The sequence below is a fragment of the Nipponia nippon genome, unplaced genomic scaffold (genome assembly GCF_047370975.1).
Source record: "Nipponia nippon isolate SJK-2023a ecotype South Korea unplaced genomic scaffold, ASM4737097v1 scaffold_14, whole genome shotgun sequence".
Taxonomy (NCBI): domain Eukaryota; kingdom Metazoa; phylum Chordata; class Aves; order Pelecaniformes; family Threskiornithidae; genus Nipponia; species Nipponia nippon.
The window spans coordinates 127,954-253,043 of NW_028262330.1; the positions used below are offsets into that span (position 1 = coordinate 127,954).

Consider the following 125,090-nt stretch of genomic DNA (forward strand, 5'->3'; position numbering starts at 1 on the left):
GGTGGTATTGGAGTAGAGAACTGGACCTCATGGTTTTTCTTTGCAGCCACCAATTAGGGGGTGGATTTTTTTGCTGCAGTGCAGAAAAGGGGCTGGGATTTCTCTGCCTTCCTCAGTGCTCAGAGGGAGGACGTGCGGGGACACTAGCAGTTTTACCTGTCAGCATCGGAGGAGATTTGACTGCTAAAAAAGAGCCTTACATTGTACCCCAAATAGCTTGGATGAGTGATAGGTAAAAGATAGGTATTCTCTGCTAGGGGGGACAATCAACTTTTCTCTTTCAGGGTCCAGGCTGGTGAGCTGTGGGCTGGCGTATCTTCCCTCAGTGGGAAAAATAGCAGAAGATGTGTTGTTCACTCCCCAAAGAGCTCTCTCTTCCTCCCTACCCCTTCTTAACCTGTTCAGAAATGTCTCCCTGTCGGTATCATGGAGTTGAAAGAAAGTAGGAGACAATCTGACGGAACCACTGGGATTCAGGGTGGATTTTAGAGACCTTTCTTAGATATTGGTAAAATGATCAATGCAAGCACTGAGTGTTATTACTTGATTCACCTAGTCTTTATGCTGCCAGTGGCCCCAGGGTTGTTCTCTGCACTGCCACTTTGAGTTAGCACACCGCCAAAGGGAAGGCGACTATAACTGTATTTGATTCCCAGAGAAATGCTGAGATGTTGGCTCATGTTTGACAGTTGTCCTAGCCCATCTTTTGAAGGTGCCATCTCTGCTCAGTCCTCGTGGTGTCATGGCACTGCTACTTGGCTGAGATTCAAACACACACCTCCAGAACTTCACACACTGATTGAGCATTTGAAAGCAATAGCTGCTTTAGAACTAGTGTAACAAAGGCATATCTTAGCGAAGAGTTTCTTCCAACCCCTGCAATGGTCCTCAGACAGGCAATTTCATTACTCCTAGAAAGGGTCCCAATATAAAGGTCTTTCCAAGCTGTCTAATGTACTTTTAAAAGACTGTATCTTATTTGTTTTAAAGGACTTAAAGATGTAGGATCATACATTTGATTGAAAATCACTGGGATTTAGGCACTGAAACAGCTTTGAGGGTCCAAGCTGTAAAATAAAGGCAGAGCACAACCCTCCAGTGTCCCTGTGCAGCTCCCAGCTCCTTGTTCAGTGCTCAGGCTCATTAGACAACTCCACATGGGTGGAGGTTTATGTATTTATTGCAGAAAGTGGCTGAAAAAGGAGGTGCTGATGACAGGGAATGAAAGGGGTTGAACAATGTCGTAGTGATCGTCAGTGACAAGTCCTGACTTGTGGTAGTTCCCTCTGCTCAGGCTAGTCAGCTGTGAAACCCCTTGTTATATTCTGTCAAAGCTAGATCTGCTGCAGGGATCCCATGACTTAGTTTCCCATCGCTGTTATGAGGACCCAGAGGGGAGCGAGCAGAATGGCAAACCGCCCAAGGAAGTATTTAGGCCAGGTGGGCTGGATGGTCTGACCGGACCTGGGCTGCACACGCTCACCTGGAAACTGCTGATAGGAGTGCTTGGATGAGGAATCCCACCTTGGATCCTCATGGGATCAGCTTGAGGTACGGCACTGACCAACACATTAGCTGTCTGGTGGTCTTAAGTGGCCTTGCATGTGCCCAGCACGAACAAAAATGTTTGTGGAGTTGTGTAGCAGGGTTTGAGAATGGCAGTGGCACATAAATTTTGCACTCGAGCACTAGAAAGCCTAAGAATTCTTGATTTAAACGCAAGTCCATTTTGAAAAGAGGATTTAGTGTTTTTAAAATGTTATTCTGTATGTGTTACATTCTATTTTTCTCTGGCAAGGGAAGCTGTCTGCACTGCATTATGTATTAGGCTCTTGAAAGCATAACTAGTTCTATAATTATTAGAATTATATTTGCATTCACAACTAGGATGTATATAACTAGTATGGTAATGCATGCTAATTAAATACCAATTAATAATTTTAAAAAATGAGGCTTGAATCTATACAGCTATCACAGATGTAGTAAATACTCACTGCTTATGAAGAATAAATCAGGTGTGTTTTAATATGCAACCCTAGTCCTCTATAAACACATAGTGCCAATTATTTAGAACAGACTGATGCCCGACTGACGCCTCGAACCTGTTATATGTTAAATGTTATTGGAGTGTTGATTGATTTCGGTTTACCCGTTTCTCATTGGTTTTTGTTGTGAGGTTTTGGTTGCCTTGTGCAAAAAAGCTGTTTGAGTTCGTCCTTAGTTTCGGTTAGTTTTAGTGTACCTCCATGACGATATCTTACATCGCTTTACCTGCAGGCTTCAGAAACTCTGTGGAAGACAATCAAAGTCCACATAGAGCTGAGAGCATTTGATGCTTCTGATTTAAGAAACATTCAAAGTTGCTGCTACCAGAGAGGGAAACAGGCTTTTGCACACTCTGTCTCTGGTATAAGTTTCTGCTGCAAGTTTAGAGTTGTGTTACAGGCCTGCAGGGACAAGTCCAAGCTAAATTAGGTGAACATGCTGACTGCTGCCTACTGTAAACTGATAATGAGCAAACTGAAAGGCTTGTAGTGTGCAGCCAAGCAGGGCAGTGAAGTGAAGGTGTCACTGGTCACCCTTACAGCAGGCAGGCTTGCACAGCAGTGGTTGTACTCACGGAGGACAGCATACGTCCTCCTGTGCCTAAGGACATCTGAGGTACCAGAGGGCAGTGGCACGATGAAGTTGTGGAAGTAGTGAAGCAGGAGGTGAGATGGTTGAGACTGCTCAGCACTTCCCACGAGATCTGGGTTTTGGCTTGCGGGAGTCTTTTCCAGACTTTTGCCATGCTGGGTGTTTGCTTTTGATTGTGTTTTGCCTTGGAAGCTGTTTCCTCCATGAAGAAACAGGCTAATTAAAGAGTTGGTTTGGCTGGGCAGGATTTGGCCAGGACACCCTGCAATATGGAAGGTGCATCCCTGTTCCTGTGCCCACTCACTTATGCTGGCCTCCACCACGCTGGACACCTCCATCATACACACCAGGAAGGTTTTGCCTGCATTGAGGTTAGGACAGGATTAGGGCTGAAACATCCACTCGGGAATTTCTGCAAATCACCTAACCTCGCTCCCTGGGAGCATGCGATGTTGGGCTCTTGGTGCTCCTCTGCCATCCCCAACAGAAAGGAGGGCAAAGCCAGCTGAGGTGCTGGGGATCAGGGCACATGGAGGAAGAGCAAGAGGAATGAGGGAGGTAATTAAGAACTGGCATGCTGTGCAGTTAGGAATGGGGTAACAAGGTCTGGGGCAGCTTTAGTGCCTACCCCAACAATTCCCAAAAAGGGTTTGCGGATCCTGAGGCATGTTCACCCCCAGTGTCTGGCGCCTAATCCAGGACTCCAGAATCCCTGCCTTTGGCACTGGTCCATAACCAGCTACAAAACCCTCTGGAGAGGAGCCTCCCCTGTTCCCCTTGGCTGGCTGATGCATGCAAGGATGACAGCTGATGACTGCCTTCAGAGATGTGGTTAATCCTGGGCTTTAACCAGAACTTCCCTGGCTTGGGATGGGAGGGGCTGGGTCCTGCAGACAGCCGGTATGGGGGTCCCTGTGGTGGATTGCCTAATTATTCTCCACTCTACTTTGTCTTTTTTTTTTTTTTAAAGTTAAGAAATAATGTAGCAAAAATCTGTTTTACATGAATTCTGTGAGTTCCCAAGTCAAAAGTTAGGTAGTGACAGAATTAAGGGTTTTCCTGCAGCCTCTGTTGTGTATATGGACATTTCTTTAATACTTCTTTCATGTAGTTTCAGTAGTTACTAAGCCCTGATGCATTTGGTCTCACTAGAAATGTCCCCAAACTCCATACAACCCAGAACTGGGCTGAAACTTATTAGGAATATGTACACTCATGCTTTGCTAAACTATTACCTTTTTAAAGTGCCTGTAACTTCTCTATTTACTTGTTGCACCATGTAAGGGTTCCAGCATTAGGATAGTTACAGTTTTACTTCCCACTCTTCTGCTTACTTAGTTCATCCTCACTTTTAGGAATCAGGCTCACTGATTTTCAGGGTCTTTACCTTTAATTTCTGGAACTAGTGATACCTTAAATGGGTGATTTCAGCTCATTTGGTTTCATTCAGAAACCAATCAACCCAAATCATCCTCAGTGATAAGTAATGAAACGAAGTTCAAGCACTTCTCAAGTGTTTTCCTAAGGTGCTTGCCTGAGCTCAAGCTGTGCTGCATTTATAGGACAATTTAGGTCTGAAGCTCACTTGAGACTTCATCAACAAGGTAAGAGAGTACTAGTAATTATTCTAATTTTTCAAGTCAAGACATTTGTTTGGCAGAATGGCTCTGTGCTTCCTTTAAAGTTACTGCATCTCTTCTTTTTTCCTAATAACTAGGAATATGAAGGCTAGATATTCAGTTTGGTGTTATTTGGTCTCCTGATCATGTTATTTCTCAACAGAGAAATACAAATTTGCTATTCCTAACAGCAAGATTTATTGCTGTATATTAACAAGAAAAAATGCCATTTTACTAAAAGTTCAATTTAGATAGCCCTCAACAATACCCAGTCTGGATGGTAGATTCAGGAGCAGCAACAAGTATAATGTTCACGTAAATAATACAAATGTAAAAATGATTATGGTGTTAAAATAGTTGATTGCTGTAGAAGCCAAACAAAATTCTGCATCCTCAGTAGGTTTTTGGCTTAGAGACATTAGGCTGCCTGTTTGCATTCTGCCAGGCTCAGCAAATGTAGTGGTGATGTAGTAACAGAGTTATATTTTTATACATGTCAAGCATGCAGGTATCTCCCTGGCACCAGTGTCATTCTCTCCCCCATCAAAGCATAATTCTGGCACGTGCCTGTATTGGGTTCTGCCAGCTTGTAACATGTATTAATCACTGCAAATTACTTTAAGGCAGACTCTGTGTGTGGATATATCAAGAGAATTGATGTGGAGCCTTTAACCTTTGAATCACTTGTTCATTTGTGAACCCAGCTGATATTAACCCTGAGTTAATTACTGTCCCATGGAACTGGGGTGCAAGCTGTTGGTAGATCTCAAACCGATTCCCAGAGACCAACCAAGCACAATATAAAACCACCAAAGTCGAAGCTAATGGAACTGGCCTGGGATTAAATTCATCATAGAGAACAAACTTGAAGCAAAATTGTGAGTATGGAGAGTGTACTTATGCTATTTGTTTTCAAAAGATAAATAGATGGTTTTAAGTGTCATTGTGGTCTTCTCTCATTAGGCTAAATTCACTTGAGAGTGCTTTTCTATTCAGAAGAACATTGTGTGGAAAAGAAAGTGCTCAGCCACAAAGCAAGCTATAAAAAGGTTAATCATTTTAAGGCAAAGTTAGATTTAACCACCAATAATGTTACAAGTTGTGTTATTCCATTTTTCTGTGGCAATGCACATCTGTTTCTTTCATTTCAATGCAAGTTTTTGTCTTATAAAAGAGCTCTGAGTTTGGGAGTGGAGTACTTGACTGTACTTTTCTGCTGGACATTTTAAAGGCCTGCAACCTGGTACTAGCACTTAGGTATTCAAGCTTTTACCTTCTAGCTTTGTTTTAGGAATAATAAGCAACTTCACTGATTCCTAGATGGAATTAGTGGGTACTTCTCACAAATTAAAAAAACAAACTAACAAAAACAAAACCAAAAAACCACACAACAACAACAAAAAAAAAAAACAAACCAAAACAAACCCAAATCCTGGTTCTGTCCCTTTCAGAGGTCTGGGTTCAAAACATCTCCCACTGCCTCTTTAGCCACCTCTCAATGGTGGCTGAGATGACGATAACTTGGACAAGAAGAAGAGTAGGTTGTTACAGCAGTCTCCAGGCCTGATGACCTAAGGGGAGGGGAGGGGGAGAGAAACTCTGTGGTAATTCTGTCCAGCAGTCTCTTTCATAGGGATTTTTATTAGGTGTGGTTTGTATGAGGGAACTGAGGCAGACACGTGACTTTGTCACAGTTGTAAAGAAACCCAAGTTTGGGTTGGAGATCAGCCTGTAAAAATGAGTTCTGTGCTGAGCATTTTTCATGCTGCCCATTGGGATGAGTTATTTCAGGATAGGTAGTTCTATCAACAGAACTCTGACACTTGTTCAAGACTCCCTAGAAAAGATGGTGTGGTGGAGCTGTGGAGTTGGATGACACATGAGCCAGCACTGAGGCTGGGGCTGCTTTGATGTCGGTGTCTGTTTCCGGAGTAGGGAGCACCATGAGCAGGAAGAAAGAGTTTGCCGAGAATAAAGTCAACACAGTGGAACTAAGTGTTCCCCTTAAATGTGTTCTACAGCCAGAATAGCAGCAGTGTTTCTGCCAAGTAAGGGGCCTGCTGCAGGAACAGTTTGGCAAGGGAAAAATATAGCTAAATTTGTGCTAAGCAGCCTGATAGTGGGTGGCTGGATTATGCAATCTTACTGATATTCAAAATTCATTGTCTCTTGCAAAGTGTCTTCGAATGAAACGGAATGGCAGAGCAGAAGACTCTCTATTTTGTTTTCTTCCCCTCCACCCCTTCCAAAAATTGTGCATTTAAACACCTCCATTCAAATTCATTAAACTTCAGAAGTAAAACTGGAAGGACAGAGCTTGTAATGAAACCCTCATCAGGAACCTGAGGGCAGGGCTAGAAAATGAGCAATGTCAGAAATTCTTGGATTTTTTGAGACTTTGTCCTGGAAGGGATGAGCCAGAAAGGAATCCTAAGAAAAAGGAAGAATATGATATACTTTCACTTCAGCATGCTCTTTTGTAAGTGTAGTAATTTCTGGGAGAAGTATCAAGATTCACAGCTATTCTCAACACTGCCATGTGGGATGAATGAGCTCTCATGAACGGAAGAATCATCATCATCTAGAAACTGGTGTGGTTTTGCATTGGAAAGTGTGATCATAGCCCAATAGTTGTGCTCAACTGCTTCTACTGTTTCGCTGTGTACAAACACGAATCATCTTCTAATTGCCTGGCTTGCAAATTAAGGAAATCTGGCTGATTATTCTCACTGGGAGTAACTTTGACCTCACAAGGTTGAATTTTAACATGGGTTAAGGTGTATTTAAGACCACATCTGTCTTGTCCCTCTTGCAGTCTTACTCTAGGAGCAAGGGAGGACTGAGCTTGGGTTACAGACGTCACAAAGATGTCAGAGCTGAAAGAAAAAGGTTGTTACTTGTAACTCTCTCTTGTTGACTTAGCCAGTATGTTCTGGAGCCCATGAGAGGTGATAAACAAAGGCAGCCTGGAGAGACGCTTTGCATTCTGGTGCTTTTCAAAGTGCATCCCTACTTTGAAGCAGACTGTTCCCATGAACAATCTTAAAAGTGCAGTCTAGTGTGGAGCCAAAGGCTTGACTCTTCATTAACCAAGCTCAATAATGATACCCAGCATACAAGAACCCTCAAATAAACGAGTAAGAAGAAACTGCAGCCCAGGTCTGAATATTTTCTGTATTGTTGCCTCTGAGCATTAAGGAGTCTATGTGGACTAAAGGCTGGTATTGATGCACTTTGCACCCTCACCTTTCATTTTGGGGTTTAAAACCATCTTAAAATTTTTCTCCCAACTTGCACAACTGAATGAGTGTTTACAGCTGGGGGAACGTGTGTGATACCACTACTATGACAGAGCCTGTGACTACAAGTTTTGATGTGAAACAGTCCTGCACAGCGAAACCACTTTTGGCTTCAAACCTTTGTTGTTCTGAAGCCGGTTCCTTCTGGTAGCTGTTGCTGGATCTATGAATGGTCGGAGCTGAGCCTTCCTGGGTTTTGATCCTCTGACTTACTGTGTGAACTTAGACTAACCGCTTCCACCTTCTGTGCTTCCCAGAGCAGTTCCTAAACAAAAGCATGCTTGTTATAAATTCCCAGTGCCACTTTAGCAATGCAAATATTGAGTTTTCTATTTTTCTTCTCTGGACTTTGTTTCCTTTCACCTTTTAAGTTTCTTCCCTTTTCCCCAAGGGAGTGCATATGTTCTCAGATTAAAAGCAGAAGTTTGTTCAGTTTTCCATGAAGGTTAATTTATTAAAAATATAGCTTTAGTATCCTTTAAAATGGTATTTTCCATATAAAAATGTTTATTTTACTAAAACCATGTCTTTCTGATGGAAAAATGTCTGGGCATTAAAAAAAGTCAACCACTGTCTTCAGTATATAAATGTTTCTATGGTACAACTATGATTTTATGGAGTAAAACATTAGAGATAATGGTTAAGTTCTTCATTTTGACTAAAGTTAATTAATTATAAGATTATTTTTAGCTGAGGTATGAAAGCATCATGCACTAGAGCCTTACCATGACCTTCTGAACCCTAGAAATGTTAATGTTTAAACTGTAAAACATGGGTGTTTTTAAATTGTTACTGATGCAGTAAAGGAGCAGTGGAAGCTAGGTAAAAGCTTGCTAAGGTTTTGTGCCAAACTGCCCCTAGACAGCTAAGCTGTAGTTTGTAGTTGCTTGTTATTAGATAAAGCAGCTCTGTCATGGTCTGAATTGGAGAATTTTAGACCTTGGGTCTTGGGAGCCAATCTCTCAGTCACTGCAGGTTTCCAGAGCACTGGCTGCAAACGGGCATAAAAAGCTTGTAGTAAAAGCTCTGAAACCAGCCTGTTGGGTTGTGATGTCTTTTGACACTTGAAATGCTTTGAGAAAGAAATTTGTTTTGGAAGGAAAGAAAAAATATTTTGAAATTACTTTTTGTTGTTTTGTGTTGATGACAAGAGAGGGAGATATGTTGTTAAAGACAACAAAAAATTTTTATAAATATGTCAATGACAAAAGGAGGGCCAGGGAGAATCTCCCTCCTTTGTTGGATACAGAAGGTAACCTTGCCACGAAGGATGAGGAGAAGGCAGAGGTACTTAATGCCTTCTTTGCCTCAGTCTTTAATAGTCAAGCTAGTCATCCTCGGGTTTTTCAGGCCCCTGAGCTGGGAGACGGAGATAGGACACAGTGTGAAGTCCCAGTTGTTGAAGAGGTGGCAGTCACCGACCTGCTCCTCCACCTGGATGTGCACAAGTCCGTGGGCCCAGATGGGATCCACCCGAGGATAATGAGGGAGCTGGCAGAGGAACTGGCCAAGCCACTCTCCATTATTTATCAGCAGTCCTGGTCAACCGGAGAGGTCCCAGATGACTGGAAGCTAGCAAACATGACGCCCCCCTACAAGAAGGGTCGGAAGGAGGATCCTGGGAACTACAGACCTGTCAGCCTGACCTCGGTGCCGGGGAAGGTCATGGAGCACATCATCTTGAGTGCCATTATGCAGCAAGTGCGGGACAACTGAGGGATCAGGCCCAGCCAGCATGGATTTATGAAAGGGAGATCCTGTTTCACTAACCTGGTCTCCTTCTATGACAAGGTGACCCGCTTAGTGGATGAGGGGAAGGCTGTGGATGTTGTCTACTTGGACTTTAGTAAGGCCTTTGACACTGTCTCCCACAGCATTCTCCTGGAGAAGCTGGCTGCACACGGCTTGGATGGGTGCACTCTACACTGGGTTAAAAACTGGCTGGACGGCCGAGCCCAGAGAGTGGTGGTGAATGGAGTCAAATCCAGTTGGCAGCCAGTCACGAGTGGTGTTCCCCAGGGCTCAGTACTGGGGCCAGTCCTGTTCAATATCTTCATTGATGATCTGGAGGAGGGGATCGAGTGCACCCTCAGTAAGTTTGCAGATGACACCAAGTTGGGTGGAAGTGTCGATTTGCTGGAGGGTAGGAAGGCCCTACAGAGGAACCTGGACAGGCTGGACCGATGGGCCAGGGCCAACTGCATGAGATTCAACAAGGCTAAGTGCCAGGTCCTGCGCTTTGGTCAGAACAACCCCATGCAACGCTACAGGCTTGGGGAAGAGTGGCTGGAGAGCTGCCTGGCAGAAAAGGACCTGGGGGTGTTGGTTGACAGCCGCCTGAACATGAGCCAGCAGCGTGCCCAGGTGGCCAAGAGGGCCAATGGCATCCTGGCCTGTATCAAGAACAGTGTGGCCAGCAGGACCAGGGAGGTGACAGTGCCCCTGTACTCAGCACTGGTGAGGCCACACCTCGAATCCTGCGTTCAGTTTTGGGCCCCTCACTCCAAGAAGGACATTGAGGTGCTGGAGCATGTCCAGAGAAGGGCAACAAAGCTGGTGAAGGGTCTAGAGCACATGTCTTATGAGGAGCAGCTGAGGGAGCTGAGGTTGGTTAGTCTGGAGAAGAGGAGGCTGAGGGGAGACCTCTATTGCTCTCTACAACTACCTGAAAGGAGGTTGTAGCGAGGTGGGGGTCGGTCTCTTCTCCCTAGTAACGAGTGATAGAATGAGAGGAAACTGCCTCAAGCTGTGCCAGGAGAAGTTTAGGTTAGATATTAGGAAAAACTTCTTCACCGAGAGGATGGTCAAGCATTGGAACAGGCTGCCCAGGGAAGTGGTTGAGTCTCCATCCCTGGAGGTATTTAAAGAACGGATAGATACGGTGCTTGAAGACATGGTATAGAGGGACTTGGCAGTGATAGGCTGACGGTTGGACTCGATGGTCTTAAGGGTCTTTTCTAACCTTGACGATTCTATGATTAAAGGGGTACAAAGTCTCACCTCTTTTGGAGTCTGCTCTGAAGACCAAATCCAATCTGAGCTGATAGCAGGTTGTTTTTATTACAGGGCTAGCAGTGTTTTAACCTCCCTCTCCTGGAAGAGCATTTGGAAATTGCCCCTCACATATTAAATTAGGCTATTAAATCCCAACACGCCTACTTGTTTCAGGGGGTTATTGGCAAAAGCCAGACAACTCATTAAAAGCCAAAATATTATTTGGAGAGAAGGATTAGAAAGTAGAAAAAATGATAATCATAGCTTTAAGGAAACACCTCTTCTCTCTTGGTGGCTTCCTCCCGCACTGTCTGTGTCTTCCTCTTCCTCCCTGGAATGACTGTCGCCTCTTTTGGGCCACAAAATCCTTTCTTAGATTGCAGGAGTCTCACATGCCTGTCGTCTTACAACACTACTGTGAATACAAAGGGGTACCCGCCTCCTCTTTTGCTCCTAGTTTTTTCCCTTGCAGGTGTCGTTAAACACAAAGAATGTATTTATGTGATGCAATGCTCAGTGACCAGCATGCAGGGTGTTCCTATGTGAGTGCATATCTAACTGCTCTGTTTCTGTGTCAAACCCTAGCGTGACCATGATGGCAGAGAGGTGGTGGGATCTTTCAGAAGATGGGAAATGATTCTTGAGCTGATCTGGTGGCAGCACATGAAATGACACTTAAGTCCTGTGTCCTTTGCATTTTTAAACAGAACAGGTGAATAAGCCAACACAGCGCAGCTGATTCCCAGATAACTGGATTATTCAATATACGTGAACAAGCATCATCCATGTTGCTCCTCAGACGCAATGGTTGGTCTCTGGCAGCTTTGCAATCCCAGCAAAACCAAGTACAAGCTCACAGCTTGCAGACCTTTCAAAGTGGTGTTATTCTATCCCTGTGCATTGTGTTAAGTAACTGATGGAGAAAGTGGTTTTAGACTGCATACAGATCTCCAGTGAAATAGATTTTAATTTTTAAAAATCAATAGGTGGAATCAATCTACAGTAAAGATAGTCTTTTACTGATTAAATATCACTCCATCCTTTTTTGAGGACAAAAAGTTTACCTCCTTAACTGCTTGAACTCTTAGAGAGAGAATTCCAGAGGGAAAGAAAAAAGGGTGAAGAAAATCTTAATTTTCTTGGTATTTGAAGGTGTAATCCTATCTCTTGGCCCTCCAGTGTATTCTGATTAAAAAGCTCAACCTTCCAGATCTTTCCAGATTTGTATAGACCGTTAGGAAGAACATTAACTGATGTTGTTTTTTTTTTTTTTTAATGCTTTCTGGGTTGCTGGAGTGACATTTTCAAGCAGCTTGTAGGCACAGAGGAGTTGTGGGTTGCAAGGCAGTATGAAAAGTCCTTCATCTCGATGCACTGCCTTTTGATATATGAGCATGAATATTTCCTTTTCTGCAATGACATTATTTGTTTTGCAGAAAATAATACTGAGATAGAAAATAGGAGACTTTCTCCCAGGGCCATGTCACCAAAGGCCAGACTAGAGCTTGAAGTGTGGTTACAAAGGTATCAGCCTGTCTTTAACCTGTTGTCCCTGCCCCACCATACAATTTGGAGACGTTGTCACAAACAAGGACTGCAAAGTGTTGCGTGATGTACAAAGCTAGAACCAAAGAGCCTCTCTTGCATAGATCTTGCATTCCCTCCCACAACTCATGCCTAGCAATTTAAAAGCAAGAAAAGCCTCCTAGCAGCACCAAGTGGGAAATATCTGCCTTAGCACAGCAGAAAGCTTTCCTGGGGGACTGGTTACAAACTTCAAACTTCTAGGTGGTGCAAAAAGCTTCATGTCAACCCATTTTTAATTGCAGCCTGTGAGGAGTCTCCCAAAACTCAAGGGAGATGTCAAGCTAGATGCCGTCCCACTGGCTGGCGCTGTGATGGTGGAAAAAGGACAACAGAGGAAGGACACCTTCCTGGTGGATGCAGCCCACCAAGCAGCAGCCACTGGTGAGTGAAAGCTGCTCCTGATCCCCTGTCCTTGCAGAGGACACCTGAGTGTCATGGGAAACGCAGCAGATAGTATCTGGAAGCATAAAAGCAACTTGAGCATCTGACTGATGCAGAAACCTGGTCCCTCCTTTCTCTTGTCCACCCTGACCTTCTCTGTGCTCTCTGTCTGTGCTAACTAGACCAGGCTTTGAGGGATTAGGCCTTTATGCTGGTGATGTTAACATATAATTTATAGTAATTTAGCCAGTTGTTTTAAAAATTAACCTTTAGCACAGTGAGCTCCTCATATGGAGAAGTGGTGTCGGTACCTGATTGGTGCAGTGAAAAAGCTGCTGGCAGCTGTTGCTGCAAATTAGTTCTACTGGGCTGATGAATTTAGGGCATTTTTTTTCTGTTGCAATTAAAATACAGGACCTGCAATATTGTTGTACCAGTGACAGTGGCATGTAAGTAAACGTGTTGATGCAGCAGTTTTGCGAGCATCCTGAACATCTTCTGGATTTGTGTTTCTTCTGTCTGTCATATATCTTTAAAAAGAGAGCAATAAAATGGAATTTGTAAAATCACCATTTTGGATTTTGCCTTAACTTTCAGTGTGACAAAACTAAGAACTTAGCTCAGGGATATTGCTTTGTTTGTGGCTCTTGAAAGCAGAGAATCTGGGCTATTTATTTAATTGAAATGTAAGCTTATGACACGTCACGTGTTATATTGTTAGACAAGTTGAGGGCTTGGAACAGGGCCATGTGTTTGCATTAGCGGGAAATTAAAACTGCCAACTACAGGCTGATACTATGTGCTGGTGAGTCAAAATGTGATGACAATAGAAGCCGTGTTTCAGAAATAAAATGTTAGCACTGATTATGTTTTTTCCCTGTCAGCAAAAGAGGGTGCCAGTTGCTGAGAAATGTGGTCCATTTTAGGTTATAGCTCCTTATGAAATTTTTAAAGAAATATGATGCATATTTTCATGCATAAGAGCCCAAGTTAATTACTTTGGAGGTCTGCAGAGAGCTCTGCGCTATCATTGAACAGTGGTGCACGTAGATAGATGAACTAGTACCCTGTGTGGTCACCACCACTGACGCATCTGAAAGTGTAATGATCTTTAATTTGCTTAGATTTTTTTTTTTTTAATTCTCTGTCCTTGACATCTGTGTGCAACTGTGTGTGTGTTCTGCTTCGAATTTAAACAGATATTTTGGAAGTGGATATGGGGTGTTATGTTTCTAGACATCGGTATCAACAAATGTTACATGATCATCAAAGTGGGGATTTTTTGGGGGGAGGAGCATGTATTGTGATGGAACAGGAATACTTGTTTTTAATCTTTCCACTCTAGCAGTTATCACAGTAATTGGGGAAAACCAACAAGGAATTGCTTGATTTCTCATTGTCCCTTCTTCTCTTTTTATCATCTTGGAGTAATGAGAGAACCTACCTGAGAAAGGTTGCTGTCAGCAGTGCATCTATAGCAACCTGCAAAGATGTGATTCTCTCTGGCTTTATTTATTGAGGGCAAGAAGGGTTCAAGATGGATATGCTGATGGTAGGGTTGTTCTGGTAGGAAATCTTGAAGGCGGGGGTGAAAAGTCATGCCAGAAGCATGCTAACTTTACTAGGAGTAAAGTTTGTTGGTGTAAGTATGTCTGTTAGGAGCTGGAAGAGCAGAGGATCTCAGTACCAGCTGAAGGTTAGCAAACCCTCCCTGTGCCTGTGGCTGCAGTGGCAAAAATAATTTTGTGAGCCTGACAGATTTTATTTGGCATGCTGGTATAAGTCATCAGTTACTGCTATATGCTGTCTCTGCAGGATGAGACATTGCTGTATATTTAAAGGAGCAGTAGGAAAGCTTTTTCTAATGCAGATGAGGCCAAGAACTAAATTTCAGGCTTTGGGCTGCATTGGGCCAGGTCCTTGGCTCTTCTGAGGATATAAGGTGGATTTGGGGCAAGGTTGCACCTCTGTGGAGACCGTGGTTGTTTACACTCACTAGTCTTTCACTAGGATGTGCTATAGGGCAACTTTCCTCAGCATGAAATTAACTGTATGAATAATTGAAGTGACGTGTAATTCTCACTATTAATTTATTGAAAATACTGGTTATTGTAGTGGGAATACCACAAGCATAACAAGCATAATATGCTAATATGCTGATAATCTCTTAAATCCAATTCTCCCTCTGACCTAATGGACCATTTTTGATGGACATATTCTTTTTTTAATAGCTGAAAGAATCAAAATGACTTCTTGTATTCCCATTCCAGGCAGCAAGATTCCTGGGAAATGTGTTAAATTGTCTCTTTACTGATCAGATAAATAGGGTGAATGAAGACAGAAATTATACTCTGATATCATTGGCTTTAATCTGATTTTTAATAAATGGAGGAGTAGATTTAACAGTTTTGTTCTCCTGAGAAATCTTATTCAGTTTACTTCTAATTGACACTTCAGACTTGCTTGGATTATTCTTGTCACTGTACAGCAGCTTTTAATACAGTGACAGGATCAGTACGGGAAGAAAGTTTGGTATATGTCACTGCTTGCCCAAATGTAAAAAAAAAAAAGTGTCTAGAGATTTTTGCATTCTTGTTTATAGGTGGCAAATTTGAAAAATCTCAAAATCTGATTGAAAATTGTCTGAAGAAACTGCTTTCTCTCAGGAAATGCTTGCTCAGAAAAATCCAAGTATTTTGCAGGAACATAGATTTCTTTCAGAGCTCTCTGTGGGAATTTTTCAGAGTAATTAGTTTAGACAACATAATTTTGATCTGATGTGCCAGCAGGAAATTTCAAAGTAAATCTCCTTCTAGGAAAGTTAAAATATTGCAAGAAGCTGTAACTTTATTTTGTCCTTTTTTTCCTTTTTCTTTCTTTCTTTTGCCAGTTCAGGAGAATGAATAGAAGTTGACTAAGCCTGAAAGTCTGTATTTTGGCCAGTTCAAATTTAAAGGGTTGTCATCAGAAGATGTGCAGCACTGACATTTAGAAATTCCTCATTTTAATAGACATTTCAGAATAGCCATCAAACTTAAGGCATATAGTGAAATGGTGAAAGCTGGCTGTTTTCATTAACTACATAATTAGATTGTCACTTAAATATTAGTGGGTGTCCGTGTTGCAGTTTGAGGAGCTCTGATAGGATACCATTAAGGCCAGATTCTCTGGCCAGAGAAAGGAACTATAAATACCAAAGTCAATAAGCACATATTTTGCTAAAACTACTTTTCTGAATGCTTTGAAATTTGTGTGAAGAGCCTGTGGAATTTGCACTGGGCCAGCTTTGCTTTTCATACCTGAAGAAACTGATTGCCTTCATCTACTGCAGCGTGCAGAGCTGTCCTTTCCCTCATCCCTTTGTTCCTGTGGAGAGTAGGATCTGTGCCTTAGGTTCTTTTTATTTTCTTTTAAGTTCATCTGCTTTTTCTCTCTTCCACTAGTTTTGGACTCGTGTTTGGGGAACAAAACATGTTTGAAAAATTACACCATTCTGGAGGGATCTCAGTTCAGTGCTTCACTCCTGTGTTAGAATTCACTCTGGAACTGGAGGAAAAGTACTCCATCTCTTTCTGCGCAGAAACCCCAGAATCTCAGTGTGCTATTGTGGTGCCAATGCTTTTCCCCTGGAAAACTTCAGTACGGGCTCTGGCTAAAGACTTACTCAGCCTGGTTTAGGGTAGGCCAAAACCAAGCAAGAGCACTGGGGTATGGGAATAACACTTGTCCAAGCATGTAAAGTGCCTTGCAATCCCTTTGCATATTCCTCATCTAATAAGACATCAGTTTTTGCAGAAATTGCTGATTCCCCTTAACTCCTCCTGTTGCTACTGACACAGATGCGTATCACGGATGCTGTATATGTATTCACTATTCATAATAAATGAGGCAACAAATTCCCATGCTTCCTTGGCATGAGTTGCTTTTAGTATGATTTTTGTTCTTATGATGTTTTAGTACCAAAATATCTTACTAGAGGCTATGGGGTGGTATTGGCCATTTTTTTTTTTTTTTTTTAGTTCTTTTAAGTTTGAAGATGGTCCAACACAGCCTGTGTTTCGCTATTGCTGACAGTCCCACTATAACTACAACCTTAAATTTACAGCTGGAATGGGGGGATGAGGGGAAGACTTCTCAGTGAGAAGTGGTACAAAATAGATTTGTGTATTCTGGAAGAAGTTTAGGGATTCTGATTCCTAAAATTAATAAAATTCCTCTGGCAGCAGATGCTCCCAGGCTGTTGGCACAGGCAGGAGGCAGCATACCTATGACAGATTACTTATTTTCACTTTCTCTGTCTGAAGCTATCCAGACTTGCAGCCCAGAAGGGAAAGAACCAGAATGTAGAATATCAAAGTGTTCTGATCATTAATTGTGTATCTCCTCCTGGAAATGACACATCCTCACAACTGCCAGATAAATGGCACATTTTAGCCTTTTTTCATAAGAAAATGAACCTCTTATGGTTCTGTGTACATCAGCCTTTCTGACAGTTCCTCCTGTAAATTTTTAGTGCCTTGGCCAATGTCAGCTAAAGCGAACAAAAATTTCAGAAATGCAAGGTTTGTAAAAATAAACAGCAGTTGAGGAAAACCCAGTGAGAGGACTCACTGAGGGAAAGAAGATGCGAGTCCAGGATTTTACTAGGCTTGCAGGAATCTACAAAGGATGGAGGTGTTATGAATCCCCAAGCTGTGGAAGAACTTCAGTAGGAGTTTGTTGCAGCAGAAGGCACAAAACGCTATCTGGCACAAGGTAGGGACTTGCTCCTTTCTGCATTCTCTGGTGTGTAGTAAGGAGGACCCTGACACAGCAGCTGCAGCATAATTTTGCATAAATGCTCTCAGATATGACTCATAGGTTCATTGCAAATGAAGATTTATAACTTTTGGCAATATTGGAAATACTTGTTTACCACTATAGGTGATTTATTCTCCAAACAATACTTTTCTTTTCTCCTGATTTTAGGACTGAATTGCTTCCTTAGCCCTTCACTTATGCTGCTCCCAGTGCCTGTCCAGCTCACTAATTTCACTTCTTCTTGTGCTGTTGCTTGAATCTTCTGTGCCAGCCTGAATCCAAACTCCAGTAGTCTGAAATCAGAATTGTACATGTGATTAAAGACTTGCTCTAGCTCCTGATGATATTTGAACAGGTTTGCCTGCATGCATTCCTACTGCTTATAGATTGTGTGTTATAGCTATGCACAGGACAGCTTGACAGCTTTTTGTCTGTCTGTGATTATGGGAGCTGATTTGAGCCTTGTTATCTCTAGCCGTAGTCTTCAATTCTTGCCCTGACTCTTCTATGAGAGGAAAGGAAAATCACTAATATGAAACAACTCGTGAAGAATGAAAATTGGGAGATCTCGTATTAATAAAGTTCATGCTGTTCCTGGATTTACTGCTGTAGGATCTTGAGGAAATCATGTCGAGCTGATAATGATCTCCTTCTATGCATCTTCGAGAGTAAGAGAGAAAAAAAATAATCACTGCGTACGGTGATCATCAGAAAGGGGGAGATGTGGACATGGGCAGTGTTGGCTCCTTACTGGCTTTTGGCCACATCATGCTGGGGCAGACCGTTCCCCGGTTTAATTACGCAATTGTGGGTAGAAAGTATTTCCATGTCTGTTTAAAACCTGCTGCATTGTAGTTTCACTTGATGTTCTCTAGCTCATGAATGGCAAGAAATGGTGAATAGTTGGGCAAGGTAGTGATTTGTAGAAAACCACTTCCCCATTGACGTGAAGTTATTCTATCTATATCCTTCAGTTATCAGCTTTAAAATGTGAGAGCACACAGTCCTTAATGGAAGAAGTGCTATTTAGCACCTTCTATCTCAGAAATGAATGCAAGGTTCGGCTGATACTGGATATCCCACCACCAGCCTGTTCTCTGACAGTCATTTTCAGGTTTGAGTGGCCTTAGCCTGCTATCAGGCTGTCAGAAAAGATTTGTCTCTCTTATCACCTACACAGCAACTTTGTCCCTCCAGGTGCTGTGTGGGATGCAAGGACAGCAGCAGCAGGGGGTGGCTTGCTGGCACTTCTACTCAGTGCTGTATAATGGGATTTTTGCAATCTGTTTCCTTTGCGTGCTGCTCTATAGGGGATATTCTGCCTTCCTGCAGGCATGCAGGTTTGTGAGATGTGGCAAGGGATCATCTCTTCTCACATGCTGTTTTTGCATTCTATAGAAACCATACTCATATTCTCTTACTGCATTTGCAAAGCACCTGCAAGTCATAAGAAGCATCAATTAGGTGATTACAGCAGAGGTGATTAATAAAGTTCACACTGGTGCTGATTCACAAGCAAGGAGTTCAATTTGCTCAGCTTTTGAAGTCCAGTGAAGTTTCTGTGGTCTTCAGTGGAAAAATTGGGGCATTGAAATATTGTGGCGACCTCAAGAAGTCATTGATTTTCTAATTGAGACCTTAATCAAAGAAAAATGAGGAAGCTCCAATTCACTTCTCACCCTCACAACAAAGATGCTAACTGCTAGAAAAATGTTCTAATGATTGTATCGTGTTGGTCCTCTTAAAAGAGGCAAGTGCTTTAAATGGAATTATGATAATGATGTGATCATTGTCTGGGCTGGCTTAATGAGTTTAGCGGCTGTTGCAATAATAAATACTTTACACTTAAGAAAAATACCTCCTGTTCCATTCTAAAAAGATCAGAAAAAGCTGATAGAACTTTTGACATTGTGTTGGATATATCATGTGTAGTTCTATACACTGCCAAAATAACTGCTAGTTTGGACACTGCAGTCCTTTGTGGATTTGACAGCTTTGGTGCTTCAACATAAACACAAGAATAGGCTCTTGCAGGCTGTAGTCTGAACTAATTAATAAGTTATATGAAAGTCTGACATATCAGGTAGGGTGGGAAAGTGGTTGGAGCGTGCATTATATGCATGTATATGTATAAAAAAGCCAGTTGTGAGCTTCAGGAAAGAGAGGGTTCTGTGTTGGTCTTGAATAATTAATCTGGGCATTGAGGGGTGTTGCAAAGAGAAAAACAAGGTGCAATGTGTAGAGAGGAAGCAAGGAGGCTCCATATGAGATCCTGTTCCTGGTCTGGTTCTGTTAAGCCATCACCAGTTGGTCTGTTAGATGGCAGAGGTGGCCACAATGACACTTCCATCAGTGGTGCTCGTTTGCCTCCTCTTGGCAGTGCTGCCCTGGGGATTGAGAGCTCTGGGAATAACTCTGTGTCTTGGCTGGTGTCCTGCATAGGTCAGGGAGAGGCAAATGGCAGGTGGTGCTGGAGAACTCTGCAGCAAAGCCATGCAAGCTCTCTTCTTGAGAAGCTCCAGTCTAACAGCATCACAGGGTCTCCTGAAAAATGCCAGGTAAGGGTCAGAAAACAGGTATGTGCAAGGAAGTCCAATTTCCACGGAGTTGTTGTTTGAAAACAAAATAGTTAGTAACTCAGACTGTGGAAAGAGTCCCTTTTGCCTTGAACAGTTTTAAACTGAAATTGAGGTGGCTCTAAGTTACATGGATCATTACTAACTTTGGGGCTCTAATATGTGATATCCTGCAGAATGAGGTATCTGCTGTCGTCGTACCCTGGTTTGAATGGGGGTGTTGAGTCCATGTACCTGATTGCTTTTCTTCAGCACTGATTTTCACTTTAAAGGTGCATAATGTAAATGCTCCCACCCCCTGTTGTTTCAGTGTAAAGGAGCCAGGTCAGGACTGAGAACGGCATCTTTGGGAATTAACTTGTTTTTCTGTACTGGAAATCTGAAATGATTTTCCAGCCTGTTGAAACTTAATTAGTTTTACTGCTTAATAATGATGCTTTGTATTTTCTGTTAATCCCTAACAAAAAATAATTTAAACATCTGTGACTTCTGCTGGGAGATGTGAGTAAATAAGAGCTACGTACAATTTCTGGGTATGGTGAGAGAAGCAATCATTTTACCCTCATCATTAGAAACTCATTCACAGTCTCTGGAAATTTTGAATTAAAGAAAATTTTCCAAGACTTGCCTAGAGCATTAAAGATATTTGGAATATTAATACAGTATTTGCACGATAAAGATATTAAAGGGTTAAAGAGGATGCAAGAAGTCAAAGATATGCAATAGATCATAACTCAGTTTGGAGAGTCCCACGAGTCAAGTGACAGTGGTCTGATTCACAGCATGTGTCTGTCTAGACATGCTCTTTTCTTCACACCAGAAAAAAAATGTCAGGTTTCATTGGCACCTGGATAGAGATCCAGGCCTAAAAACTGTAACTACTTTGCAGAGTTTTGGCACAAAGGATTTGTTGATGTGTTCAGGTATTTATTCTTATCCTAATATATACTCTTGGAAATGTGGCAGGAGACACAGAAAATACATGCTTATTTGTTATATGGGGCAAATGTTCTGCTTTTTTCATTAGTCAATTAAGATGTTGTTTGTAAGTACAAAATGTTTGTTCTAGACAAACCGATATATGAAGTCGAGCTGAGGCTGCATTTTCCAGGAACAAACAGTGACGTGGAATGCGTACTCGCTGTTTGGAGCTGGGAGAAATATCAAATGCAAGTAGATTTTGTAAAATCTTGCCAGTTTCTCAGTGTGAATACCAATGATGGTGGTTTGGGTTTGTGGTTTTTTTTTTTTTATGATAAACTCATTCAGCTATTAAATTACTGGAAATAAATCCACCACTTCAACAAAGATGCCTGAATGAGTCATGTGCATTTATAAATATAAAGGATATCATTATGATTGGTTTCTGACCCTAAAAAAAAAAAAAGCCACTTGACAATTTCCCTGTGATTTTCATTTAAAAACACTCAGCACTTTTTTAACATAATAAACCCATAACACCTATAAACCCATCTTATTGGGAAGATATGAGGGAATTAAAAAAAAAAAAGCAAAACAAAACAAAAAAACAACAAAACTCAAATAGCTTCTGCAGTGCTGATATGATAAATCCCTGAGGCTGGGAGAGAAATCCTATTTTTTTTGCTGGGTTCTTCTTCAGTGGCTGAAAACAGTGTCCCTTCATATGGTGAGTTAAGGAAGGTCCACCTGACTTGTTCCTGGTCCATCCCTGCTTACCCAGACAGGCTGCAGGTTTCCTTCTTCAGATGCACAACTCCAATTAAAACCCTCTAAGCTCCAACTGTGGAGGCATATCCTAAAGCTGTAGGTGTTCTAGTAGCTCATTTTTGGGCTTTCTAGCCAGAACATGATTTAAAAAAATCCTGACTTTCTCTTCTCTCCCATCAGTTTTTTGAAAATCAGTTTTACATGCTGTTTTTTGAAATTCTCCAGAGGGATGCAAAAAAGAATGCTTAATCGGTATGAATAAAACAACCTTTTCCAAAGGAAAGCAGCTTGTAAACTCTGCTTTTCAGAGTAGCAAAGGGATGACTCCTGACAATTTCAACCTGGAGTGACTCCTGATGAGCTCCCTGGCTTGGATAACACTGGAGGCCAAAGCCGATGAGCACAACAGCCCCATGTCCCTTATAACTGGTGAAGGCAGAAGCAGTTTTGGCCCTATTATATGACACTTATAAAGCATGACACTATGTCATCTGCTGCTGATCTTGCCTGGAAGGGAATTCAAGGGTGAGGTGGCCTGGCTTGAGTGAGATGGATTTGTTTTGGTTTTGGATGAATACCAAGTAACTTCATCATGATATTAGCCCTTGGAGATCCCTCCCCAAATGACTGATGTAGGTTTGTAAACACAGGGCTGGTCTGGGCTTGCTGCTGCTATGCAGGCACTGCTGAACCTGGCCCTTGGACAGTCAAGTGCAGGGGAGATGCATGAGGCAGAGCAGATGCCCCTTGCTCATCCCTTGCCAGCTGACTGTCAAGACAAGGGCTGCAGATCTGTGTTATTTTGGTAATGTATCTCTATATAGCATGAGAGTTGTGGGATGTAGAGAGAAAACTGGGTGGAGAGAAGTCAAAGACTAAACAGTTGCAGAGACCAAATACCCTAAAGGTCAACCCCATTGATGTTAAAACTGAAGTTCTTGGACAGTTATGCAGCTACAACTGCCCTAATCATATAAGCTGGTTTTGCTAGGGTACATCTCATAAGCTGTGAATTCATTTAAAAGCATGTTGTTTCCAAATTCAGTCCACCATTAATGACAAAAAGACTTTGTGGGATGTTTTGGTCAGATGCTCTGGGAGCCAGTGCTGATGTACTGGCAGCCAGGAGCAGTTTGCCTGAGGGGTGCTGCGGGTTTTGTCAGCCCAAGGTGCTGCACCAGCTATGTCCTGTGCTTTCTACTTGTCTGAATAAATGAAATGACAAAACATCACAGGATGTTGAGGGGACATCATGTGGCTGCATGGTGCTGGATTGTGGTTGTTTCCAGCTCTCGGTATTATTTAACAAAATAAACTTCATATATATGACAAGGGTGGGGAACGGGAACATGACCCTTCTTTTTATTAATTTTGACAAAGCAATGAAGTCACATGCCAAGATGACATGAAATTACATATTTATTTTTTTTTTAAATAAAATGCAACAGTGCTATGCTAAAGTTCCAGGAAACCTTGAAGGTAGTGAAGGGGGTGAGTGTAAATATGAAGTGCACCATAGCCTGGAAATTTATGAGGCATTAAAGCAGTGCCTGGAGCCCTTTAGTGCTGCATAAACTGTTCTGTTACATAAGCACGTCTTCTTATGGCTTAACTCATGGATATAAATTCCCTCCAGGCTGATAACAGGACCATGCCTCAGCCTAAAATGTCTGCTATTTATTTACTTTACAGGTTTGGTGGCAGTGAGGCAGCTTAGCCGTGTTTAACTCTTGTTGTGCTTAATGGTTGCTCCATAGCAAAAGTCGCCGTTGTATTGGCCATAAAGCTGTGTTGATGTTTGCTTTCCTACTGAGCCTTTAGTCAAATCGTATTTGTAGCCTCAAATTGCTGCAATCCCCCTAAGGATTTTTCTACAAATTGTAAAGATTCTGGCACAAAGTTCGTACAATGGGATAAGGGTGTCCAGGAATGATCAGCCTAGGTCTGGACCTGACAAAATTGTGGGGATGCTGCCAGCATTTCTGGAGGAAGCAGAGCTGGGAAAGGCTTGTGGCAGCTGGCCACGCTGCTGAACTTGGGTCAGCCTGGACTGCATCTTCAGTGTCCGGTCGACCACACTGCCCGAGTGAGATAATCATCTGGGCAGTTGCTACAGCTGGAACCATTTGTGTGAACAGCTTTTTGCCTTGAATGAGCTTAAAACAGTTTAATCAATGTGATCCCAAGGAAAAAGTAAAGCTATACTTTGCGGAGCTTCCTCTGTACTTCTAATACAGGTGTGAAAGCAGTCTTGATGGTTCAGAAATGTCTCGAAATAATCTTCATATCAAGCCAGTTTGCATATTCTGACACACTCTCTGGTGATGACATTGAAGCAACTGAAGCTCAGTGATGCCCAAGAGATGAGTCACTTGTTTGTCAGGTCTCTGTTTCTGACTCCTCAGTGACACTGGCTGGCAAGACATCACTGATGTGCCTTGGGGTGCTCTGGGGGACTAGTATTTTGGGTTGGCATAAGCTCACAGTGCTCTGCACAGCATTGTGTTTACACTGCAAAACAAAGAGCTTTTAATACTTAGAGGGTCTAATACTTAGAAGTTGGTGAAGTTTCTTTGTACCCATGGACATGCTCTGGACCTCAGGCAACTGTATGTCATGCCTAGATGTGGTGTGACCTGCTGTGAGGGCCGCCTCCAGCCCATCTTTGTTCCACTTTTCTTCCCAGTACAACACTGTGGGGAGGCCTCATGTGGCACTTACTCACCTGAATTAGGGCTGTTGACACTTTCTGATGGAATACTGGATTTTTTTATTTTTAAAAATAATCCATATCCCCAAACCCTTCTAGCTTCTTCTCAGACAACTGGGAGCAATCTGTTCTAGGCCAAACATGAACTTTTGTAGGGTTTGGCTGAAAAGTATCTGTTTTCAATGTTTTATTTCCAAAAGTAACTTTGGCTGATAGGAACCAGAGAAATAAGACTTTTTTTTTCATCTACAGCAATCCCTCTTTTTGCTGTTGAAATTATTCATATGAAAAGGATACCTGTTTGATCTTATATGAATGTTTAGGAGTTAAAGCTTGGATAAATACTTGCCTGGTTCTCTGTCTCAATAAGGATGACTGAGAGGTGTATTCATTGTCTTGGCATTGTTATTGCACAAGGAAATACACTGAGGTCTGGCACAAAACTCTCACCCAGTAAGTTTAAACGCTTGCAGTGTCAATGTCTGTGTCAGTGTGACTCTTCAGAAAACTTGCATTGAAAATGAGGGCAGAGAAAAAAGGCACTTCTTGGACTTGATTCATCTCATCCTGAATAGGTCTAATGAAGATGTATGTACTGCAGTTATTTAAAGCTAGCAGAATTGAATGTCGTGCAGGGTAACTGAACAATACAAATCTCTCTTTTATACCTCTTCATTCCCAATGTTTCAATTTTCCTAGTCACATGTCTGTTATTTGATGTCCTTGGATGACGTAGGGTTGGGCATGGAGCACTAAAGTGGCTGCAGGGAGGTTGGTGCAATTGCTGATGCTGTTACTTGTTTTCTGGATTTTAGATAAATTCTTTACTGTCCCTCAGTCTCTCTGCTGTAAACAGATTATAATGTTTATCACCATTCTGAAGTGCTTTGGTTTCTACAGGTAAAACGCGAGGAATAAATTCTTTTTATTATGCTGTTACACAGTATGCCTTTCTTACCTCTTCAGCCCCTATAGTTCCTATTTTGATGATCTCTCTATTTTCTGCTTGTCCTTTATTTTCACTTGGATGTGATGCAAGATCCCAAGGTGCAATTTTCAAACATAATTCAGAAGGGAGGGGAGTTAAATTTTAGAATTTTTTTGCCTTTTTGCCTCAGTCTTCACTGGCAAGTGCTCTAGCCACATCACCCAAGTCGCAGAATGTAAAGGTGACTGGGAGAATGAAGAACCGCCCACTGTAGGAGCAGATCAGGTTTGAGACCATCTAAGGAACCTGAAGGTGCACAGGTCCATGGGACCTGATGAGATGCATCTGCAGGTCATAAGGGACCTGGTGGATGAAGTTGCTAAGGCACTATCCATCATATTTGAGAAGTCATGGCAGTCTGGTGAAGTTCCCACTGACTGGAAAAGGGGAAACATAACCCCCATTTTTAAAAAGGGGAAAAAAGGAAGACCTGGGGAACTACAGGCCAGTCAGCCTCACCTCTGTGCCCAGCAAGATCATGAAGCAGATCCTCCTGGAAACTATGCTAAGGCACATGGAAAATAAGGAGGTGATTGGTGACAGCCAACATGGCTTCACTAAGGGCAAATCGTGCCTGACAAATTTGGTGGCCTTCTATGACAGGGTTACAGCATTGGTGGATGAGGGAAGAGCAACTGACATCATCTACTTAGATTTGTGCAAAGCATTTGACACTGTCCCACACGACATCCTTGTCTCTAAATTGGAGAGATGTGGGTTTGATGGATTGGCTTCTCAGTGGATAAGGAGTTGGCTGGATGGTTGCACTGAGAGTTGCAGTCGATGGCTCAATGCCCAAGTGGAGACCAGTGACAAGTGGTATCCCTCAGAGGTCAGTATTGGGACGAGCATCGTTCAACATCTTTGTCGGCAACAGGGACAGTGGGATTGAGTGCACCCTCAGCAAGTTTGCTGATGACACCAAGCTGTGTGGTGCGATTGACATGCTGGAGGAAAGGGATGCCATCCAGAGGGACCTTGACAGGCTGGAGAGGTGAGCCTGTGAGAACCTCATGAAGTTCAACAAGGCCAAGTGCAAGGTTCTGCACGTGGGTCGGGGCAATCCCGAGCACAAATACAGGCTGGGCAGAGAATGGATTGAGAGCAGCCCTGAGGAGAAGGACTTGGGAGGTGTCGGTTGACGAGAAGCTCAACATGACCCAGCAATGAACGCTTGCAGCCCAGAAAGCCAACCATATCCTAGGCCGCATCAAAACAAGCATGGCCAGCAGGTCAAGGGAGGGGATTCTCCCCCTCTGCTCTCATGAGACCCCACCTGGAGTATTGTGTCCAGCTCTGGGGCCCCCAACACAAGAAGTACATGGACCTGTTGGAGCGAGTCCAGAGGAGGGCCACAAAGATGATCAGAGGGCTGGAGCACCTCTCCTAGGCAGACAGGCTGGGAGACTTGGGGTTGTTGAGCCTGGAGAAGAGAAGGCTCTGGGGAGACCTTATTGCAGCCTTCCAGTACTGGAAGGGGGCCTGCAAGAAAGCTGGAGAAGGACTTCTTACAAGGGCCCACAGTGACAGGACAAGGGGTAATGGCTTTAAACTCAAAGAGGGTAGGTTTAGGGTTCTTTACTATAAGGGTGGTGAGGCACTGGAACAGGTTGTCCAGAGAAGTTGTGGATGCCCAATCCCTGGAAGTGTTCAAGGCCAGGTTGGATGGGGCTTTGAGCAATCTGGTCTAGTGGAAGGTGTCCCTGCCCATGGCAGGGGGGTTGGAAACAGATGATCTTTAAGGTCCCTTCCAACCCAAACTATGCTATGATTCTATGAAATTAATATATTTTCAGGAAATAAATTTGGCCTCTGAAAGATGGGGTGAGAAAGGAGAGAATTTCCACCTACGTCCTGGTTGCATGACTTCATGGGGTGCCTGGGCTTTGGATAAAAGCTCTGTTGGCCATCAGGGCTGGTGGGGGAAGAGATCAGGAGATTTGGGAACATTCCTGCTTCTCTTGTTCAGAAAGCAACTCTCTTTTGGTTGTAATCACCTGGCCAATGTGTAGGACCCCTGAGATCTGGCACTATGGGTCTATCAACCAGCTGGGCACTATTATTGCAAGCCGTGGTGGAGGTACCTGTCATGGCAGCCTTTGGGTGCAGGCTGCAACGTGGGTAGTGCTTCAGTTTTGCGGGAACTCCTTGCTATTGTCAATATTTGACTTTTTTTTTTTTTTTTTAAAGAAACCTTATGGGATACCTGCCCAAGAGCCTTCTGAGCTTGAGTCAGCCATTTGCTGGGTTATCTAAGCTAAGCAAGGTGTGAGTAACAAGCTTAACCTCTGACCGGCCTTCATTTGCTTTCCAACAGTCTCACAGGTCTTAGTAAGTAAATACATTATGCGCTAATTTTTCCAGCAATATGCACATGTAGTTGCCATTAATATTAATAGCAGCTATTATTTCCTAAATAGACTTCTTGGTTAACTGTGTATTTATTGTAGGTTGTTTGAATAAAGTCAAAGTGTGATTGCTCTTATGTAGCAGCTGCAGGCTTGAGGATGGGGGAAAGTGAAGAAATAATTAGTTGGCAGGTAGCCTCTAATTCCTGGATAGCATGGTCTTGCTATGCAGTTAAATGCTCAGCACTTGCCATGTAAATACAATGACCTGCTTGGCTAATATGTCCTGTGTAACTGAGTCAGTAGGCCTACATGCAGTGCATTTCCATCGGCAAATCTTTGTAAAAAGCTGAGTTCCTTCCTGAGCTTAATTCCTGACTGGTGTAAATCCTGCACGAGTCTTACTAGGGAAGCTGAGTACTACGGGCAAAAGTCACACTTTGGGTCACTTTGCTGGCTTTCCTAGTTGATTAATCTGGCAGGGATTTATGTCAATGTGTTGGAGCTTTGCAAAACTGATTTCTTTTATTTTGTCAGCTGGAGTCATTCTGAGTTGTAATTTAAATGGCTGTTTAATAATGAGAAATGTTTTTGTCAGTGAATCTGATTAACATTTTATGGGAGGTAGGATCCCCTATTTATCTCATGCTTCTTTACACTGTAGCATTTTAATTTACTTTTCCATCATTAGAATGGTAAATGGGCAGGAAGGGCAAGGATTAAGGATGCTATTTTCTATGCTGCTATTCATCTTAAAGAGATGGAGCTAATTATAAAATGCCTGTAGCTCCAAGAAAGGCCCAATGGCTGCAAGGGCATGCGATCTGCTTGTAAGTGCTGAACTGTGTTAGTTTATTCTGAGTATGTGCAACCTAGATGAGACTTCTTCAGCCTCAGCCATTAATGCCTTTTAAATTCTGTCCTTAAGTGTATTTGAGTGTTTTGTGGCTCTTATCATGGGCTAGATGGCACATGGGCCATCCCTGCAGGGTGACTCAAGGGTGCTTCATTGCAGAGAGTCCCTGTGCCAGTTCAGTTCCCCTCCAAATTATGTTGACTTCTGATGTGATGCTGGGGAAGTTGCTTAAATGATGGCTTTCCCAAATGGTTTTCAGTGATATGTTCCTTATTTTGAGTACTCTGATATTCTGGTGTCTTATTTCCTGATGTTCCTTCAGCAGTAGTCCGTGGCAGAGATTCACAAATACTCGCTTAGTGCAGTCAGGTTAGTCTCTGAACCTGCTTGTAGGCAATGGAGAGATGTGGGCATCACCAGGGGTATGTTCAGGGTGCCTAAATTATGCTCAGTGGGTGCAGTTCTGAGCATAAAAAATTCAGAGCACTCAAAGGCAGATCTTATTATAAAGTTAGTATCATAAGGCACATGTGCTGGGACCCAAAGTTGAATTCTTGCATTTCCTGTCTTTTGAGTGCTTGACTTGGCAGCTGTAATAATGTTTAATAATAAGGTATATCTTATAGAAGCTCTCACTGGAATGATGGAAAACACAGTTATGCCACAATGCTAAGAGAAAAAACAAAATCCTGTGTAACATTTAAATGAATTCCTTTTGCAAATAAATAGGATGGAAACCCATTTCCTTTGTGGTCTGTTAATATTCTAGTCTAAGGAGAAGCGAGCAATCTTAAATGAGCAGAGTTATTGTTAGGAGGAGTAAAATACATGGTTTAAGATTCTGTTAGCGTATGCGTGCACTTAAAATTGTGTGCTTTACATTGTAAGATAATTTGAAATAATAATTCCTGCTTTTTGTGCATCTGCCTAAGATACAGTCCAGAATTGATATATTGAAAAAAAAAAAGTGTCAAACAGTTTCCTGAAAAATAATAAACACTGCACTTTAGGGAAGAGGAGAATTACTGTGAGAAACAGATTCTAGGAAATACCTAATGTTACAATGGCTGAACCATGATACCTAATTACTTGCTTTTCTTTCAGCACAGGAATGCTATAAATCAAACGTTTAATTCATTGAAACAGTAGTGTTGTGTCTAGGTCAAAACTGAAATGCATTGTACCAGTATGATTTGTATTGCTGGAGAGATGTATAGGAATTCTTCAAACCTTCTGATTACATGCTGTTTGGGAATGGACTCAAATTATTCATCACTTATTTGTCCATGCACAATAGCATTTTCTTTTGATCCTCTTTCAGTTATCCATCATGCTCTGACTTATCAGAACTGAAGCGCAGATAAAAATTCTGTTGTGTCAAGAAGTGACAGGACAAAGCTCCAGAGGCAGACTTTCAAGCTGTACTTTATGTGGTTATTTTGCATGCATGCTTGGAGGTGGGAGAGGATAACGGAACAGAAGTTTTACATTATAAATGCCTAACTCTTCAGCTTGTAGTTTGGATTTGTATGTTAGCAGTGTGATTTGCTTTGACTACGTGTTCTCTGAATGTGCCTGTTTAATAATTTGATCTAGAGCTGCCTTTGCCTCCTCTGGTTTGCTTTTTTTTATAGACTGGATGTGGATTGACGGAAAATATTTCCCAGGTCACTACACAAATTGGAAAAAAGATTATGGTTTTCTTTCACCTTTTTCTTAAGTCTTTCCTTCCAGGATCTTTCCATATAATTTGAGCCCTGTCTCAGGATCCTGAAACTCACGGAAGACATCTTCTGTGTGTAATATATAATGAATGTTAACTGTTGGATGCCGTAGCATGAGTATAGATGGCAGGGAATCCTCCTGGCCACTGAGTGCCATTGTTAACTCAGGAGACATGGGGTGATGAGAAAAATTTTTAATTGGAAAGAGGGAGAGATGAATCTGTGCGAGGAGCTTGGGAGGGCATTGTAATCACTGAAATGGTTCACTGAATGTCAAGGTTAGTCTTCCTAAAAGTGCTGTGTATTCACAAGCATGCTGGAGGCTAGACATGGTACAAACTTGCAAAATATGCTACCGTGTTTCTATAGGAGAATGGACTCCTTGGCTGAGTTGAGTTTAATACTATGAGTTTCTGGAATCCTCTCATCTGGGCATCTACGGTTGCTCTGTGTTGCCTCTGTTTATCTTCCACTCAACCCAGATCACAGGACACTGAGTTTTCCCCCAAACTGCTGGCACTTTGGGCATCTCTCTGGGCCCTCTTCCTTGGGGCTTGTGCCCACTGAAGTCATCTCTGTTGTGTGGGGTGAAAACCAGCACTTTTCTACCCTGGTCTGTTCTATGCCCGTGTACGGCTCTAGCTGGTGCAATGGGTGAGGGAGAAGGGCTGGTGCCTCTTTCAGCTCACAAAGCCTTGAAATGTAACAGTCTAGAGACAGCCACCACCATCAGAGGCAAAATTATTTCCACAGAAGGAAAAATACTTTAAGAGAACTAGTTCAAATCGTGGTTTGTGCAGCTGTTTTCAAAGAGCAAGTCAGTTTTATTACCTGTAAGTATTGCCACTTTTCTTTATGGCCAAATGTGTTATATGAGCAGAGTGCAATTTCCTCATATCTAAACTTGTGAATTAATACTCTTACTGAATATATTATTCATAGGGTTGATTGGGAGCCTTGAAATTCCCATGCCCTACTATGGACTATTTGCTATGCAGGGTAAACTCACCATCATCATCAACACTGGAACTAAGACAAAGATTCTGTTTCCAGGAGTTTGGGCTTAAAATGTGCCCTGCATTAGCCTTCATGTTAATAACATTGACTTCAACGATGGCAAGAGGAAAGGATGTGGCTGGAAGGAATAAGCATGGGGTTGCGAGAAGGAAACTATCACAGGTAGGAAGGAATGTGATTGCTGGTATTGCCAAACAAGTAAGTGTTACTTTTAACTCTTCTTCTGAAAACCATCTTATTCTTACGTCTTTGTGCTACTTCTCAAAGAGCAGCTGCTCTGCAGGTTTGCCTTTAACTCTGGAAAAAACAGTGTCTTTTCTCTGCAGAACGGCAAATTTGTCTTAAAGCCCCTATATTATTAGAAATAAGATACTGGTGTTTTCCTGACAAAGCAGGAGAGGAAACCTTCTCCAGCCACTTTCACTTCACTAAGATTTAACAGCAAGATTGCTCTTGCCTAGCAGTTATGTTGCCATGAAAACACTACCTTTCTGGCCTTGAAACCTACTTGAACTGGGCAGCTTAGGCTGAAGTGGGGCAGCCAGGAGGAAGTCCACAGTCTGCTTGTGTCTCGCCGTCTCGGTGAGAGCGGAGAGGGCCAGTGTGGAGGGAGAGGCTGGTGTTTTGCCAGAAACCACCTCCTTCCTTTGCTCTTTTCCTTCTGTAGCCCCATAGCTGTGGTTTAGCTCCTCACAATTCCAAAGTTGTGGTGGTTCTCTCCTGTTTACATTAATCACTTTTTTCTGGTGGGCATTGGTTCAAGCAATGGAAGAGTTTGAGGCCTTTGTTTACATTCCCATGCTGTGGTGCTTCTGTGATTTTTGGGGGTCTCTGGTGCATTTGGGCAGAGTCTTAAGTGCTCTCAAGTGCTAGAGGAGCAGCTGAGAAGTTCTCTGCCCAAATGGCTTTGCTATAAATGTGCTTTTTTTGTTTTTGCTCAAAGTCACTTTTCTGCTGTGGGTGAAGATGTAATTCAACTCTGCTTTGACGTGTGACCATTCAGAGCCCTCTGGGAATTCAGGCATATTTGTGCTCCACTCTGAATAGCTCCTTGCCTGCTTGATTCAGAACTGCTTATCTCCAATGTCTCTTGTGCAGCTTTAGTTAATACAGGCTGCGAAGAGACCTCATCTGCTTTGGGAAAGGGGTAGTGTTAGCATCACACCAGTGTGTCAGCACAGCTGCTGGGGGAAGCACCACATGGAGACTACGTGGAACGGGCATTAGGATAGGAAAGGAAGATAACGTTGGAAAAACATAGAAGTGATATGTATTTTCTCTTTCTTGTCAATGCTTGTTTTTATGCATAGCCAAAGTCCTTAATTGCTACCTCTCTCTGTCAACACCAGCTATTGACACCATGCTGCTAGTGTCCCCTGACCTGTAAGCTGACTGTTTGCACTCAGAGAGGAGGGGAAAAAAAAAAAAATCAAACAGAGCTACTTGAAAAGACTAAATGTAAACGACATAAAATTACAACATCTGCCCTAAAATCAGCATCGCTTGCAGGTTTGGAGGTTGTTTCCTGTGAAAATTAATCTAAAATATCTTTAAATGTCTATCTTTCCTAGAAACTGCTGTTTTGAAACAAAAAACACTTGCTCTATAGCAGCTGTATGGTGGAGTGTTTTCAAGAAATTAAATGTTCTTTCGTCCTTTGTGTTTTCCCTGATATTTTGGGGGTGGTGATAGGGGATGTTGTTATTATTTACTTTTAAAAGGCTTCCGCATCTTTCACTGTTGCTTTGGTATAATACACCTGTCAAATGTAGTAGCAGTTCTTTAATAAGAACGATCCTCTCTATGCTATGTCTACTTTTAGACAGGTACTTTATTAAGAAAGACATGAGCGGAGCAAAGACTTTATGCTCAGACTCCTCAGCTAGGTTAGGTATGATTGAGCCTTTCCTCAGACTCTCGGCTCACAAACCGCAGTGACATAATGCGAGTGTTTCTGGAAGACCGGCCACAGTGGGTGCCCTCCTGTTTTTAACTTTGCAGCAGTGTCAGCTTCCTCCACATGTGCCCTCATGGGGCTGGAAGCTCCTGGAAGATGAGAGGTTTCTTGCATGCTGCTTTGCTTCTCATTCAATTTGTTTCCTGATTGATAGTTAGCACAGAGCTTTTTAAACAGGGTTTGTTTCAACATGCAGAAATGCAAAGTGTCACAATTCATCTGACATAAGGCAGTTAGGCTAATTTATGAGTTAGTTGCCCTTTGAAACAAACTGCTGGTTTCTTAGTGAAATTCCTCTTGCATTAGAGAAGCATGAAAAGAAGGCTGTAAAATGTGCTTCAGGGTGAGGAGATGTTATCTGTTGATGATTGCTATTGGGTATCTATCACTAATCTTTAACTTTTCTCATTCTCTTCTCAAAATACTCCAAATGTCTTGATAGCAGTGTATCTAGTCTGGGGGAGAATTATTTGGTCCACTGCTTTACTCCCTGCCCCAGGAGGGACCAGGGAGGGTTTCCATGGGATCTTCCATCCCTCATCAGACATGCATACGGGCAGGACCAGCCTCAAAACTGAGACAGCAAGAATAAGGGATCATTTTTGCAGCCACTGAAATCAGCTATGCTTGATTCTAGGAAAGGTGTCTGTGGACTAGGTGTAAAAAGTGACTTATGTTGGGTAAGACTGAATTTGTCATCTCCCCATGCCTTCCAGAGCTGCTGCTGGTTAGTAAGGCTTTCTCTAATGCATAGTCACCAAGGTACTGGATAGTAAAGGTTAGACAAAGGCTGTTACCCAGCTGCTACTTCTAAACAGAAGTGCATTTCTTAGTGGTAAAAAAAAAAGGCATTAAATGAGAATACTCAAATTACTATACTTAATTAAAATGACTCATTCTATACAAAGGCCCCTTTTTAGGCTGTTCCATAGCATTTTGAGGTGATCGCTTTAGTCAAGTAACTTTAAAGCAGGGCTTGATGCATCTTCTCTATTTTTATTTGGATTCAATTCCATCCTGATTCACAACAAAGCCCACAAAAAACCCAAGGTGAATACATTCCACCTAATGAAACGAAATATGTCACAGCTTTGCACTTGGTACTTTGATCTTTCTTTATGAAATAGTGTTTGGGTGACCTTTGCCTTCGTGAGGCTGAAGGGGGGGTAACAGCAGTGACTAGGACTTGGCAAGGCAAGGATCCGCTCTGTCAGCTTTTTCCGCTGCAGTTCTGCCAGAGACCTGTGGAGAAGCTGCTTTTGCAGACTTCTCTCCTTGGACTGTGCCGACGATTATTTGTGGTCTGCGAGTGACCATCTGAGCCGCAGGGCGTTCCCTTGGACTGAAACTCTTGATTGTTCTGTGCTTGTTTCTAAAAGCCTTGGGGTTAACACTTCCAGCATGAAGGTTTATGTGGCAATGTGTTATATTTGCATATATTTCCATCTTTCATGAGCCTTTTTGCAAACAAAAATTGCAATTTGTATGCATGTTTATGAAGGCCAGCAGATGATGAGTGTGACCAAACAGAGAGCTTGCAAAGCCTGCCATAGCAAAGGCGAACTGCTGTGTGCCAGCGTGGTGCTTTTGGGAGGTAACGTTGGCATCACCCCAAGCTGGGAAGCAGACTAAAATAGTGGCATACAGGGGCTCTTTTCTTTTCCACACTAATATTTCTGAAATCTCATTTCAGCCTCAAAAAATATGCCTTTTTAAATTAATTACATGTTTCCAAACTCTGTCGTATTCAGCCTCATAATAATTGTTGCATTTTTCCTGACAGTTTCCCTGTGCGAGAAGGCAGTGGCTTTTTCTCTCCACTTTGCATTTGGGGAGCAAAGCAGTGAAGTGACTTAGCCAAAGCCTGAGCAGAAGTCGCCACTGTACCAGGTACTGAAACCACGTCTGCATTCCTGGTCTGCATTCCCGGCTTGTGCCTTTTCCCTCGCAGCATCAGTCATCCCCAGCAGCCACATGTGCGCTCACGCTCTTTGGTGTGTTTAATTTTGCACATACCTCTGGCCGCAGCTCAGTTGCTATTTCACATCCAGGTGCTGTTTTGCATATCCTCACCTGGGTCTCCCCAAAACAAATCTCCTGTAGGAGGGGGTAACCCCAAGCAGCAAGGGCTTGAGGCAGTAGGTGCTAATTTGGAGTTAGGGCTTGGTCCTTGACCCTTTCTTATTTAGCAGTACAGGTCTGAAGGCTGTGGTTCCCTTTAACCCACTGGAGCCTTTGGAAGGTCTCGGTGCCATGGTGTTTTCAGAGGGGGCAGCCTGCGGGAGGTGCATGGGATCAGGGTGCTTGGAAGAGGGGGACTCTCCCACGCTTATTCCTTGGCTCTGGTGATGTTACGTCCATTAGCCTTACACCAACACACAATGCTCTAGATGGGGGCTGTGATGCACCCAAAATAAACAAATGATGCAACTGGAGAGAGTGACCCATGGTTTGCGTGGTGATGGCTGTCCAGGTGATGAAGGGAATGGGCATGGCAGGTCCATCGGCTGCTTTCCTGTCTTGTTTTTAAAGCAGGTGAAACAAGGTAGGGAAAATTATACTTGTCTGGGTTTTTTCACAGCAAAAACTTAAAAAATCTATCCTTGCTAGCAGTTCCCAGCCCTGCCATCTACCCCTGTGTTTATACTGTTGTCTGCTGCTCCCATGTCAAAGGATTTATATTTTGTGAGATAAAGGCATCTTTTAGTTCTAATGTAGAGCTTAAGTACTCTTCATTTTGACCGAGAAAGATCCTCTGTTGTCAGTGAAACTTCATTTCTGTGCTGTGCTCCTGGGGGAGCAGGCAGTTAATTGAATAGTGTGTGTGGTGGGACGCAGCCCCGCATGCCAGCACTGCTGGCAGCTTTCAGCTGGGCTTGGAGCTTCCTCCATGGGCTACTGCTGTGTCCCCATGGCATGCCAGGGATGGCTGCTCTCTGCTTATGTCCCTCTGGCTCAGCCACCAGAGGAACTGTAATCACCTCTAGTTATTCCCCGGGGCAGAGGGAGTTATTTGCTCCCCCTATCATCTGCATTTCCACAGCATCCCCCAGGGCAGGACCTTGAGCTCTCCATCCCCAGTCCTCCAGATGTGTCCCTGGCAAGTGGCAGTGGTGTAACCTGGTTCCCCAGTATTGAAGAGAGGGTGATAAAATGCTCCTTATCAAGTGCATGACCTGGAGCAGTGCTTATTTGGGTTAGTCTCACAATCAGCTTGTGCTGTCTGTAAACTGTTGCCTCAAACAATGTAAGGATGTACCTTCGTTACTGGGTGTCATTTGTCTTAGTCAATGACAGAACAGTATTTGTATTTTATTATTATAGTATTTCACTCTGAAGCAGTAGTATTTCTTTAATGAACAAAAATGAAGGAAAGTTGAAGAAAAGTGGGAGGTTTGTTGTTTAGTTTTCTGTTTGTTTTTTTAATTGGCTATTTCTCCTTTCCGCTGGAAGGGCTTTCACCATTATGACTTTGAGCTGTCCTCTATTCTCCCTTTTGCCTCTGATCAGTTGGGAAGTTTTTGGTTAAGTCAGACCCTTTCTCCAGGCAAAGCTCTGCTCTTGAACTCAAAAGTAACACTAAACCCAGCCAGGGTGGAACGTAGCAGGAGAGCTAAAAATTCCAGCATGCTGCAATAATGCTGGCGCCTGTATGCCTGAGTAACTTGATAAACTGCTGAAAACCATGAATTCTTCTCACCAGTCCTCTTCATTAGTCAGGACTTACCACATACAGAACAATAAAGGCCATGGGGAATGGCGTTGCAGATGCAGCATGGCTGAAGACTGGCAAAACTTGTTTGAAAATGAACTATGAGTATTGTGGGAAGGCATTTGTCTCATTGGCTTAATCTGTCCTTGAGGAACAAATGGATGTTGTTAACGACACAGGGACATACGTGAAATCGTAGTGGGACCAGGGACCCTGCCCCACTTGGCTTCTCTTTCCTGTCAGAGAGGAGTTAAATCTGTTTCCCACCTGACATTTATGGTTGCTTTGCAACACAAATGGAGGACAATGCTACTAGCATCTCAAGCTTTGCTGCTAGGTCTTAACTCTGAGTTAGAAGTCAAGGACCATCTTAATCTGCTAACCTTCCTGCTTAGACTGCTGACAAACTACTTTATTTATAATGGCTCCAAGTTCATAGCTGGCCATTAGAGACAGAGTGCAGCAGCACTTGGTTGCTTTGGAGGGTGTGTGGAGTGCGTTCCTTGTAGCGTATTGCCATGGTGCTGCTTGCTAAGAACTTCATTATGTTTCTCAGAAAAATGCATCCTGTTCCCATGTAGAACTTGCAAGCTGTCAGGGTATGAATAGCTTGGGGCCTCCAATTTGCTTAGAAGAGATAGTTATTAAAACATACAACAGTAATTGCAAGAGGAAATAGGAAGGTTTTTGACAACCCGTTGGAGAGAATAATTAGTCTGTTTGGGGATGGTAAAGGGTGAAAACATGAATTGAAGGAAACAAGGAGCCAGATTTTCGTTTCCTGTAAATTGCCTTTGAAATCAAAGGAGCTATTCTACACAGAGAATTTGCCTTGCTGTACTTCATTTTTTTTATTTTAATTTTTTTATTTTAAAATACAGTCCTCTCCCGAGGATTGGATGTCTTTGAGTGGTAGTCTAGTTTGTTAGTTGTGCTGAATTCCAAGCCTGAAGTCAGTTGGTGCAGGACTTCAGATGATGGGACCTCCAACTGTTCTTTGAATAGTGGACCAAAAAGAAAAAGAAACTCTAATTCAAATTGGCTTCCTTTCTTCTCTTGTTACAGGCTTAAATTTTCATGATTTAAACTCCTTTAAGAGACTAGTGTGACTTTTTTACTGGAGTGGCTTATAGGTAATAAAAAGCTTAAGAGTCTAAAATGGCATATCTTCTTATAAAGTGCCTTAAGGTCTTTTAAAAAAGCTTTGCAAAATTCTGCTAATGAACTTAGTAGTGGCAAGCGGTCAGAATGGTAAAGGGCAATCAGGTGTCTTCCAAATTTGGGCTGCTCCCTGTTCATGAGTGTTTTGCAATGCAGTTTTAAAGAGGCTGGAGAAAGAAACAGCAGCATCCACCACAGATCTCTTACCCCATTGGGCATCTCCATGTAGAAATGGATCCAGCTGCAGCTTCTGGGCACAGACCAAATAAAATTGTGGACCTTTCATTTATGTCAGTAACGGAATAAAAGCAGGTTAACAGGGAGCTGCTGCATGAGCCTGAGTGACGTGGTGGGGAAGAATAAGAAAATGCAGGTTTGGGAATGGTGCCCATTGGAGGGAGACAGGAACAAGGAAGGAGAGGTTAAAAGCTCACTAGCCCTTAAACAGAGTAGAAGAGTAAAATACAATGCATAAATTCAAAAGAATTACTGAAGCCCCATTCCTCTGGTCAGAGAAGAGGAACAGACAGAGGTAGCATAGCAGAAGAGCTTGACTTGTTAGAGGTTGTCTTACCCAATTATGGAGAGCCAGTTTTTGTAGGAGTAGGAAGCGACTCCAAATACTCTACAAAAAATACGAGACAAAATCTTTAGGAGAGATATATCCCCTTAAGTTTAAGAACTCTTCTCTTATGGACATCGGCAAACCTTCTAAATGCAGAAAATTATATTTAGCTTTGTTTTAGAAATGAAGGAAACTGAGACATGGGGTGGCTTGATTGGAGGCTCTGTACCCAAAGTCCCAGGTGCTACAGGACACGAGGTCTTCTGGCTGTGTCTTTGCTCACCTGCAAACAGGCAGCCTCGCAGCTTTACCCACTGGTCATGTTCCCGAGGAGGTACCCATCATGTAAAACCCTTCTTTTCCTCTCCTCTGCTCCTGTGCAGAAGCAATCTGGTGCCCAAAGGCTCCTGTTGCAGCCTCTCAGGAAAAACCTTTAATTTATGACCCTGAATTCCTGTGCTGTCTATTTATGGGAAGCCTTTTTGGGAAGAAGTTAATGATCTTAAAGCCTGTGAATCACACAGCTTGTCAGAAAGGCTACTCAAAGAGGTGTCTGAGGAACATTTAGATATTCCTTAAATAATCCTGGGGATGTGTGGGTTGTTTTGTTGTTGTTGTTGGTTTTTTTTCTTCTTCTGGCCTCAATAAAGACCACAGCCTGCATTTGTGTAACTAATGAAATTTTCCTGCTGATTGGACCCTAAACAATTACTGCATCTTCTCATTCCTAATAGCTGGGCTGTTAAGAACAGAAGAGGCTCTATTAGGAGACAGGGACCCAACTGGGAGCATCACAGGTGATGTCAGCTAATGCCCTCTCAAGTGTGCACCAGGAGTTCAACCCACATATGCCTAAGTAATCACAGTCTGAGGCACCTGCAGCATTGGGTTGGTGTTAATCAGGTCAGGCTGGGGACTAACGTGCTGCCCTGGGCTGCACATGCTGTTGGGAAGGATTTCTCAGCTGCAGAGAGGCAGATGCTCATCTATTTGTTAGCAGCAAGTTCATCACTCTGCCCTCCCTTCCCTGTTTCCTGGTGCAGATTAACTGCGAGACAAAAGGTTGCTTCTGACAGCTTTCTGGGCAGCTATTGTGGCCAAAAAAAGTCTCTGTGACAGTGTTTTGTTCTTCCAGAATAAATGATGCGGTGCTTTCTCTTCTTGTAACAACAAAACAAAGCACTGCCAGCAGCCTGGCATTTCTGAGGAGCCCTGCAGAAATGAATGGGAAAATGAAGCCCAACTCTTGTGAGTAATCTTGGGCATTAAATAACCAGAACAGCAAGGTGTTGAGACTATTAGGACAAACACACATTTCTCATTGGTAAGAGGATCTGGAATAAAAATAGAGACCTGTTATTTTGCTATGTTTAGATACTGATCAGCAAACACTACCACTTTGCCCCTGAGACTGGCCATCTTTGAATTCCCAACTCAGCTGGTTTTAAGGAAGGAGAATAAAGAAGAGAAGCCCAGCTCAATTCATACAGCTGTTGCTTACCCCAGGGCTTTGCTGAGCAGCTCATCCCTTCACTGGTTCTTCAGATCCTTTTTAAGCCTCTCCCCAGGTACCATTCCTCCTCCTGGGACCATGGTTCTCTTTGGTTTCAGTCCTGTAGCAACAAAGTATAGTGTGAAGAACTGAGAAAAGAGAATAGAGGCTGTTAATTGGGTATTTTCTTTTGGTCCACAGTAGCCCAAGTTTATTAGCATTCAAGACATGCTTTGAAGTTCCTATTTTTTCCATGTTCTGCAGGGAGAAGGATAAATATATGGAACTTGGGTGATATTTGTTATGAGGTTTATAGTGTGATGTTGATTAAGTCACTCTGTCTATCATCATTTTGTTTTAATAAATATTCAGATTTCTGGTGGCACAGATATAGTTCTGTGCCACCAGATATAGGAATAAGAGTGATGGGAGCCATCTAAGCATATTAGAAAGGAAGTCTGGGAGTGACTTGATATGAATCTGTTGCTGTTGGTTGGATTTAATCTGGTCCGCAAACTGCTTTGAACTTGGGGACTTCTGTGAGTGGAATAGCTCATTAATACTAGAAAAGCTTGCAGATTTTTATGAAGTTGGTTAATATTGGAGTTTCTGGCATCATAGATGTATTCCTGCTTGTGCATTGATACTTAATCTGCAGTGGAGCTTTTTTCAGAGTCCTTCCTTCACATGTGCTATAATATTTTCCTAAACCTTTCACTCCTAAATTAACATTAGGCTGTGGAGGACACTTTTTGGTTTTTTTTTTTTTCTCTTCATTCCTGTGGTTATGTTCTGTTGCATCGCTCTCTTCTGCATGTTTCATTAAAAAAAAAACCCCACTCTAACCACTTTCTTCTAGCTGTCACTCAGCACTGCAAAATTAATCCTGTTTACTCCCAGAATCAAGTTTCCTTATTCTCCTGATGATGGTAGTTTACACATATATCAAGTCCTAGCCTGTGCATTGAGGCTTTGCCACAATACAGGTGGCTCTGAGCTTTCTTTCAGAGATCATCTAGCTCCACAAATCTGAGAGCCCAAAGGGTCTTGTTAATGTGTATTGCAAGAGTCTTGTTGACTTGAATGGGAAAGGAAGTTTCCTCTGGAAATGCTCTGGAAAGAAAGTCAGCTGGGACTAAAAACAAATGGTGATTTCTTGTAGTTCATGCTTTATTGGCTTCCTGTTGTCAAATATTTTGATTTCCTTTATTTCCCTAAAGGCTCAATTCTGGCTTTAATGAAGCTGTGGGTAAGGTGTGTTATCTAATCAGGCTAAAGCTCATGTTGCTGGAAAGAGCATCTAATCCATTAAGCCCCTCTGCCATCTAAACACTTCCCTTTTCAAACCTCCTCCTTAGCTTTGCCAGGTATTTTTATTTGTTTTCCTATCAGGTTAGGTCTTTGGTCTCTTTTCCTTCTCTTTTCTGGATCTACTCAAATTCGTCATAGCGGGTTTTTTTGTTTTTTGTTTTTTGTTTTTTTTTTTTTTCTTCAAATATGACTTTAATCTACAACCCCTGGAGACTCCCTGCTGGGAGACCAAGAAGAAAGTATTTGAAGTGTTATATTGTTTGTTACTGGTGTTGAGTTGTCTGCTAATTAGAGAACAGGATTATTGCATAGCTAATGGGGAATAAGCATAAAGGTGGTGGGTTTTTCTTTTCCCCTCTTATTCTGCAGCTCCACAGTAGCAGCTGCTTTAATTGCCATATGGTTCTTCCTTTTATGTCACATGATGTGCAGATCTCTGTGCTGCCATTCAGTGCTGGAGAACCTCTGTTGGCCAATCAAAGTACTTTTGTAATAACACGAAAGGTATTTAAGTATAATCATATGCAGTTATGCAATTCCATATGCTGAAGTATAATCCATCTTCTCTGGCTGGAATGTGCATGCTTTTTGTCTAGCTTCGGCTCAAATGCTCTCTCTGTGCTCCACAATAAAATGTTAATGGGACAAAACATGGGAAATGCAAATCACATGGAAAAGGAATTAGGCATGAGATGATGATGAAAGACTACTCTGATTTTGGGTGTGTGTTCAAATAAATTGTGACTCCAACTTCAGTGGAACAGGACTGGGTGTGTGTTTGAAGATCTCCAACAGAGAGGACCTTTAACATATATTACAGAAAGATGTTGATAGTAATTTATTCACTTTACATAAGTAGCTCTTTTCCTTGCTAAGGACTGGTCCAGCAGCAGCCTGTGGTTGCCTCTCTGGATTTGCATAGGGAAGGAGGGAAAGCAAGGAGAAAGACTGATTTGAAAATAAAGTACTTTGTTTTTATTGATAGGAAACCAAGATCCGTCTGACAGCGAGGGCTTGTGAAGACTTGAGAATGTGACATGTATTTTTAACATCATCAGCCTCTCCTGCATAAGTAGAGAACTTTTTTGCTGTCAGTATTCCCTATGGTATGAGATAGCAAAGAGCAATTAAAAATGGGAATCTTTTTAGCAAAGAGCTGTTAAGAAGAAAATGTCTGTGACTTTGACTCTCTGGAAGATCTATGGCAGCATCTTGTCTGAAGTACAGGGCTGTCCTTCAAAGCACTTGTGTATCTCGTTGGACACTGGAAAAAGGTCCCTGTAAAAGCCAGCTCTTATTATCTTCCTCTGATGCTTTATCCTGCCTGTTCTCAGCAGGTTTTGGGGTGGGAGGTCTCTGGTGGCTTTAAGGGTGAAGGCTTTTTCAGGACTCCTGGTAAAAATAGTTCCTCAGCTCCAGCGACTCTTGCAGTGCTGTTAATCTTTCATATATACTTTAGATGGTCATAAATACATTTCTTGTTAATGTTATGGGCTAGTTACCACAAATCAAATTCTCAGTTAAATGTACTGATCTAATGCTCAGCCTAGAAATTTCCAGAGGAAATATATGTATGTCCACAGATGTGCATATGGACACACATATAGACAATTTCTGCCTTTATATTGCTGGAACACCCTAAATGTATTCGAGTAGTTTCAGTCACCAAATCTAAGACATAAGGGTTATCAATTATGCTGTGAGAGAAGCAGTAGTTTCCCAGATTGAAGGTCCCTCTGTGATTATGAATGCTTCTCTTGCACCTGCTTTCCACTGATAAGGCATAGGAATAATAAGTTCTTCTAAGATTGCTTTTCCCTGGCCAGGTAGTCATGTGGATGAAAGACCGCAAGCTTTGATCTGTAATGCCACCTGTTGGGACATATAAGCAATAAGGAAGAGGAAAACTGGAACAAAACAATGTTTCTGTGGAAACAGATAAATTGGAGAAATATGTTCCTTTCACCAGTATAAGCTTCAAAAGCTACATAACTCTGGCTAAGAGAGGATACAGACCCATAGACTGATTTCCCCTTGCTGGTGTGAAGACCAGGTGGTGTGTGATCATCAGCACATGCTGCTCCAGACTTATTTGGAAACTGATTTTTTTCTTTTTTCTGGTAAAGGTCTGGATTGTGCCCCATGCTGCTCTGCAGCGTTTCCCCTAACTTCTGGGTCCAATGGGGAGATAGTGGGGTATTGAGCTGAGCGAGGATACTGAGCCACCTCCAAAGGTGGAAAAGTATCTTTTGATTTTACAAATGTTTAATTTGTGTAGGCATTTCTGCAAATCTTCCTGGGTACCTGTTTGTCTGAATATGTCTATTCATTTGGTTGTTTGGCTTCCTGGGACTTCTTTAAGAGCAGCTGCTTTACCATAGCGCTCTTGTGGTCTGTCTGACCTCTCTATCCTCCATTCTCTTGTTCCATGGAAATGGCAATAAAAAGGGCAGATTAATGCTGTGTGCTTTCTTTCTACAGGTTTCCATAACAGCTGTCTTATACAGAAAGCCTGTAATAATGAATGGAAAGTTACTGATGACTACAGTAGGGTAATTAATCTGGCCAAGCTTTAAAGGATTTTTTACTTGGGAATAAGCTATACCCACAGACCCATTTGCTTTGTCCTTTGTATTTTATTCATCTGTCAGTTTGTTTTCTCTGTCTTTTGTCTACAAGGTGCTTTTGGTAAAAGATCAGACTTGCAAAGATGAAAAATTTTCCATTCTTCAAAATCTGAAAGTGCAAAATATTACTGCAAAACTCTTCGAAATGAATTTCTTCTGAATGGAAAGACCTGTTGAAAAAAAAAGTTCATAAGGCAGCAAAAGACTGGCAACCGACAACTGAGCTGATGTAAGAGCAGCTCTGTGAATGTAATACTTATTCATGGTATAGCATCTGTGTCTATATGGAGCACCATAGCTGTGTTGCATGAAACTTTAATAAGGAAGATGGCCCTGATAAGTGATGAAAGAATAATGTTTTGGAGAAACAAAATGATCTTGTTAGTAATTCAGCTAAAATATTTGCTTAGGAGCTTCTGGTCAATTTCCTAGATGACATACATTCTAATTTGCTGCTGCCAGTAAGTATCACTTACTGATGTTGATGCAGAATAGTAAGTACCAGCTTCAGAGCAGCTACTGCCCGCACATTGCATGCAGTGCGGGTGAGGTGGAGTTGAGGAAGTTGCTTCTCCAAAGAGAAGCTGGAGAATGAAGCAGAGAGTCAGCAGCTGGAGAAGCTTTGGTTAGAGTTGTCTTTTGGGGATAAGCCTCTGTCTGCCTTTTTCTTTCTGCGTCCCTTGAGTACTGTGACTCTGACCCAACCAGGAGCAGTTTTGGAGCAGCATTAATAGTACCAGGCACAGGAATATCTTGAGAGAACTTAACAGGTATAAATCATTGAATATCTTGGTTACATGGTTATGTAGGGAATGATCTTGCATCTGCATGTGGCCTCAAGTGTTGGGTGGAGTTTTGGACCAGGCTATAATGGGTAGAGAAGCCTGTGGATTTCTAAAAAAATGCTCTGGACCTCATTATAGCTTCATCTGCCTCTGGTATGTGCTGCACAGTCACACCTATCTAGGAGAGCAGATGGCTTTGGGGGGTGTGGGGGTGGTGTCTAAACCTTTTACTAGCTTGTCAGTATGGCATACCTCTAACAGAAGAGCAGGTAAGATCAGGACATCCTGATTGTGGCAGCCCATGGCACAACAGTCATTTTTCCTGGGCCCAGCCTGATATTACAGACACGTAAATGCTCACTCTGTAATGCCTCGGCAGAGTGTGGAAACACCATAAGTGCCCTGATGACATTGTGCATCCATTGCATCCTATGTTTGCAGTAATCTCCCAGGTGTGCTTTCAGTCTGTGTGTCACCCATTCCTCCTCATCCTGCTGAGCCTGCAGAAGAGGCATCTGCCCATGGCTGACAGCTTGTGAGCTCCACAGCTGGTGTGGGCAAAGGAAGCTTGTCCTGTAAGAGGCTTTTTGAGTAACTTTTCAGCACTGCTTGTCAAACGTTCCTGAGGATGACACAATGAAAACGAGGTTGATTAAACCATGAGATGCAGAAAAATACCTAATTATTAATTTTCTAGCTGTTCACTTACAACTTTTTGTTTTTCTACTTTATTGCTGGTTGGAAAATGATCTTCTGTTTTATTTTTTTTTCCTCCCTCCTCACCCTTTTTCTGGAAGGAAGTGTTAACTTCTTCCAAAAACCATAATGAGAAACCACAGTTTTTCAACGAAGTGCAGGCATCTTTGTGGAAAAAAAATGTCATGGATTCAAATCCAACTTCCTAGCAAAAGGCATTTTGCTCAAAAATGCAGGTAGCCTCATTTTCATTGAGACGGATGAAAGTTCTTATATTGAGCCGAAGTGTGGTGTCTAACTCTGGACAAAACTCTCTGAATGTGATGGAAATTTTTACTAAATAAGGGCAGTGACATTTGGACTGTGTAAGGCTTCTTGTTCTGACTCTGCTTTTCAGCTTTTAGCTCTAACATTAGCTGTCACCTGCCAGAATTTTTCAGATAAAGAATTCCTTTTTTCCCCCTGAAATTATGAAAAGACAACTTCTCACTTAACACTGATTTTAGGTGTGTTTTGTTTATAGCTGGGTTTAGACAGAATGAAAGTTTGTCTTGTTTTGCTGCTTCTCATCCTTGCTCCTGTTTCTAATTTGCAATTTGTCCGCTTGTCCCAATGGCCAGTCTGTGCATCCATTGATGGAAGGTGGTGTTTCTCTCCATTTTATCTAGCACGTATGAGAACTTTTTATGTTCTTTCCTGAGACCTTGTGCATCTTGGGAAAACATGGAAACGTGTGAGCTTGCAAAGCCTCTAGGTTGTTCTTGTCCCATTACTGATTAGTTATGATGGAGAGAGAATCTTTCTTCAGGTCAATGGTTTCAATGAGAGCGGAAGCAACAGAAATGCAACAGAAATCACAGTTAATGACTATTTAATACCTGAAAGGTAGGGCTTGATTTCTGCCTTTGTGTTGCGAGAAATGAGGAATATATCAACATGAAAGTTGCCCTGGGGCCTGGGAGCTTTGATCCTGGGTGGGCAGTGGGAGCCTTTGGCTGTGTACAAATGCCATTGGAAAATCCGCAGGACGAATACAGCCGTATCATGCACCATTTCCCATTTTTATGCTTTTCTCATTTTTGCCTGATTTTCTACAAAATGTGAAAATTGCTGTTGATTTTTTTTTTTTTTGAGGTTGGAGCTGGTAAATCACTTATTCAAAGCTGGACTGCATTGCAAAATGCTTGCCTATTTGAGCAGTTTATCTTTTAATGAGCTGCTATGTTCCTTATCTTATTTCAGTCACCCTGGATCAGTGCCATGTCTACCTTGTTATAGGAGTCTAGGAATTCCCTGCTAGTCTCTGCTACAGCTTTTAGGGATTGTTCCTGAAAGTGGATGTGTCCTTCCTTCAGGATGTTTCTTGAGAGATCAATCCTGAAGCTTTCAATGCCAACTGAGGGGTCTGGATTCCTTTTGTGTTATGGTATCACCTGAGCATGGTATTACCTCTTATGGGCCAGGATGACTTTGTACCAAGTAACTTGGAATAGAAAAGAAGGGAATGAGAGTCTAGCAGTCTCCAGTTCTCAGCTTAAAAGATGTACAGGTTCTTTAGATGTCTCTTCAATGTCATTCTGAGTTTCAGGGACATTAAAGTAGTATGTATTGGAGCAGGCAGGGTGGAAGTGCAATATTCAGATGGTTGCCCTTCCAGGATTTGCACATGGTGGACAGCTTTGCTCTTGAAGCAAAAGTGGCTCCTGGCACCAGGAGCATAGGCTATTGCAATTCCTCCCCTTGTGTTAAAACTGAGCAGGCAGGAGGTGTGGGGTTTTCTGAGCTCATCCTTGCTTGTGGCAATCGCTGCTTCCCACTCATGGTTGGTTAGGATGAACCGTCTGTCTTTCCTCCCCATCCTGCAATCCAGAAAGATATAGATACAAGCCAGCTCCTCTTTGGTGGGACTTTCAATGCCATGAGCTCTTTGAAGGGCCACGACAGTGCAGTTGCTCCCCAGAGTCTTTCTCAAATAGTCTGGAGTCTGGAAATGATGGCACTGTGCTGCGATGGTGTTAGCTGGCCTCAGCTGGCCCCTTCTATGTGTCTGTTTTATCACAGCTTCCATCAATGCATTTGGTCTGCTACATCTTTCAGATAGCATTGATTTCAGGTGGGTGTTTCTTATTTCAGATCTTCTCTCCGTTTCTATGTGATAAGGAAAACTATTTTTTTTTTTTTTTTTTTTTTTTTTACTTTCATTGGAGGGTAATTTTACTAATTCTCGTTGGGTACACTGACAGCACAATTATCACCTCACTTGACAGCTGTTCCCTTGAATTTTAAACATCCAAAACACATCCAAGGGCTTTGGAGGAATTTGGTGGTATTACTGTCAGTTGCTAGGAAGTGTTTAGGTTTTTGGAAGGAGAAAGAGTATTTCTGCAATCCCAGAGAATACATATAGAAATGTGTAGATGACAAGAAGGGATTTGAGAAATATTATCAGATTTAAGAATGAGAGCTACAACTAGCAAATTACTGGAGGCAGCAATTATGATCAAACACTTGAGCAAAGGAGATAAAACGGAAAAATAAGAAATACTCATTTGGTAAAATGCGGCAGCCTTTAACCAAGTTTCCAACAGAGTGAATGGGAGAGGCAGCTGCCTGGGATATTTGCTTTGACTTTCCTTCACAGCGCGAGCTGGTTCTGCCATGTGTTGTTCATGTCAAGTATGATGTGGGAAAAGGAGCTGAAGTGTAATCAGGTCCTGCTGGTGATCATGCGAGTGTTCCCAGTGATGTTGATGTGTGTTGAACTTCGATCCCTAGAGCAAATTTTTCAAATACAAACAGTAACGTGAATGAGGAAAATGTCAGCTGGAGATTCTTCATCAGTAAATGAAACCTGATTTTTGACAACCCAAACTTAAACATGGTATCTTGGAGATACCAGAGTTTGGCCATGTGCATTCATGGGTTGGGGCTGAAACCCTGGCAGGTAGGCAGATAACAGGGTGAGACTTCAGCATCTACTAAGAGTTATTTCTCTGTCATCCGTCAGTTCTTTTCTCCTCCCTCTTGCTAGGATCCTGCTTAGTTTGTTTAGCTGAAAAGGGGAAAAATGGTCAAAACTTTCAGAAGGAGCCACAGATACAAATCCCATTGTTTTACTCATTTGGGTGTCCCTGAGATAGGACACACTGAGAACTCTGAACCTCTGATAGATTTTTGCAAGTCAAACTGCTTAAATAGACCATGTGAGTATTTAAAAATAAAAAGTACTGAGAATCATTAAACAGGTATGAAAATCCCGATGCCTTACGGTGAATTGTGCTTTCTGCATTTTTAATCTCTCTCCCCACTGCAGGCCAGGATGCTGTGCCAGAGCTTTGGGAAAGAAAAGCTTGGGGATCTCTTCTTCACTGCTTGACATGTTTCCCCATTCAGAATGGACCAGAGGGTCTTTGTCTCGTGGTTGTAGCATCTTCTGTATTAGCCGGTGAAACAGTAAACCAGGAAATAAACATTAATGAGATAATCTCATTTAACACACTGCTGAGGTCTACCTCCTCTGTTTCCTTGGAGACAACACAGCTATTATCTGGCAGGGAAGTGAATGGGCCATATAGGATTTGCGTGAAAAGCGCACTTGAGTTTCTATTCTGCACCTTTCAAGCAGCTCGTATAGCTTCTGTTTTAGGAACAGAGCAGTGGTTGTCTGTGTCCTTCCCACATCAGAAATAGAGATATGTTTGTCAATAAATAGGTTTTCTTTTCTATTTATATTTGACTAAAAGCTGAGGCCAGAAAGCTAGGTTTTATGGTACCCTCATAGTAGAAGACATGGTTTAAGATGGTGAAGCATTTTTAATTGCACTAGTTGCAGGTGGGTGCTTAGGGCAGAGTTCACCTTGATGCAGAGCACCTGCACTTAAAACCACAGAGTGACCCTGAACAGGCTGGGTGGGATCCTGCAGTCCTTCCTGGGAGGTGTTCAGCAGCTGCAGTGATTAACATCTGTGCAGTGGAAATTCTGGTTATTCTCTGTGTAGCTGTATGAAGGATCACTCTGTACAATTACAGACTTTGCCTTTTTATGCATTCTGTTGAGCACTTCTGCAGAAAGCACTGCCGGGCAGCTTAAGTATTCAAGGACTAGAGAGGATTAATTCATGGGCACTTTCTAACCAGTATTCACCAAATTTGGCAACAGTTTCCCATCATTACCTAAAATTAATGTGATTTGTTCCTCATTCCTATTGCCAAGGAGTGACCCTGTGTCCTGGTCAGCCCTTCTGATTGCCACTCACTTAGTTGATTTTTTTTTTTCCCCTTTTTCCTGATAAAAAAAGTCAAACTGCTAAGATCCATCACCTTCATTCTTGGATGATTTAATGACAGTAATTTTGCTCTTGAATCTTTGCCCTAGCTTCACCTTTTGCTTTCCAGTACATCTGCAAAGTTTTCCCGGGTCCCCTCTTATGGACTTTTTTGTCCTCATCTCCTGTGGATGTTTCCATTTCCCCTCTGTCCTCTCTCTTCCTCCCAGCAGCATCTGTTGCTCCCTCTATGTCTGGTGCTGCCTCCACAGCACTAGATAAGAATAGTTTCCTAACGGATGCACACTAATACCTTTCCCTTTAGAACACAATCTTTTTTGTAATATTATTAACTACGGTGATTGTTCAGGCCTGTGTTTGCCATTGTACATGTTGTACTTATTGTGCTTTCAGTCTGTGCAATCAGCAGGATATGGAAGGGATTCTTTGGCACCTTCGCTTAGTGATTAGTATTTGTATAGCACTTTAAAAGCTTAAAATGCTGTAAGAGGGTTAAGTAGTAGTAGTATTAATAATAACATGCTCTACTATAAAGAATGGAGTTTATGTGTATTTGTGGTGATAATCCCCAGTCTCCTCTTTTCCAAATGCTGTTATATGTGTGATCTGCCTCTAGCTTATGTTCCTTGCACCTGTCAGAGCACTTTTCAAGCAGCTTTTCTTTCTCCTCTGATTAAAGGCACATGGCGGGGAAAAAAAGATTCCTCTTAACACAGAATTCATCCTTCAGGTTTTGGTGCTGTGCCCAGATGTGGTGGTCACTAAACCATGTTTGGAGACTTTGATCTAATCAATTTTCCACTAATTTCTCTGATTATCTATTGCTGGCCTAAAATCTGCTATTCATTAAAACCTATTTGGTTTTCAGCAGCATTTGGGGTTTGATCTTCCTGGAGGAGTGCTTTCCTTTACCTGTGTCCAGGTAATGTTTCATCTGTGCTTTTTACAAATTAATTTATTTTTATGTCATTCCCAGTAGCTTCTCCTTGGAAGATCAGCTTTGTGGCCAAGGAGGAAATTAATAGAGACATGGAGAACGTATGAATCTTTTTTTCTCTTAATGGCAGAAACAGAGTTAATGCAAAATTTTCCCCCTCCTTTTTCAAGTTGAGAAAGCTGGGTGAATTTTGTGTGTTTACTTCTCAGATGTACATTTTGAAAGCAGTGGGTTACTGCTGGGGCTTGGTGCAGGGAGAGCTGCAAAGTTCTCAGAGGAACTTGTGTGCTTGGGATTGCCCAGGCTGACTTGGTCGAACCTTTCTGGCCAGGATGCTCTGTGTTTTGACCTCCAGTTTTTGCACTGGTAAAGCTCTTTCTGATGTTTTCCCACACTCTGGAGCTCCAGCCCTGAGGGTAGCCTTCTGCCAAGCACCCTGACCTGCCTTGGGCTTATAAGAGCAGTACTTAACCTCTCCATGAGCACTTCAGAGCTCTGGTTTTGTGGGTGCTCTGCCACGGAAACCTTCAGGATGAGGTGAGCGGTTATTTTAAGCACGTGCCAAGACCCCTCTTTGTTACTGCTCTTAATGTCATCATAAGGTGGTGATACCATCCTTACAGATATAAATCCAGATCTTCTCTGGGTTTAGTTAAAGCTGCTTTTGAAACATTTGGTTTGGGTGACAGCAGTGAGGCTGTCATCAGCAATTCTGTCTCTTCAAGGCTGAATAATATACGTTGGAGTGTGGCTTCCTTGTGTAGTTCTATGCTTGAATTTTGAGGAGGTTAAGGCAAGGTGTCCAAAGAGATGAGTTTGGATGGAGTCAGAGGAGTTGTACACTTGCTAAGTGACCACTGTTCTCTTTTGGCAGGACCCCTTTCAGCCCAAAAATAGTGCTCAGTAGCACACTGGCATCATGAGACTTCAAAGAGTGTGCTTTCAAAATTATGGGAGCCAGTGGCTCTGTTCATTGCCAGCTGACTGACCTTGGATATTTTTGCAATACCCGCTCGGGTTTCCAGTGGTGGTAGAAAAATTTTGGTGTAACTGTAACCTTTCTGCCACTTTACCAGGAGACAAGAAAGTTAATAGTACTTCTTTGGGAAAGGGAAGCACCAAACGAATAATCTGGGTAGTACGGCATCTATATAGTGCTTATAAACATGAATTAGAGGAAGGGTTAACTCAGAGACATCTGTGCTCCTGAGGAGCTGTTGAAGGAGGTTTTTTGCTGAGCTCTTAAGTGTGCTGTCTGGGAATAATGGGAGGAAAGGAGCTGAAGATAGAAAACAGTGAGCCAAGACTGAATCCCCAGAGAAGATATATGTAAGTGCTCTCAAGTGATGCTTTGCTAGTATTTTTTCCCCCTATGTGACTAGAACAGGTTTGTGAGTCAAAACTTGAAAGTGTACTTCAGTTTTGTCAGCTTTTAAAAATGATAGCTAGGGCATTTAGGCTGTGGAGGGATCTTTACAACAATTTTCACTGTATTTCTTAGCTCATGTGGTGAGAGAACCAAGGCAGTGCAGGGACCAGTCTCAACAAAGAGCAGAAATTAAATGAATGGGGCTCCTTCCTCCAACCTGGGTCACCCTATGAACTGGACCACCAATTTTCACAGGGCAGAGTCCTGAGCACATACTCTGGTGAGCAGAAGGGAGGTGGGGGGCTGGTTTCAGGGACAGATCAGAAATCAGAGTCATCGGTCCTCATTGTGGGATGAAGATTCTGGTTGCCTACTTTTAGGCGAATCTTGCTTGTCTAAGTGTGACATATTAAGCTAAATATTTTACCCTGATGGTTAGAGGTGCTGAGCACTTCTTGTTCTTCTGTGCTTAAATGGAAACTGAGGATATTCAGGACTTGCAAAAATTGATTGCCTCCAGTTGATTGTCCAGAGTGGGAGCACAACAAATGAGGCCCCTGTTCTAGTAGGGGTCTGCTTGGCTGCACGCTTAGGACTAGTTGCTGGGAATCATATCTATGGAGACCCTTGAGAAAGAAAAATTTGATATGATCAGGGAAATGTTATCTGGACTAGCAGTCAGGTATATCTTCCACTGGGTTAAAGAGCGAGAGTGGAAAAGGGGCTGGTACTTGGGAACTGTAGCCTTTAAAAGAGGCTGAAATCCTAGATGTACAGTGGAGACACAGAACTTACTGTGCCCATCAGCCAGGAAGATGCAGAAAAGCTGGGGTGCGCTGCATATTTTCTGTCTGTGAAGTAGTGGTAAATTACGCCGACCTTGGAGTTTTTCAAGTGAAACTCTGTGCAAGTGAGTTTCCAAATTCTGTGCCTCCCTCCCATTCTGGCTGAGGTCCTGGGGTGCATATGCCTTGCGTAGGTACCTGCTGCCAGTGGTCTGAAATGCAGAATTTCAGAATTTCCCCCTTAAACACATGAGATTTTTTGGTATATTGTCTCCTTTCTGACCCAGTTCTCTTAGATTTTCCAAGCAGTGGTAGAGTAATGGCCATGGAAACAGGAAAATAACTTAGTGGAGTGTGCTGAAGGGGAGAATGAGGCCTTCAGAGGAAATTCATTCTTTATTTTTAGAAATATGTGATGACCAAAATCAAATTATCAAACCCTTGCCAATAAAAAAATCAACAATATTGGGCTGACGCTTCTCTTTCAATTACCTGCAGCATGTTCAGAGACTTGAGTGTAAACAGCAATTCAAAGCTGTCTACTGCATAGAGGCTTTAATTAACTCTAATGATAATTGCAGAGCATGCGTTGCCATTTTGAGCAACAATTACTCAGCTTATGTGGGGAATCTTGTGTGGGTGGAAAGTGGTGGGGAAAAAAACCTAGTATCTGAATACATATGCTCATTGCTGACTCTTAGACTTTGCTATAGAGGAATATGCTTTCAGCCCTGAGAGAGTTGGAAAAAATGCACGGTCCTTGCTGCGTGTACTCCTCCTGCCATGCAAACTCGGGAGAAATGGAGCCTGGCTTAGTATTTAGTTTTGGGGGACAAAAAGGCTGAGTTTTTCTTCCCTAGAAGCATATGTGCTTTGAAAACTGGAATGGATATATGTTGTTGTAAGAAATCTAGGCTATTTTGAAGGAGCCTATGCTAATAAGGTTGGCACCCATAGGATTTAGGCTCCAAGCTTTCTTTGTCTGTCTTGAAAAGCCCTGCCTAAATGTAGCTGTTTCGAGAGCACAAACAACCTAATTCTGTGAAATTCTTATATGGACCTATCTTTATTAATTTTTGAACTTTTCTTGGATGTAAGTGGGACATATCCTTAGTCAACAAACATAATTCCACCAATAAACAACCTCAAGTGACTTAGTAGCTTTCCTTAAATGTACCCTTCTTCCTTCTCCTTTTCTATGACTCCATGAGAATTAAAAGTACTGAAGACTTGTGATATGTTAATCTTGCCCTAGAAATGGAGTCCCAGCTCCTTGGGGTTCCTGTTATTGTCCCTTATTGTAGGGAAGTTATCTCACAAGTCACCTGCTCAGAAGCATCACTTCTTAAAAAGTGAGCATTTCAGTTTTAGTTCAAAAAGTTGGAAACTAACTCAAAGGAAAAACTTGTTCAGTGTTCATTTTTGTTTGTGGTCATTTTTCTTTCACGGAAAGTTTGATGGACTTCCTTTCAGAATGCTTTTATTTTTGTAATGAGGACCTGTGAAATGATCTCTAAATGCTGCATTCCACATTTATCAACAATCTACAGCATAAAAAAAAGTGGATGAAAAGCCAGATTTTTTACTTTTGACTAGAAGAGGTTGAAAAAGAACTAGTGCCGTGAAGACACAAAAGAACCTTCCTTACAAAGACTGTTGTCAATGTGAAGCTGTATAGATAGACGTTTTGAAAACTAAGCTAATTGCCTTATTTCAAAAGTCAAAACAACACAGCCAAAATGTTTCTGTTTTTCTGCTTCCTGACGTTAGAAAACATATCAGATGGGCAAAATTTTTTAGAGATAAAAATAAATTTTAGCGAATGCTTTGCTCCAAAGGATCAAATGGGATACTTGTATTAATTGTTTATAAATCCTAAGCTGTACTTATTGTTTAGAAAAGACGAAAAAGAAACAAAAGAGAAGATAATCTTTAAAGAATGTGTTAGAGGTTCTGTATTTGGTAGAAACATTTCCTTAACTTGAAGAGACCATGGAGTGATTTAATAAATCTTTTGTTTAGTGGTAGACTTGGCAGTGCTAGGTTAATGGTTGGACTTGATGATCTTAAAGATCTTTTCCAACCTAAGCAATTCTATGATTCTATATCTACACTATGTCCTGGTCTTAGGTGGAATAAGCTTGACGCAAGCTGAGGGGAGGATTGCTTGTTTAATTCATACCTCCCTTATTAGTTTAGCCTTGTTCCTTCAGCCTCAGGACTCTTGCAGAGGTGACTTCTACTTCAACTGGCAGTATCCACTACTTGATCTGATACCCTTTTGGGACTTCCTGATGGGTCATTACTAATAATTTGGGTGTGAGATGAGTGAGAACCAATAGCGAAAACTCTTAACCAATTACTATGCTACTATAGCTATAGTATTTTTTGTCATTTTGAGTTCAAAAGGAGAAAAGGACCCTTTTGGACATAGACTGCAGTTGCTGTGTGTCATTATAAATATGTTTCTCGGTGACTATTTCATGCTGAGGCTCCCTGGAGTGTTCAAGCTGATAAAAAGTTGATGAGTCCTGTTTTGCATCATTTCCAATCAGGCACTGATTCTACACTAAAAGGCCTGGAAGTGATTCTGCAAGTGTTATACCACCACATGATATATGTTTGCTGAGTATGTACATGTACTTGTGTGCATTGTCCATTTGAGGGGGGAAAAAAAACCACAACATTTAAAGCTGTGCTTTGTCTTCACTCAATTATGAATTCTCCAACAGTGGTTATTTCCCTAGAATTTTGAGGAACTATTCTTGACTCTTACCATGACATAAAACCATATCTAGTCACGAAGAAGGTGGTTAAGCCTGGAAGACAAAAGCTAGCTTTTAAGTTCTGCTAGTAATGCTGACAAAGAACAGTGCTCTAAGTAGTGCACTTTGAAGTAACACAGCAAGGTGAGTGTTTCTCAAGGTTGTAATATATGTGGGAACTTTGCAATTATTCCTAGCTATTGTATGGTAATCAGAAGTGCAGAGTTGCAAATGACTGTGCTACTGCTGTACTACAGCTATTTTTTCCTCTCTCCAGTTGTGCCAGTAAAAGACCATTAATTAAAGCTTCAATGCTCCGACAGCCCACCCCTCCAGTCTCAAAAGTTATATTTTCTTCTTCTTCTTCTTCTTCTTTTCTTCTTTGTTCATCTCCCATAATTTATTCATTTTCCAGATTGTATATTTTGCAGCTTGGAATAGTTCAGACTCCAGTAATAATGTGAAGCTTGTAGGTCCCCACAGAATGGCGTTTCAGGAAAAATCCCTGTTCATGTGTCCCGTTGACCTTTAGAGGTAAAATGTTTTCACTACAGTACTTTTTGCACTGTAAAATGACTGGATGAGGCTTGTGTGCATCAGCGGAGCCATTACAACCATTGTTTTTGTCATGCGGAGCCTGGGAAATGATGCTGGATGTTGGAGGTGTGTTTTGGATCATGTTGCAATGGGAAGGATATGACAGGGTTTTGCACATAAAAACAGAAACAGGGAATTTATGTTTTCCCTGGTTTGCAGGGTCAAGGTGCTGGTCTTGACAAAGAATGTGTCAAAATGATGTGATGAAGTTTAGCAGCAAATAAAAAAGGGAAGGAAAAAAAAAGAGGAACTGTTGTATTTCTAGTCTTAAAGCAGCTATGCCTTTCTGTGCAATAATCTCCGTATCTGTGTTGTTTATCAGAATGGAATTTCGTAATGTAACAGGGGCAAAGAATACAGTTTCCGTTAAAGCACTGCGGGTGCTATCTGTTTTATCTGTTTAGCAGTTTTATCAGCTTTGGCAAAGAAATAGGTTCAGGGCTGATCACTTTTGGGACTTAGGTAACACTAGGGGACTGCAGAAACATGTCTAGGACTATGTGCTACCCTGATCACCAATGCTATGAACAGCCCTAAGTCTAACTTAAGATCCTGATCTTGATTCTGTATTTCAGTACGTACTAGCAGTAGTAGTAGTAGTCCTAGCATGAGGCTGAATGTGATCAGACTAGAAAACCCCGATGTGCTTCCCAGTCATTTGCTGTGTTATTACCATCAAGAGCTGTGATCCAGTCAGGAATCAAGCCCATTTTTCTTTCTTACTGTCTATCCACATCTGCAGGTGTTTGTTTTAATAAAATTTCCTTCTTGAGGTCTAATTCTGCCATCACAATTTTTTTTTAATTTTTTTTAAACCTCCTGGTTCAGATTCTGCCTCTTGGAGAGTTTCAGTGTTGCTCCTATTGCAGTCTATGTCTTGGTTTCTTCTGGCTTTTTACTTCTCTCTGAGCAGAGGAGCTTTTGCAGTCCTCATTTGACTTCTCTGGCTTCATCTCCCTCCCCAGCTCTGTGTCTCCACAGTCCTAGGCATGTGCTTGAGTATCAGTGGTATCTACTGATATGCAGGAGCCTCACGTGGAGGCAATATTTTTGCCATGCTGGGTTGATAGGCATTTGACTTGAAGGCGTAATGGTGGTGGCAGGAGGATGTTCTCTGCCACTCTTGTTTTCTGCCTGGGCTTGTGCAACCACTGCTCTCAAATGATCCTGATGTTGACTTGGCTCTGTCTGCAATGACAATACTGATCCTATTCTGGTAGGATATTCAGGCAGAACATACATTTCATTTCCTGTTGCTTAGCATGTTTTGTTGGTGCAGTAAGTCCTCTTTGGTTTACGAGGATCTGTGTCTCGCAATCTGTGGTGTGTCATACTTGGTTTGCCTCTTTGCCCTCATAGTAGGAAAACTAGATGGGTAGCAGTACAATAAATGTCCCAGAACAAGGTCCTGTGCATGTGCTAGAAAAATATATAGACTGTGAAAGAAATGGAGGGTAACAGACTGGATGGGAGTTGATCGGAGTGCCTTTCTTGGTAGCTGTTGATGAGCATAGAGGAGGATGTTGTCAGATCTCTCTAAACTCTCATGAATTAGGCTGCCATGGTATAACTTGTCTTGTCACTTCTTGTGCTAGTCATGAAGTATGGGGACAGTCAAAGCTAGAGGTGACACTGGTACTTTGCACAATTTCATTAAGATACATGTGGAAAGAGGAACCTGAAGTCTGCAGTGAACAGAGGGTAAGTGCTGGAATATGGGCTGTTCTGCTCCACTGCACCTGCTAAGCCATCCTTGCTCACAGCTCTGCTGTACAGCATTTCCCAACTTGCCCTTTCTCACAGGTCTTTGAGGGTGTTAAATTGATGCTTCTGTCAGAGCCTAGCAACCAGGTTAACCAAAGCTGCCATATTACTCAGACTGGCTGTTGCCTGAACTTGTCTAAACTGTTTATGGTGCACAATGGACTCCCAAGTGTAAGCTAATGATTGCATTCACAATAAGTAGCTTCTGAGAAGTCTCGCATCACTGCTCTGCAAGAAGGTTGTGGGATGCTAGTTGTTCTGACTCAAGGGAAAAGCAAACTTTAATTTGCAAATTCATTATTACACTGTAGCTAGTAGCTAAAAGCTGTAGGCTTTTATTGGCTTCTCACAGGTAATTGTATTGCTGGAAACTCCTCTGATCAGGAGCAAAATTATTTATAAGATTTAACAGCAACAGTTTTAAAGAAATGAGGATCATTGTCAAAACCAGTGGAGCAAAAACTGTGCAGATGTTGGTAAGTGGAATAATTAATGCAAACTCCAAAAATGCTGACCTCTCGGCACAGTGTCCTGTAACAGCAATAACACATGCAGCTATGGAGAAACAGATCAGATGGAAATAGGAACTAATGTACTTTTTGGCAGAAGCTTCCTAGCCCTGTTGTGAACAGAGACCCATCCCCATTTAGAGAATCTACCTGCAGATGTTCCAGACATCCAGTTCCAGTTCATCCCTCTCTGCTGGTTCTCTGGTTGGAGCTTGGACCACTGAAACATTTCTGTATGGGAACATATGGAGACCTCAGTAATTTGATGAGTGTATTGCAACAATTGAGCAGCCTGGATTGCCATTGCAAAGTGCAGTTACACAGTTATGCTGCCACAGATGCCCAGCCAAGTTCTCTGGAGTTTTAAATAGGATGCAATTGAGCTACCTGGGCTACACTGATACAGAAATAACAATAGCAAAGTGTTTCTGGTTCAGAGAGAGAAATACAGAATTTTGTTCTCCTTTAAAGACTTCAGCTGCCCTTATTTGTAAGATTTTCGGAATGTCTATTTAAGTACTCATGCTCTAGTTGTGCACAGTGCCACAGCTCCTTTACAGCTGACTTGAGGGGCTTGAGGAACCTTTTCCAGCTGAAAATTTTTGTCTGACATAATTTCTGGAAGAACTACACTTTCCAATGGGAAGCACTTTCATACCCTTTTGACTAGCATTCATTTTATGATTATATTGTGTGAAAGTCACATCTAGAGTCCCTAATGAGGATTTAGGATCCCATTAGTTAATCTGATCTAATGACAGTGAGACAGCTGATAATGAAGAGACAGTGGAAAGGAACCATTTCTTAATAAATAGCTCATTTATGTTTTCCAGATAGTCAACAAACACTAATGAACAAGTCCTCCCCAGGCCTCCTTTGAGGAAAATAACTACAGGTAAGGTGCTGAGTGTTTATTTGGCCATTTCCTTCTGTGAGCACCAGAACTAACAGGTTGGCATTACAGCTGCCGGTGTACATGGTGCACACCACCTGAAACTTTTGCTGTGATACTTGTGGAGAGGCTTTACGTGGAAATCTTTAATATTACAAGCAAAAAAATGCAGGAAGCCCATCATGGTTAACAGCTTCTATGTCTTGGAGACGGTCAGCCTTATTGGGGAAGATTTTAGGTTTTTGGATAACACCTTGTGGGATATGCAGTGGGAGGAAGCTGAGGCTCTGAGGCTCTTCAGCGAGGGGAGGAGATCACATGTGGGAGAACTTCCTTCTTGTTGGTTGAGTCGGAAAGAATGGAGTCTTACAGGGAAGTAATGGGGAAATGGATTTGGGAGAAATGAGGTGCACTGTTAGCCTCTGTCAAGTGTAATCTGCAGCAGGCAATTAGCAGTGAGCTGGCTAACTGAGCACCAAATGAGGATGGATCTGGGCAAGGGCTGTAAATTCACTCCTAATTCTTGTGCTTGTTATTCTCCTGGGGAAAGAGTGAGAGTCGAGCCTGCGCTCCAGTGTCCATGCTGGTCATTTCTGGCAGAGTGACTTTATTTTTCTCTTTTGTGAATATTCTTAAAAGATACAACTTGAGGTGAGGGAGGAGAGTTTGTTTTCCTGGGGAGTAGCTGCCTGTCCTTTCTGCCAAAAGTCTATTGTGGTACTTTTACAAATTGCTGCATCTTCTCCCACCCACTGGACCTGAACTGCTGTCTGAGCATTGCTTCATCGCAGCTGGGGGGTGAACAGTAGCCCTGGCAAGAGAAGGTACCGGATTGGTGCTGCCCTGAGAGACAAGTCAGACAGACCCAGGGAAAGTGCTAGAAATCAGAGGCTGAAAATTGTGTTCTTCTTGTCCCACGAATAAGCAACTGTACAGCAATCTATAAAAACAGCAATTGCAGGGAAAGGGCATGGTTGTCCCAAGGGTCTGGGGGTCATGAACCCTAAGCTGTGGATCAAATGTAATATCTCTTGGTATGTGCGAAATTGACAATTGGCTTAAATGTTCCTCTTTTGGAGGAATTAAGAGCCATTCAGGATCTTTGGAAATTCACATTCAGAACTGGACTGAACTCCATGAATCACAGTTTGAGCATACATTGGTTAGAAAACAAAGAAATCGCAGGTGATGCAAGCTCCCTTTAATAGTGGTGGTAATGTGCTGTAGTGGCCTGTGGCCCCTTTCAAGACAGGTTAGGGTCAGCCTGAATCTTGGCTTGTCCCTTTATCACTTGAACCATGAAGATCAGCTCTTTGCCCTTTAAACTAAGATCCAATTTGGTCTACAATAAATGTTACCTGGGGAAATGCTGGCAATTCTTAATTTTTTCACAAACATTAATAAATCTGCCTTTCCAAAAAATCTGCCTTTTCCAAACAAACAGAAGCAAATTTCTTTTCCTTCTCTAATGAATCCCTGAAGGGAAGTATGGATTCTGCATGTAAATGTGCTTTGCTCAGATTACCCATTTTTAAGTGTTGTTTTTTCTTCCTCTCACTTATTGCTCGGTTCAGCAGCATTTTTTGCCTGCTTCCCAACTCTGAACTCTTCCATAGCAAGTCTCTCTCTCTGTGTGAAATTACCAGCTGAGCACAGGGTGCCCCCAGGTATTTAAAAGTCGAGCAAAACAGCCCAGTCAAAAGCAGTCGGCAAGTGTCTGGGCAGAGATCAGCCCTGTGCTCTGTTCATCTGAGGATCCCAGCTATAAAAAGTCTTGCTGTCCGCTTTCACTGTGGGAATGGACATATCTGCTTCCACCAACGTCACTAACCCATGTTCAGCTTTATTCAGCCCCTGTCTTATTCTTGTCTTGCAGGCATCCCTGGGGTGTAAGGTGGGGGCAAACCACCAGTTGCTTTAGGCAACTCCTTGTCCCTTACGGAAAGCAGCACTGGCTGGTGAGTCAGCTTGCTGAAGAAGATAGTGAGGAGTATCTTGTGCGGTGACTCGAGCCATTCCCAATGCGATTGTGTTTGAGATGTGGGAGGTTTCTTCTGTCTGCCCATTGGTCAGGTGACCCTTGTGAGAGGTCCAGGCGTGACACTGTCCTTTCTTTGCTTGCAACCCCTTACCTACAGTGAAACCCAGGGATGGAGAAGGGGTTGCAGAGAGGGTCTCCATGCTAGTGTCTGGGCAGCATTGGTGAGATCTGGGGAATGAGATTGGGAAAGGACTGATGGTACTACTCCATAGGAGTAATATAGAGTTTGATTCTTATGTGGTTTTATATGTAACTCCTCTAATTTATGCCATAGCTTTCTACCGCTTGCTAAATGTTGCTTTCAAACTGGAGGCTTTTAGGTGATTTATGATCTTTCAAAAAAACCCAACAAACACTGAAACATGTTTAGTCAAATTTTATGAACAGTCTAGACTTTGTTCTTTCAGGGAACAATAAGATATTGGAAGTGATGTTATGTGGGAAAGAGCAATGAAAAGCACATGCTGCAAGCTGGTTTAAGCCCGTTGCTTAAACCTGAATGTCCATTAGTGGTGACTGAAATGAAAGATGAATCTCTTCCTGGGATCAGCTTTAGGCTGATGTTAGGTGTTCATACATTCACTGCTGGAAACTCAGGTCTGAGGACAGAACAAATAGATATTGCTTGACGTTTTTAAAAGCAGTCATTGGGGGCATACTCTTGTCTTGGCTAAACTGATATACTTCCAGGGCAGATCTTCTAACCTTGCTCCAGTTGCTCCACATTTCCATTTTAAAATACATATGATAAATATTAAACTAGAATAGTGACATTTTTAAGGCAAGTTGCTCTGGGGTTTTGTGATAAAAATCACATGTTCTGTCTCGGATCCAGAAATCATTTGCTATGCACTTAAGGAGTGACTTCCCTCAAAGTAGGCAGCAGTTTTATTAGATAAATCAGTCCTGTGTGATTATATATGCTCTTATAAAACACTAATCAGATGATTGCATGTACAATTACAAGCCAGAAATACTAGCCATGCTTTTTTTTTTTTCTTGCTTGCAGTAGTTACTAAACACTTAATGAGTGAACTACAGCATGTCAGATGCTGTGCAGTGGCCAAGTATTTGTTGGGTACTTTGTGTTTGCACGTGCAGAGCACACCGATATGCGTTATCCACCCTGAGGAGCAAACTCGGTGGTAATATGTGCTATTAACTCTGGGACAGTGACTCAAGTCCACCTCTAGTTATGTGTCAAGGAACTGAGATCTGGATCTGATGTTGGCATCTGCCCTCTTCAGTGATTTGAAAAGTTGCATCCTCAAACCGGGATATCCACAAATATATTTTAGGCTGTTGGATCCCAGGCATTGATCTCTTACTACAGGAGTGAGTTATTTCTTTCACTTGTGTCCAGTGGAAATGCTGAATTTCCTAGCTTTCATTTATGCCATTAACGAGAGACAATTTTTTACTAATAGGCACTAACAGGCACTTGATCACACAAATTAAGATCTTTAAGGTCTAAGATATATAATTGCCAAATAATTCAGTTCTTGACACTGATGGAAGGAGGGAAGCAGAAACACTGTGTCCCCTTCCAGTACCAAAGTGTTCCTCTGGAGAGAGAGAGAGAGCAGCAGCCTGGGAATGGTTATGCTCTCTCTGCCCTGAGCCTCTGAGAGGCTGGAAACTGGACCTCACATCTGACCTAGTTTTGCAATAGGGGGAAGCAAAAGCCCAACTGTGGATAGTCCCAGGCTCTGGAAGATATCAGACTATAGTCAAGTCATGTTTCTTGACTAACCTTTCTGAAATGTGGCAATACCTTCTGGCTTCAGACTCCTTCTCATTATGTTTCTTTGAAAGTCCGTTCTCTGCCTGAGGATGGAACCCCCTAAAGACAACTTGGTGATATCTTCATTAAGTTAAAGGTTGAAGAATCATTTCTTATTGTAAAAATTGATTGTTATTGCCAAGGAGTCCCAGCAAATGTTGCACAGCTTTATAAGAAACATCCCATTTTCTTGAGTTCAACAGCTTCTGTATAACCAAGTCCTCATGGATGGCCTGCTACTTCGTTAGCACAGGATGAATCATTCCAGCAGCGCCTTCCCCACACCATATGGTTCCCTACTGCACTGGCCCTGATAACATGCTGACAAACAGCAGGTGCCACTGGATGGAAAGTGAGAGATTTGCAAAGCTTCTTCCCACCAGCTAGACACATGCACATTTGAGTCATTAAACGGCTTTTGCAGGGGGGGTTTCTGAACTGCAAAATGGTTCAGGTGGGAGTTTGTGGTACCATCTGGGGTAAGAGATGAGCAGGTTTTGGTTTCATTTATGTTTGAGTCCATCCTAATCCTTCGCTTAGAAATAATTGGCAATTGCAGTGGCCATTCAGACTATATAGAAATGCAACTCTTCTGTGTTCCCAGATGGTAGTGGTCCCTCACTGGGGCACTACCACCACTTGGGGTGGCCAGTTGTTTCAGAAAAAGTAGCATCTCATTTGTCATCTGCTATAACAGAGTCAAAGGTTCTGAAGTCCTTCAGCCTGACTCCTACATTTCTACTGTCTGACCTAGGTTAGCAAATGCTGTCTAGTTTTACACAAACAACACAATCGGCCCCCTTGAGAGATGAAGATTGTTCATACACTACTGAGAACTAGCTGAGCTGTAAGCCTTCAAAATGCTGGAGGTTATGTGGGTATGGAAAACATTCAACCATGTTGATGCTTAGCTACTCAAAATTGCCCAAAGGTGCACACAGAGGAAGGAAATGCATGTTGCAGGTGTGCATGTAAGCCTGGTTGCTAGAAGGAAAGTAAGATATAGCAAAGAATTCTATCTGTTACCAATATTTGGTGAATGTCTTGCTTATATCTAACCCCAGAATATCATGATGATTGGCACATGAGACTGAGAGACAAGCATGCATGGGAAAGTGGGCTGGTGTTGAGGCTGGAGTTTTATTAGTTTCTTTCCTCTTTATATGAAGCAATGTTGGCCTATATGTAAGCCACTTTTATGATGGTTAGTTAGCCAAGCAAGGCATAGGCATTAAAGTCATTCAGTGCCCTTTCTATCCAAACAGAGGAGGGCTATCATGTCTGCTAACAGCTGTGGCTGAGATGCAGTGGCTTATTTCCTTCTTAGTAACGTACAGTGCTCATCCATCAGCCCTACTAAGGTGAAGTTAAAGAATAGAGTTTATAAGCCATTTAATTAAAAAAAGTCAGGAAGTGCATTAATGAGCCTATGATAATGGATGCTTTTGTAATGCAGACAAAACATGTTTTAATATTAATCACGAGAGGAAAGAAATCAAAGGCCAGATATCAACAGTTTTGATTGTACAAATAAGAAATCTTCTAAGAAAGCCTATGTGAGTTCCATAGTGCATGTGCCTGCAGGAGGGGCTGGGGAGGACCTGTTTTGTCCCTGGGCGGCACCTTGTGAGGGGGTTTCTTTTGGTGGAGAAGAGCTTGGGATGCATCTATAGATAAGGAAGCAAATCTGTGAAATTTAGTGGCTGTTTGGTTTACATAAGAAACTCACTGCTCAGAGAGAAAACTTGGCTTCTTGGTTTGAAGGAGTGTCTGAGGCCAGTATTTAAAAAAAAAAGAGGTATGTGTGGACTACACTTTCATAATACATAATAGGCAGGAATAGAAGGTAGATGTTATTTCTTTTTGGTCACTGAAATGCTTCCTAGTTGTTTTAAGAGCCATGAGATTGAAAATGCATTGGATAATGTTGCTGTCAACACTTGGGCATTATGGAAATGTTGGGTCTGATATAGGAAATGGCAGTTGTGCTACAAGACTGTTTCTTCTGAGTGGAAAAACTGTAGCTAGTTGTCAGTGATGCTGCTAGAAATTTATTCTTCATGGAAGGAATTGTTTGTTAGGAATGGACCTAAATAACTGCAATAACTGGAACAGGAGACAGCTCTAGGAAATACTAGAAAAAGTATACTTAGATGGGCAGAAATGTTGACCCGATCTTAAGTTGATTGGAATATGAAATCTGAAATTGTAAGCAAAAATGTCCATATCTTTACACACATCTCCATATGTGCGTAAAGAACAGTGTGCGTGTGTCCCCAGGTTGCATGCTCGTGGCCTCTGTTCTGTTGTCCTCAGCAGTGGGAGATGACACTTCAGCCCTGCTCCCAGACCTTTCTCAAATCCTCACTGGGCAGAAGGCCTTCTGGCATCTCTAGATCTCTGTTTCTGCAGTCCTTGCCTGTCACTAACTTAATTGTCCGTCTCTGGCTTACTTATTGTCCTTCGTAATTGGCTTTTTGCTGATTTGTTTGGTTATCTCTTGGAATATAACAAATGAGAAAGATCAAGGTGACTTGCCATAATTATTCTCTGGTGGGTTAATGGGGCCCTTCAACAAGCACAGAGTGATTATAAACATTAAGTCCAATTAGGAACAGGATAACAGATCTGGAGAGAGATACACTTTTATATTTTCTGAACTGTGATGGATTTCCTCCCTTGCAGAGCTTAGTGTGTTTAGCTTTTCTGTATTTGTGCACTTCCTAGGAGGGAAAAATGCCCAAATATTCTGGGCGATGTCCCCAGTACTGTAACAAAAAGGGTGTGTTTTGACTTCTTCAACCACTAGTCTTGTGGATTGCAATAGGATCCTTCAGGAGGAGGGGGAGGAATATACCAACCTCTAGGGAAGTGAAATGGAAAAAATAAAATAAAAAGAATGAGGAATAGAGAAATTTGCAAGGCCAAAAAAAGCAAAGGCATTAATGATGAAGGGCTCTGGAAGGAATGTGTAACAAGCAGCCGATTCATGAGCTCAGGAGGCTGAAACTTACTCTGAAGCCCCTGGCTCAGGCAATCAAGGTTGGGTCTAGCAGATCAAGGGGGAGATGGTAGCATGGGGTTTGGCTGGGGAGGTTTTGGAGAAGGCACAGTACGTGAAGAGGATGGTCAGAATTGTCTTTTAAATGCTGATGAAATGTTACAGGGTTTATTAGTCACCTAGACTGCAGGAATGATGTGGGATGTGAGCCATATAGTCTATGTGGATTTACTGGGGAGCTCTAGAGTGTGGAGATGGAGTCACTAGGAAAAGCCACGCGGTGCAGAGAGGCGAGGGCAGAAGGTGTCTTCAGCTGTGTTCCTGTGATAGCAGATTGGAGTACTTTTGCTTTATAGTCTAGTTATTGCAGCATTTAATAGCAAACCTCTTAATGCAGCATGCAGAAGACTGGATTTCTCAGACTCTGAAAATCTGCAAGTCACTTCTTGCTTCTTTTTGTTTTATTGGCCCCAGCCATAAAATCATGCTGACTGCTATGTATTGCTGGCTTATAAAGTGCTTGGAGGTCTATGGGCAAAAAATACTAGACATGAATATACTGAAAAATCTCCTCTGTACTTTATTTGCAGTTCTTACCAAGACATGGACTATGAAAGTGATTATGTACTTCAGATGGTGGAGCCTGTTATTGATGCAAAGGGTTCACTGTCAGACATAAAATATTGCAAAATTCTGATAGTTTTGCCCAAAGCAGATGCTGCTGACAGTAAGTGAGGCAAGACAAAGCTGTAAGATGGTAATTGATTTGCCTGCCAGGTATTGGCTACCAAGAAAAATACTCTTTTCTATGCCAGGTGACCATGCTGAGGACATGGCTCTAGTTGCTTGGTTAAATACTCCCCTGCATAGTTGGCTCATGCCATTTGTGCAGCAAGGAGTGATAAAGTGCTGGGAGCTGTGATGGGTCTGCTCAAGGTCATGATCATAAAATTTGCTAAGTAAACTCTTAACAGCATGCACGATGAAGGGTCCCAAGTTGGGCTTTGGGAGGTGAACCAACAGGCAAGTAGGTCATTTTGGCTGGGAAAATGCCAAGCTCTCGAGCAGTCTGCGAGAAATACACTCAGGGGTCAAGGCCTCTTGCAAAAATAAGCCTGGGCTCCAAAGAAAATGACTGTGTGGTAGTGTGCCTAAAGCAGAGGCCGAGTCTGGGATCTGCCTGCCAGCTGCCTGCGGGGAGAAGGCATGAAGCAAGGTGGAGGGCTTGTGCCAAAGCCCTTTCTGGTTTTCTTTGGGAGGGGTGGACATGCTGACTGTGTTGTTGCAAAGAAGGGGCCGAATCCTGAGTAGGAAAGGCAAAGAGGAGAGGGTCTGTAGGTGTAGAGGAGCTGGTGTGGACAAGCTGTGGTCTGTAATCTAGGCTGGAGGTGAGCTGCCCCATGCAGCTGCAAGGTAGATGAGCATCGTAAGCTTGTGCTGCTCTAAGATCACCCCAACAGGAGTACTCTGTGACAGGGTTTTAAAGGTTGAAGATGTGCGAAGATGAAAAGCGTCCCCAGGGTAGGTGAGGAAGGGGCACAAACTCTCCGCTTTCACACTGAGAAGAATCTAATAGCAGTGTAAGTCTTTGGTCAGGGCTCTTCTGTCTGCTGTGGGATTGACTTAGAGCAGTGATGCAGGAAGCTATTGCAAAGCAGAAACAACCTAGTTAAATGTGAGCTACAGACTGGAGCAAAACAGAGAGCTGAAAAGTCACTTAAAGACAAAGGAAGAACAAGGCAAGGAGTAGAAAGCAGAAAGGGTAGAAAGCAACAAGTAGGTAGAAGGTGGGAATTAAAGCAAAATGCTCAAGAAATGTTGCTTGTCATGCTCTGTCCCTGTAAGATATTTTTGCTTAGCTTGCTTGCTGAAACTTCACTGCAACAGTGAAAATGATATTGCCTCTCCATCAGTTCCTCTTGTAATTAGACAATTTGAAAGAATCCACCTGAGTTTCCTGAACCACTTTGTGGTACTCAGCCTGCTCTCCTCCTGGACTGGTGGCACCTCAGAAGGGTTTCGGGAGTTGGCAGGCTTTGTTGTGAGTTGTCTACAATTCATATTTAATCAGAACTTGGGCACAAGACACTGGGTCTGAGCCCAAACCACTAAGACTCAATTGAAGATTATAGTTCAGAAGGTTGTGCTTAATCAGAGCTTGGGTACAGGTGGCTATAGTTTTGCCAGTCTCTGGACTAATTATTTTTTATTAGTTGTCTTTGGTCTCAATGCCCTGTACCTTACTTGTTCTTCAGGAATGTAAATATGGTTTAGCTTGGCTCTCCTCTCCCCCTGAAATGTCTTGGGTTAATACAAGTCAATCCTGTTTTCCTTTTAATTTCCTGCATTACTTTGCAGCTCTGCCCAGATTGACGCCCATGCTGTTGCGTCTATCTCAGCCCAGGAATGGCACATGTCGGCTAAAACTGCTCAGCCCATGTCCTGGCTGTGGAAGTGGTGTCCTGCAGCTGAGAGAAGCTCTGGGTCTGCACAGGCTCCTCCAGCAGTGCTGCCCTCTGCACCGCTGGGTAGTGGCTGGACTATTTCCATAGGGATAGCTATTTAACTCCATGTCCACACGGGGTGCCTACAAACTAATAGTCTGAAATGAAGAGCTCTGGCTGTGTCCTATTTTTGGATCCTTGTGTGGTACAGGAAAGGGAGGAGGCTTCTATCTCCTGGGGAAAACCTATTCACTAATTTCAGGTGTGATTCATTTTCCAATGTGACAAATATTCTGTGGGATTTATACTGTAGTCACAAAACTGAGAAGATAGCTGAGATCTGGCCCAATATCACATTTTACCTTTGCATACTATCTCCACGTTGTCTGGGAACACTCACTTCAGGAGCTATTTTGAGAGAGAGAGAGACTGCAGGTGCCAGTGCCCAGGGCTGTGCAGCGCTGTGCCTGGCCACGGGGCTGGCGTGCACAGGCTGCTGCTTTCCCGGCACCTCCAACCTGTGTCACATCATGGTTAGAGACAAGGTTTAATTTGAGCTTGCAGTGCACTAATTCTGTGCTGCCTGGAGTTTTGGTTATGTCATGAGTTATGACACCGTTCATCCCCCACTCTTCAAAGTGCCACCAAAATATTTTTCATCCATTTCTATTCTTCATCTGGCAAGTCTTAAGCTGGCATTTTTTTAGTGCACACCACTTCCCAGGCTGGTTTGATTCCTTGGATCTTGGTGATGTTGCATCAGGGCACAGAATAGCCACTGCATTCACAGTAACCAAAATAAAAGTGACACAGGCTGTTAATCAAGAGAAGTCAACTGAGGTGAGAGAAGCATTTTCAGCCATTTTGCATAAGCAAGATATGAGGTTTAAATCTTGCTGCTAAACAAGATTAAATGTGCCTGTGGCCTCTTCCACCACAGGAATTCTGACATTCCTGCATGAAAATGCCGAATGTTTTTCTCTCGCCTTGACCTTGTGAAGTGTGGCAGCCAAAGTCATTGGCCAGAAAGTGCTCAATTTATTTTATCCAGGGTCTAAACGCACATGGCAGCCTGGACTTATCCCATATAGTTTCAGCATCTGAAACTCCTGCTTTGTATCTAGTAAAGGGAGGGAGAGCCAAGCACTTCCAGAGGACACTTCAATCACCTAAGATTTAATTTTTCCCTGGTCAGCCCTGGCGTTCTTGAGGTGAGTCCCAGTGACTGTAGTCCAAAGCTACGTGCTGTAGCTTGGATCTTGGAGCTGAGTAGGATGGACGCAGACCTACCTGCGGTGCTCAGAAGCCCCTGCACAGCATGCAGGTGGAAACCAGAACCGAGGGGTATTAGCCAGAAGAGTAGCTTAAGATATTTTGGCTGGTCTAGAACTGGAGCTTCAGCCTGGGATATCATGTCCCTTAAGGCAGAAATTCAAGAGGAAAAATATTGAAAGAAATTAAAAAGAATATATGGATTTTTAAAATGTTATAGATCAGTCTCATGCGGTCAGAAATGTGTGTTTGTCATGCACTTCCACCCAATTGAAGGTGAATGCTCTGTGGGCTCTTCGACATTGCAAGCTGGATTTTGAAAGTGGGCAGTTATGTCTGCCTAAGGTTGCCTTGGTGGCAAAATGCTGACAGGATCTTTGTAGTGATATGGACCTGCGCTGTGTGCAAGGGCGGGTGGCTGTGCGTATAACATAGGAGAATTAAGTGCTTTCCTTGACGATGTTACAGAGAAGTGTCAAAGGCACAGAGCTGGTAGGAAATGCTGTTGGTTTTTACATGGAGGAGAGGGAAAAAGAAGTCGGTGGGAAACAAATACCAGTGCAATTTAATGACTCAGCTGTAGAGCTCATGGGAGAGGAGAGTATCATTATCTAAAAAAAAAAAAAGTATGTTTTAGACAAGCTCTACTGAGCAATGGCTGGAGAGGCTTTGGTCTGTTCCTTCAGTGCAGGGGGAGACTGGTTTTCCCATCGCTGCTGTTTTGGGGTAACATGGAAACAGGTGGCTGGCTGTAATGCAGGTCACCAAGGGATGACCAGCCAGAATGGTTTAGCGAAAACACCATAAAGCAGCAAAACCTTCCAAGCCTACATCTTCTGGAGTCACAGTGATAAAACACTGCTTTGGGCTATAGGGATGGTCAGAAGTATGTGGGTCACATGCCCAAAACTGTCATGTTTCTTCCTAGAGGGGTATAATGCAATGTGGCACTTAGAGCCATTGGACTGTACCAGGGTAGAAGTTCCCTGGACGTGTCTTTGTGTATCTCTCCAGTGCTACCACAGCATCACACATCAGCATATGTTTTTGAGCAGAGCCCATTTGAATCTCTCTCTCCCCTCCTCCAGCGTTTCCCTTAGCACTTCTGCTACTGATCACAGATATATCTTGTTTGACCAAGTTGTTCCTTGTTTGCTTTCTTTAGCTCTCTTCTCTTAGCCAAGTCATAAATCTGGATTTGTAGCTGATATTGTTCCTAGGGAAGCAGACAGAGAAAGTGCAGACAGAGGGTTATGACTTCTCTGAGGGATGTGGTTGAGAGGAAGAACTGGCCTATGAAGTGGAACAGATGCAAAGTAGTAGTCTGAAAATAACGGACAAGGGAACTGATTTGGAAGGAAATCACCCCTGTTTTAAGTACTGTTTTCATGGGAAAGCCTTTTAATCTCTGCATTTCCCCCCTCTGATATCTCAGGCTGTTTTGGGGATTTGGATCATGTCAGCTGTTTTGTCATTTGTATTGTTTGTTTGCTTTTTTTTCTGAGATATTTTTCTTTTACCAAGTTGTTTATGAGACTGAATTACAAAAAGTGATTCCCCAGGGACTGTCCCCACCTGGGAGCTAAGTGGCTGCGCAAACAGGTCAGAGTGCTCTCAGAAATCCCACAGAGCCAGTGCAACAGGTTGTGAAAGAGAAAAGCAAGCAGCATGAATTTCTCATGCACCATCTGGGTTTGGCTTGTTTGGGATCAGAGATACTGTTTAGCTCCCGTTTGCTGTGGTGTTGGTGAGGAGCAGCCTTTAGGGGTCAGTGGGGTAGCATTGCTATTTCTGACTGCTGCAACCTGCTCTAGGGTTCTCTCTGCCTCACTCTGGGTGTTTGTTTTAGACAAAGGCTAGGTAAGGGAGCTCTGGAGAGGAAATAAGGGAGTTGATCACAGTAAGAGGCTATTTGCATGCTTTTTAACAAATATTGAAAAACCCTTCCCATGTAGCGTATTGCAAGATAATTGCATTTGGCTTTTCATTTGTGTGCGTGAACGTACCATGTTCAATAGCAAAGGATCTCTAGGCATGGGGAGTATCTTGATTGGTCATTACAAGGGAACATGGGAAAGCTTCATCTCTCACCCTGCCACAATGTTCTTTGCCATGCTAAAAGTGGTTTATTATCGAGTTCTAGCTCAAGACCATATCAATTTAAAATGTAGGTAGACACCAGTTTCCCTCAGACCCCACATATCACAGTCCACTGGTCCATGTGGTTTTGTTAGCCAGCCTTCCAACAGCAAGCCAAGGTTTACAGGATTGCATCTAAGGAGGCCAGAAGTGGCATATGGAAAACCACAACAAGTTCTGAGGGTAGCTCTCAGGTCAAAAGTATTTGGGAAATCATTGCTCTCCATGTTTATATATGAGCCACAACCAATTCAGTACTATGGGTGAGGCTGGGACTAATCCAGCGTGCAATATCTAGTAGTTTTCATGACTTATGATATATTTGCAAACCCATGGGCACAATTACTTTTGCCCCAAAATTTATATGATTTTTGCTTCATTGTAGTGAATTATCCATGAGCAATTTAAAAGTTGATGACACTTGTATATAACTTAAAGTAGTTCTGACACTTGTATATAATTTAAAGTCGTTCACAAAATATTTTCTGGTTTGTAAATGGGAGCAAACAGTGCAGGAGTACATATGCAAAACCTGAGCTTGGATCCCTGTTGGTTAGTGCTAGCTGGCATTGCAGAGACAGCCTGCTCTTTGTGCAGTTTGGACTGTGACCACATCAAACTTTTCACAGCAGAAGGAGTTTTCTAGAGCAGCTTTAAAATGAATGTCAAAAGATCTTTAGCTGATATGCAGATAAAGGAATTATCTCTCATAGGAAAGTTTTTTGTTTTGGTGTTTTTTGTGGTTTTGTTTTGTTTTTTTGTTTTTTTTTTTTTTTTTTTTTTTTTTACCTACTGAAGAATTGAAACTTATTTTGCCTCTTAGAATAGTCACATCTCCAAAACCTGCATGTGTTATTTGGCAAGTGCTGTCCAAATCTGATAACCTTGGCCATCTGTCACTTTGAAATTCTGTTTTATAAGATGGCGTTTGCAGAGTTACTGTTCAAATCCCAGCTGAAGGAAGTAAGGCTCATCATTCCTCTGCCCAATAAAACATATCAATGAAAGGAGGAAAACAGCTGGCAGACTGAGTTGAAATCTGCTTACAGCCAGGTTCCTGAGCCCATCCTCCCTACCTCCTAAGAAGCTTTTCAAAGTATGAGGGATTTTTAATGGGGTGAACTGGGAACATGATCTTTGGATCTGCCTAGTGAACCCTTTCATGGCAACTTTGTCCCAGCTAGTGGGGACATCCATGTGATGATGGTGGCCGTGCAAGCTGCAGTGAGTTATATCTGGAGCTGGAGGACCAGCAGAGCATCATCAGAGTCTTCATATTCAGCAGCCTCAGCTAAGAATGGCCTTTACTGCCTCTTCTCCAGCATTGGAGTCCTTTGAGAGCCCATGGCAGAGGAGAGCAGGATGGTGTCACACTGCAGAAAGCTGGTGTGCGTTTCTGAGCAGTTTGTCTCTGGACTTGTTTGTGGCTCTCCTGGTCTTCACAGCCATACAATATCAGCAGTGTCTGCTCTGCTGAGAGCTGGGGTGAGATTCACCCCATCTAATCCAGCCATGTAAAGCCAGACTGGCACATAAATGGAACAGCTGGGTTCCTCTGGAGCCAGCGAAGGGAGGCTGGCTCCTCTCTCTCTCTCTGGATATCTAACTCAGGGTTGGGTGACTCACACACTGGAGGACCATTGCAGACTGGGCACTCGTTTTGAGGTGGCAGAAAAAATGCTAGAGATGATACCTTATAAATGCAGTCACTGCCTCAGAGCTATTTGGTATATTGGTAGCTAACACTCCTGAAAGACCACCAGCCATCAGTACTGAGACTACTGACTCTTCTAGTGACCAAGTGATGTATACTGATTAATATGCACTTGCTCTTTTCAGTCTTTATTTCTTTATAGACCAGGCAAAGGCTTAAGCCCCTGAGTTCATTTTTGTATTCACTGCTGGACCCAGCACAGGTGAGCGTCAGTGCCAGGCTCTCATCCACAGACTTCCCCTGCACACAGCAGTGTTTCTGTCAAGGCAGACTTGAGCACTGTGAGACCTCACTGGCTTGTGGTTTACTCTCCTGTTCAGTCCCTTGTGCTGGTTCTGCAACCCCATAATGAAAACCAGCCATCTAAAGTCCCCTATTGCTTGGCGCAAGTGTTTATGGTGATGGAGAACCTTTTGTGGGGGAGTGGAGGTCTGTGTTGGGGAAGATTTCACCGCCGTTTACAGTAGTCCAAAACCTGGTATCAGCTGTAGAAGAAACTACTGGTAAAGAAATTCTCCAGGCACCCTCTGCTTATGTTACTCTTGCATGCTGTATCCCACTGCTTTGACTGTGGCTGCTCAAAGTCAGCATCCGTGGAAATCCTGACTCCATTGTATGTGTGTGCTGCTGCTGCATGGCTATTTATCTCCCCGTGGCTGTTACTGGGGTTTAAGAACTTGGTTTGTTTAGTCCCTGAGTCTGCCCTTGACTGTGACAATGTCAAGGATTTTTCTGCAGTTTGTAAAATTGCCCATTCATATAAATGCATCTGAATTGTTTCCATGGGAACAGGGCGCTTAGCTTGCTCCATGCTGAGAAGTATGATTCGCACTTATGAATAAATATGAAACCTTGCTACCTCGAAGAGCCTGGGCTGGAAAAGGAATGACTGCTGGCTAAGAAATAGCGTGTGAGGGGCAAGTGCAAGACCTGTCAGTGCAGCCAGCAGAAAGGCCAATGTTTGGGCAAGAAGAGGCTCAGACCTGAGCTTGGTCTGAGCCCTTGAGTGTAGCATGCTTAGAATTGGACTCCTGACGATATGAGAAGATTCGGACTTTTTGTTTTCTGACTATGAGATTCAGCAAGGTGTCACAGGTCTTATTGTCACTGCAGTGTTAACTGGTGTGATGTGATGTAAAAGGCTGGTCTTCCATGTTGAGGGCACAAGGGTCTGAGGTAAAGGTTTTTCAATTATTTGGCAGTTCATAAAACCAGACTGTGGCTCAAGAGAGAGCATGCTTTTGCAACAGGTCTGGAGATGGAGGAAAAAAGGGCATAATGTTCTCTTAGTATAGAGCGAGGCAGGTGAGGAGCTTCTGTTGGAGCTGGAGCCCATGCTGGGAACGGGAGCAATTTTTAAAGTATTTTGCTTAAGCTTTAAGTTGGAGAGAATCAAACATAGCAAAGAATCCTTCTGGGAGGTCTTGTTTTTTTCTTTAGAGGATAGTGTCCACAGGAGTGTACAGAAGTACTTATTCAGGTGTCTTTATCCATACACTAACCAGGCAGCCTGACCAGCTGGCTCCTGGTCCCCTTTGCAGCCAACCACATGTGTGACCTGGGATAGTTGCAACTACTCAGGTAACCTTGCTGTGAAGACAACCTGAGAGATGAATTTTGTAAACTAATTTTTGCTTGCAAGTGTTTAACCATAACCTTAATGAATCACAAAGCAGCCAATAAGAATGGCATTGACCTTGGGGGGTTTTGTTTTTTAGTTGTTTTTTTTGTGGGTTGTTTTTGGTAAACTGAACATTAGTATGTCCCAGAGACTTAGCTCAGTTAATATGGCAGTTAGGAGTCATGCTTATGTAGAGCTCTGCAGTGCAAAGCTTAACATACAGCTTAGCTGTGATCTTTACAGTCCCCTTGGGATTAGTGGAATTAGAAATATAGTTGTAAATATAAATTAAAAGGTAGCTGTAATGTACAGGACAAACTCTATTCCTGCTGTATCTCTGGGGTCTTCCTGGAAGCACACCATGGATCAGCTTTCCCTTTCTAGCTTATTTCTGCACTCTCAGAGGATGGGCCTGAGAAACTGCTTCGGAGTTGTCAAGTTGACTGGAATTCTCACACCTTTTAACTGTCACTTCCTGTGGTTTTATCTTCCTAGCAGATGACTCACTCTTACAGTTAAATATTGGGGTAGCTCCAGGGCACCCAGTTCTGTATGTCAGGGAGAGTTGTAACTACTGCATGGCAGGGCTGCTGCCACCTCGGAAAAATGCCTTGAGAGTACTTGTCATTGAGTATGGGACCCTTATTTTGTGGTAACTTTTTAGGACACTATCTTCCTCATATTGTTAACAATGCCCTCGGCCTCCTTCTCAGACTGTCTTCTGTTTTGTCCATTTTAATGTTGCTCTTTTTCTCTCTCAACTCAAAATAATTTTTGTACCGTAGCTCTGACTCAGAATGAGGCTTTTAATGAAATCTTTGATTTTCCAAAGGGGATGCTCATTTAAGCAGTAGAGACATGCAGAGGAGTACGCCATGGTATGTTTAAGCAGCAGAGGCCAGCAGAGGGATCCCCTGGTCTGCTGCTTTCCTCCTTTGGGTTATTCTTGCTTTGTTGAGAAATTCCAGGTATGACAGAAGTAAAAATGCAACGTGATGGGACAGTATCCATTGTCAGCTGGTGCATCCAGGCTATTGGAAGCAGTCTGTGGATGATGCTCCCTGTCTGTCCTAACCACCACCCCCTTGGTGCTCGGTGTGTTCGTGCCTGGTGACGTTTACTAGCAGGTCAAGCTGGGATTGATTTACCAGAAGGAGGGAAAGGCTCTCAAAGTCAGAGTGTCTATATCCTTGACCCCGTTAGAGCTGGTGTGGTGCCCACATGCCACAGATACCGTGCAAGTATGGAGAGTGAGGATCACTTCAGGAAAATGGAGTTTTATTTTCCATTTCTTCTCAACACAGAAGAATTACAGTAACATGAGTCCTTCCAATGACAGCATAGCCCTCTTATGTGCTTGTGGGCTGGGTACCAAGTTCCTGGTCTGGAGCTGTGTAAGGGCTGGAAATAGCGGGTGAAGGTACAAACTGTTCCCTCAGCTCTTCGTCTGCATCACAATTTTTGCAAACGTCAGCACCGCAGTACCAACCCAATTCCTGTTATCTCAGCTGCAATCGTCGCCAGTGGCATAGCAGGTGAAGCAGTACCGAGGCTCCCTGGAGCCATCGGCTCACATCCCAGCAGGGCTGACTCACCAGTGTTATTTGAAGCTGTATCCTGCTGCTTTCCTTTGAGTTGTCTTTCAGACGAGAACTTAGTCATGCTCCTTTCTCCTCGTCTGTGGTTACAGAATGACCAAATGCGTTGCACACTGTGGACCAGTGGGGTCATGCTGGTACATGCGGTGGCACGTGTGCACCACCTGTGTACCACATGTCACACTCAAGTGTTGGCTTTCCTGTTGTGTGCCACCCTGGGTGTGCTGGGGTTTTATACTCACGAGGGCAAAAGATTTGCTTTGCTGTAAGGGGTGCCTTGAGAACCAGCTGAAGGTCACGGCTCTACATCGTTTAACTCCTGGTGAGAGGAGGTCTCTCCACTGCACTCCTGAGTGACATGTACGCCTGAGTCCTGACGCTGACACCACCTCGCTTCTTGGCCGTCCTTGCCCTAGCAGCTGGCTACCAGCCCAGAGATGCTGATTTTCTTCTCCAAGGGTGTTATTTTTCACCAATTTTCATAATTTTCTCCCTCTTCCTTTCTTTTATCTGTGTTTCCTCTGGGTGTCCCTTGTACCCATGAGCAGAGGTCTGGGCAGCAGCTTCCTAAGCCAGTGCTGCTGAAGCCAGCTTCTGCTGCACGTAGCCTCACATTTACCTTCTTTGCCTTTGAGACATAACTCTGAACTTTTTACATCCTTTGCACCCTTTTAGAGACAGTCATCTCGGAGACAGTTTTGTGAAATGGCTCCACAAATCATGATCGCTATTAACCAAATGCTGTTTTCCTTTTGCAGCAGCATGGCTGTTTCAGGAATGGCATGCAAAACCCTGAAATTTCTCTTGAAAAGCCATCATCAAACAGTCTGTCTCACCCTGACATCCTGAAGACCACAGGCTGCTTAACATCTGATGTTTTTTGGCACCCTGACTAGTTTATGGCCATTTTTTGGTGTGTTATTTAAGATGTGTTTTGGCAACATGACTAGTTTGTGGCTGTTTTTCTGTGTGTTATTTGAACTTGCATGAAAATACCTGTGATCTATTACTAGCAAAGACCAATGACAGACCAACAGCACAGTTTATTATCTGCTAGAACTAGAAAACAGCTTCTCTGTAAGGGCTTATCTCCCATCCAGTATCTTTAATTCTTCCATCTAATAATAATTAAACATACCTTTGAGAACATCTTTTCTTTTATCTTAAAACTTGTGGGTTTTAAGCCCGGGAGGATAGTTTAATGCTTAAAGCAAAAGCTGCATAGCTCTAAGACCACCAGGTCTGTATTATTCAAAAGAGGTAATTTTTAAACATTAGGGCATGTTTTCAGGGTTCTCTGTAACAGAGGCAAATATGTTTGGGAGCAGAGAATTGCCTAGCCATTTAAATTATTTTTTTAATTCTTCTATATAAGGTAAAAAGATAATCTGAGCCACCACTAGATTAGGAGGCATTTAAAGTCTTGTAGGACCAACTAAACTGTGTGTAACTATAGATAGTAGATGATTCGATGTGGGTCTTTGCAGCAGCTTCTTCAGATTTCAGAATGGCTGGGGTTTTATTTCTTAATTTTTCTTCTGTACCTATACAGAGGTTTTGAATCACTTTACCAATGACTGTCGCAGCAATCTGCTCTTTGTAGCATGAAAAAAAATGCCACAGTGGAATTTCTTAGCTGTTTTTAAATCTGCAGGCCAGATTTTCAAAGGCAAATGCTTTTGTGCTTGCTAAATGAGGCAAAGGCAGGTAGGATAGCAGGGATGCAGCACCATGAGGGATGCTGTACAGTGGGCCAAGGTTTGGCCCTGCCACCGTATTTTGGGAGAATTTGGCCTATTTTGCCTTGCTCTGCTGGTGAAGTGCTTTCCTGACTGTAGGAATGTTTCTGTTGAGCAATACAGAGCTGCTGCTTGGATGAATAATTCATAGAGTAATCAGTCACAGCAGAAACTTTCAACACTCAATCAGATTTTTTTTTTTTTAATTCAGACTATTGGGGACCTAATTTATCTAGAGGATGAATCTAGCTGATCTGGACAGACAGGGATTAATTTCATATTAGAAACTGCAGGGAATGATGTGATAATGAAATATTAAACTCTTTTATGGCTTGATGCTGCTTCCCTTCTCAGCAAGGGTGTGTCCTGTGCTAGCTGTCCCCGGTGGCCCTCTGGCACTGGGTTGAACACATGGCTCGGTACCTGGAGTGTTGGACCAGGACTCAGGGCTTTGGATCACGTTTCAGCTTTGCCACTGCCCTGTTGAGTGAATTTGGAAACGTTGCTTCACTTTTTTGTGCTGATGCCACCAGCTGCTGTAGATTGCTTTGATGGGTGGAAAACACAACAGCAAAAGTTTGCTTTGCAAGCACATGCAGAGATGTCCGAAGTCAGATTATGCTCATCTTCTCTGGTTGTGGAGACGTTTTAAGTGTTGGGAGCATAAGAGGGCTCTTATTTAAGAAAATATTTATCGTGGTTTTATTATTCTTTGTGCTGCCACTGGTGTTTTCAGGTGTCTGGTTTTCTTTTCTTCTTCTGGTAGACTGGAATACGGCAAAGCACAGCCCATTTTTGGAACAGGAGGAAGGCTCTGAGGAATGAGCATCATGTCAAAGATGACCGTGGAAACCTGTGGCGCAGGACAAGAAGCCCCATTCTGTGACAGTCAGGGAAGCCTCCCTGTCTCTGATTATTTTGTGCATTTTCTTCAGTGTGCCTTTCACTATGCACTGTATGATTAACAACTTTAATATCAGAGTCATATTTCATTTGACTCCTAAATTGCTTCTGAATAAAGCTATCTTTCATAAGACATAAAAGAAGACAACATGTATGACTCAAGGGGCTGCTGGACCTTTTTGTACTCCAGACAGACTCCTAAGACCATGAAAGTATCAGCAATCACCAGCCAGTAGCATGGCATAGTCCCCTTTGCCTTCTGGAGCAATATCAAGCTTTACCCTTGTTTGTGGCAGAGTGTTGTCCTGGCTGCTGCATGTTATAAAATAAACATGTTATTTTGAAGAAATTGGAAGAAGCAGAATTACTGAAAAATACATTTTTTCATAAAATGGCAACAAAGGTTGAGATAAAATCCTCTGTAGCTGGTAGTGTGATGTTTGCCAAGTATGCTGGTTATTTTTTGATCTCAAATGTTAGCGCTTCTACTGACTGACTGTATTGGTTTGCTCTGGGGGTTTCTCTACATGACTTTCAGCCAGTATTGATACTGCCTCTAACCACTGCTGGTATGTGTTTTTATTTTGTACTTTATCTGAAGGTACTGTGTGCTTTCTTGCCTACTGCAGATCTCTGCTCTGGCATATTGTCTTACCTCCTGTGATCACTCAGGAGTCTCCGCTGGATGTGAGAATAGCTTCACTGTTACATCCACTCAAAGAAAAGTGATTTGTGTGTGTCCTGCAGGTCAGAGATATTTCTCCTCAAAGCCCACAGTGGGTAGCATAAGCTTTGTAGACAGACAAAACTTTTCCAGGCTGGCACTAGGTCTTTTTCCAGCATCAGGCCCTGCTGTACCCTGAGTGCTGCCCTCCTGCAGCAGCCTCCTTGTGCTTCCCATTGACCTGTGTTCTCCGAAATAGTGCTCAGCAAACTCAGCTCTTCTGCCTCAACTCATTAGGTACTCCAAAATGCAAGATGAGGCTCACAGGAGAACAAGTGAAAATTTTATTTAGTAAGATGAAAGCATGAAGAACTTGAGGCTTTCACTGTAAACCTGGAAACAAACAATTATAAGTACAATCAGTCCCAGATAATTGGGTTTTTTAGTTGTTTTGGTATGTCCTCTCCAATTCAAGGTCTTGCTGAGTTGCACTGTGGGCTGGAGGGTGTTTTGCATGCTGCTTACCCTTGGTGTAGTGCCTGGGAGTTGAGGCATTTTTTTTTCTTCAGTGCTGTGTCTCAAGTTAAGGAGAATGAAGTTCACATCTCCTGCCTGTAATTGTCTTTTAAACTGCTTCTGCCCTGCTTTGGCTGAGATAGCTTAAGATGTATTCCTGGGCTCTTAATAGAATAACAGGTGATTTTGCATCATACAGCAAGAAAAAAAGAGGTTAATTATAAATGCCTTCTGTGAAGCTTGTGAAATGCAATGTATTAGTTACCAACACTCTATGGAGAGTGCCCAGGACACCTTTCGGTACATTATTAACACAGTTAACAAAGTGCTTTGTCTGGATATGTCTGTAAGAGCAAACATATCCATCCCAGAACTTATGCTAGGATCTCGTGTGCTACTATCTCCCAAATCAGGCAAGAATTGGCATAAAAGCTGAGATGGTGTTTGATGAAGAGTTTGCCTTGGCTGGGGACATGAGGGCTGAGGGACGGCTATTGTGGCTGTGTCAGGGGAGGTGTGGAAGGGAAGACCCAGCCGGAGGTGGCCTGGGAAGCCTGGGTAGCCCTCCCAGGAAGCCTGGTTAGCCTGCTTTGAGCTGAGAGAGAGCATCCACTGGGTGAGGGAAGCAGAGCTAGCAGATAGGATGGTGAAAAGCAGGAATAGGATGTTCATCCCCACTGAGCTCAGGGACAGGACTGTCTGAGCTGTGTACGTTACCAGGAATTCTTCCTGGAAGTATGATCACACATGAAGTTATTTTTACAATGGGAACAGTGTACAAAGGGTCACAGGATGTTATATCCACCTTCCCTAAGCCAGTCTTGATCTAATGATAGCAGTCATTGGACTCCTCCTAAAATCATTATCATCACCACAGAGGAATCCCTCACCGCAGGCTAACCTTAGCAGACCTTTACTTGCAAGGACAAGTAAAACTTAAGTGCCAGGTGAAACCTTGCTACAGTACCTACTGTACCCTTATGGAGTTATCCAAAAGACTGCTATGACATCTAGCTGCAGTGGAGGACCAGGGGCTGGGAGAGAAGTTCTGGCTGCTCTGGCTTAGCAAGGTCCTGCCTGTAGAGTGAGATTGGCCATCTGTCTGGAGCTATCACCCAGCAAGGTGAGAGATGGGAGAGTTCCAGGCTGTCCTGGACAGGGACCCTGCTCATGTGGGCAACGATAAGGAGTTACAGTCCTGAGTCCTGTTGTGCTGATTCTCCTCTGTGGGGTGGTCCCTGGCATAGGGGCATGGTGAGTGATGAGTAGGTGTGGTAAACTCTTGAGCCACCTCATGTGTTTAATAAATTTGTTTGAGAGTCCTTTTCCAGTTAGAAACCAGAACTAATGGGAGAGGTAAAATTTGGCTCATACTATGCCTCAATCTCATGTCAGAAGAAGAGGAAGATAAATAAGTGTGAGAAGATGCCTTGAGCTTTAATTTAAAGTGACTTTGATTGTCCCATTGAGCTGATGTCCCACACTGATAGATTTCTACATTTGTGCATTTGAGTCATGTCATGGTAGTTAATCAAAACTGCCTCTAGTACTACTGCTGTTCCCCTGAACAGGCTGATAAAATCTAGGAGAAGCCATAAGGCTGCTTAGTTTGCAATGCAAAATGTTACTGAGCTCAGCTTTTGTGAGCTGTGCTGTAGTCCTGCTTTATTTTTGTGCTTCTTGCTGCTCAGGCAACTCAGCTGCCAATTGTACAAGTACACCCCAAATCATAAGAATTTAGCATCAGTATGCTTACAGACAAATAGGCTGGCTGCATTCTTGGTGTGGAGGATCTGCTGAGGGTGAGCCTGAGTTGTGAGTTTGAAGGTCTGTGTACTGCTCCATGAGAAGCTTGTGCTTGCCCTGGGTTGCACAGTTGGACTGACTGGTACATCTGCAAGCTCAAGTATCTCAGCATTGCACTGCAGCCTGCCGGTACCCAGCAGGCTCTGCACAGCACTTCACACTTGCTTTGGGTTCACCATGAATATTCATGTCACTGCATGTTTTATGTTGATGGTAAATGAGGTCAACTGTAGGTTCTGGGGGAAAGGGTAGACTTGGCTTTATTCCCTTTGGAGAAATTCTTGGCGTTTCTTGTGACTTCCAGATCTCTGTGTGTGGCCTAGGTCCTACTTAGCTTTAAGTTATGTTGTTAGGGCGCTAGCCACGCTGTCCCAAAACTTTCTGAAAACAAACTAAACAGCAACCTTCTCTCTTAGCTTTCAATGATGCTGCTACAGTCACATCTTCTGTTCCCACACCCTCATTCCATGCCTTTTCACGTTGCAATTCCCAGCTGAGGACAGTCCAAAGACAAGCAGAGTCTGGGGAGAAAAACACTGAGTACATGCTCAAAAACACCATTACATTTTGTAATTCCTCCTCCTCATTGAAAAGGTTTGGGGATACGTTCAGAGCTATAGCCACTCTGAAGGTCTCTTTTGTAGTACGTAGCTGAGCTCTTCTGCTCTACAGAAGAGCTCAAATCTGTCCACAGCTTAATATAAGATTTTATTTTTCATGCAAGTGCTACAGGTGAGGCTATGGAGCTAGTTTCAGTACTCTGGGCCTTTATTTCAATGGGGGCTATTAAAAGGTAATTCCAGCATCATCTTGGGAGTAGTTGCTAATGTCTTTTGGAGCGACCATAGACCAGATAAGACACTACAGAATCTAAATAAGGGTGTCTCCATATGTGCCAGGCAGTTCCTGTAGGTGTTTCTTAGGTTTCCAGAGGGCACTCACAAGGCTGGTGGCATCCTTTGTCTACCAAACTTCGGCTACTGACCGTATCTGGCACTGCTGTACCTTTTTTAAATTTTTTAAGGTTTAGGCACCAGAGCTTTGTGAATTGAACAACTTCCTGCATGATCTGTTCTAGAAAACTCATAATTTCTTCTGTACCTTCTTATCTCTGTTATAGATCTGTGCATAGATCAATGCAATTATTTATATAGAGGAGATCAAGGTGTTATTGCAATTTTCTTCAAAAAGCTGTGAGCAACTCCTGTGATCTTCTGGTCAGTCATAAACTTTCTAGCTGAAATCCATGTTTGGTCATATCAATAAAGTCCCTTTTAGTGGATTACAAACTCCAGCTCATCTGGAGACAATTATTATCTGATATGTACCCTGAGTAGAACATAATTATACTTGTCACTAAGTGGCACTGTGTAAATTACTCTTTAATTGCTACACATCAAATCAGCAGCTACCCGGTCATTTTTCTGTGAAGATAAAGAGTTCCAGTATTAGCTTCATCACTCTGGCATCTGCCTTCACCCAATTTCTCATTTGTTCTATTTAGTGCTTAAGATGTAATTTTATGTGATGAAACCTTTTTACCATATTTGGCATTTGTCCTGTAAACCCTCTGTTGGCCTTAAATATAGTGGTAGAGAGTTTAATGTTAAAAACACAGGGAGTAATATAGAAGATATGTCCTTCAAGTACTGCTGTCAAGATAATTATTGCATACAATCTGGGGCCAAAACCTCTTTTCTGGCTAGTATGTTGATAAAACAGGGCCATCACAGGAGCTGAGGAATGCAATCCTTTATCATGATTTAGTTGAGCTGTGCCTTTTTTTTTTTGGCCTTAGTATGGAGTAGATAACTGCATTTGAACACTATTAATGTGGATGCTCTTTAGCCCTCTTAACCCTTGGTAAGTTTGGGGTGAGTATAGGGGAGGAAAAATGTGGTCACTGCAGTGCAAAGATGTTTATCTTATCTGGGAACAGCTGGAGGCCAGGCCTTGGACCAGATTGCTTCATACGGTTGCATTCCCAGGCACTGGCCACGTCTGAGATGGATTGACACGTATCCTGCTTGTTCCTGCCGCCAAGGCTGGGGCAGGTACGCTCGTGGTCCATGTGCTGCCCTGCTCTCGGCTCCCGGGCAGCCTTCCCTAGACCCGCTCTGCAGCAGCAGCTCTGAGCGTTTCTCACCCAAAATAGTCCTGCATGCTTGCCACCTCGATGCTGATGGATTGAGAAGCCATTTCAAGAGGCTCAATTTTGTGGCACTGGGGCAAAATCCAGATGTGAAGTAGAAATGTGACGTGAGTGTATATTACAGAAGAATTGCTGGAGGACTTGTTTTGTCCGAAACAAGGGCTCTGTCCACCCCTCTTTTATGTCACAAAGCAGATGGTCCTGGTCAGTAGCATGGATGGCTGCTGGAGTGAAGTGTTTGCTTTTTTTATGCTTCTGCCCCTCTTTCTATTGCTGACACCAGATACCCTTTGGCAAAGAGGCTGAAAGCAGCAGCCAGGGCTAGCAGCCAGCCTGCCCCGGTTTTACATTCCAGGGCTGTAATTTCTAAAGCAGTTTATGCCGTGAATTGTGGACAGACTGTTCAGAATAACGGAAGGAACGTTTCCAGTTAGAGAAAACCTTAGCAGTGTGCTTACGTGAAGCCTTTTCAATCTCCCACTTCAGGGAGCAAAGCCCGCAGCTGGAGCAAACCTTCCTATCCAGGGAAGGTGCTGCTGCCCTGACCCAAAGCTCAGACATTAAATTCAAAGTGTTATTCATTCAAAATGTGTGTACCTATATGTTATAATCAACATATAAGTGCAGTTGAAAGCCAGCTTTTCAAATTCCTTGCAGTCTGCAAGCCTCGCATCACAGGGTTTTGATTTGGGTCCTACCTGGTCGTACTTTCTTCAAGAATTTGCTATCTTACTGAGGAAACGCTGTGTCAGGAAGACCCCCAAATGTCCTTTTTAGTTTACTGTTTTTCATTCCCTTGTTTCTTTTATGCTGCCCTTGTCTTTGGTACAAGGCTTTCTCAAGATGTATGGGCTGAGTAAGTAGTCGAGGGCAGGCAGTGAATCCATGGGTGCTGGGGAGCTGGAACATTAGCCTTGAGCTGAGCCAGAAGTCTGGCCTGGGGCTGGCTTAGGTATCACAAGATAGTATGAGAAAATAGACCTGGGTTTCTCTTTGTCTTTGTCATGTTTATGAGCTAATCTGTGCAACCTGATGGGCTAGAAACTTAATGGCATATATTTTTTTAAAGAAAGATGAGGTTTTCGAACAGTCCAGGGATTTCGGGAACCAAAGTGTTTAAAAAAAAATCACTCTACATATGAGGCTTGGTAGAAAACTGTGGGAGTTGGTGGCACAACATCCTGTTGTAATCCTGGTAGGGCAATGATAGATCTGATTCTAAAAAAGTGCTTGATTTACATCTCTCTGGATTCATTATTTCTGCCCTGTGTATACACTAAATAACATAGATGGACTTTGCCATTTATTTTCTGTATATTTGATTCATTGAAATCTCAGTTGGGGTGCTATTTAAATGATGAATTCAATGTTATACAACACTGGGGAAGTTCAGGGCTGTAGCTAGGACTCTTGCGGTTCATAGCTGTAAATGTTTACTCTAGACACCCTACCCCTAAATGAGACCTCAACACACTGTCTTTAATACATTCAAACCATGAAAATCATTACAGACTAACAGCATAAATGTGTGCTCTTAATGAGAAGTCTTGGCAAACTCAGTGTCTTTGATAAAGAGCTGCTTGTATCTGCCCTATGGAAATAAAACAAAATAGGGTCGCTGGTTCCCAGCTCTGATGGCTTTTTCTGCACAGCAGGGTGATTTGCTGCAGTGAGGCTCTTCCCGCAGTCTCTGCCTCCTCCAAGGGAGGGTTGCTTTATTCTCACCTAACCAAACATTGAAGCTGGTTACTTTATTTACCTCGTGGATATGATCATATGGTCTCCATCCAAAGACAATGTTACGTTTTCCTTCTGTTGACTCCTCTGCACTGAGAGATACAGCATAGCAGTGAACCTCCTGGAACTGTAAGAGACATAAATCCCTATAATTACATAAACCAATTTTCTCAGAGTACCCTTTGAAAGGTTTCTCACTGTCATCAGTGACAAGTACAAATCTGTGAGCTCCCTCAGACTGGTGCCTTTCAAAACCTGCCACGCTTTCCCTTCAGACTGTTGCCAGGGACTTGATGATGGTCAGCACTTATTAAACATGGGCTTCTGTAACCTAGAGCTGGCAAAATTTGTCCTTAAGCTCTGCCTGGGAGCTCAGCAGGGCTTTTGGTTGCTGGTTGCACGAGCAAGATTTTACTCAAGATAAATTTTGTTTCCCCAAAAGAATACTGACAATTTCCTTACATGCAGGCTTTCTAAATTAGATATGGATGTGAGAAGTATAATTACTGTGGGATGACTGCCATAGAGTCTGGGTGCTGTTTTTTGTAAATATTTGTCAAATTAAATGTAGCGTTTGCTTCTGCTGTTTTTTCTGACCTTCTTTGTGGTCAAATCCCCAAATATTTGAGCTAATGCGTTTGCTGGCAGGAATGCCTTTGGGAAAAGCTACTGTGAGTGATTATTTGCAGGAGTAAACGTGTCAATTTGCAAGCGTGAAAATTTTCATCAGAAATCCAGGTCTGTGAGTGTATTTCATCCAGTTGGGGACCAGTAGCAATCCCATCTGACACTGGTGTCCAGTCCAAACTGAGCGACAAAAATCAGAGCGTACTTTGAAGAAATACCTGCTTAAAAGTAATCCAGTTGAGAAAATAACTGGGTCTTTTGTAAATCATGAAAGGAGAAGAAGAAAAATACACAGAAGAAATTATTGTCTTTGCTTCACTCTGGGATGTGGCTATGGCTGCCTTCCACTTGCTGGTTATAGTTATTTTACAGTACTTTGATGCCCACGTAACTTTTCTGGATGCAAAAGACCCATGTCACAGGATGGACAATTGGGTTCAGGAACCAGTTAATAGCATCACAATGGATGCTTTCCCAGTCTGTTTTATTACAGCAAATGAGGACTGTCTCCGTTGCATGAATTCTTGGAACTCGTCACTTCCAATACACCATTAATACATCAGTTGGCCAGAGTATGAAGGTGACTGCTATGTCCATAGTTGTGCCAACAAACTGTTCCCATATATGTCCTTTTTTCTTCTCCATACTCATTAACTGAGGGGCAAAAAGTGTTGTGGGGCAAATACATTACACTAGTAGTTTAATGAGTCTGTTGACTTCTGTTTCATAGTGCAGATTAATTGATTTAGAGAAGATCATGAGAGGGAAAAGTGTGCCTGGTGGCTTTAGTGCTGCAGCATAAGGTACAATTTCTTTCTTCTTTTCAAGGGAAATTAATCCTACAGCCAGCCAACTAAGTCTGTGGTGAGAAACACCAGTCATTTCTTTACATTTTGATCATCTCAAAAGTTACTTGTTCCTGTGCAACCATTTGATCTCTTTCAACTGGGAGTAGCAAAGGAAAAGCTGATCTTTAATAAATGCCGGATAAAAGAATATAGATACCACTGGCTGGTTGTATGTATGTACTGTAGCTTGCGGAGGGTGTGTGTGGGGGTCTGTCTGGCATCTGTATTTAAAGCTGGTATAAGATGCTTATGATAGCTGCAGTATCAGAAGTACTGGCACAGCCATATTGCACAACAGAATCTTTCTTCCACTCATCTGATGCTTCAGGCTGTATGTGTTGCTGTCTCAGCTCTCCCCTTATCTGCTGTGGTTAATGCTAAGCAGTGCTTGCTTTCCAAGTCCTTTGCATACATGAAGCAAGGCAAAGAGGGAATTACTTTAGGATGCCCAGATGTCTGGGTTTGGCTGGGGTAGCCGCAGAATATGGGTCCCTGTTTTCCTGCCAAAGTTTTTTCCAGGATACACTCATTCATGGTTTTGGTCTTGGCTACAGGATTTTCCCCGTTCCCCTTTCAGACTGACTTTAGCAATTTACCTATTCCCAACCTGCGGCACTAGACCAGGAGACCAGTGACACATAGACCAGAATACCTGGTACAAGGTATGTGCCTGTTGAATATCCCGTGCCAGGTCGCATGCAGAATGCATGCTTGGTGCAGAGCCCTTTGTTCCAGGTTTAATTTACTGCATCGTCTTAACAACGGGGAAGTTGAGTTGGCAAGGCTTAGGATGGGATTCACTGCTGTACCTAGATCCATTTTAAAGCCTCTGCACTGCCTAAATGCTAGTGCTCAAACCACTGGTCAGACGTTTGTTGGTCCTTCACAATGTTTAAGGCAGAAGAGAGTTTTGTGTTGCTGCCAGAGCTCTTTGCTGGGTGGTGGCACTTGCATCCTGCACTGGCTGCTGTGAGGGCCTGGGGAGGAGAGTGTATGCTGGAGTGGGAGAAGCAGAGGTAGAGGACAGGCAGGGAAAGGGAAGTGCAGGCAGCAAAGCCTTTTCTTCTGTTCATATTGGAGTGGCAGGAGCTGATTGGCAGCTGCACTGTGTTTGGCCCCTGGGAAGCTCTCAGCCAGCCTGGGGGCTTTGCTTTGGTTCCTTCAGGTCTTTCAGGTTGCAGCAAAAAATGACCCTTGTGAGCAGAGGGAGCGTTGCGGCTTTCATTTGCTCATGTGATGCAGCTTTAATTATTTTCCCATAGTGGCCCCTATTGCTGCATGTAGCCAAGCAGTGCTGGGCTCTGGAGAAGACCCATTCCACCACTTACTGGGTGGCTAGAAGACAGTTGTGCTTGCTGGTTGGGTGGAAGGGATGGGGGTAACTGGCTTTCCCCTGGCCCAGAGGCAGAAGTCTCCTTTCTGATCTTGAATGATCAGCTTCAAAGTTATTTGTATATTTTTAAATTCAAGGCAGGATCTTTTTCAAACACAAAGACACTGGATTTCTTAGAAATACACCTAAGTAGTCTGGACTGTGCTACTTTTTCTGTTTTAGAGTTTGAATTTTTTAAAGAAATGGGAAATGACAGCATGCATTATGCACAAAAAAAAAGGAAAGATATTGTACCAGGGAGCAGTGAGTGAGCAAAAAAACATGTAGGTATGTGGAGAGATGTCCAAGACCACCAGAAGAGACAGTACTGAGGAAAGCTAAAGCAACCAGGAACTCGTTCCTCTGAACAGGTCCTGCTTTGTCACTCAGAACCAAACATTCCTCTGTAAAGTTGCCAAATCACTTAGGACCTGATTCAAAGAGTGCCGTTGTCTTCAAAATGGGCTTAGGATCAGACCAGAGAGCTGGTGATTCTCAGTCTACCGTGCAAGCAGACTGTCCTTTTTGACTACCACTGTGACACTTGCTAGAAAGCTCCCCGTACAGAAAATACAATGGCCAAGTAACAAGCCTTATTAGATAACTGGTGGAAGAAAAAATGATGAAGAATTTTTTTTATTAGTATTTATCTCAGCATCTGGAAAGAGAGAATTTCTGAATGCGAAGTCTGTTAGGCAAATTATTAGCTATAAGATATTTGATCCTCTTTTACTGGATGGTGCAGAAGCAGGACATGATTCAGATGTCTTTTGCTCACTGTCAGCACAGGTTGATTTTACCTGCTGAGAATAACATGGATAATATACTGGTAAAGCTGTGGAATAACAGGAGTAGGAGTGCTCTTACTTATCCTGTGGGATATTTTCTCCCAGCATCCCCAGCCCTGTCAGTGGTCCTACTTCATCCTGAAAGTATGTGTGTTTGCTTTGAGGTGAACGAACTAATTAAAACCAGCTCTCGTGGTGGAGAAAAGCAATGCCAGCCTCTGCAGCGTGCCATCCTGCTGGCATCAAGAATCATAGAATCATTAAGGTTGGAAAAGGCCCTTAAGATCATCTAGGCCAACCATTAACCTATCACTGCCAAGTCCACCACTAAACCATGTCCTCGAGAACCACATCTACCGGTCTTTTAAATATCTCCAGGGATGGAGACTCAACCACTTCCCTGGGCAGCCTGTTCCAGTGCCTGACAGCCCTTTTGGTGAAGAAGTTTTTCCTAATATCCAATCTAAACTTCTCCTGGCAGAGCTTGAGGCCATTTCCTCTCGTCCTGTCACTTGTTACTAGGGAGAAGAGACCGACCCCCACCTCGCTACAACCTCCTTTCAGGTAGTTGTAGAGAGCAATAAGGTCACCCCTCAGCCTCCTCTTCTCCAGACTAACCAACCTCAGCTCCCTCAGCCGCTCCTCATAAGACTTGTTCTCTAGACCCTTCACCAGCTTCGTTGCCCTTCTTTGGACACGCTCCAGCACCTCGATGTCCTTCTTGGAGTGAGGGGCCCAAAACTGAACACAGTACTCGAGGTGTGGCCTCACCAGTGCTGAGTACAGGGAGACGATCACTGCCCTAGTCCTGTTGGCCACCCTATTTCTGATAAAAGCCAGGGTGCTATTGGCCTTCTAGTCCACCTGGGCACACTGCTGGCTCATGTTCAGGCAGCTGTCAACCAACACCCCCAGGTCCTTTTCTGCCAGGCAGCTCTCCAGCCACTCCTCCCCAAGCCTGTAATATTGCATGGGGTTGTTGTGACCCAAGTGCAGCACCCAGCACTTAGCCTTGTTGAATCTCATACAGTTGGCCTCGGAAATGCTCACAGTGGCTTGTGCAAGTGCAGTGTGGTGCTTGTGTGCCCACCCAGTGCGAGCAGCGCTCCCCACTGCTGCTCCCCACTGTATCGAGGGTCCTGCTGCTGGAAACCAGCCCTTCCCACAGCAGGAGCATCGGGGTTCTCTCTGTCGAGATAGGTCTTGCCCAGCTGCACTGGGCATTGCACGGGCTGGGGTTGGGGCATGTTGCTGGACTGGGGTGCAGGACAGATGCGATCAGGTCCTTGTTGTCCAAGGGGAGCCTGGCTCCATCCCCAATCACTGAAGTGTATCCCTAATTCTGCTGCGGTAGGATCTGACATATGGAAGATAAGACAGGGACGGCATCTCCTAGTGTCACTTGCTTCTGCCTTTTGATTTTTTTCCTTTCTGCTAAGCCTGTAGCATATCCCTGCCCTTTACTAGTGAGATCAGACTGGCCCAGCACCTTGCTGCCAGCGGACCGTGTCCTTGCAGAGAGAGTAAGGAGGGAGCTTGAGTGAGCCCGACCATCTGCAGAGACACAAGGGAGTCCAACTTGGTGTTACCCCATGAAGTCCTGCCCCTTGATTCAGGTAACCTCCTGGGGAGGGGGGTGTCATGTTTGAGCCAGTAAAGATGATCTTTAAATTGCTGTAAAGCAGTCAGACTCCAAAAGTCCAGGAGACTTCAACCCATCCTGTCCCTCCAGCGTGGGATACAAACCAGAGTTTGTTCTACTTGTCAGGCATGTAGAGACCAGAATTCCTGAGTGCAAATCATGCTGGAGTGCTTTGGATAGCTGCTGCTTCTGGCAGTAAATGATACCAAGCCACTAAATTCTTTTAAATATCTATTCAGCATGACATCAGTGCTGGCACTAGGATGTCTGTGTGTTGTTTCTCCCACCGCTGTCTGCTTTTTCAGTCTGCTTTTTGCAGTCCAAAAGCCACTAGTGTTGCTGCTGATTGGAATAGAACAAAATGCAGAGTCCCATCAGAGACTCAGGATCATTTGGGGGGGCGGGAGAGAGAAAGAAAATAAAAACCTGGGATAAATGTCACTGTTTGTGGGAGATGAGACTAAGAGACCTCTCCAGAGCAGGCACTGTGTGAGTATGGGTTTCTCCCAGTCTTGCCCCTGGGCCAAGATCTCCTCCTCACACTCCACAGGGATTTCAGTCGTTGCTCTGTCTTGGATGGACAGAGAAATTAAAAAGGTTGGTGACTTCATAAGGTGGAAAAATGTCAATTTGTGAGAAAGTTTAAACTACTAATCTCTTCTGAAAAGGCCCACATTGGATGCCAAGGTAATGTTTCCATAAAACATGACATTCCAGGATGACTCCTACCTAAAAAATCAGTGATGAGAACATCCGTTCTTCTAGAGAAGGATTGAGATTCCTTTTGTGACTGATGTATATGGTCTTGGTTTCTAGATATCTCTCTGCTTAATCTGTTCTCATTGCTGTAGTAGCACTAACAGCCAAAGCATTTGATAGCTGTCTCTTGACACCAAGCCTTGAAACGCTAATTTGTTCTTCAGGCCTCAAAAAAGGCACGACCTGGATGCTTTCCTCATTCCAGTGTCCTGGGGCCAGCCTGTCCTGCTGGCAGTAGAGAGGACTTTATACCCTGTACTTTTAGCCCAGCGCCGCTGGTGGATATATGAGCCTAATGCAACAGCCCCAGCTCTGCGGGAAGGTTGTCCTCCAAGTGCTTACAGGGATTCGACTGATCGGTGACACTTTTGAAGATTACTCTTCATGTAAATGCAGCTGCCTGAGGAAACAGAAAACACCCCCCTTCCTTTTTCCATGGGCCATACTGAAAAAACTTGGAGTTATTTTGTAGGTTGTAAAATTAGAGGTTCATCTACAGCAGTTTTTAAATTGCTACAGTATGCTTCTCTGACTCTGGATGAGCTTCCATGTCTTAAGCATGTGGTAAATCTTTTTGTTAGACTCTTGAAGCAATCTTGTGCTGTTAAATACTTTGTTTTAATGAGAAGAGTGAGGGGCCAAGAATTAAGGAGACAAGTGAATGTATGCGAGACTGCAAAAAAAGAAGCACGCTTTTGAGGATGTAACGAATATTTTTGCTCAAACTGCAGTGCTGAGGAAGAGGGAGGACAAGGGAGGAGCTAGGTGAATAATTGGACAAATAGCTCTCCATGTTTTCAAAGTGCTTTGAGAGTGAATGAAAATCTTCAGAGAAATGCATTTTGCACCCAGCATGGCTAGGAGATAAAGCACATATTTCTGTTGTGCCTGTGTGAGCAGAATAGGCACCGTCAGTCCTGCCAGCTGTTAACATGCCATTATCTAAGTAGCTTCATATACAACACTGTTATCTAATAATTAGTTTGAAAGTGATTATTTTAAAGCTTTCCCACCCATGCACACCTGCTGTTTCTCTATAGTAGCGTCTTTAATTTCTGATGTATTGAATGCCATGGGGATTGTCATAGAAATCACTAGTAGTCAAGAGAAAAAAAAAGAAGAAAAAAAATTTTTCTTCCTCTGTGTGCTGTCTCCTGCTTTCCCTGTCCATACCTCTGCCAAAATGGGCAGCATTCATTTCACACCCAAGTGAGCTGGGGCTCTGTGAGATGTACCCATGTGCTGCAAAACATGGGCCAGGACTTGAGACAGCAGGGATGCACAGTCCTACAGGGGCTGATCCAAAGCCTGCTAAGGTTAGTGGTATACTCTTCACCATCTGCAGTGGCCTTTGAACTGGTGCCATATTTATTGTGCTTCAAATAATAGTGATTTGCTCTAGGGCCCCAATGCACTGAGCTGCAGAGTTATATCAAGCTCTTTTATTGTGGCTTGGTCCAGCAAGGTGTAATTTCCTGTAGGATAACCACATACTGTACGATGCCAATTATACTGATTTTCTGTTGCTGTCAGGTACTGACTAATAGTACTCAGGCTCTGCTAGTTACAGAGGGTGCACACTGTTCCTGCTATATTGGACTTCAGAACCAGCCACATTTTCTGTAACTCCTATGCTATCTACAAAATTGTGAATCAAACTAAAGGATTAGACATGTCGATGCAGAGCCATCCCAGAGCTGTGTGTGGAGAGCCTTCATTAGGTCTATCCCCTACTGAGACGCAAGTCCCTCTCAGGATGGAGAAGAGGCGTGGGGTGCACTTGCAACATAGGCTGTAGGAGGGCATGGACATTGAGGTCACCTGCTTGAGGCTGGGATGGGGTCTCACCCCCATGCCTCTGGCTGTTAATAGACTGAGCTTCTGGGCCACGTTGGATCTGGGCAGTCTTTACATCCATTTGTACATTCCCATAATTATAGGTGTAGCAAAGTGCTTGCAAGTGATGCTTTCCCCACACTATACATGCAGAGCCGGCCCCTTGTTCCCTCCTTGCTCTGTACCGTGCGTCAAGCTGAGTTTGCCAGTTGTTACGGTGCTTCTGATATATTGCTGCTGTTGAGGTTTTTCCAATGTAATGGATGCAAAGAACAGAGAAATTCACTGTAGCCCAATATAGCTTTCTGTTACAAAAATGATGAAGGACAAATTGATCATCCCTGGAGGGGGGTTAGGTGCTGTTATTACAAGGCTCTTGCATTCCCCTGGCTTTGCTAAGCTGGTTTGGCGCCTTGCAGTAAGAGATGCGTAGAGGCTGTGGGGGTGATGCTAAGCAGATATGATATAGATCTCTAGGAAAGTCTCAGAAAATTCCTTGGATGAAAGTCAGTGCAAGTGGCTCTTGATTGTCTCCCCGTGACTCTTTACCCAAAGCGTACACTTGCTCTTTCCAGGACTGAAAGAAGGCTCTGTTATCTTTGCTGCTGATCCACCAGGAATGTTAACAAAGCTGTCTCAGAGCGGGTTAGGAGGAATGTGGTGCTTTTGCTCATGTGCACAGCCATATGTGTGCACTGAACGCTTGTCTGCCTCTGTCATGCACAAAGGGACTATGCAGTTGCCCTTCCAAACACTTTCACACTGACACGACCACATGCATATGCCCACCGATAGGCATCCACTATCCTACATGGTTATTCTGCTGTCCATAGACAATTTTTGGTTCCCCCATCAGTAGGCATCGTGAGTCCCTTCCACCCTCTGTCACGCAAGCTCTGCACATCCCCGAACGAGAACTACAGATTTACAAGAAATACATAAATAAAACAGAGACAGAAACCTCCACAAGAGTGCCGCCTTAGATGGTGCCAGAACAATCCTGTTCTGCATCCCCTGCCAAACTTCACGCTAAAGAAACATCTGCCGTTTAACTCAGCTTGGATATATTTTCCTTTAATTTAAAAGAGCACCCTTATAAACATCACTTCAGCTTAGGGGAGACATGCCAAGGATAACTCAGCATTGTCCTGCCTCTGTGTGAGCGGCAGCATGCTGTGCAGTGTCCACATTTCAGCTTGCCTCCCAGTAGGGCAGGCTTTTCCTTAGGCTTACCCAGTGTCGTGGTTTAACCCCAGCCAGCAACTAAGCACCACACAGCCGCTCGCTCACTCCCCCGCGGTGGGATGGGGGAGAGAATCGGAAGAGTAAAAGTGAGAAAACTCATGGGTTGAGATAAAGACAGTTTAATGGGTAAAGCAAAAGCCACGCGCGCAAGCAAAGCAAAGCAAGGAATTCATTCACTACTTCCCATCGGCAGGCAGGTGTTCAGCCATCCTCAGGAAAGCAGGGCTCCATCACGCGTAACGGTTGCTTGGGAAGACAAACGCCATCACGCCGAACATCCCCCCCTTCCTTCTTCTTCCCCCAGCTTATATACTGAGCATGACGTCATATGGTATGGAATAGCCCTTTGGCCGGTCTGGGTCAGCTGTCCTAGCTATGCTCCCTCCCAGCTTCTTGTGCACCTGGCAGAGCACAAGAAGCTGAAAAGTCCTTGACTAGTGTAAACTCTGCTCAGCAAGAACCAAAACATCAGTGCGTTATCAACATTATTCTCATCCTAAATCCAAAACACAGCGCTCTACCAGCTACTAAGAAGAAAACTAACTCTATCCCAGCTGAAACCAAGACAGTATCCACCCCTTATTCCATACCATTTACATCATGCTCAGGTCCCACATTATCCAATACATCCTCATTAACCACCACCCCACTTATTTTATGGACCACCCCTGTAAAATGTCTGTAAAATGTCCATAAACATCCACAAATGTCCACATAATGTCCATTGAGTTCATTTAGTCCGAGACTTTGGGCTCCATCTGTGATGGTGGTCACTCAGGACAGGAGAGGTGGTGTGTTGCATGGAGTTATTGGGCACCAAAGCCAGCTCAGGTTGGGTCACTGCTGCACTTGCACTGCTTCTTATAAGGCTTCTTCTCCATTGGTTCAGGTGGTTCCTGGTATGGTAATTCCTATAACATGCAACTCAGATCATGGGTTACAACAATTTAAAGGTATTTCCATTACAATCTCCACCCCTGGCCCCTTTGGGCCAGGATTAATATTGCAAGGAACTCCTCCCCTTGCTCCTAGCCTGGCTAGCAATAAGGGGTTCTTGCTATAGTAATTCCCATAACATGCAACTCAAATCCCAGGTTACAACAATTTAAAGGTATTTCCATTACAATCTCCACCCCTGGCCCCTTTGGACCAGACCATTGGGCTTAACACTGCAATGGACTCCTCCCCTTGCCCCTGCTCCGGCTTGGACTTATCCACAGACTGCAGTCCCTTAGGGGTTTACCTGCTCCAAGCGGAGCCTTGTCTATGAGCCACAGTCTCTCCAGGGGTATACCTGCTGCGGCATGGATTTATCCACAGCCACAGTCACTTAGAGGTGCACCTGTTCCCACATGGCCTTCTCCATGGGCCACAATGCTTTCAGAGATATACCTGCTCCACCGTGGCCTTGCCCGCAGCCACAGTCTCTTCAGAAGTAAACTTGCTCCACCGTGGCCTTACCCGCAGCCACAGTCTCTTCAGAAGTAAGCTTGTTCCACCATGGCCTTACCCATGGCCACACGCTTTGAGGTGCTCCAGCATGACCTCATGCACAGCCACTGATGCCTCAAGGTGTACCTGCTGCAGCATGGACTTATCCACAGCCACAGATGCTTCGAGGTGTACCTTCTCCAGCATGGACTTATCCTTGGGCCACAATCCCTTCAAGAGGTATATCTGCTGCGGCACAGACATAACCATGGCCACAGATGCTTCGAGACATACCTGCTCTGGCATGGGCTTATCCACATCCACAGACGCTTCGGGGTGTCCTGCTCCCGCATGGACTCATCCACAGGTCACAGTCCCTTCGACTTGAGTTCACACTGGAGTTCCAGCCTGTCCAGTACAGCAGCACAGAAACAGCAGCAATGCCCTGGCCATCTGCCAGCCCAGGCGCATGGCCATTGCTGTTATCAAAATGTTCCCAGGCACAGCAGAGTAAGATGATAAGCAGTTCAGCAAGCAGCAAAAGCAAAAAGCAGCCACTAACGAGCACTAGACTCTAATATACAGTAAGGCAAGCAAGCCCCATGGCAAGTACAGAAGCCTGCCGATTAATACCTAAACAGCAATACCTGCTATAACTTCGATCTAGCACATTCCAATTAAATCTGTCGTTATCTCGAACCCTTCGAGCCCCACGTTGGGCGCCAAAAAGGACTGTCGTGGTTTAACCCCAGCCAGCAACTAAGCACCACACAGCCGCTCACTCACTCCCCCGCGGTGGGATGGGGGAGAGAATCGGAAGAGTAAAAGTGAGAAAACTCATGGGTTGAGATAAAGACAGTTTAATGGGTAAAGCAAAAGCCACGCGCGCAAGCAAAGCAAAGCAAGGAATTCATTCACTACTTCCCATCGGCAGGCAGGTGTTCAGCCATCCTCAGGAAAGCAGGGCTCCATCACACGTAACGGTTGCTTGGGAAGACAAACGCCATCACGCCGAACATCCCCCCCTTCCTTCTTCTTCCCCCAGCTTATATACTGAGCATGACGTCATATGGTATGGAATAGCCCTTTGGCCGGTCTGGGTCAGCTGTCCTAGCTATGCTCCCTCCCAGCTTCTTGTGCACCTGGCAGAGCACAAGAAGCTGAAAAGTCCTTGACTAGTGTAAACTCTGCTCAGCAAGAACCAAAACATCAGTGCGTTATCAACATTATTCTCATCCTAAATCCAAAACACAGCGCTCTACCAGCTACTAAGAAGAAAACTAACTCTATCCCAGCTGAAACCAGGACACCCAGGTCTTGCAGTGAAGAGATGCTAAATCTCTCATGGTTGTAGCTGTCTTTCACCATGCCAGGTAGACAGCCTCGGCTCAGCGTGGCCTTGGGCAGAGCTCTCAGGTCTCCCTGGCTTGTACCTCAACATTACTTGCTCCCTTTCTCAATCAACCTGGCAGATCCTCTCTCTTCTTGAAAATTATTTCACTCAGATAAAGAAAACATAGAACTGCATGTTAGTTTATGCTAAAGAGAAGATCCAAGAAGTATATAGCGTACTGTTGTTTTGTGTATTGATCTCAAAGGACTTCAGTAAGGAAAGCAAATATTGTGAGCTTTTCTTTATTGACAGGGATGCGGTGGTACTTGTTCAAGGTCCAGACCTGGGATGGCAGCTCACCTTCCTGCAGGAGAGACAGAGGGGACATCCTGACACACTGTTCCTCCTGTTCACAGCTAAGCAGTTTGAGACATGTGCTTTTCTGGAGGAGTTTGCTAACCCCCAGGAGACAGAGATCCACAGCCCTTCTCTGTCCCTGTCCGGCAGACTTACCCAAAGCTGCAAAAGTCCTTTCCAGTATGCATACCATCTCATCTCTCTGTTTTGCAGCTGTGCCGGGAGGTTTGCTCTGGTCTGATGTTCTCAGCTTCTCTCCCAGAGGAGTGCTTCTGTAGTTTGCTGAGCTACATCAGGGAGTAACACATACAGATGCTTGCACGCTTGTATGGAGAAGCCCTGTGAAAGATAGTTTCTACAGTTTCTAAACCATTCAAAGCCAATTTTCAGGTGTACCTTGTAGGCTCAGATGGGCTATGGGCAGCTGCAGTTGGTGTTAGTGCAGTGCTGGGTAGTACTGTAGCTACTTCAAGCTCCCAAAGCTGCAAATTCAGGTTGCCTCTCTAAGGAGAAACAACTGCATTTAACTAATACTGGAGTCATCTGACATTAGCCTGCTTTCCTTAGCCACGATATGCAAAATGATAGCTAACCCATTCGGGCAGCATTTTTACATGTCAGTGATGGATTTACCTGACCAGTCAGAGAAGCTCCAAATATGTCAGTGCAGCTCTTGCATAAGCACATATCCAGAGATACCCATTCTTTTTACAGCAGGGCAGAAAAACTGCTTTATTATTCATTGGAGGGGGCAGGGGGAAGATGGATATTTACCGCATTGACCCGGGAGGCAGCTGTATAACCTGGCTTGGGCAGGGCAGAGTCATCCCATGGAGCAGCTAGCAAGCGGCATGCACAGAGCGCGGTCTCTCCTGTTGCAGAGACATCTCCTGCCACTTTCTCACTCGGGAGCACAGATGATGTGTGCTGTCTATGTATAGACATCTGACACCACAGCACCAGCTTTGTACAGGATTAAAGCCTCTCTATAGTAAACACCTTGGCTTTTAACATTGGCAGCTGAAATTTGTTGTTTGTATCACAGCTGCTTTTGAAGTCATTGGTCACCTTTGTGGCCCCACTGTACTGAATATCTACACAGACTTTGCAAGAGGTACTCAGTGTCCTGGAGAATTTATATACTAGATAGGCAAGAGGGACAAAGGTTGGCAGAAAGAAAGTGCAAGTTAGTGATGAGAATCTTAAATACAGAAAAATTAATCGACTTGCCTGGGTTCCCATGAAAGTCTGTGTTGGAGCCAGTTTAACTAAAATTTCTTCAATTTCAGCCAAGCATCTTCAGCACATCCCCATTTCTCCCCTCTGTTCTGTGGGGACACGCTGATTTCCTGGAACCACCTCCTGTCCCTGAGAAGGGTATTTTGTTGTTCAGGTGTGGGGATATAGGCTGGGCTTTTGCTTTTCACCACCAAGGCTTTGAGGAGGTTTTTTCTTCCAAGAAAAATGTCTGAAGGAGGTATTTGTAATTCTTAAAACATCCAAGATAATCCTCAAGCATGCCAAACCTAGGTATCAAAGCCTGTGGACTTCTCTTTTCAGTCAAGGATTTTAATAGTCTAGTGTTACTGTAGAATGGGAGAAAGATAACTTTTAGTTCTCTCGTGGCTGAGTACAGCTACTTCATGCATTACAGCCAAACTCTTTCCTTTAACCTGGACAGGGAGTCTTAGGGCAGCAGCTGCATGGATGGGATGGAGCCCTCTCCTAGCTGGGCATGAACATGTCCTTTATCTCCTAGCCCAACCTACCCTGGGCGAGGGCAGCCATAAAGAGCAACTACAATGGGGTCTGCATGAACACCTAGTGTCCAAAATCCCATGGCTGGTCCTGCTGCATGGTGCTTTGGCACCAGTTGTTTTCTCTTAAAGGTTATTTAGGTTTTAGCTCCATCCATTGATCAGGGATAGCAAAAATTAAAGCTCCTCTCTTGCTGTGGTGCAGAAGTGTGGCAGCATTAGACATTTGCTTCAGGGTATGTTCTGTTGCAGGTTGGCCCAAAAGCTGATCTTTTCAGACATAGGTTTCAAATCAAGGCAGAATTTTTAGACAGCAGAAAGCAAATCAAGCCCCAGCAGCTTACAAAGAGGTTTTCTTCTTCAATTAGCTGAACTAAATTGTAATCAACCCACCAGCTAGCACTGATTAATGAGGGATTGCTAAATGGGAAACTGCACTTACTATTTTTGGTCCATCAAAAAAAAGCTGGGGACACAATGATGTTTTAATGAAGCCAGATGGCCAAAGCTGCTGCACTGAAATCCAGTCATGAAGGAGAAGGCTGGAACAGCACAGGAATGTTCAGCACAGGCTGCACTTAAGGAGAGGAAACATACCATTTTCTGATACTCCAAGGACTGGAAAGCTTTGGAAATTCCACCTTATGTTATATTGTTTTGCACTGTTTCTAGTGTGACTTGGGGTAGACCTCACATTTGAATACTGCAAGTTCTAGTAAATGGAGTACTTCATCATTTGTGAGATCATTTGATATCTTGACTGTTATTAATGTGGTCAACTGAAATTTGTGTTTAGTGGAATCAAAGGTTTTGGTTTTTGTTTGTTTGTTTGTTTGTTTTAAGCTTAAATTGGTACAACTACATTGACTCCAGTGGAAATCAACCTATTTTCATTGTTTCAAGACTTGGCCCTGTAGTTTTTCCTTGGTAAGCTCAGTTTGCATGAAATAAGGGATTCATAGTCTCAGTTGAAAACATACGATAGGCAGACTTTGTGCAAAATTAAACATGTATTTCTTCCAGAGATCTCAGCCTGAACTGTAATATATCTCTACGTCAGTCCTGGGCTCCCTGCGTGGTTTGGCCCATATCCTTCATAGTCAGACTTTCTTTTCCATGGGCTACCTGCACATTTCAGTCAATGCCAGGTGGGACCCACCTGCTGCTTCACTCCTGCCTTACTCCTCTCCAGGTTTAGCTAAATGTTGCCAAACTATCTGAATGTTTTGGCAATACATAAGACAAGGATGAAATCCACAAAACTCTTCGTCCTTTGACTTTGGTGGAGTTGCTTCTCTCATTTGAAGTCAGGTCCAACATCTCCAAAGTGGGCTGGCTGGAGTGCTCTCTTGGTGCACCTCTGATGGCCCAGAGATGTTGTCCTGCGAGGGCAGCTGGGTCAGCGGCTGCTGGAGTCATTGGGGCTCACGGCACACTGCGTCTCGCTGCCATAGCCTGCTTGTCCTCAGTACCGAGCTCTCTCCAGTCCCTGTTCTGGACACAGAACAGAAATTTGCCTTCAAGGATATCAGAGAGTACTAGTGACTCATCAACTTACATAGGCATTTTGGATGCAACAATTTTGTTTGTAAAGTACTTGCAGTTTATGAATTAATTATGTTACACTCTCCTTTGAGCAGTAAACCGTAAACTAAACAAGTAATCAGCAGGAGGCTGGCTCAGTGTGTTTCCCTTAGTGTTTTGAATAAACACAAACAGAGGAAAAGCTGGAGCGCACCATTGTGCTCATTCAGATTTGTGCACCAGATTGAATAATTGAAAACAATCAAGATTTCTTGGAAAAGAAAACCTTGGAAGGAGCATGGCTACATTGGTTCCCAAAGCATGTGGGTACCTGCTGCCACTGTGCTATGGATGAAACCTCCCTCCCTTTTATTTTTTCTTTTTGAGGCATAGTGATTAAGAGTTAGTAATCTTTGTCATAATATTTCATCCTCTTGTCCATAGTGCTCAAAGAACTACCTTACTGATGCTCATACTTCGGCATTTGCCTTTCTTTTCCATGAGGATTAATTTATTCTGAGGATCTGTCCATTGGTGGGTGCACCACTTGTGCTGCCTTTGGCACATCTGAAAAAACAGGTCTTGGATGTTTTGTGGCTGGAACTGCAGCTGGTGCCAATGAATTAACTCTGTTATGGGAGTAACAGGATGTCTGTGTGAAACGGGTGATACCTGAATCAACCAGGATGGTAGTTACAGTCAGAGCTGCTGTGGCAAATCCTATCTGGTCCTGTGTCAGTGGATGCTTCACTCTATCATTGAGGTAGGTTCTTTCATTGCTTTTTTTATATATTTGCTCTTACTATGTTGTTTTATCCTCTTCCTAGACAGCTTTAAACTAGTAACAGCAGCTACTTGACATGTAGTTAAATCTAATGACAGTTAAAATTATGTATACTTGAGTGTTTTGGTCTTTGAAACTAAATTTATGATATTTGCACTTTCTCTTGTGGCAAAAACATGAGCTCTCCTTACAGACAGGTAGCTTTCCGGGTGATAAACATTTGGGAAGATTGGATTTAGCAGCAAGCCTTCAGCGTGCATATAAAACTCTGGTTTTTGACTGGTGGTCTCCTTGGTCTCAAACTACGTTGATGGAGTGTTTGCTCCTGGGAAAGCAGAATAAAGACGAGCCAAACTTTCTCTTAAAATGTTTACAGCACCTACTGGATTTAGCCAACTGCTGCAGTTTGGCCTTAAAGCTGCCTGGGGAGACTTGTGTGAGTTGCATGCACATGTTGGATTTATGTGCTTTGCTCTGTAGCGTTTAGACCTGTAGCATTTTCCGTTGATAGCTGCTTGATACTTCATTTGATACGCTAAGTGAAGTGGCTTTGGTCATAGTATGCGACAGTCTGATGTTGTACTCCAGTAACGCGAGATGTGATAAACTGAGGAAAATCTCTCAATTTTAAGCAAGAAGTGGCTATACTGTGTTGAACCAGTTTTGCTCGTGGTGCCTTTCTGGCAAACAACTGGCATGTTTGCTTCTTGCATTGCTGCTGAGCATGAAGCTGGTGACTTATTATAGCTCTGAGGTCTCTTTCCTGAGTAATAAAAGTTAGTGAAGGGTCCATCACTGTAAAACTAAGATTATTTTTCCTCATATGCATTTCTTTGTTAATAGCTGCAATGGATTCATATGCTGCTTTGCATTCACTCAACAATGTGAGGTTTTTTTCTGCAATGTTAGCAGTTAGCTTTCAGTTTTACTACACTGAAAAAACAGGAATCAGCAATAAATTGCCTGCTTTTGCTCTGCCTCTCCTTTTCCAGCCCACTTTCAAATATGCCTCTCTATTCTTGCAGCATAATTTGTTCTCTGCTATTACATTGCTTCCTTGATTATCTTGATTCCACCACATTTCTGATATGCCTGAATCAGTATCCTTAACTGCAAATCAGGCCTGCCAGGGTGTAAGCAGGATTTATAGTTGAGATATTGAATTTGGACGTGCAAAAGTGATCAGAATCATTTAGAACTGACACTTTTTTCCAGGGTATGACAGCTCATGAAATAAATAGATGGCATAGATCCCCGTGCAGAGCTGGCCTGGATGCAGGTGTGCATAGGACAATATTCAGTGTGCCTGGGCGTCACTTTGAAGCAAAGCTGGCCAAATACGAGAGAATGTCTAATACTTTTCTTTCCATGAATTCTCCAGTCTTACACTGGAGGCAGCTGGAGTTTGATCTGGAGAAGGAGTAATAGCTGTGTGAAGGTGTCAGGAGCTGATCATGCATTTTAAAAAGAAAGGGAGGGGAAAAAGGCAGTCTGAGTGTGTGCTACTGTAGCAGCTCCTCTGGGCACTGCATGGAGGGAGGCTCAGGCATGGCTGGGGCAGGTAATTTCAGTGCAGGCATCCCAGTGTGGCAGTCATGGCAGATGCAAGTGGGACAGCACCAGCAAGAGGAATGGTTTTTTCTAGGCAGCTCTGCCAAGGTGCAGATTTGCTCTCCAAGATCTGCTCAGCCTTTGGCCTCTCCTTTTAATGGCCTCAAGCAACCACTGAAATGAGAGGTTTCCTAGCAAGCACCCCAGAGAAATGAAAGGAGATCACCTGCCAATCTGGAAATCCTACCACTCACAACCTGGCCACGTACTGAACTAGTGACCTAGAGCTAAAGTGCTCCTTATATCCCTGCTCCTCACCCAGCCAGTCCTTGCCCATCTTGCAACTGTAAGTGAAGCAAAACTGCGCGTGTTGATTTATTGCCCAGATCCTCTTCTGGGAGCGTGTACCAAGGTTTTTCTGTCTGGTTAGCAGCAGGGTGAAGAATTGCTGGCCTGGTTATTTCCCAGGGAGTGAGATGGGACACCTGCACAGGAGAATAGGGTGGCCCAAACTGGCCTCATCTTGTGCCTTTGCAGTCACTGGGTTGCAGGAACAAGGAGGGGGCTCAGACCAGACATGGGCTGTCAATCAGCTTAAATCAGGCTCCCTCAGCAGGCGAGGAAGAAGGCTTATGCCTATGATTGCTGCGACCCTGCAAGTGGGAATCGGGCAGAGGGTGGATGCCGCACCACACCATGGGTGAGCAGCTGCTCCCTGCTTTGCTACTTGAACTGCAGGACTTTTTGTAAGAGTCCTGTGGTTTGAGCAAAATGGACGGAGGATTTTTAAAATTAAGTATAAGCAAACTGATGAATAAAACTTCATTACGAAGTGAGAAATTGTGTTGTTTTGCCTCCTAAAGGCTGAAATGAGACAATTCAGTATTTGGAAAAAGAAAAAAAAAAAAAGAAAAAGAGAATTTCCAGAAGGATTCTTAAATTTCTGGGTGGATTTGCAAATAGTTTGGGTAAACACAAACGTCATCCTTCTCTGGCAAAGACGCTGTCCAACTGAAAACATTGCCTGGCCCCAGCTGCAGTTTGCTGCCTGTTTCAGCCACCAGAGTGGGTACCCAGCCTTTCCTAGCTGGTAGGAGCACCACAGGGGCTGGCGTCTCTGTCCTGGCCCTTTTTGGACACCCTGCCATAGTGTATTTACAGTGATAATTTCTTTGAGTCTTGAGGCATTGCTAAATGCTCCCTGGCTTAAATTAGCAAAAAATTGGAGTTTTGACTGCTGCTACCTGGAGTTCAGCTGGTGAAATCCAGTCTGTGGGGCACTGAATACCCCAGAGATGAGGGGATTTAAGACTTACTTCAGGATAATGAAAGAGCTTCTGATCTCACCCCACAGAGAAGAAAGAGCTAGCAAATAGGGTGCAGGTGTAGGGGCATGGTCTGAGGTATGCAAACACACAGCCACGTGTACACACACATCCCTTTCACACTGATTTCTAATTTTGTTTATGCAAAAATCAGCTCTTGGATCTTTGACTGATGATAGGTTTCTGCAAGGAGGAATAAATAGGGTGCAATAATTATTTTATAGCTATCATTAACTAAGCAATTAATCTATGTCTTGGAGGAGGCAGTTCCTTCTTCGGACCTCACTGACTGCTCAGGCCCCCCCATTTATATTCAGCAGGCTCTTGTGGTTGAGTTGCTGTTTGGTTTCAGGAAGAGGACAGCTGTCTAACGTTTGGTATCTGAGTGTGGCTGATGCCCTGTAATGTTAGTTGGGGATGCAGAGCTGGTGCACATGCTGCTTGTGAACTGCTCAGAGCCTTGGTTTCACCTGTAGACTTGGAATAATATTCCCTTATTGTTGCCTGTGCTGAGTGGTGATGGATGCGAGTGTTTGAAGGAGCAAAAAAACCTGAGCCTGGGGTGAAAATTGAAAGGCTTGAATGAAATACCTCAGCATTCAGAGATGACCCAATATTGACTGAAACATCACCAGCAATCGTTCCCTGACTTGCGGGTTTCTTCTTTTCTCTTGGGTCTGTTGTGCTGATTTGAGAAACACACTTGCAAGCCCCTGCTGAGAGCACAGTGCCGGCTTCAAACGAGGAATGAGACTGTGCAGCCCAGGGCTGAGGCTGTGTGCCCTCCTGGGGAGGCAGGGAACCCCCGCGCCCTGTGTTGAGCCCAGCTCACCTCCCAGGGCATGGCAGGACCTCTGGTATGGCCATGCTTCCACAGGATGTTGCTCATGCTGTTTTCAGGGTGCTTGTTGCACCTACAGAGCCATGGCAGGCTTTTTGCAAATATTTTCTGTGAGATGTTGGTTGTGGTGAAGAAGTTAATCAGAGCAGTACTGCTGGGGACAAAGGGGTTTGACTGATTAACTCTGGAGACAAATCTGCTCCCATGTCTTTCGGTAACTCTTCTGCACTGTCCTCATTGGTGTGCAAAGCCTGGATGAATTGAGATTTGCGAACCACCCTCTCATTTTGACTATCCGATTTTAGAAAAGATGGACTAAAGGCTCAACCCACAGTAGCTTTCCTTCACAATGATGGAAACTGCTCATGCTGACCTTGTCTTGAGCTTGTCTGGCTATTTCTGAGCAAGGAGAAGTTAAAATTGCAATTGCCAAAAAAAGGAGGCAAAATTTTACATTCTGACCCATGATAAACATCTGACTATGTAAGTGCAAAACGGGTTCATGAACATAGCAAACCTCTTCACCTCCTATCCGTGGGCTCTCTCTTCCTTACAGTGGGGTGAATAATGCTTTACTCTCTCTAATGGGCTTTGACTAGCATGTCTCTAGCCTGAGGAGGGTCTGAAAAATAACAAGTACTATCAGTGTAGGATATAGCTAAATATAATGGTATTTCTGCCCTTCTGAAACCAGGAAGGGGCTAATCCTGAAGTAGGACTTGCTGGTCAATGTACTGCACTGCAAGCAGGGTGCAGGTAAGGCACCCTGACCTGCAGGACCACTGCAGATGGTGTGCATGGAGGCAGTTGGGAACACAAAGTGAGGCTCTTCCAGTTTCTGCAATAGTTCAACATTAAAACTGCATGCACAAGAGTCCTCTTTCATGACATGTGCAATCTTCCCCATACATAACAAACTTTAAGCCCATGCACGAAAGAGGCAATTTCTTTTCCAAGCGTATCACCCACGGAGGCTGGAAGCAGAGCTTTCACTGTCCGCATAAGCAATGACCATTTAAATTCCTTGAAGGGGAATAGATGGTTAAAACCTAAATTCAGGAGTTCACTGCCAAATGGCGTATCATGCTGCAGTCCTGAATTTACTCCTAAGCATTAATTTGCTTCTAATTGTGTAACTTGGTTAGAGTTGCGTTGGCGTTGCATTGTTGTATCCTTGCTAATGAGGTAACGGGCTAATGCAAGCAGAGGACTCCTGTACAGATACTGGCAGTATCCCAGAGAAGGTACTTCTAGACTCACTGGAGAAGCGCCAGACATCATGGAGGATATATTTATACTAATGATGCTTTATCATCAGTGAAAGCCAGGACAGGCAAAGTGTTCTTTGTGTAGGCAGGACTATATTCACTTTTTGTAGCAGTAAAGCAAAATCATCTCCTGTGAAGGGAACAAGTGGTCTCACTAATAGAGAGCTAGCGCTTTTATAACTGAGAATATTAGGGACTTCAGATAGCATAGCTTTGCTCACTGGAAATCACATCTCCTCCCCCTCGCCCCACCCCGTCCTTTCCGACTGGACTTGGTGATGTAGGTCTGGTCCCTCAGGCTGGATGTTGCAGTTTTTCAATAGATGCCCTGAGAACAACATCAGAGGTTCCCAATGCCTCCTTGGAGGAGGGCAAAGGGCAGATACACTTGTCCAGGACAGATGATGCTCCCCCGCATGCGTGCTCATGTGTTTGGGGTCAGTGCATTAGGGGATGCTGACTATTCCCTGACTGTGGCACTGTCACAGGAAGCCTATCTTGCTCACTTGAACTGTGGTGTAACTCCACTGCAGACACCTGTGTGAATGGAGAATCAAGCCCAGTGCATGCACATGAGTGTAGAATAAATGTGAATACGACCAAAACCAGGACAAATACCCCTGGATATGCCTCATCCACGTTGTCCAGTCCTACCCTAAATTCAGACTGGATTGCACGTCACAAACATCAGCTGCTTTGTCTTTATTTCATTGTTTTCAGTCCTCATACAACTACAAATTTAGCATTGCTGCTAAAGAAAAGAAAGAGCAAAGTACAGCCATTCATGGGATAGCATAATTTTAAACTCTGTGAGACAGCTGATACTATTAAAAACCATGGTCCTATTATAGGCTTTCATTATTAATGGTTACTTCAGGAGACATACACTATAAAGCATAAAGAGCGAAAGGCTATTTAGGTAGATGTTCAGCTGAATGTTGCTAGCATCAAATCAGTGCCACTGAAGAAAATGAGAACAGACATACAGCACAGCCTCTGGACTAAATGTGTGCACATTATGGATCTGCTAAGGCTTTGCCTTTGCAATGTACACTTTAAATCAAAGCAACATTGACGTCAATATTGATTGTTCTTGGAGATACATTTTACCTTCAGTCACTGCTGTTTCCCAAAGGAGCGTGAGCAAGAACATATGTCTCTGTGCAGTGCTGACTGCTCGTAGACAGGGATCTCCCTGAAATCCTCTGAAACCGATTCCTTCTTTGGAAGTACCCACTGCTGCTGCTAAGGGACCGCTGTCTGTTCTTTAGGTACTCCCTGTAGTTTTTGGTGAGTAGGGTGTAGAGGAAAGGGTTGATACAGCTGTTGCTATAGGTCAGACAGGTTGTCAGATAATTAATGTTCTTCATCACCTTGGGAGATAAAGGGAAGGATTCGTAATACTGGAAGAGAAGCTGCCATATCCAGAAAGGCAAGAAGCAAGCCCAGAACACCAGCACTATCGTGAAGATTAAATAGAGCACCTTTTGATTCGGCAGCCGCTTGGTCTGCTTGAAAGATGCTGTTTGTGACACCCAGTAAATCTTAGCTAATCGGATGTAAAGGTAGCCAATGATTACCCCTGGACCCACAATGCTGGTACCAAAAAGGATGGTGAGATAGACTTTGTAGGACAGCTTGCTCCAAGTGGGCAGGCAGATGCTTTTGTTGTCCCTTTGCACCAGCTGGATCATGATGAGCATTGGGAGAGTGAGCAGCAGTGACACCAGCCAGATGACAACAGCAATGGCCTTTCGGTAACTCTTGGACCTCTTCACTGTGTCCAGGGGCTTCAGCACAGCAAAGTAGCGTTCCGTGCTCATGACTGTGAGGGTGAAGATGCTGGCATGCATAGTGAGGAAGTCCAGACTGAACAAGATGCGACAGCCAATGTCCCCAAAGTACCATTTCTGAATGAAGTAGGTTCCAACGATGAAGGGGATGGTGAGAAGGTAGAGCAGGTCTGCCAGTGCAAGGCTGATGATGTAAATATACATGGAGGCAGATGATCGCAAGTAATTGCACATCACCAGCAAGGTGTAGACGTTGCCTGTCACCCCAATCACGCACATGAGGGAGAGGATTGTCCCGATGGTGCAGATGGCAATCATATCCTCCATGGAACTGGTGACTGGCACACCGTCCCCGGTGGCATTGGAGCTGTTGGGTCTGCCCTCGCTTGTGTCTGTCACCATGTAGGGGGTTGCAGAAAAGTGGCTCTCCAGCTCGTCAGTTAGGGACATCTTCCTGGCCTTTTAATGACAGAGGCTTTGTTCATGCCACTGGGGTCTGAAGATCTGTTCTTTCTGCTCCGAGAAATGCGACTGCTGGGAGATGGTGAAGCATTTCTTAGTGGGGTCTCATCCAAGGAAGATCTGCATTCTCTGCTAGAGGAAAGACATCAGAAGCCAACATATTAGAAATCTGCCAGCACAACACAAATTATCATTTAGAAGTTACCTGTCCCTGAGTACGAATCTACACTGTCTGCATGTACCAAAGGCCTTCTGCACTGAGGCCACTCATGTGTAAGGTTTGTGCCATCATTACAAGAGCACAGTTTTGAGGAATGACATTTCTTAGTGTGTCCATGGAAAAGAGACAAAAGAGATTGTGTGGATCATTGGAACAGCTTCCTGCAACCCTTGAAATTAGTTTGGGGTTGGGGAAAAGAAGCGTCCTCCCTAAATTCATAACAGCAACTTACAGACTTATCGGCATGATTGCTTAAACCTCTTTGCTATGCTTTTAACTCTGAAGGAGTAAAAGACCCCAAAAAAGGGAAAACAAACTTTGGATTTACTACTTGCAGCCAAATAGTTGTCTATTTTGTGTAAGCGATACACTCAAATTCCTGTCCAGCATTTCTGCAGTGTTTTCTCAGTGCAATTTTCCCTTGAATGAGAAGCTCCTGCTATGTCCTGACCTGCAGTTTCAAATTGTAGTTGAGTGACGGAGAAAAAAAATGCGTTTTCTATCTATAGAGCAAGCTGTAGGTTGCACTGTGGGTTTTATATGTCTGTAAACACAGGTTTTTTTCATGCTCTCAGTCAAGTGTGATCCCACAGATTTTCATGTGTCCATGCACAGATATATTTCAGACAGACCTGTCTGTGAATCTGTCTAAACAGCCTTGTGCAATGAGGTGTGAGATTGCTCTGCAGCACATTAGGCAGGTAGTCACTCTTCATATGTTGGAGCTTTTGGTTAGCTCAGGCCCAACACTATACAAATCATGACTGTGTTGCTTTGAGTTTATACTGGCTCTGGATGTAGGCAAAGGGAGATCATACCTACCCGAGTGAAACACTGAAGATGTAGCTAAAATGCCCGGATTTTAAGTTACACTAGAAGCCTGTGCCAACCTAAAGGTCACTGCACTCAGAAGTGTGTTTGCACTATGTATTTTACGGAGCTCAGATCGTCTTTGGAAAACACTGTGAGAGGGGGTGCTGGACTGTATTGCCCTTGCAGAGCTCAGCAGGCAAAGACTTCGTTCTGCCTCATTCCACGGGGCAGGCTGGGTTTGTTTTATCCTGGGAATTTGCTAAGTTTTGCAGCTTTTCCCAATGAGTTTGATGTCCCTTTGCCTCTACACCAGCTCTGACTCCTTTGCCTCTTCCCTCCCACTTGCTCCTTGGCAGCAGGATTACACCACCAGGCCCTCCTCCACTGCCCTTGTGTCAAAGACCCTGACAGTGACCTCTGTAGCACTTGAGGATGGACTGTTCATCCTCTTCATGGCTTACTCTCATCTTCTTTTCTTCCCATTACCACCTGCTGTGGGTGATGGATGCTACAGAGATGTCATGCAAAAACTCTGCATAAAAGAGAGCAATCCAGGACAGAGGGAGATTTCTTCTCACTTAACAATTGGGATAGGGGTGCAAAAAAAGAAGGAGAAAAACCACAATACACAGAGCCCGTCTCCCACCCGAGTTCCTTGGGTACAGACATCTGAGGGGAGCGATGAAGCATGGTCCTGCAGTGGTCAGTGCTCCTTTGGGACATTGTTCCTCTGAGCAGGTCTCCAGCAGCTTCACCAGCATCTTGGCTTTCTTGGACCTTGCAAACCCAAATCTGCCTCCTCCCTCCCGTGCCGTGCTGCGTGGTCTCCTCCTGCTTGTCTTTGGGCATGTGTAGCCAGTCTGTCCATGCACTGACTTGCTCCCTCATCGTCCACTTTATTGATGTTCATGTACGAGCTGTGCTGGCAGCAAAAGCGTCACGTATGAAGGAGATGCGGATGCTCAGGGAGCTCTGCCTGCTCCTCTGCCACACGATCGCCGGCACACTTGGTTGGAAACAAATGGCTCTGCATGGGATGTTCCAGCCAAGCCCAGAGCTGGTCACGCACACAGCTGTCAAGCTCAGTTGGATTTGTGATAGCTCATTTTCGGGAGTATGTTTCCATGGCCCAGGTGCTGTCTTCTTGCAGCTGCCTCACTTTGTGCTCTGGGCACTTGTAGCAGATCTGTGCCGTGCCTGTGCATGTCTGTGCCATTTCCTGGTGTGACAGCTCCTGCTGGAGAGAGCTCAGCACACCGCATCTCCCCACTCTCCTCCTCTTCCACTGAACCTGCGTTTTGCTTCATTTATAAAATTACTACAGCACTAATTCAATTCAGACACTTCACCTGTCTCCAGACAGAGTCCACAGCTAGGCAAGTCCCCACTCCTAGAGGAGGAAAATTAAGCAAACTGGGAAAACCTTGCATCATTTTAAAGTTACTGTCATTGCTGCACTCATACATAAATGCATACACCCACACACATGCACACGCACACACAATAGAGAGCTTGTTATTCCAAGCAGCCATTCAAGCATCTTACAGTCTAAGCAATTTTCTCAGCCAATCCTGCCTTTCCCTCTACATTATCATCACACAGGAGTACCATGCGCATTCCGGTAGCTACAAACATAAATTAATTCCTCCTGCTCAAACCTTGCTTTTAAATCCAGCAGATGAAGTTTCCTACAAGAAATAAAATAAAAATGAATCTAGTAGTATTAAAGCTGAAACTTAACAAAAGAAAAAAAAGGGAAAAAAGAAAAAAAGAGAATCCTTCTTCATGAGCGGACAGCAGGAGATCTCCGTGCTCTGTTGCATCTGGAAGGGCAGCGGCAGGAAGGGAGCATGCTACCTAGCCAAGTACGTTTGAAATCTGTGCGCTCTTCATACTCTCATTCTCCTCCCTTCACTCAAGCCTGCTATTTCTGTTACTCAGTGACGTTAGGCATAGCGTGGCTTTGACTGCAGCCAGCAAAGAGCCTTTTTAAAGAAGCAGCATTTTGATAGCCGTGCCTTGTTTAGCTGCCTCCCCCCACCTGGCTGTGAACCAGCTGGGGATGTGAGATGTCAAGGGTGTTTTCATTCCAGGACGGGTGATACGAAAAGCCATCCTGCTCCTCCTTACATCGCACCAAAGAGTGCAAATGCCTAACGTTGTCTGAGCAAAACCATTGTGTCAGAGGAGAGCAGTCAGGCCAGGGAGGGTTAAATTCCTGTGGGAGGGTTGGCTGCCCAGGGAAGCGGCAGAGCTCCTCGATTCGGAGATCAATTCCGAAGTGAAGCCAAAGTTTATTTGGGTTGGACAACGTATTAATAGACGAATCTGTGCTGTGGTATCACACACCACAGCATCTGAGATATTTCAGACTGGTGGTAACAAAATGTTATCCAGGTTGTTTGGGGTTCAGCTGGTTGCCTTTCCCTGGTGATACTCAAGGAGGGTAAAGACAGAGCGACATCAACCAGGCGCTAAGAAAAAACAATGTGGGGAAGGGGCTGGTGCTGAGAAATGCTGAAGCTAAACTCAGAATTATTTTGATAGCAGCTGAATATTGTGTTGGTTGCTTGCAAACAATCGGATTGCTCTTCCTTCCAGTTCCCTGCTTTAGCTCTGTGGACCGCAGGGGCTTGCTTCTGATTTATGCCAGCAGGAAGCGAGGAGTACCCATCTTTCCCAAGGTGTCTCCTGCTGGACATAGGTGTGTGGGAGATGCCTGCCAGGCCCATTGCTTGCTTCACAGGTTTGCATTGGGGCAACCACTGCAATTAGGTCATGCTTTCCACATGGGGTTCCTGGGAGGTGCAGCACCTGGCACACCAGCCGGCCCCAGCTCATCCATCCTGTATCGCTGTTACAAACCAAGACCTGTTTCGTCCTCTAACTCCTTCCCTGGATACTTGTATTGTTTCTTCTTTGTTCTCAGCCTTTTACACTCTGCTACCTGGGTGCTTTCAGATGCATCTTGTGTCTAAGGTCTTGTCTTCCTGCAGTGTGAACCCAGTTTTGCTCGAACCACATGGGGTGGCTGTGGTAGCACCTGGAAAGATTGGTGAGCGCCGCTTGTGGCTGTCCCTGTAACAGGGCAGTGGGTGTGCAAAGCAAGGCCACTCTGAGATGTGTGCTTTTGAGTGTGGTGAGGACTCGGGTTAGGAGCAAATCCTCATGTGGAGGCTTAATTTTGCAATGAAAATAGATTTTATGTCAGCAGCTTTAACAAGGGATGGCTGAGCTCTAAAACCCCAACCCAAGCACCCTCAAATCTATGTGTTTTGCTCTAATGATTTGCTCTAAATCTACATTTTGTGGCTGGCCCTTAGACATCTTTGGAAAAGTGGTGAGATGGAGCTGCCCATTGACTGCGAGATTCCAGTGAGCAGCAGTGGTCCCTTGGTGAGCACTGATGGCGAAGCTGACTTAGTGATTTATTGGTGGGTGGCCCACTGGGAGTGGGAAGGTCATTCATGTGGCAGTCTCCTCTTCACATACAGAGCAGGGAAAACCCTTGTGTTTCAAAACTTGTGTCCTTGAATCCCCTTGCTACTGTCTGCACGCAACTCAAAGGGCACATTGGCACAAGCCCTGTGTGAATGCAGCAATGCTGACAGGGGAGGTGGGTGCCTCTGCTGGGCATGGCTCAGCCATGCTGTTTCAATCTCCAGTGTTTGGTAGGTGGGTGCAGGTCTCTCTCCAGGCACCTGGGCTGGAACTGTCACATTCCTGTCACTCTTCTGTCACTGAGGTGCCAGTTGGGTTGTTATTGACCCACGCCAGGGAAAGGAAGGGGGAATGGGATGGGGGAAGGCTTCTGGCCGACTCATCAGTTTCCTGGACCTGTTGACCCCAGTCTGGTACTTCCTTTTTTGGTGTTTAAACCTTTTGAAAAACGTTATACCAGTGTGTTTGTTTATCAGGAAATCTCAGTGCCCACTGGGCTTCCATTAGGGGAAGCTGGACTCCCATATGGTCTGTGTCCTGGTGGAGTCGTTAGAAGAGGTGTCTGGAGAGGCGTTCGAGAGCAGCATGGACAGTGTCAGGTTCATAGCCCTGGCTCAGAGGGTTGTTTGTGGTTGTGGTTTTGCTGCTTCTGTTCCCCTTATTGTCCTCATTAGTAAAACAGAGATCATTGAGCTCACTCATTTCCCGGTGCCCTGAGTTTCTGGGTTTGTCACATTTGTCAGATGCTATTAGAGCTATAGACAGGAGTTCCAGCCCACATGATTTGTAACAGGACTAGGAACTGCACAGTCAGTAACGGATGAAGGTAGGAGCCCTCTGAGATACGAAACAGGTCTGTTTAATCATTCAAACAACATCCACTGCTACAGGGCTCAAGTTCTGCATAGGGGCCTTCTGAAGTTACTGCAAAGGTAATAACCGTTATTATTCTATTAAATACAGGGCAAAAAAAGACTACTTCCCCCCTTTGATACAAAGATTTATGCCAGTGCTATGTGAATTTGATTGTGTTTGTTTATTGACTCAAACCTCAACTGAACCAGTCAAATCTCTTGTGTCTGTTGAGCTGGGCTGTGCACTCCAATGGCTGTGCACCCTGCTGACTGTCTGCTGTCTCTCCCTGTCTGTGCAGGGCCCCTTTGGCATGTTCCACTTTTGCTGGGACAGTTTTGAGACCAGGTTTGCCAGCAGCCATGGGCTCCCTTCTGCTTCTAGCTGGAAGCATAAGTTTGTCTATGAATTACATTTTAAAAATTCAATGAAGCGCTACTCCCTCCTTGTAGGGAACAGCACGTACAAGTGCAGCCAAAATTGATAAAAGAAAAGAATCTCATGAATGTATCTGTATTCTTAGTCTGGGTCAGGTACAGAAACACATGCAAACTCAGGATAAGATGTGATTCCCATTTGTCTGACTTGGTTTACTCATCTCCGTGCATGACCCCCTTTAATACTGAGGAGTAGTCATGAGATAGCATACATCTTGTCTCCACTGCAAATGTTATCATGGTCACACAGAAATTCAGATTAGCTTATGAGAAGCTGCCCTGACTTTGGGATCAGTCCAAAGGAGACCAAGTATTTGCAGCATCGTGCCAAGCCCGTGTCCTCCCAAAGCCACACTGACACACAGGAGCACATGCAAACGGCAGCAGCTCCTGAGAAAGAGCATTGGTGAGGTGGCTGTGACTCACCATGCAGGACATGGTAGTCCCCTGGTCACCTCTTGTTCCTAGGAAAGTTGCATTTAAATCCCTCTGTTCCAGCACTCATGGTCTTGGACACATGCAAATGTGATATTCCAATTCCCAGCTGGTTCCCAACTGCTTTTTCCACTCTTCCTGCCATCTGTCCCTGCCAGTGAAAGAGCCACCCAAACTCAGCCAACGCATTTGGAGACTTCACTGAGCTTTTTTGGTGTTTTTGTCCCCTTTCTTCCTGTTTTTTTGCAATATGAAACTTCAGTTGTCCTTTCTGAATCAGTATGGCTTTGCTCTTGGCTGCTTTGTGTGAAAGTGAGACTCCAGGGGCCAAAATCACCAGCTTGTTTTTCCTCATCCAGGATCCCTTACACAGATACCAGGTTTATAGCTGCTTTGCTTACGGAGGGCATTCATCCCTCACTGAGCTCTCTACCAACCCAGGAGGATCTGTGTGTTGCTATCAGCTTTTCCTGTGCACAGGGGTAAATTGCACAGACAGTTCAAGGAGTGGTGTTGAAAGGGGACTGAGGTGCCATCCTGGATTGTTACCTACCATGTCTGTCATGTTTCTAGCCCAAATAGTGTCACTGTCCAGGGCAGGGGAAGCAACCCCAATGTTCCCCGCTGGTGCCCTGGAGTTTGGTTGGGAAAAGGCAGAGGGCTCAAACTCTGACTCCCTGGGGTTTGCAGGTAACACCTGCGCTAGCTCCAGCCCTGGAGCACAGTGGAGGCTGGTCCTGAAGGGGTGGAAGGAGCAGAAGGGGCCAGAGCTTCTCCCAGCTTTCCTTTTGGGACTGCTCTTATGAACTGTTGCTTCTCGCTTCCCTGAATTTCACCTTGTTACTACAGGGATCCCTTCAAGATCACACAGATCACCTCTGTTCTTACACAACAGTTAAAATTTTTGGACTCCTATGAGGTCCAAAGCTTTGCTATATGGTATTGGGAGACCAACAACTACTGCTCTCCCAAACTGAGGTCCCTGCATTCCCAGGAGGGTGCTTGTGATGGGGGCTCATTTCGTGCCCACGAGGGATGAGGTGAATTGGAGCGAGCAGGGTCATTTTGTGCAGTGATAGTGGGGCAGGGCTGCAGAATGCAGCAAGGCTGAGCTGCCTCAATGCTGCCCAAGGCCCCACACAGCTGGGAGGATGGGGGTCTGTGGCTCTGCTATCCTCGTGCAGGGTGTGCAGTCAGCTCAGGGAGATTTTCCCCTGGTTGCTCTCCTCTGCCCTGATTGTACCATCCCACTAAGGAGGCTCTGGGCTGCTCGTAGGTCAGATATACTTTACAGACAAACCGTATTAGGAGAAGATGTTATTCCATCTCCACAGCTGACCTCTCTCCAGCCCTGAGCTCTGGACGACAGACAGGATGATATTCATTTTACTGTGTGACATGCATGAGTGGCATCATTTGTCCTCCATTTTGGCAGCCCTTGACATTCGCAGACTGGTCTGAGTCTCTGCGAGGCATCCCAGTGCCTGCCTTGGGGCTGGGAGTGCTCCCACAGCTGTGTCAGGGACCCAAGGTACTGGATGTTCAGTTTTAACATCTGGTGTTTGACATGTGAATGGGGACGGTTTCTCCACACTGAAGGATTCGTCTGTTTGGGGCTAGCAGAGGCACTGCTGGTCCCTCTGGGGGGATGGAGCTGGGGCTCCTCCACGGCTTCTCAGGATCAGGGGAGCTTCTGAGGGAGAGCGCATCGCTGCCTCCTGCATGGATCCTCCTGCTTGATCCCTCTTCCTATGCACTGGGGTACAGGTTGTTCTCCAGGAGGAGGTCCGATGCCTATGATACATAACCTGCAGAGCACCCAAATCCTGCCTTCTGTCCCAGTCCCCTGGTAGGATGGCACTACGCTGCTGGCTAAGCATCCTGTGCACCCACCAGGCAGGCAGAATTTGTCCCTTGTCTAACCTGTAAGGCACATTGCAGAGCTGTTAAACAGAGATGACAGTGATTCTGTGTCACAGCCAAATCCCACCATGCTCTGCAGACGTGGAAGGGGAGCTTCAGCTGCCAGGTATGACCCAGACCACCTTGATGGTGGGTGATAAGTTATTGCAAATAACTTTGCAATTCTAAAAATAGTCACTATGTCTGTGCCTTCATTCATCCATCCATCCTGCTGTGTGGTTGCCCTAGTGGGATGTGATGAGTTGGCCATCTCATATAGATTCATTCTCCCTCCTGCTCCAGGGTCGCTGGTGTTACATGACCGAGTACTTTCTTGAGCGTTTACGATGGGCTAGGCTGAGGCTGGATTCATCACAGACTGTCAATGCTCATTCCAGATTCGGCTTTCTTTGCAAACAGCTTAGCTCTCCCTCAGGTTATCGTTGGGGAAGCCCTGGCTGAGTGAGTCTATTACTGGAGCTGTGTTTGTATAGCAGCTATGACCATGCAGCTCCCGCTGCTGGCAAGCAGAAGCTGGTGATCTTTCTATACCTGGAATCAGACGACCTTGCGTGTCCATCAGACTAGATGAAGTGGTTTGGCTTAGTTGTTATTTCCCATATGCAGGTACTGGATATTCATTGGAAAATGAGCATGCTGGTGTATCTCCGGTGGTGTGTATGCATTTCATTGCTGTCTATTGTACCAACACACTCACCTTGCATGTGCAGGCTAGTTAGTCTGGTAAGAGGCTGGCCTGAACCCTGTTTAGTCCCTGATTTTGGTAAATGAAAGGAGATCCTTACTGCACAGCAGCTGGATGTCTGAATGAGGCTGGAAGATGGGACAGCAGTTCACTGCAGCATGTAAAGCTGAGTTGTGCTCGTATACACTCAGGAACAGCTCCCTCAGGCACAGCCCTCTGTGTTACTTCAGTCTGAAATAAAATGTGGAAAACAACATTAACACACTACTAGGGTGCTTTTTCTAATGCAGAAGCCCAGGTGCACAGTGTTACCACATCAAACTGGGGCTTGACCGAATAGCACATCTGTGCGTAAAAGTTTCTGCCAAGAGCTATGCTTGGTTGTTTGCGTGCAAAACAAGTTTCTAATGTGCTCATTTATGAGCAGTATCTCATACCAAAGGGCCTTGGTATAAATGCAAACAAGAACTTAAATACATTGATTTACAATGTATTTAGGCTTTGCAAGTCTGCTTTGGCAAATCCATTTGCCTCTCAGTATATTTACATGTGCAAATTGTATGGAGAGTAACAATAATTAGACATAACCCATGTACTGTGATTTTCACAGAGTACCAGCTATGTGTCACTGGTGCATGGATTTTCAGAGGCTTTCCCCCAGCTGATTACATTTACATGCAAACTTTATAAATCATTTGTTCTGCCTTTTTTTTTTTTTCCTGCCCCAGCTCTTGGGTCTTCTGCCACCATTGGAAATTCTCACGTAACTGCTTGTGTCCCAGATCTGAGATGTCTGGAAAAGACAAAGCATCCAGGACCTGCCGAGGAGAAGTTTTCCTCACCTTTTTTCTACTGCTGCATCAAGACTTGTTCTTTGGGGTACAGAAAACTGTGGAGGACAGAGATAAGGATGCTGGAAACCTTTGCTAATAAGCATATATTTTATAAAAGTATAGAAAATCATGATTAGCTGTGAGGGGTTTTATATCTCACATCAGTGATTAATATGTCTGCTTATGGATTTGTCTGAGGTGAGCATGTCCCTGGCCAGGCGCTGTTGTCTGAGGTGGGAGAGTGGGTCCTGCCTGTGATGGCCCGTGCTAAGTCATAAGCTTGTCTTAGCCTCAGTTGGTTTTTGGAGAGGTTTTAGCAGTGCTAAAGCTATTTCAGCAGTGCTTATAGCTGAGTGCTGCTAATTCAAATAAGCTGGTGACTTTGCTGGCAGCCTTTTGTACTATATAGTGCAGCCAATGTGTCATTTGCACAGCTGCTTCATTAAAACTTTTAAATCAAGCCAACCTGCTGGATCCTCCATGACTTTGTGAGGAAAGTTCCCCCCTGCCGATATGCACAGCCCCATTTACATTTTTATTAGCAAGGTCTGAGATGTGCTATTTGAGCTTCTTTATCCTTTGACATCCCCACCTCCTTTTCAATTCCTGGAAGAGCTGCAGCGAGTTTGATTACTCAGGGGAAGGCAGGCAGGCTGTGGTAGGCAGAAGAGGTCATCACTTCCCTCCAAATGCAGAGAAGAGCTTCCCTTTTACAAATGCCTTTTGGGAGAATCTCTTCAGCACAGAAGATCTGGCCTGGGTAATATTTCACATTTTCTCCTGGAAATCCTCCAAATTATCATCAGAAAAGCTGTGGGGAGTGCAGCCAAACTGAGAGAAGCACCTTCCATGGGCCAAAACCTGATGCTAGACTAGAGAAAAAAGTTTCCTTGCCATTATTTGCTATTACGTATATCCTGTGCAGCACCTCCATGTTCTAGTCTGCATGGCTGTGCTGACCACACCGCTGCTTTGCAGTTTGGTTCAACGTCCTCAGTCATCCTCTCCTCCTTTCCAACTGCCCTGTTCCCTCCTGGAGGCTATTCTGTATTTCTTAGCCTGGTTCCTCATAGCTGGGAATTAGAGGATTTAGGAAAGGTTTTGGGGCCAGAAGACTTGTAGGGAAAAAAGTCACGCTCCCACTATTTCCAGCTGAAGCTCCTGTTGCTGATCCCAGCTGTTTTCTCAGCGTGGAGGACAGCACACATTCCCAGCTCTTGCTGCCTCTGCCTGGCAGCAAAGGTTTCTGCTGGAGCTTTCAAAAACCTCTCACAAAATACACAAGATGAAGCATGAAAGGTTGTCTGGCAGCATGGAAAGAGCAGCAACCGTCATTGCATAGAGTTTATGCCACTGTGGACTCTGTGGTGGCATTTGCCATTCTGCACACATGGGGGTAGAGCTGGAAGGACCTGGGGATGGTGACAGCCACAGACAGCTGGTGCTGGTAGGGGTCACCTCTCTGAAACAGCAGATGCTAGTACAAATTCTCCTTTAAAAAGCTGCTTTTCTATAATAAATTATACTCCCACATAATACATTTTCTTGCTTACTCTGATGAGGAACTTCTATTTTCACTGGTGATAGCTCAGTGCTGACTTCTAGTGCCTGTCTTCACACTGCTGTGAATACAGTAAAAGGCACAGTAAAGTCCTTTTTTTCCCCCTTGTAACAGTGTCACCAGGCTCTGAGCCAGAGTCCTCATGACGCTGTTTCAGCTCCACCTGGGGCTGCCACCCTTTTTCTGCTATGCACCGTCTTCCCTTGAGTCTTTTCAGGGCCTCTCTTGACCAGAAGCATCCAGCCCCTCCCAGCAGTGCAGTGGCAGAGCAGAAGTTTGGGGGTCACCAAGACAAGGCAGAGGCTCTGCTCCTCTCCATAAGCTGTCCCCAGCTGTGGCACAGGCTGTACAGCGCAGATGCTCCAGGATAGGGGCAGCCTCAGCTGAAATAGCTGCCTGACACACGGGGTTTGGCCTGACGTTTCAGTCTGCGGCGTGCGGGGCCATCACAGTGGATGAAGATGTGCCTTGCCATTTGGTGATGGTGGTGGTGGTGGTACTGTGTAGCATTCGTTACATATCAAGGTTATACCGGCGGATCTCCAGCCGACCTGGGCTGGGGAAGGAACAGTCAGCACACACAGTGTGGGTGTTCAGCCTCAATGTTTATTGCGCAGTATTTTACCTTTATACTCCCAGCAGTAGGCGTGTCATGTTATAAGGGGCAGAGACAAGGGAGGGTCGACCCTTAACTCTTTCCGTACAGCGCGTGATCTTCCGGTCGCCAGCCCTTATCTTTACTACAGCACTGGGTACCAATCTGTGGTTAGAGAGGGCTGCAGGACAGGATGGGTCACCCACCAGCTGGGTGAGTGGAGTGAGATAATGGCTCACTTCTAATCAAAATCCCACAGTGGAACATCTCCCCTCATGCGTCATGAGCTTTGTGCATTTACCTTCCATGCCCCATGCACTGCTGTGAGTTCACTGCCGAGGTGGGTGGGAACAACTGCGTGCAGGGTGCTTGAAAGAGAAAGGCTTTGAGCTAAAAGCACTGCCAAAAATGACAGGTGTTAGTTAAAAGACTCAAAAGTATGTGCCAGTTTTTAAATAAAGCGTATTGCCCTCCATGGGTTGCTTCCCGTGATGAGGAACAGGTAGCAGATGGGTCACCTGCACCAGTGAGGCAGTCCCTCTCTGCAGCGACCTCTGTGTCACCAGGATGAGGTTTGGGCAGCGGTGATGGGCGCTGCAGAGCACAGGGGTGATGGCCGTGTGGCATTTGTTCCTCTGCTGGCTTTTTGATGTAGGAACTGGCTGGAGGACATTGGTCAAGTGGGCAGTGGAAGTGGCACTTCACCCTGAGCAGGGACCTGTTCCTCTCAGGCAGTGGTTGCTTCCCTTCTTTCGTTTCCCTTCTCCCAAGGCGCAGCGCTCCTCTGCCTGCTGTCCCTTCCCACCATTGCATTTTAGAACCCCTACCTTAGAAGGCTGCAGCCATTGGCATTTTATGTCAGAGGGAAATTCTCCTGGAAACAGCTTTAACATAGAAAAAGGGGCTTAATTGCCTGGTTGAAAGCAGTAGGAAGACTGAGCAGGCACCTGGTTTCACAGTTGGAAAGCATATTTTATTATTTCAAAATACTTTCCTCTGGCTTGATTTGGTCCAAAGTAACACTTTGCTTAATGGAGGCTTTCTAGCAGCCAAGTGCTGCACCACTCAATGGTAAGAGGTTGCATACAGCAAATGGTGGGGACTGAGGATGGGGTTGGGAATACTGAGGGCTGTCCCCCAGCACTGATCCTGAGTGAGAGGGGGTGGTCTGCGAGGGGGTGTGCAGGGAGGCCCACAATGAGAAGGTAAACTGCCCATTTGCAGCCTGAGCCAATGCCTTTCTGCACCGTTGGACTGACTGGTCCAGTGTAACTCAATTTGTGTGTGTTTGCATCACTGTAGTGGCTGAGGCTGCTGGCTGCACAGAGATGCTTGTCCTGCCCCAGCTGTGCTGCTCCCCATGCCTGCCACCCTGCCTGCACTCGACTGTGGTGAGCTGCTCTGACAGCACCCTCTGGCACGATCATTTTCCTCTTATTCCTGGAGTACTTAGTACTCTTCAAAACTACTCTCACCTCATCTAAACTCTACATGTGGATGCAACATCTTTCCTGGATCGGCATCACTGCAAATATATTATTTCATTTCTACTGCTTTCCTAGCAGTAGCTGAGCCCAGCTATGCCATATCACAGAAAAGCTTATGGCAGCAGCCACAAAAAAATCACCATGAAGCCGCCGCAGGAAAGTCACCACGAAGCTGCAGCATAAAATGCCCTAGTGGCTTCAGAACATTCTTATTGTACCATTGCTGCACATTTGGAGGTCTTGTAAAATCTTTATGTTTGAAACAGGCTGTTTCCAATGGACTGGGGAACTGTCTTTGAATTGTGCCATAGCCTTTGGATGCTGCGTGTGGCTGGGGTGTTGGTTTTTTTCAGGCTTTGGAAGTGGTGTCAGAGCCACAGCTGTTTTATTGGAGAGTCAAAGGGAGCAGCATCCCTTGTGCATCCCTTGCTTTCCAGACTGTAAATCCCAAAATATACAAGTACCTGCATCAGTGAAAAAAAACCCCAAAACATAAAAAAAAACACTCAGTGCAGAAATCAGTAGCAGGCTGAAGTGGTCTTCTTCTGTGTCTCCAGACCCTGAGCATGTCACCTCTCGATTCCCATCAGGGTGATGTGGGATGTAGTTTTTGGCTACATGACTGAGCTGTTGTCACTGGGGGTGGCTGTTACAGCTGCACCTCCACTGCCTCCTGTTCCATCCTCCTGTTTTGGATCCTGCCTCACTCTGTAGCATCCCAGGGTTGTACAAATGAAGAGATTTGCAGAGAAGTGCTTCATTTCATATGCTTATGCACTGTAACTGTGCTCAAAGCCACTCTTATATCACTGTGAAGGCTGCTCCACGTGTGATCAGGGAGACAAGATTGCCTCCGATGTGTATGCTTGGAGCTGCAGACATGTTTCCCACACACCTTCTGGGCTCTGTGTGCTGCAGACTGGTCCGTGGTGCCTGCCTGGGTACTTAGCAGAGGGGAGCAGATCAGTGCCTTTCCCATCCCCGCTACCCAAATCCCCACAATTTCTTCTTAGCCCACAACCTAGCTCTTCCTGGGTTGCCAGCACTGCTGCATGTCCTTAGCAGAATATTTTGAATAAAATGGTTCTCCAGGCTAGAATGTTGAAGGTCAGGAATACAGACAGGATCACAGGCTTGGGTCTAGCAGGATGCTTTTTAAGCAGCTACCACTTTGCAAGTCATCTGTGTCCAACACAAATGAGAGATATTGGGCACCTGCTGTATGGGATGAGTGGCTGTTGCACAGCCCATCGGTGTTGTGAGCCTTTAAACATCTCAAGTGTTAACTGCCAGCAAATCATTCAAGGATCTTTAAGGTACTTTTGCCAGCCTGCATTAGTAGCGCATGACTCACTGCAATTAGGAATCCCACAACTTTTTGCAAAGAGGCTCTCGCTGACCTGTGCTGACCCTGTCTGAGTCCCAGCCCCTTTGGGATGTTACCCTGGTGTTAATCCAGGACTCTGTGCTGCTGCAACATCTGGCCATGCCTTCTCCTCACAGCTTAGCAAGAGTTCCTTATTTCTCAGTTGTGCACAGAAAGCAATGGGAGCTGACAACATTTCCCTTGATCAGAAGGGAGAGGCATCTTTTTGCCAGGTAGCAGCTCTTGCCAACATTTCCCTTTCAAACTTATTTACCTTTCACTGCTAAACCTTCTCATAAGCTGCTCCTTACAGCTGGCTCAGCCGTGGCTGTAC

General features: G+C 44.0%; 1 protein-coding gene and 2 long non-coding RNA genes across 5 annotated transcripts; 1 reads left to right on the forward strand and 2 right to left on the reverse strand.

The window, feature by feature from the left end:
* The first annotated feature begins 4,165 nt into the window (after window positions 1–4,165).
* Window positions 4,166–80,068, forward strand: LOC148056376 (uncharacterized). Of its 3 annotated transcripts, none has more exons than XR_015703230.1 (6): window positions 4,166–4,241; window positions 12,379–12,517; window positions 27,471–27,611; window positions 31,262–31,387; window positions 34,966–35,072; window positions 79,554–80,068. It is a non-coding gene; the product is annotated as an uncharacterized LOC148056376 (long non-coding RNA). The 3 variants fall into 3 exon arrangements; XR_015703228.1 differs by lacking the exon at window positions 4,166–4,241 and adding an exon at window positions 4,984–5,134; XR_015703229.1 differs by lacking the exons at window positions 4,166–4,241; window positions 27,471–27,611 and adding an exon at window positions 4,984–5,134.
* A 15,717-nt stretch (window positions 80,069–95,785) lies between these two features.
* LOC148056377 (uncharacterized) lies at window positions 95,786–98,411 on the reverse strand. The gene is made up of 2 exons (XR_015703345.1): window positions 97,408–98,411; window positions 95,786–96,593 (listed from the first exon to the last, which is right to left on the reverse strand). It is a non-coding gene; the product is annotated as an uncharacterized LOC148056377 (long non-coding RNA).
* Window positions 98,412–108,665: 10,254 nt separating this feature from the next.
* On the reverse strand, window positions 108,666–113,016 carry LOC104022865 (urotensin-2 receptor). Its single transcript, XM_009476627.2, has 2 exons — window positions 112,800–113,016; window positions 108,666–110,240 (listed from the first exon to the last, which is right to left on the reverse strand). The coding sequence occupies exon 2, from the start codon at window positions 110,094–110,096 to the stop codon at window positions 108,966–108,968; it is 1,131 nt and encodes a 376-aa protein (XP_009474902.1). The 5' UTR covers window positions 110,097–110,240; window positions 112,800–113,016; the 3' UTR covers window positions 108,666–108,965.
* Window positions 113,017–125,090: the final 12,074 nt, after the last annotated feature.

Bases quoted from the DNA above. Each gene is read 5' to 3' on its own strand.
- LOC104022865 (XM_009476627.2), bottom strand. From the start codon at position 110,096: ATGTCCCTAACTGACGAGCTGGAGAGCCACTTTTCTGCAACCCCCTAC.